General features: G+C 36.0%; 3 protein-coding genes across 8 annotated transcripts; 1 reads left to right on the top strand and 2 right to left on the bottom strand.

The window, feature by feature from the left end:
* Nucleotides 1–6,851: 6,851 nt before the first annotated feature.
* LOC131153548 (putative pentatricopeptide repeat-containing protein At1g12700, mitochondrial) lies at nucleotides 6,852–17,838 on the bottom strand. Of its 3 annotated transcripts, XM_058105926.1 has the most exons (4): nucleotides 15,995–17,838; nucleotides 12,337–12,421; nucleotides 8,782–9,056; nucleotides 6,852–7,155 (listed from the first exon to the last, which is right to left on the bottom strand). In XM_058105926.1, the coding sequence occupies exon 1, from the start codon at nucleotides 17,743–17,745 to the stop codon at nucleotides 16,054–16,056; it is 1,692 nt and encodes a 563-aa protein (XP_057961909.1). In that variant the 5' UTR covers nucleotides 17,746–17,838; the 3' UTR covers nucleotides 6,852–7,155; nucleotides 8,782–9,056; nucleotides 12,337–12,421; nucleotides 15,995–16,053. The 3 variants fall into 3 exon arrangements, with proteins under 3 accessions (XP_057961909.1, XP_057961906.1, XP_057961905.1); XM_058105923.1 differs by lacking the exon at nucleotides 8,782–9,056; XM_058105922.1 differs by lacking the exon at nucleotides 6,852–7,155 and having other exon boundaries at nucleotides 8,637–9,056.
* Nucleotides 17,839–44,563: 26,725 nt separating this feature from the next.
* LOC131153547 (uncharacterized) lies at nucleotides 44,564–65,542 on the bottom strand. Its single transcript, XM_058105921.1, has 7 exons — nucleotides 64,152–65,542; nucleotides 63,924–63,989; nucleotides 55,405–55,549; nucleotides 55,101–55,319; nucleotides 45,829–46,048; nucleotides 45,534–45,729; nucleotides 44,564–44,872 (listed from the first exon to the last, which is right to left on the bottom strand). Exons 1-7 carry the CDS (start codon nucleotides 65,303–65,305, stop codon nucleotides 44,758–44,760), a joined length of 2,115 nt encoding a protein of 704 aa, XP_057961904.1. The 5' UTR covers nucleotides 65,306–65,542; the 3' UTR covers nucleotides 44,564–44,757.
* Nucleotides 65,543–82,211: 16,669 nt separating this feature from the next.
* Nucleotides 82,212–128,780, top strand: LOC131153546 (diphthine--ammonia ligase). 4 transcript variants are annotated; one of them, XM_058105917.1, is made up of 12 exons: nucleotides 82,212–82,576; nucleotides 83,601–83,672; nucleotides 96,161–96,240; nucleotides 108,174–108,399; nucleotides 108,483–108,515; nucleotides 111,672–111,754; nucleotides 111,867–111,939; nucleotides 112,276–112,633; nucleotides 112,791–113,122; nucleotides 123,757–124,094; nucleotides 127,841–128,195; nucleotides 128,300–128,780. In XM_058105917.1, exons 1-12 carry the CDS (start codon nucleotides 82,499–82,501, stop codon nucleotides 128,513–128,515), a joined length of 2,244 nt encoding a protein of 747 aa, XP_057961900.1. In that variant the 5' UTR covers nucleotides 82,212–82,498; the 3' UTR covers nucleotides 128,516–128,780. The 4 variants fall into 4 exon arrangements, with proteins under 4 accessions (XP_057961900.1, XP_057961903.1, XP_057961901.1 ...); XM_058105920.1 differs by lacking the exons at nucleotides 82,212–82,576; nucleotides 83,601–83,672 and having other exon boundaries at nucleotides 96,229–96,267; XM_058105918.1 differs by lacking the exons at nucleotides 82,212–82,576; nucleotides 83,601–83,672; nucleotides 96,161–96,240 and adding an exon at nucleotides 107,776–108,016.
* Nucleotides 128,781–132,053: the final 3,273 nt, after the last annotated feature.

Here is a 132,053-nt window from a genome sequence, read left to right as displayed (position 1 = left end):
TTTTGTATCAAGCTTTTCATTGATTCAAGGATATTTTAATTTATGAAGATATTGTTAACGTTCGCCAAATTTGAGTTTTCATTTGTTATTGCAAAAATCATTTTAAATTAAGTACCACATATTCTCTCTTAGTTTTAAGATGTAGAAAAAACACTTTGAAGGAAGGCATCTTTGCATTTGACATGACCTTGTAATATAGCTGAAAAATCATCAAAATTATCAAAGCATTGTTTGAACACTAAATCATCTAATCTGAGCACAAAATTGTCTTTAACTAGACTTATTTATTTACCAAAATTATTAACCATTTATAACATTTTCTTATTTACAAAAAAATTATATATAAATTAAAGAAACTGAAAGATGTTAATGTTCTACTGAAATGGTATTCCTTGGATTGGCTTCAAGGATTTGTAGGATATGTTTTGTTGAAGCTACAATTTGGGGTGGCAGCCTGTAATTTTAATTTGCGAGTAGTTGTAATTTGTGAGTAGCTGTACCAGTGAACACTCCCAAGAGAGTGAGCATTACACTGAACTCTTTTTGGTTATGAAGCTTTATTTTTTAGTAGCACATGCAAATTTTGAACCTAGAATTGTACAGTATCAATATTATGCGGTGCTTTAGCCATTCGAGTATTACGGAGTAATTTAATTAAATTAAATTTTTCTGACGAGGGGTGAAGACAATTTCAAAGAACATTTTTATGCTATTGAGTTCAAGAGTTTAAGCATCAACTCTCAAGTTTGTGTGGCTAAGATGCATGATATAGTTCTTCAAATAATAAGAATTGCAAATTTTTTTATGCTAGTGCTCAATAACTATTTTATAACAAAATGATGAATTCCATGCGTTAATATTATTTTTTTTTTTTTTAAAAAAAATTTCAACAGTGCTTGTGATACTAATGTCAACTAAAACCTTTTCTAATTAAATTAAATTTAAGCACGTCCTAATTTTCTTAATCTAAACAAGACTTTCACTAATCGTGAGTACTACTTGACAATATATCGCGACAATCCAAATTAGATTAGAAGCAGAAGAATATACTACATTTTGACTATCATGTGAGGGATCCATGTATTAGCTAGTGTCTTCAATTTAAATCTTCGAGGTACAAAATTGCTAGATGCTTAAGAATGTTTAAAATGATCATGATGAGCATGCCATTTTTAAAATAATTGTAATAATAATGAAATCACGATAAATAAATAAAAGTTGACTATTAGCTTTTGAAAGCATCGTAATCTTTTACTTTTAAAAGCTTTATTGAGACCCTAAATGCTAGCTTGTTTAGGTTTTTAAAAGTTGATAAACCTACTCATACGAATCATCCCACCTGCAAACGTATCAACAATATTTGGTATTAGTCGAGGGTTTGAACCTTGTATCTACTTAACAAGAGGAGTCTATAATATTTGGTTTGCATATGCAATAGGATTAGGAAAGAAACAAAATGAGAATTTGAATGGTTAATTAGAATGTGTCTTAATTTAATTAGAGAGGGTTTTAGTTGGCATATTGTTGTACCAAATATTAAATCAAGATGAGCCTAACAAGTCGCAGAGAAGGGCAAAGTGTAAATAGGAAAAAATAAGGTGTATAAGGAGTAGTAAGATAATGACAAGGAGAAATTAATAATAAAATCTAATTTGTATTAGGGTTATAAAAGGGCCCAAGAAGTGGCTTCCATTTGCTCTCTCCCTCTCTCCAAGAGTGATGAGCTTTAGAGGTTGAATGCTTCTACAACTATTGAAACATGAACTAATAAAGCTATGTTTGGTTTTTTAAATTGAACATAGTTCAATTATGATTCATGTAGGTTTGTGTCTATTTTCATAGTGTTTCCAACATTCTAGATAGTATTATCAAAGACATCTTTCACCAGTTTCAAAGACTCTTCTAATGTAGATATTGCATACCTAATAAAAATGTGATCTTTCACAAACATGAAATATGGTTCACGACAACATGGATGTCTTCAAAGAGTTTGGATATGAAACAAAAAAATTTATTTTTTCATATTAACATACTCGTAGCATTTTATCTTGAAGTGTTTTGAACCTTATTTGCATAGTGAAAAAACGAAAAACGAATATTAAAAAACTAAAAATTTAGCATTTTTGAAGTGCTAAAGAGTTCATCCTTTTTTCAACATGCATTTACGCGATAACCATGCATAGCCCCATTATTTTCCAAAAGATTGGGAGAACTTTTGCATGGTGTATGCAAATCACATAAATTTAATTTTATGATGGAAACTAAAAATTATCTTGCAATTGGAAAAATCAAATTTTGATTTGAAAATAGTTTTGAAGATTTTTTGAATGAAGAAACTATGCTAGCTTTGAGATGTTATTTTCAACTATTAGAAACTTGAACCCCACTCAATTTTATACATTTTAAGATCGATATGTTGCAACTACTTCAAATTTAAAATGGTTGGACTAAGGTAACTCTGGTTATGCTATATAAGTATTATAATTATGACACTGCCCTTATAGTTTATTTGGGATTGGATATTATTGAATAAATAGATGATCATAGACTAGCTAGCTTTTTAATATGATATAGTTATTTGCTTTGAGTTTTAAATTGTATTAAATGTGGTTTGCCATCTCATTTCTCTTGTATTTTTATGTCCTCCTTTTTTTCATAACTCCTATAGTATTGATCCAACGTACATGGCGTATGTTAGTTAACTAGGAGGTGAGCTTCAATTTAAAAAGATTTACATGAAGGATGACTACACGAAAACGACGTGCAAAAGTCCATAATCATTGATCATAAACTTAAACTATTCAATTTTGTTTAATGAGACCCTATTCGACAAAGATAGTTTGACACGATTTAAAAAAATTCTCCCCACTAATGAGTCATAAATGAATTAATGAAACAAAATTTGTAGCTTATAATTTGACTAATCTGATTATGCACATAAAACATATAGCAAATTAAACTTTTCCTAATATTTTATTAGTTAAAAGTAATAAAACTATTAATCTTATTGGGCGCATTGAACATACAATAAATAAAATACTTACTAATATGAAAGTTGAAGTTAAAAAGAACAAAGAAAAAATCAAATGAATTTAGACCAAAAGTTACTTTCTATAATCCAACTTTAAAATGACAATATTATAATAGGTAAACTTCGAGTACCCCTCTTGAATTTTCTAAATATGACCTTTACGTCCCCTAAACTTATGACAATTGGCAAATACCCCAAAATTTTGACAATTACAAAGAAAAAAAAAAAATCATATTTTAGTGTTTTATTGACAAAAACAACCCGTCTCCACTTTAATTTTTCATCATGGAAAAATCATTTTAGAGCGTTTTTTTTTTTTTTTTTTTCCGTATTCGTCCAAAATTCAAGAGAAGCCTCTAGGTTTTACCCCATTATTATTGTGGAATTTATCAATGAAAATAGAGTTTTTTTTTTTTTTTTCTAATAAGAAAAAGGCAAGAGGTATATATTAGCCTGACAGGAGTACAAATAGGCAAGGACCAAACCTTTGAGAGTAATGCAAACAAATAGGGCTGCTAAAACAAGCTAAAAGTGTCCGACAATTTTTGTTCCATAGCATCACAATGAATCTTTAAAATAGTAGAGCCTTAAGAGCAGTTGTTCCATTCTTGAATAAGCATGCATTCCTAGCTTTTCAAATATGGTAAACCAAGCACAGATCAGACTATAGCTGCAATCCAACCTTTCCCCAAGTTAGGAAGCCATTGCATCTCCTCTTCCCAATTTACAAAAAGAGTTTGTTGTAGTGAAAAAGAAAGAATGACCTCTAAATAAGTTTCTCCTGAATAGGGGCATTCAAAGAAAAGATGCTCTTTCCTCTCACTCCCTTGCTTGCAAAGTGCAGACTTTCCTTTTAGTTTTCCCCCAATTAAAGACTCTGCCTAGAGTAGCAAGCCTATAATCTATGGTAAAACCAACTGAGTCCATGTCTTGGGATGTTAGATTTTGCTAACCACTCAGAAACATCAATAAAGATACCTAATTTGACTAACTCATTGAATTTTTTGGTGAGCAAAATTCCATCGTTAAAAATATTTAACAAACAAACAGATCGTTATAGATTCTGTCAATATAGTTTTAACATCAAGTTAACCAAAATTACTGTTAGAAATTTAATAATGAAGAAACTGGATATGGCTGCAACAAGGCCACCACTTTGTTACAGTTTCGCAATGAGCTTTTTTGTCTTGATTGAACATGAAGTTGCAGTAAGTATTAATGATGAAATATTGTTGTCACTAATGTTTTTGAATTTTAAGTTGTTATACTTATAATAACAACCAATATTTTCCCGTCACTAAAAAAGCATAATAACTTTTAAGTATCTTTTAGTGGCTAAAGAAAATGCTGCTAGAAGGTTAAAAGACACATAAAAACGCCTGAATGCAAAACACAAATTTGTGATTCTTGTAAACACAATTTATATAAACCAATCAAAATGTACAAAAACTATGTTTATACAAATTCAACTAAACCAAAATTTTAATCTTACTGGGTTAGAAATATATTACATCATCTTGTTGGTCTTACAAAGCTTAAAATCTTGTTTTGATGATAACAAATAAGATGAACTTAACATATTTGGTTAAGTGATGATATTTCAGGACTCAAGTATGTGAATACAAAGTCAAATGTTCATAAGGATAATTCAAAACTTATATTTCAAAAAAAAGATGATCAAATGAAGTCTAAAGAGTCAAAGCATGGATTTAAAGATAATCTACTAAAACTTGAAGATCATGAGAACATGGATGTTAAAGAAGACTTGCTAAAAATCTTAAAGAATATTAAAGCTTGAAGACAAGATTGAGCCAAAGAAAGACAAATCAAGAGAGCCGAAAGAAAAGCATGAAAACTTAAGAACTTAAAATGTCAAAAGTCATAAGAAGTCTTTATGTCAGTATTTCGTATTTAAATATCTTATGAAAATATGATGAAAGCTCTTCTAGGGTTAATTATAGACTTAGAAACCTTATTTCAAAACCTGGAAAATGTTTTATAAGAAATCAAAGCAAAAGAACAAAAATGATTTTTGAAAACAAAAATGAAAATTCTGAAGTTTGTCTGCCCAGACGACTGAGGTGTACCCTCAGAAGTCTGAAGATGTACCTCAGACAACTGAAGTTTTACTTCAAAAGTGTGAAGAATTTCTTCAGAATACTACATAATTAGTTTAGTCAACTGAAGATTTATTTGTTGAAACTCATAACAGGCAGAACACCCTCAGAAGACTGAACTTGAAATTCGGTCACCTGACCCTGTGTCTAGACTATATTTTTTAGTACTTTAAGGAACATCAGAAGATTGAACACGATAGTTCAATCGTCTGAACACTGTTAAAGGTTAGAAATTTTAAATGTTTTAATTTTCAAATAATGGTTACTTGTGCCCCAAATTTTCTAAAAACTTTGAAGATACTCAAAGTAAACTTTGGCAACACGAAATCACTTTTCTAAGCCTATAAATACATGGTTTTGCAAATCAAATTAATACTAAGATCAAAAGAATTGAAAAGTCTATTTGTTAGCTGAAAGCTCTTGTTGCTCTCTCTTGCTCAAATCTTTGCTCAACTGAAGAGCTGAATTTCTGAAGTGCTGAACATCCTACTACTAAGTTCTAAGTTTGCTAATTCTCATCTAGAAGGAACTTGGCGAATTCTTCTCTTGAGCTTCAATTGTATTTCATATTGACATTTGATTATTGAAGTACATAGTAATTGAATTTATATTAATCTGCTCTATGTGAGAGTATTCTTGTACGCAACTATTTTTTCTTGTTTCTTGACGATTCCAGGTTATTGGATCGTTGACCGAGTGTGAGGTATCACTTGGAGAGGCACTACTCTAGCCTATTGAAGGAGTGACCAAGTGTGAGGTATCACTTGGAGAGGCGCAGCTCTAGCCTACTTAAGGAGTGTTTGAGCGTGGGGTATCACTTGTAAAAGGCCTTTGGTGATATTGGCCAAAGGGGAGGACATAGGCTGGAGATCAGCGGAACCTCATAAAAACGTGGTGTCACTCCCTTTCCCTATTCTCTTTAATTTTCAGCATATATTAACTGCGTGGATAATTTATATTTCCTAATCATAAAAACTACGTGGATTGGATTTTAAATAAACTAAAAATTAATTTGTTTTGGAACTTGCGGAAACCAAAAGGAAGTACATTGGTGGAACAATATTAATTGCAAAAACCGTAAGGGAGTACGTTGATTAATTCAACACCCAAAACCTATTGACTGAAGATTTATTTGAAATCTGAATTTTGGGAAGAGTGTGAATGTTATATTGCTTATCATCTTGAAAAATAAACTTCATTCTCTACAGGGCTTGAATCAAATACACATATAAAAGACTACAAAAGCTGAAACTTGTATAAGAGCTGGATTTCATATCTTGATTGAATATTTTGTGATTGATTGCTTTGAGTTATTAAAGTGCTGAATCTTGAAAGCATTGTAGGAATCAATCTAACTTGTATATTTTGTTTTGACCATTTTGGTTGAATTGAATTGTTGGAAGAATATATGAAAATCTACAAAGTATTCAAGTTACCATACTTACACTTATTTATAAAGGTTTATAACTTAATTAATTTTCGCTGAACCTGTGATTATAAACCAATTTTGCTTATGTTGTGTTGAAGTATTGGGTTTGTGGATTGATTGTCCAAATAAGGTTTGGTTGTGTGATTGCTAGATTAAAAAGAGGTTAAGAATTCACGAAAGGAATTAAAAGAAATTTTAATAATCCAATTCACCCCCCTCTTGGGACAGTTCCTTAACTTTCACATCTAAACAAATAAGTACAAGCACAAAACTAAACACAAAACTTGTTATCCACATATAAAGATTAAATACAAAAATAAAATTGTACACTTCCATATAGAGGTTTAATATAAATCTCTAAACTTAAAATATTTCAAAAATAAAAGCATAAGACAGTCAATCTTCAAAAAACTAAGCCTTCAATCTTCATATCTCCATCAAAAGTAAGAATATCTTGTATATACTTAATGTGTGGAACACACAATTATATATCTTTGGGTTTTTTGGAAAGCAACATATGTTGCATACATCCAACATGCAATCATGAATTAGAAGCGTTAACCCTATCACTTAGTAACCTGCAGATATTAGAACATAAGAATGTCTAGAAAGGAAGATAATTTAAAAAAAAAAAAAAAATGGAGTATAATAAAATTGCAATGAAACAATATCTCTGGTTTTGTACTCCCTACTAGTATCCAGCACCATCTTTATGATTTCTGGCACAATATACAACCATAAATGTCAACAAAATGGATTTAGATAACTCGTGCACAAAAATCTTTCTTTGTTTTTTGGGTAGCCAAAGAAAGAAGAACATTTGAGAGCCCTGTAATGCTTGGATTATGGCATTCATGAATAGAGAGATCGAAACATGGTTCATTGATTGATAGGTTCAAATTTTTCTAAGTCTATATGTGAAATCCAAGCTACATACCAAATCACCATGGCTACATTCTTCTTTGTATGCTTTTTGTTCCTTGTAGGTTCTAGAGCAATTCCATGCAATTCTATTGTTCTTACAAAGATAGGAAGATGCCCAAGGCCTAACTTAAAAGTTGTGTATTGTGACAATGGAGCTCCAACCCTTCTCATAATCTCTTATGAGAGGTTCTTGTATATAGTTGTCTCATTGTTGTTTCATCCTAAAAGTAATGACAACTTAACGAGTATCAAGACATAAAGACATCAAAAGAAACTGATTTTTTTTAATTGGATGTACAAAACTAAAATTTCATTCATGGCACAACTTAAAAGGCCAAAAGTAATGTTTGTGTTTTGAATGTATATGCTAGAGAGTTGAGACAAACCAAAAATTCTATTTTCCTAGCTATGTTATCCACATTCATTAATTTGTATCAACCAAAATACCTCTATGTCATTACTTGGGCAAACAAAGCATCATGTAGCAATTTAAACCAAAGGAAGAAAACTCAAATGTGAAAACAGAGTCAGAGAACACAGTTGTATGTGTACATTGTATGTGAAAATTTGTAGGAAGATGAGGACCTGGTCAGGAAGCCTAAAATTAAACTTTTAACCACTACATGAAGTTAGAACTTCTAGTGTAAAGAGATTTGTGGGGTCTATGGTAGCCTTAAAACTTAATATTGTTTTATTTCAGCAGTATTAATTGTCCTAACATTCCTAGAACGTGCTGCCCTAAATCAAAAAAATAATGACTTCGCTAAAGAATATCGAAGTGTTTTGGTGTCTATTAAAGAAGATGAAAGTGATTTTGGTTCTATTAAAGAATACCAAAATGGTTCTTAATGTGTGCAAGCTGAAATACATGCTCCCACTATATACATGTTACCTTCCTCAGCTATTTCAAGAAGCTAAATATCAATTATCTGCCTGGTTTATTTTTATTTTTATTTTTGTGTGCGCGCTTGAAAACATACAAAACTTTTTGAAGTTGTTTTGTGCGGATGGGAATGTTTAGTATTTTGTACCATGAACCACTTCACAAACACGTCATTGGCCCTAGTGCCAAGAGAATTTCTTATATTTGAATGAGATTTAAAAGCATATTCAACAATCAAATAAAAAAAAAGAATATTCAATACGTAAAACCCACATAATAGGTATGCAACATGTTATCAAGGAATCACAAAACCAATCATCCTATCTTGAGCAAGAGCAATAATTTGGGAATTAGATATGTTAAAATTAAAATAAAAGAAAATGCTAACTTGACAAACCTCGCTCTTCCCCTCCATAGGAATGTTTAAACTAAATTAATTGTGCATCATATGATTAAAATTTCTCCAATATCTTCAACTACATCGTCCCTCTCCAACTGAATCCATTTCATCATTCAATCTTTGCCACAAAAATCAACTCATCATCTAAATATCTTTAATTACGTACATAGTCCCTCACCAGCTGACCCACTTTAGCATTCAATCGTCGCCACAAAAACTAGCTCACCATCTACTACTCATTAGTAATAACCACATGAAAATCTATCAAGGAACTGCACAAATATTGAAAAGAGAGTTGTTTCATTGAACTACACACATCCATCTCTCATAACAAGGATAATTAAAAACGTTTAGAGAAAAAAATATAGAAAACAAGTGTGTCAAATGGAAACCAAAAAGTCACTCATATTTCAGTTTTGAGCGTCTTTTAACACTATCAAAACATCTTTCCAACATTTACAAGCTAGTAATCCACATCCACCCTACTTAGTTGAAATTATTGTACCCAAACTCTTATGAATGATTCAGTAATAAATGACACAAAAAATGATGATTATTGGGCTCTCTTAACTTATAGCAAGTCAACCAAGTTATCACTGGATAATAATAACTTGCTACAAATAATTGGAAAGAATATGGAAGTAGCTAGCTACAAATTTGATTTTTTTTTTTTTCAACTTTGCAAATAACCTAGATTATGCCAAAACCATAGATAAGATATTCATAATAACAAGAAGTGAGACACATTTCTTCTACTAACAAAAGTCGTTCTATGTGCATTTCAACACCTAAAGCACATCCCAAAATTATAGAAAATTTGAAATAAAAGAATAATCACAATGGTAACCAATGATAGATCAGAGTATATATTAACTCTTGCTTAATAAAAGTATTGAAAGAGAACACTAAAAGAAAATATAAATGAGGGATCTAACGAAAAGCACTGTCTGACATTCCAGAATCCAAACACATTATTTTAGCCTTCAACCTCTACTATAACCACCTTTTCCATAACCAAATAAAATGCATAGTCTCCAACACTGTCCAATCTTTTAAAGGCATTTATGGTTTGATGGTTGGTCTTTGAGGTTCATGATTGTAATTTGTATTAGGAAAGGTAAATCATTTTATTGATGGTTTTAGTTCTTCTGTTCTAAGATCTCAAGTTTGTAGTTGTTTGTATTAGAGTTGATACCAAGCCTAGGGCTTTTGTTATTAATAAGTAAATATTTCAAAAATATTTTCATTATTATTATACTAAATAAATTAAGTTAACAAAAGATTAAACGATTAAATTAGATCATGCCTGCACAACGTCACCTCCACTGCACAATTAATTTAATTTTGATTATACCAGCAAACTATACAGAATTTCTTTATGACATCATTCAAAACTTCAAAACATATCAAATTAATGGAATCCATATATTTATAACAAAAAGGCATAAAGGAAATATCTTTAATCTTCCTTTAATCATGGATTAGGTCTCAAATCCATGATTTAATTAAATAAAAAAAGGAATGATAACTGAAAAACTTCATATCAACCAGACTGTTCATACTCTATTGTTAACCATATCTAAATTTAAATGAGCAAAACAATCTACAATCGACAATAGTAGCCCAATAAAAACATAAAATTTAGAACTCAAACTTACCTTACTGAACTAGATGAATAAAGTACACTCCCTATTGGAATCCACTACTGCTTGGAAGGGATTTTTTGGCCAGCAGAAGTTGCTGATAGGTTACAATATAGATTTTCCAAACCAACTCTAGATCAAGAGAAAAATTGTTGTTAACAGAAGAAGTCCTAATATGGGATATCAATCTAACAATAAGGAGAAAAGGTAGCAAAGAAAGATTATAGTGTTTGAAATCTATTATACTCATATTTTCTGCTGTGATACAAACGCAAAAAATAACTATGGCTGGAAATTGGAGAGGTTAGAAGTTTGGTAGAGTCTAAATTAAAGGAGAATAATATACAAAGCCCTTCCCCCACCCCTACACAACAAATTCAAAATAAATAAATGGCTCCTAACATGCTCATGTGACAACTCTGTTGTGATTGCCTATAGGTAAAATCTTCTTATTTAATGGGATTCACATTTAGAATGGAGAGATCCAACTTCCCATATTAAGAATTACATTTCAAGCATGTTATGATTGGTATGAACACATAAAGGTAAAGGAATGTAATATATGAGGAACCAATAAAAATGGTTGAACATATTAAGCAGAACCATTTGAATAGTGTCGTTATGCCTTCATCATAGATTCAAAGTGCAATACAAAGACCTTTCAAATTCCCAAACTAGGGGTGTACACAGTTCGGTTCAATTCGGTTTTGGCCAGAACCGAAAACCGAACCGAAATTTTCGGTTTTGGGATTTCCGAACCGAAACCGAAACCGAATCGAAATTATGCTTTAATTGAAAACCGAAAATTTGGCGGTTCAATTGCGGTTTTTCGGTTTTAAACCTTTTTTTTTAAAAAAAAAAAAAAAAAAAAAAAACCTTTATTTTTCATAAAGTTGTTGAAAATTTATTGAGCATTTTAATTTTTTATAGGGACTCATAATTTTAACAAAATAAAATATGTTGGACACTTTTAACAAGAACAACCTTTATTTTTCATAAAGTTCTTAAAAATTTAGTGAGGATTTTTTTTTTCTATAGTGGCTATATGGCTATATTGCATGCTATATTTTTACTAGCCATATTATATATATATATATATATATATATATATATATATATCTTATATAAATCGGTTTTTCGGTTCGGTTTCAACATAAAACCGAAACCGAAACCGAACCTTTTTATTTTTGAAAACCGCAACTGAAACCGAAACCGAAACCCGAAAAACTGAACCGTTTATGATTTCGGTTCGGTTTGGGTCCGGTTTTCGGTTTTTCGGTAATTTTTGTACACCCCTATCCCAAACTAAACCTAATTGTGGAAATGGTACCTCCTATGGGTGCATTAGAGATGTGAAGTTAAACTTAATTCTATTAAATTCATTGCCTAATTCTTCTATCTTTATTCATTTAAGTACAGTAGTACATCCATGCCTCAAAAAGGTAGAAGGCACAATAACATATCTTCCAACTAGAAAGTTGGAAGAGGAAGGATAGATTATCATTATGCTTGCTTATCTAAAGTGTATGACCAAGATAAGAGGAAGAAAAAAAAAACCCAAGAAATTCTATAATAACTAGACTCCCTCCATATCTTGCTTGATCAAAGATCCTTACACAAACATAGAATGATAGCTGCTTTAGATAAATTGGAAAGAAGATGACTAATAATGTCATTAGAAATGCAAATAAGTGTCAGTTTCATTGAGATCATGGTCAAGGTGCCAATGACCGGAGAAATCTAAAAAAAATTATATCAAATACTTTATTAGCAGAGTTAAACATGAAAGAAAACAAATATGGTTTTTCATTTTCACAAGACATAAGCAAGCAGGAAATAGACAAATAGTTCAACATTCAGGCACCAACTATTTCATTGTCAAGAAAATTAGATTGGGATAGTTACTTACCATCCATTTGTATAAACTTGACTATGAATGATTAGGGGATATGACACTCCTTTTTCAAGATTTGAAATTGTAATAAGCTTTGAACCTGTTGGTGATGGAACCATTATAGATGCATCAATCATCTCAATAGGAAATAGGCCCCATTAAAAATTTCCAATTCCTAGAAAAGTTTGAAAATAATTCACCCTGGACTTCTAATGACACAATAATAATACTGTACAAATAAAAATGGAATGTTCAATTATCACTTAGAACAATTTCAAGTGTACTAAAGCATGTATATGAAAATAATGCACGAGTAAAATCACATATCAGAATCCTCAAGAACAAAAATTGATGTTAACAAGAAAATAGACTCCTCAAAAATAGAAACCAGAGTCCTCAGATCAAGAAATTGATATATCAGCAAGAACTTTTATCAAATACATATGCCATGATTTCAAAAGTAATATAACAAAGCATAACCTTAAATCCAAAAAAAAAAAAAAACATAAATTAATTGATTCTCAATCATCAATCAAGTCTTCCTACCAAACACAGCTCTAGCGCCATGTTACATCACCAATCAATAAAAGCCAGTGGACCAACAATGTTTATCAAGCCCTGACAGTCCCCTGCCCGAGCAGCTCAATTGCACGTGGTGAGATAAACAAATGATTAATAACACTGAATGAAGGGAATAAGACAAATTTTGATTAACATATAATAAATATAGGGTTACATGATTAGAACCCAGAACCCAGAACCTCCTAGAAACCATGGCTCTAATATCATGTTAGATTACCACTTTATCTAAAATTTTAAGAAGATTATAACTAACAAATAATACCAACCCTTAAAAATATCATTTTACGTCAGTTTAAGCTGTTAAATTGTAGACCAACAATATATATCAAGCCTCAACACTCCCCTACAGGTGCAGCCTGGTTGCACATGGAAACAAGAGCATAACCTATTATGGGGAATAAGACAATTTTTAACAACAAATGATGAACACAAACGACAAGGATTGAACCCAAGACATCCTGGAAAACACTATTTTGATACCATGTTAGATTGTCACTCCTGCTCAAGTTCTTAGGATTTTCCAATTCCTTCCTTTTCCATCCTCAGCTCCTGAAGGCAATCTGGCTAACCCAATCACAACAAATGCCAGGATTAGGTAACGCATGGCACGACAGTTTTATCATAATATGGATACTGAACTAAGAAGGAACCGATGCTTTGATCAAATGAGAAACCAATAAAAACCTTAACCCCTTGTCAGTTTGGCACTGAACACACCTGGAAATGCAATGCTTCAAATTGGAGAGACATTATTTAGTTCGTCAGCAATTCTAGACCTGCTTTTGAAACCTGATTTGCTATAACTACACTATAGAGGTTGCAACAGTAGTGTAACTCTATTCCTCAGCCCGTTGATTTTTGTAGAACAGTGTCAAAAACCATCTTCTTTTCAGCTGTCTATTGTTAGACAAAGAAAATGATGTTAAATCTGTGTTGCTTCCAGAGATGCAAAACTAATGATGTGCTCCACTGGATCAACAGAAAAGATGCTGAAAAATCTTTTTTAAGCCAAGATTAGAACTCAGCATTGGCAGTTTCTTCTACCAGAAATGGAGGGACGAACGCAGGTTTCATAAAAACATATACAAGGAGTTGGGCACATCAGCTCCATACAAAAAAAAATTCAACGATGGTGTTATGTTCTGTACCTCAAGCTTTTCTAGGTGAAGGAAAACAATCTTTGGGGGGCCAATACCAGCCCAACTGTCTTGCCATAAAAGCCACTGACTCCTCACTACCCACTACAAAATCCACAATTTGGATTACAAGAAGCAGCCCACAACACCCCCACAGTATAGGCTTCCCCACCTTCTCTATCAGGGCAACAATCCCTATCCAGCCATGTATTTGGCCTCCTCACCTCTCCTCCACACATTATCCTTCTCCACTATGAAGCTCCAATTCCACTTCCCAAGAAGGGGCTTTGTTGAAAGAGTTAAGGTCCTTAATACCTCTGCCTCTTTCTTCATGCATTGTTTTATCACTTCCTATTTAACCAAATAGACTAAGAAATACTTTTCAGCTCCTAGCTTCTTTATTCTCATAAATGGAAACCCCTCAGGATTTTTTTCCCCTCCTTAAGGGGTCTAAGACAAGGTGATCATTGCTGCTTTTGCCTTTCATTTAAGCCATGTATATCTTCAGTAAAATGCTCTTGAAGGAAATAAAGGTTGGTTTGTTAGGTTTTGCAGTTGGTGAGGGAATATAAAGAGATGGAGGTGTCTCATTTTTTTAGATGATACTGTAGTGTTTAGTGGGGGCAAAAATCCTAAATTTGAGGTGGATATTTTCATGTTTTGAAGCAGTCTCCCATCTTGAGGTTAATGCATGTAAAAGTGAACTTAACCTATTACATAGAGGGGTTCTGGCAGATGTTTTGATATGCAAGCTGGGGTCTCTACCTTTGACTTACTTGCTCTTGCTTTTGGGAGCTAAATTTAAGGAGAGGTGTACTTGGAACTCCATCATAGAGAAGTATGAGATGAAGCTTCCAACATGGAAAGGTAAACTCCTTTCCAAGGAGGGGATGCTCACCCATATAAAGAGTACACTAAAATTTCCCAATCTACTTTACGTCAATTTTTCTTATTCCACGCATGATAGCCAAGATGTTGGAAGACTAGCAAAGGAGAAAGAAAGTATCTAAAACAAGCCAACCTGCATAAGTTGGGAAATTTCTCCAAATGTGGCATTTGTCTAAAACCACAATGATTTGCTAGGTGATCTGTTCGAGACTATTAGTTTTGGGTTGTGCGTGCTTTGGCATGGTGTTATATCTCGTTGTTTTGTTCAACATTTTTTTCAGCTGCTCTGCCTAGGGCAGTCAGAGATTTTAGCTTTAGCTTTTGAATTCTCTTTGTTTTCCTCTGTCATAAGAGAGATCTCTTCATAGAGTCTGCTTGTACTTCTCATTTGATGGTTAACACAGCAAATCCTAGAGACACAAATTGGGAGTGGGGAGAAAACATTTTTCCCTTGGAATTAACAAGGTTCTTTCTCTATGCGCATTTATGACAAGAAATCGCATAAAACCTAAAAATGTCTTTTTAAAAAAATAACAAATAATAACTCATGTGCACACATTTTCATCTCTCTTTGAAATCTTGGAATTCCTTGTGCTTCAAATTTTTCTAGACTGGTTTATTGCACATTGGTGCATAAATAGATTCACGCTTTTTTCCCTTTTAAATATTGCTGCATTGACTCCCAAACTGGGAAATAATAAGATAAAAACCCCCCATGAATAAGATGACAGGAAATTGTAAGCTTTCGTGCACAGAAAGCTTCTATGTTTCCTCTTAAGGAGACGTGGACCAATTCAAACAACAGAAATATTAATTATTTGTCCATATTATAGACATTGAGAAAGCTTCCTAATTAAATTGTCAATGTTAAGCTACATACATATGATATTTTGTCACTCTAGAGAATCAGATGTAACAGACCACAACAAAGCGATCCAAGAAGAATTTACACAAGTAGAGAAACATAGTTGCTAAGGAACAACAATATGAAACTAATCCCAGAAACTAATGCTAGATGTTATACAATAAGCACCAAATTATAATAAACATGAAAATTCTCAACTTACCTCCATCCCAACATTCAGTGTTAGCTCTTAGTTCACCTTCATAACTACCATCACAAATGCTACTGCGCCATATCAAAAAATGATATATCTAATTTACCAACAGATTGCAGCTCTAATAACATGGTCATAGTGCCTGCATCCACTGAGAAACCCTGATCAACCATCATGTGAAGGAATTGCTCCACTCTCAATATCTCATTTTTTTTTAGAAGTCCTCGGATAATTATATTATAAGTGAAACTATCTGGGAAGCAGCCACTCTCTTCCATTTTTTTAAGCAAGTCATTTGCTTCACTTAACAATCCTCTTTTACAAAACCCATTCAACATTATATTATATGTACGAATATTAGGTTGTATCTTTTTGGCAGAGAGATTTAGGAAGGTTTGCTTTGCAACTTCAAGTTTCCCAACTTTGCACAAACCAAAAATAAGGATATTGTACACTGCTATATCAGGATCCAAACCACTATTTTCAAGTGCTCTAAACAATGTCATTGCCTCTTCAACATATTTGTTATTAAATAAGCCATTCAACAAAATCGTGTACGTAAAAATATCAGGAATTTGGCCATAAGCTTGCATCTTATCTAGAAGCATTTGTGCATCTTGTGACCTGCCCACTTTGCATAGGCCACCTATAAGAGTATTGAAAGTCACCGTGTTAGGAACAAATCTGTTTTGAGACATTTCTTCAAAGATCTTCATAGCTTCCTCTATTCTTTTACTCCTGCAAAATCCATTAATCAAGATGCTGTAACTATAAACAGTAGGCAAACAACCTCTGCCTACCATCACATCAAACACCTTCAATGCCATGTCCATTTGGCCTTGCAAAACAAATCCATCCATTACGGCATTGTAAGTTATAGTATTAGGCTTTAGACCTCTTCGAATCATCAATTCAACAACATGCTGTGCTTGAGCAACCATCCCCTCTTTACAAAGGTTGTCAACCACTACGTTGAAGGTATAAACATTTGGTGCAATTTTGTTATCTATCATTTCATTCAACAATCTAGTAACTTCTTTCCACTGACATGAACTACAATAGCCATGGATTAATGAGGTGTAGGTGACAACAGTTGGAGCAATGCCTTTACCAATCATTTCTAGGAAGACGCTGAAAGCCTCACTTACTAGCCTGTCCTTGCAAAGGCTGTCAATGATTGTGTTATAAGCCACTACAGTTGGCACACAACCTCTTTCTTCCATCTTCCTTAGCAGCTCAAGGGCTGCATTATTTTCCCCTATCTTACATAACCCATTTATCATCGTCTGATAAGTAACCACATTTTCCAAACCAAGCTTCAACATTTTTCCTAAAACAGAGAAACCAAAATCCACTCGATCCAAGCTGCAAAAACAATTCATCAGGATGTTCAGACTATACGCGTTGCGCTTAACTCCTACAGATTCCATTTGATTAATTAGGGAAACTGCGGTGGCAAAATGTTTCATTCTCACAATTACACTCAACAATTGACAAAATTCGATAATGGAAGGCGAGGGTTTCATCCGAACCATGCGATGGAACAACCCTATGGCATCATCAATACTACCAACAACGCCGGATTTGCAATGCTCCTTCACAATTTGACGAAATTGAGGTGTGAATGGTGTTGCTTTGCTATTTCTGGTAGCAATATTAGCGCAAGTGCGAGTATGAAAGTGGAGAAAAGGCCTAAGAGCGTGAGTACTTACAATCACGGAAGCAACTTCTTCTCTTCCGAAAGCTCTTCTCCGCACCATTTGGTCTCTGTCTCTGAAGAAATGAAGAACAGGCGGAACAACTCTAAATTTCGTGCCTTCGATTCAGTTTTGATTCAAATTTTTCTATGACTTTCGATTATTACTTGCAATTATTTTTTTGATATTATAATATTTTTAAAATTTAAAATTCACGCTTCTCAAATTTTCCTTTTTTTTTTTTATTTTTTAGTTCCCGTTCTCAGATAATATGAGCTCGATTTTAATAGACTTGCGTTTATTAATGATAAATATACAATTAAAAGTTTAAAGAAACAATGATAGAATTACACATACAATATTGTAGGAGCAAAAACATTCAATTACTTAGGGAATTTAATAGTTTTGATTTGTATTTTTTAATATTCATTTTTTAAAAAAATCAAGAGCACGACGAACCCAATAAAAATACAAGAAATCATTCCTTTTGTAACATCACAATTATTAAGTTTGAGACTTCTGTTTTGGATTTCTTGTATTTGAAATTCTATAAATGATGAAAAGAGAGTTATAAGATGAGTGATGGGCTACCTTTTTATTGTGTAGCTAAATCTTAAATTAGCCTGCAAGAAATCATTCTCTAAAAGGTGTTTGATATTTTTTTTTTTTACCAAATGTCTTTTCGGCACACCCATGTAGAATCCTTTATGTCATAAGTTACTAGAGGTGACAAAGGTCAGATGGCTACTAGGATAATTGATCACCTAATCATCAAGTGAGGCACGGAGATCATAAGTGGACACCCAGGAAATGGAGATCGCCTAGTCATTCAGTGACAAGGTAGATAAGCTTTAGGCAATCATGAATGTCAACTATAATAATTGGGTGTTCAATGTTTTAAAAAATGTCCTAATTTATAATAAAATTTCTAATGTTTAGAAATGAACTAAATTTATTATTAGGATTTATGACTTGAGTTTGGAACTTACGTAGGTTTGACCCTAAAAGAGTATAAATAGGAGTACAACTATCTTGTTATTAACACAACCCAACAACTCAGCATGATTTGTGGGAATCAATGGAGTGATAAGGAGATCCAAACCTATCGAAGAAATAAGGATGGTTACTCCCGCAAATCTGCCTATATTAGTGGAGAGACGTTGGAGGATGAAGGAGTTTCAATGGCAACATATTCAACCCAAGATGGTAGTTCAATAGGGAAACTCCAACAAAAATAGTAAATGAGCATATCTCGGATTCAAACCAAATTAGATCACCCAAAAATGGTAAATGAGCATATCTTGAATTTAAATCGAATCAAATCACCCAAAAATGTTAAATAAGCATATCTCATATTCAAATCAAATCATATCACCTTTGGTGGTGTTTGAAATCAGTCAAGATGCAGAGCATATCGTCTAGAATATTGCCCATGGATTTCATGCAATCCGTTACCATGTTTTTATGTTTAAATAAAAGTCCTCTGTATCAGTTTTAAATTATTGTTGAGTGTTCACATTTCTTTTCAATAACAAGAAAGCAGTTTTTTCTTCAAACATCTCCATCGTTTCCAATTTTTCTTATTGCTATCTGTGCCAGTGCGAACACACGACACAACCCAGTAGCTCTATGCAACCATGAATTCTTTTTCTCTCAATGTTGGCAACTTCATTACCCTCGAACTCAGTCCTACAAATTATCCCTTGTGGCGTGAACAAGCCTTGGCTCTTGCAGAAAGCCAATAGCTGGTCGGCCATCTTACTAATGAAGATCCTGCCCCCCACTAAATACATCATACTAGATTCAAATAACACCACAAATACAAAAATTTCAACACCAAGATTAATCGAAGCATACATTGCTTGGCGAAAGGCGATTTGTCTTCTTCATGGGTGGATAATTGGACCACTCTCTGAAGAAATGCTTGGCCTCATTGTTGGCTTAGACATAGCCTCTGCTATATGGGACGCACTCAAGAATGCATATGCAAAAGAATCACAAGAACGTGAATTCACACTTAGACAACAGGTAACATATCTTGGCAAAGAAGATGAAAAAATCATTGGAGAACATATTCGCACCTTCAAGGGTTTATACGCTAGTCTTGTAGCTATCGGGAAACCTGTCTCAGACAAAGAAAACATTTTTGCCTTCTCACTAGCCTTGGCCCTCAATATGAAACTTTCACCACTACCATACTGAAGCCACCAAGGCCATCATACTCTGAGCTAGTCTCATAACTCCAAAGTCTTGATCAGCAACGCAATTGGTTCTCTAATCATATAAATGACCCAAACTCATTCACTCCTCAAATGGCGTTTTATGGGAAGCAACGACAATGCTTCCAACAATCCTCCTTAGGATATCATGGCAACAAACAAACATTCATATCAACTAGGAGGGGATTTCAAGCACAACAACCAAAACAACAAAACTGTTCTTATTCTAGTAGCCCCACTTCAGGCTCTCAACAAAGACGTCCTTCACCACCTGGTGAACGTAGTATGTGTGACACCCGGATTTTTCAACAATTTTTTTCTCCAATAAATAATAAATATTAATCAAACATTGGCCACATCAAAAACTTTGATACCATTTAAACATGACTCGACCCGAAGTGAGCGCCGGGTAAACAGTCATACAAACACCCCAAATAACGGAAGTCAATATTTATAAACCATTTAGAATACAAATAACTAGAGTTCTAACCATATATATACATATCCAACACATCCCCAAAAAAAATCAACCAAAAACTCTAGGGGAAGCATACATCCCTAGTTCAAAACACTCACCATGTCTATCAGGGTACCAGCTCCTCTCTATCTCGAAGCTTTATCACTTGGTCTCTCATGGTTCCCTGAAATATTTAGATATTTGGGTGAGACACATCTCAGTAGGATGGAATAAATTATTTACAATGCGTGGCAGTATGAGTTTCGTTATATCATAATATACTCATTTCAATTATAATACCATTTTAGCAAAATATACCAATTATACTCATGACCATATTGATATAAAACATAAGTTTTTATAAGCTTTAATTCCATATTTTAAACTCATTCACATGTAACCCATATTTATCAGTGAAAGTACCCGATGATAGGGGAGATTACACGTCCATGCATGTAACTCCCCTCTGCTCTGATATCGTTTGTAACCTTGCTCAAATAGTTCGGGTGCGACTACAACTGATACTTTTCAGGGCACTCGCCTAACTCAATAAGCCCTCAGGCGGAGAGTTTTACTTCGCACTAATTATTTATGTTATTAAACTCACGCTCTTTCATTTCTCATTTCTATTTCACATCTAACTCATGAGTGCCCTCGGTAACCAATCCATGTGTTGTTTGTAACTCATGACTGCCCTAATGATATTCTCCACGCCATGCTTCCCCCCATGGTCATGGTCAAGGTTATGCAGCCCAAAGGCTGGATCTAAACTGTTGTTGGCCTACCCAGTTAGATCAAAATAAGAACTCTACCTGTCCGTCTGTAGTACGATTGGCCTACCTATCCTTGGTCTGGGCCCAGGGGAAAAAACTACCCTTCTCACTGGCTCAATTGACTGTCGCGCCACACTCTCCACGAGACCGTATGGTTGCACTAACACCTCACTAGCAACCGTACGGTGCTCTTTATCAACAACCATCCATCAGGGTTCTCATTTCCACATTTCATTATTCACATTTCGCATTCACATTTCAACATTCACATTGCAACATTCACTTTCCAGTATTCACATTTCAACATTCACATTGCAGTATTCACATTTCAACATTCACATTGCAATATTCACCTTTTCATATTTTCATTTCAGAATTCGCCTTTCAATATTCTCATTCCAATATTCACATTTTCAGTATTCATATCTCATCTCATAATAGTATATATATCACATTTTAATATTCTCATCATTTCCTATTTCTTTCTCAACTTTTCAATACACATTTCATTCTCATAATAGTATATATCTCAATAAAACATACCATCATTTCATATATTTCAAATCCCAAAACATCACAATTTAATACGACTCATATGCCACACAATTTTATCTGATGTTCGTATCATAATAATTTTAGAAAAAATATCATACTCTCATTTTCACGTATGAATTCAACTAGTAGTTCTCAAAATAATTGTTATAATTTATTCCCCTTACCTAACTTACTCAGAGACCCGTTAAAAACTCAAATCCTACGCCCGCGGAGTCTGAAACTCAAAACCCTAAAATTCACATTTTTCTCATATCAATCAACTCATCTCCTAAAATAATTCTCCTTTAACGCTTCCTAGGCCCTATATATTCCAAATAAATACTTAAACCCTAAAATACCTTACTTACCCTGATTTTGAAGTGGTGCCCAAGAACTCCAAATCAACAATCCGTTCCGATTAAGTTATAGATAATCTCCCCACAAACCTGTGATAGCTTTTGATCATCAAAACGAGTTTAGACAAAGCGAAAATCGAAGAGAGAGAGTGTTAGAGCCATAAGGTAGAGAGAGAAAATGAGAGGAGAGAAAAGATTTTGCTGGAAAATGATGGAAGAACTATTTATAGGTCAGGCTTCGTTAACAAGTTAAAGTGATTCATCGACGAGCCTATGAAGGCACTTCGTCGACAAGGAGGTTGGTTCGTCTACGAACCTTAAATTCTCTAAAATTCCCTGACTCTCAATATTTTCTCGTTGATGAGACACGTGTACTTTGTCGACGAGACCTAAAGGGACATTCGTCGATGAAGACCATTGGTTCATCGTCAAACCCCTACTGATCCCCTTTTTTTTTTCCTTTTTCCTTCTCTTTCATTTCTTTTTCTTTATTACTTCCATTAATTAAATTTTTCGGGTCTCTACATTCTCCCCTCCTTATAAAATTTCGTCCTCAAAATTGCTATTCATCGCCTTTTCATCCTTACAAAAAACATTCCAATTTTATTAATTACCCTCACTTATGGCGGAGGAATACCATGGTTACAGAAAATGGGTTCTAGGAAATTACAATCATGTACATCAAAATAAAACTCCCCCGAAATCATTCATAATCAAAACCAAAACACTACATATCTTATACTATACAAATCAAAATACATACCTTGCTATTTTCTTTCTTTTTCCCAGTTCAACCCTAGGTCCCACTGAACTAGTGTGGATATCTCTGGTGCATCTGTTCCTCTAATTTTCAAGAAGCTTCCTCTACTGCATGACTGCACTATAACACTTTTATCAGTGGAATCCTCTTAGTAGGCAACTCTTGTTCCTTCTAGTCTAAAATCTACACTAGCATCTCTTCATAAGATAAGGCATCATCAAGCTCTAATGCCTTATAACTGATCACATGAAAGGGGATCTAGGATGTATTTCCTTAACATGGAAAAGTGAAATATGTCGTAGATTCTAGACAAAATCGGTGGTAATGCCAACCTGTAGGCAACTGGATCCACTCTTTCAAGATTTTCGAATGGTCCAATATACCTAGGGCTCGGCTTACGCTTCCTCCCAAATCTCATAACTCCTTTCATTGGTGTAACCTTTAAAAACACATGATTTCTTGCGTCAAACTCCAACTCTCGCTGGCAAGTATCTGCATAACTCATTTACCGACTCTATGTTGTTCTAATCCTATCTCTCATGAGCTTGACTTTATCATTAGTCTGTTGTATCAGCTCTAGCCCCAAAATCTGCCTTTCCCCAATCTCATCCCAGTATAACGGGGATCGACACCTCCTACCATATAACGTCTCATATGGTGTCATCCCAATGCTGGCCTGATAGTTGTTATTATAAGGAAACTTGACCAGTGGCATGAATTGTACCCAACTACCCCCGAAATCCAGCACATAGGCTTGCAACATATCCTCCAGTATCTGTATCATCCTCTCTGTCTGCCCATCTTTCTGAGGAAGAAATGTTGTGCTGAACATCAACCATGGCCTTCTACAAACTCCTCCAAAACTGAGATGTAAACTGTAGGTCTTTGTCCGATACTATGGACACTGGTACGCCATGCAATCTAACTGTGTCCTGAATATATCTACTAATATGCTCATAGAGTAGTTAATTTTGATAGGCAGGAAATGGGCAATCTTTGTAAGTCAATCTACAACTACCCAAATGGCGTCTTGTTCATGTAGTCGGTGGTAATCCTGTGACAAAATTCATCGTTATATGTTCCCATTTCCACTCAGGGATGTAGAGTGGCTATAATGATCCCGTCGGTCTTTGATGCTTAGCTTTCACCTGCTAGCATGTCAAACATTGTGCAACAAACTCAGCAATCTTTCTTTTCATATTGCTCCACCAAAAAGACTTCCGAAGATCCCTATACATTTTAGTGCTACCAGGGTGTATAATATGCAGGGATCGGTGTGCTTCTTCTAGAATAACTTTCTTAATCTCAGGGTCTGCGGGTACATATGGCCTAGTAAGGAACCTTAAGGCTCCATTATCTAAGATACTGAAATCTACCTCCAGACCATCTCGTACTTTTCCCATAATTTCCATTAATTCTATGTCTTTCAACTGTGCGACTTTAATTCTCTCTTATAGGTTCGGTTGTAGTACTAGATTGGATCACCCTCTACACGTTGCACCCCAAGTCTTTCTAAATCCATCTGAATCGGATGTTGAATCATCCCTACTAACATTGTTGTTCCTACTGATTTTTGACTTAGAGCATCAGCTACCATATTAGCCTTTCCCGAGTGGAAATTGATGGTACAGTCGTAATCTTTTATCAGTTCTAACCATCTCCTCTGCCACATGTTTAATTCTTTTTGTGTGAAGATTTATTTTAAACTCTTATGATGAGTGAAAATCTCACTCCTACCCCCATAGAGATAATGTCTCCAAAATTTCAGCTCATAAACCACCACTACTAACTCTAGATCATAGGTAGGGTATTTCTTCTCATATTCTTTCAACTTTCGGCAGGCATATGCTACCACTCTCACTTGCTACCTCAGCACACATCTGAACCCTTTATGTGATGCATCATTGTAAATTATGAAACCTTCTTCTCCTGAAGGAATCGTCAACACTGGTGCAGTGATAAGCCGCTGCTTTAACTCCTGAAGCTCCGTTCACATTCATCGGTGCACTCGAATTTCACACTTGTTAGCTTTACCGTGAACCCAAGAGTGGGGGTGAATTGGTATTTTTAAAATTTATCTCCTAGGTATTCCTCTTAACAACAGTATGTTCACAATCTTATGGTCAATCTAGTGTAAATAATGTAAATATATCAGAAATTAAATAAAGCAGTTTAAACAATCACATAAGCACCAGAGAGTAGTAAAAAGAGAATGACACGCAGATATGTTATCGAGGTTCGGCCAACTGCCTACGTCCCCGCCTTGGCTAACCAACACAAGGATTATCACAATAACTTGCTCACTTAAACGGGTGAAGCGTCACCTATACAAAATAGGTCAAATTATCACAGGGCTGAACTCAACCTTAACCAGGTCAGTTAACACAGGGCTGACCTCAACCTTTACCAATCCTTACCGAGCTGAATTACCGCCCCCTCAAGCCACACATGGAATCTTTCAGATATACAAACAAAAGGTACAATGTATGGGTGCTTTCACGTAAAGCAAATTTGTACCACAAATGTGCACAATATCACATACACCACAAATGATTTAATAATGTAAGCTCAATGTGGTCCAAATATTTCAACTCTAAAATATGTTTTCTATCCGTGTAATGCGTACGTGAGAGTGTCAACAAGTAATCTTTGTATTTCTAGATGTTCTCAATCAAGAAGATCAAACAAAGATATCATGCAATGTTCAAATATTTCAAATAGCAGAATATGTCAATCACGTGAATAGTGTATATGCTTGGTTTGCAAGATATATGTAATCTTTGTATTTCAGCAAATGATGTAGACTTGAATGGATATTGCCACAAGGATTAATATAACACACACAAATATCTTTTCACAAATATATCGATATGAATACCACAAGACATTTGAGTACGTTTGAAAATATTTTTGCAAGCCAAAAAACAAATATAAACTTCCTAAGATATTGCAATGGGAATGCAACACTTAGAAGTTCAGCAAAGTGTTCTTAGGATAGGCTTATGAGAAAAGCCCCCTAAGAATACTTAGGTAATGCTCTCAAGAAAGTCAATTCAAGCAATCAAAGAATGAGAGAGCAAAACCTCAATACCAATAACACTCAAATACACTTACAAATGATACTGAGATGAAGTAGGTAAGTTTGAGTGGATTTGGAGATTGTATGAGCAATAGGAAGTATTTAGCTTGAGAGAAAATTTTGATTTTTGGTGTTTGCTAATCAATGCTTAATTATCCCAAATGAATGAGTATATATAGACATACCAAAATATTTGACCGTTTGGGACCTATTAGGGATTGTTGAAAAAGTTTAATGACATTTTAACCAAATTAACCTTGTTTAAAAACATTTAACCCGCGGTAAAAATGATGGCACCCCGAGAGGTTCGGTAGACCAGAAATGTTTTGGTCGACCAAGACTCATATGGTTCAGTCGACCAGGGGAATTTTGAACTGAGGTCTCGATCAACCAGGAGAGGGCGATTTCCCAAATTTTCGAGGTTCAGTCGACCAAACCATTTTGAACTGTCTGGTTCGGTCGACCAGACCGCTGGGAATTCTCCCGAGGACTCTCTGGTCGACCAGGTAGTTGGAGAATAAAAGTTCTCGGTCGACCGGGAGGTCAAAATGTTGACTCCCATGTGGTTCGGTCGACTGGGGTCAAATAAATTGTAAGGGCTCAGTCGACCGAACCGTGGTCAACATGTTGACCCGGACCGGTTTCGGTCGACCAGGAGAAAATGACTTGTGTGGGTCAGTCGACCAAAAGTACAATACTTGTACATTTTTTTCCTTTTTCAAGCATGCAATTACCTAAGTCAAATATTCAAACATATGTATGCATGAGTGAGTGTCCTAGGGTCATTTGTGTCCAAAATTAAGACACCGAAAAAATTTGGTGTCAGTCGACCGAAGGGTACACCCTAAGGTCCTTTCTCATTCATGGTTTGTTTAAGCTTACAAAATAAACCATACATGTGATGTGTGTGCTTATTACAAACCGAATACCCTAATTACTATTACAGACCAAATAGACCACTAAATATATTACAATTGAAAATACGAACTAGTCTTCAAGCTTTAAGCTTTCTCATGCCATTGATGATATGCTAATATGAACCTACACATGAGCTAAATATTTATTAAATACAGGAGTATTTGTCATTATCAAAACCAAGCGTGACCTATAAGGTCAACAACACCTTTCCTGGTTAATCTCGTTAAAGGACCTGACAATTTAGAGAAACCCTCCGCAAATCTACAGCAGTACCCAACCAAACCCAAGAAGCTTCTGATTTCCTACACATTCTTCGGTCGTACCCAGTACACCACCGCCTCGATCTTGCTCGAATCCACTGAAATACCACCCTGGATACCACATGTCCAAGGTAGGTAACTTGCCTTAGCCAGAACTCGCATTTCTTGAATTTTGCATACAGTTTTCTTTCTCTCAGCACCTGAAGCACTATTCTCAGATGTTTCTCATGCTCCTCTGGGCTCTTTAAATACACTAGTATGTCATCAATAAATACCACCACAAACTGGTTCAAATACTGGTGGAAAACCCTATTCATCAGATCCATAAACATTGTATGAGCATTTTTCAACCCAAATGGCATAACCAAAAATTCATAATGGTCATACCAAGTCCTGAATGCTGTCTTAGGAACATCTTCCGCCCTAACCTTCACCTGATGGTACCCAGACCGTAGATCTATCTTCAAGAAAATATGTTTCCCCTATAACTGATCAAACAAATCATCGATGTGGAGAAGCGGTACTTATTCTTGATGGTTACTTTATTAATTTCACTATAATCGATGCACATTCTCATCGACCCATCTTTTTTCCTTACAAACAATACTGGCACTCCCCAGGGCGACACGTTGGCCTGCATAAACCCTTTGTCTAATAGTTCCTGCAACTGTTCCTTCAATTCTTTCAATTTTTCAGGTGTCATTCTGTACAACGCTTTCGAAATCGGCGTTGTCCCTGGAATTAGATCAATTGTAAATTTTACCTCACGATTAGGAGGTAGTCCCAGTAAATCCTCTGGAAATACATCTGAAAAATCCATCACTATCGGGATATCCTCTAACCTCAACTCCCCTTCCAACACCTCTTTCACACAGGCCAAATATCCCTAACAACCTTCCAGTAACAATCTCCTCGCCTAAATGGCAAATAGCAACTATGGTGGGGTGTGCATACATGACCCCACAAATCTGTACTCCTGTCCTCCTAGAGGTATGAACACTACCTTTCTCTGATAACAGTCAATACTAGCATAGTGGGCAGCTAGCCAGTCCATCCCCAGAATTACCTAGAACTCATGCATCTCTAAAACCACAAAATTAACTGGTAAAGACCTCCCCTGAATATAAACTGGACAATTCCTGAGTACCTTCCTACACAAAACTATTGCCCCAGTTGGTGTAGAAATGGACAAACTAATGTCTAATTGCTAAATTTCTATCCCACAAAATTTAACAAATTCCCGGGCAATAAAAGAATGAGTCGCCCATGAATCAAACAAGGCATTAGCTTTATATGACAGAGAGGGAGTGCCTAGTGACCTCCTTGGTATGGTCTAGGAGCAGGTGCATTCACTGGCGGTGCTCGGCAATCCCGTGGCATATGGCCAGTCTGATGGCATCGGTAACATACCACCTCTCTAACCCGGCACTCTCTTTGGTGTCTTCTGTAGCATATATGACAGAGAGGGGGCATTGGTCTATCCTGTACCGCTCGATCTCCTATCCCCTATCTCCGACCTCCTCTTTTATCCTACCTCCTCCACTACCCTCAGCTGAACCCTACCTGAAAATCTGGAGGCGTGAGCCTCTTTCTCTGACTCTATGCGATAGCGCCTCTCTATAGGTCACTCTCAATCACTACAGCTCTATCCACTATCTCTAAAAAATTCTGGGTTCAGAATCCTACAACCTGCTCATACAAACACTGACTCAAGCCCTCCTCGAATTTCCTTGCCTTCTTTTCTTCATCAAGCACCAAGTACGGGGCAAACCGGGACAGCTCGATAAATCTAGCTGCATATTGCTGTACCATCATCTACCCCTGCGTCAAGTGCAAAAATTTCGCTGCCTTCACACTTCTAACAGTAGCGGGAAAGTACAGCTTGAAAAATAATTCCCTAAAGCGGCTCCAAGTCACCACTACAGGCTCAGGTCTCTACTTCTTTAACAGTCTCGCTAATCTCCACCAGCTTTTAACTTCACTAGTCAACTTAAACGTTGCAAACAATACCTTCTACTCATCTGTACATGAAAGAACTACCAACGTATCCCCTATATTCTGGACCCAATTCTCAGCTACTAGTGGGTCAGACCCTCCGGAGAATGACAGAGGTCTCATGCATGTGAACTACTCAATCGTGCAGTTCCGTTCCCCTAAACTCCTAGCCATCTTTGCCATCACCTGCTGGGTGACACTACGTAACACTGCATCAGGGTCTCCGCCACCCATACTAGAAGGCCCTGCATCATCACCTCTAGCATGTGCACTATTACTCCCTAGATCCATCCTGAAAATGATATAAAACGGTCCTAGAACTTTATCATCATAACACAGCTGATACACTCAACAAACTAGGACCTATAAAATAATCTTCTATAACCATTTAACATTCTCAATCCCAATTCAAGATCCAGTCCTACCACTCAGAAACAAGAACCAATGATAGTTTACTATAGCTTTCCTAATATCATCACCCCAGAAAAACTACAAAAATAATCACGAAATTTCCTACCTCCGGGTCGCAAGATAGAACTCTAAACTCCAATCCCATACTCTAACAATAACTGACTTTTATCTCAACCTACACCTCTCATATTCTCCTCACAATACATTCCTATACTCTGGTATTGTATTTCGTTGTTTACTAAAGTCTGCAAAACCTAACAACCTGGGCTCCGATACCAAACTGTGATGCCCCAATTTTTCAACCATTATTTTTCTCCAATAAACATTAAATATTAATCAAACACCGGCCACGTCAAAAACTCTGATACCATTTAAACATAACCCAACCCAAAGTGAGCGCCGGGTAAACAGCCATACAAACAGCCCTAACTATGGAAGTCAATATTTATGAACCATTCAGAATGCAAATAACTAGAGTTCCAACCATCCATATATATACATATCCAACACATCCCTCCAAAAAAAAAATCAACCAAAAACTCTAGGGGAATCATACATCCCTAGCCCAAAACACTCACCATGTCTATCAGGGTACTAGCTCCTCTCTATCTCGGAGCTCTATCTCCTGGTTTGTCACGGTTCCCTAAAATATTTAGATATGTGGGTGAGACACATCTCAATAAGACGGAATAAATTATTTACAATGTGTGGCAATATGAGTTTCATGATATCATAATATACTCATTTCAATGATAATACCATTTGAGCAAAATATACCAATTATACTCATAACCATATTGATATAAAACATAAGCTTTTATAAGCTTTAATTCCATTTTTCAAACTCATTCACATGCAACTCATATTTATGAGTGAAAGTACCTGAGAATATGGGAGATTACACGTCCATAAATGTAGCTCCCCTCTACTCTGATATCATTTGTAACCTTACCCGAATAGCTCGGGTGCAGCTACAACTGATACTTATCAGGGCACTCACCTTACTTAGTAAGCCCTCATGCGGAGAGTTTTACTTTGCGCTAATTATTTATGTTATTAAACTCACGCTCTTTCATTTCTCATTTCCATCTCACATCTAGCTCATGAGTGTCCTCGGTAACCAATCCGTGTGTCGTCTGTAATTCATGACTGCCCTAAGGATATTCTCCACGCCATGCTTCCCCCCATGATCAAGGTTGTGCTGCCCAAAGGCTAGATCTAAACCGCAGTTGGCCTACCTAATTAGATCAAAATAAGAACTCTACCTGTCCATCTATAGTACGATTGGCCTGCCTATCCTTGGTCCGGACTTAGAGGGCAAAACTACCCTTCTCACTAGCTTAATCAGCTATCACACCACACTCTCCATGAGACCGTGTGGTTGCACTAACACCTCACTAATAATGGTATCATGCTCTTTATCAACAACTGTCCATCAGGGTTCTTATTTCCACATTTCATTATTCACATTTCGTATTCACATTTCAACATTCACATTGCAATATTCACATTGCAACATTCACTTTCCAATATTCACATTTCAACATTTACATTGCAGTATTCACATTTCAACATTTATATTGCAGTATTCACATTGCAATATTCACCTTTTCATATTCACATTTCAGTATTCACCTTTTCAAATTCACATTTAAGTATTCATATTTCAGAATTCGCCTTTCAATATTCTCATTCCAATATTCACATTTTTCAGTATTCATATCTCATCTCACAATAGTATATATATCACATTTCAATATTCTCATCATTTCATGTTTCTTTCTCAACTTTTCAATACACATTCAATTCTCATAATAGTATATATCTCAATAAAACATACCATCATTTCATATATTTCAAATCCCAAAACATCACAATTCAATACGACTTATATGCCACACAATTTTATCTGATATTCATATCATAATAATTTCAAACAAAATATCATATTCTCATTTTTCACGTATTAATTCAACCAGTAGTTCTCAAAATAACTGTTATAATTTATTCCCCTTACCTAACTTAGTGAGAGGCCCGTTAAAAACCCAAATCCTACGCCCGCAGTGTCCGAAACACAAAACCTTAAAATTCACATTTTTCCCAGATCAATCAACTCATCTCCCAAAATAATTATCATTTAACACTTCTTAGGCCCTATATATTCCAATTAAATACTTAAACCCTAAAATACCTTACTTACCCTGATTTTGGAGTTGTGCCCAAGAACTCCAAATCGACAATCCGCTCCATTTAGACGAAGCAAAAATCGAAGAGAGAGAGTGTTAGGGTTGTAGGGTAGAGAGAGAAAATGAGAGGAGAGAAATATTTCGTTGGAAAATGATGGAAGAGCTATTTATAGGCTAGGCTTCATCGATGAGTTAAAGTGATTCGTCGACAAGCCCACGAAGGCACTTCGTTGACGAGGAGGCTGGTTTGTTGATGAACCTTAAATTCTTTGAAATTCCCTGACTCTTGGTATTTTCTCGTCAATGAGACACGTGTACTTCGTTGACGAGACCTAAAGGGACATTCGTCAACAAAGACCATTAGTTCATCGACAAACCCCTACTAATCCACCCCCCCCCCCTTTTTTTTTTTTTTTCCTTTTTTTTTCTCTTTCATTTCTTTTATTTTATTACTTCCATTAATTAAATTTTTCGGGTCTTTACAGTATGAACCCTTGAGAACGAGATCTTTACCATGAAGAAAAATGCCAATACTATGGCACGGTGGGACATATTGCAAAAATATGTTGGTGGGTGCCCACAAAGCCAACTCAACATGATGACATACCACAAGCTCTTCCAGCCCTCACCTTAGACAACACCATCACTGAAACATAGTGGACCTCAAATACAAGAGCCTCCAACCACATGATAGGTAAGCCAAGTCTGTTAACCAATATGCGCAACTACTTTGGTGTAGATTCGGTTCTTATTTGTGATGGATCTTCTTTACTAATTCTCGGTATTGGAGATTCTTGCATTAAGCAAGAAAATAATACCTTACCTCTTTACGATGTCCTACTATTTCCTGACTTAAAAAAAGAAATTGCTCTCTTTAAATAAGCTAACAACTTAGTTTCCTATTAATTGTGAATTCTCTATTGTTGACTTTTATATTAAGGAATGACAAATAGGACAACTGGTGATCATTGGGAGGCGCAAGGGTGATCTCAATGTTCTTCCCACTTCGTCGGAGCTCTACTTTTCTCATCGATTCAAATCTGGCTCAACGAACGTATGGCATAAATGCTTAGCACATCCTCAATTTTTTGCTTTACAGCTATTGAAAAATAAAGGATTGATTGATGTTATAGGCACTGTAAAACCTGAACACATTTGTGATAGTTGTCAATTCAGGAAGCTTAGTAGATTATGGTTTTCCTATTCTAAACATTCGAGTTCTGGTATTTTTTAAAAAACTCATTATGAATTGTGGGGACGTGTTCCTATTTTATCAAATGGAAAATTCAAATATTATGCATGTTTGGTAGATGAATTTTCTAAGTATGCTTGGATCATTCCCTTACAACATAAATCTGATTTTGCAAATGCTTATTAAGCCTTTGAACAAGACATTACCAGACAATTCAATAAACAAATCAAGATTTTTCACTTTGACAGAGGAGGAGAATTCATAAACTCCAAGCTATCATCTCATTTTATTTCCACCGGTATCATTCATCAGGTATCGTGCCCATGTACTCCATAGCAAACATGTATGGTTGAAAGGCGACGTAGGATAATATGAGAACTAGGTATGACTATGTTATTTCACAGTGGTTGTCACGCCCCAAACCCCGAAATGGGACCCAAGGGTGAAAATGAAACCTGCCCCTGTATCCGATAAAACATCCAAAGATACAGTACAATGGATGAGGGTCCGACCCCGTGGGGTTCCCAGGCACCTAAACACATTCAAATACAATCATATACGCAGCGGAAAAAAGGTCATTCTATATGAACATATACAGTAACATACCAGAGTATATACAAGAGCAGAACATGACTCTATAAAAAACGTACAAACATGTGTCCAAATACATCTCAAAATGGCAACCCATCAAAAATACAGTCCTAGCACTTACCCAAGCGCTAAACGCAGTACACCGGCCACTACGCTCCCTACACCAGAACGCTAGTTCCGGTTACTCGAAGGACTTGTAAAAATGTACGTACAGCAGGGGTGAGACACCTCTCAGTAAGGAAGTACACAGGTTATATCGGTGTGTGGCATTTGAGTGTTATTATGATGCAACATACACGCAGTTAAATGCAATCCAATACTAGTTTACACAGTGCATACATGCACACATACACATAATCAGCAATCCTGGTGTCATCACACCCTTCGGCCCGAAGCCGGCCCGTGACATACGATGTTGGCCCGTAGCGAACCCGTGAACACGGCACCACTGGCACATGGCTAGTCCCCGACTCTTATGGCATTGTACCAGCGCTAACTAGTGGATCCACACCCTTCGGCCTGATCTGCCAGTATAGGCTCACGCCCTCGGATATAGAGTCGGACACTTTTGCCTACATGGCAGGCGATAAACACACGCCCCCGGATATAGAGTCGGACACTCTTAGTACTTGGAACAATTCGGAATCCCGTTCCTACTAGCATTTCAACAGTCACAGACACATGCATGCTCATATAACCAAACAAACCACACCCATTTGGTAATCTAAATCATGGTTTTCCAAGAAAATACAGTTTAAACACAAGTCAAGGCACGGTTATCTCAATAACACAGTATAAATCACCATATACACTCGATTTTCAACAAAACCAGGAATGCAGCATGTCGCCCCCTTTTCCCAAAACTGTAATAATGAAAAACCAATAGTTCTCCCCGTTAGATCCCCCTAAATGAGTAGTCAAAACACACACAGGACCGTGAACCACAGTTCCACTGAGTTCGATTTCAAAAATAATCAATATAAACATAGTTCGCCTTACCTTTTCCCCGAATAACAAATCTCGAACTCCAAGGCCCCTAAACAGCGAACCGAGTTCCAAAACCTACAAATCACAGTACAGAAAATACTCACAAAACAGTTTCCTACAAAACTACCAGATCAAAAAAGAAAACCAAGCCTTACCTCGATTTTTCGCCAAAACCTGAAAATCTTCGAAACGGGATTCTGATCCGTAGAACTTGTAGAGAATCCTTCCACGATCCTCATGGTAACTTCAGATTCCCAATTCCAGCAATGATCGGCGAAGAAATCTATAGAGAGAGAGAGTAGGGAGAGTTCTAGAGAGAGAGAGAGATATTTGAAGTTTTCTTAGCTTGGAAGTAAAGAGATTCCTATTTATAGCCCTTTGACTCGGGCGCCTTCATCAACGAAATGGCGTACTCGCCGATGAATCTTCCATTACCTTCGTCGACGAATCAGTGGCCCTATCGACGAATCTGGGATCTTCGATTTTTTTGAGACTCCTCGGCTTCTCCTCGTTGACGAGCCTTTGAATTTCATCGACGAGAAATGCATGGACTTCGTCGACAAACTCTGGTTGCGTCGAATAAATATGCCAAATTCCCAATTTGCCCCTCTCTTATTTATTTAAACCCTGTTATCACAGTTCGGGTTCTTACAGTGGTGCCCCTTTATTTTTATAGGTAGAAGCTGTCATTACCGTTGTTTACCTTAATAATCGGTTGCCTTCTTCAACTCTTAATTTTGAAACTCCATGCTTTACACTGCATGGCAATCACCTAATTATTCTTCACTTCGTGTCTTTGGTTCTAAATTTTTTCCTTACACCTGGATACACAGCGACACAAGTTTGATCCGAAAAAACCGTACTTTGCATCTTTGTAGGATATAGTGATAAACATAAAGGATACAAGTGTTTTCATCCCTCTATAAAAAAAAATTTATCTCCTGCCATGTGGTTTTTAATGAGTTATTTTTCCCTTAAAAAAGTACTCGAAATCAAAGCATTATTCCTCCTACATCACATGTCATTAGCATATTTGATTCATGGTTACCTCATACTAACTCCAATCCTGTTGCAAAGACTCAGTTGCCAACATTTACACTAACATGTTTGAGTCCTTGACCGGCAATGCCAATATTCACTCCAGATTCACAAACTTCTGCAGGTTCTCTTTCTCCCCAATTGAAGATACAAGTCGGCATGGATCCCAAAAGCTCAGGTCTGAACTTGAGTCTGAGATGCAAATGGCAGATGGCACCGCTTGAGCACAAATCACTCCAGCTCAAGTCTGAGATGTAGTTTCCAAAACTTGAGCACAAGTTATCTCATCTCAAGTCTGAGATGCATGAGCAACCCACACATTCATCACATCCTGAGTCAAAGCGCTCTCAAACAGTCTCACAGCCCCAAATTCAACATATTCAACCTCCACAAGCACCCCTCCCACTTTCCATGGTTACATGCTCACAAAGAGGAATTGTTAAACCCAATCCAAAATATGCCTTGACTTCCTCCACGTTATCAGCCAATATCCCTCATGAAACTCATAATATTCGATCTGCCTCAGCTCACCCTAGCTAGAAGGTTGCAATGGATGAGGAACTTGAGTCTTTTCATAAAAATCGGACTTGGAAACATGTTCCTCGCACTTATGACGAACATGTTATTAGCTCTAAATGGGTGCTCAAGCCAAAACTCAAATCTGACGGCTTTCTAGTTCGTCTCAAAGCTCAAGTTGTAGCAAAGGGGTATCATCAAGTTGATGGGTTGGACTACACCGAAACCTTTTCCTCAATCATCAAACCTAGAACTATCCGCATGGTCATCACTATAACACTTGTTTAGACATGGCCCATACGTCAACTTGACATAAAAAATGCTTTCCTACATGTTTTATTTTCGGAAGATATACACATGAAACAACCTATAGGAATGCTTGACCCTCAATATCATATCCATCACATGTTTGCAAGCTTCAAAAGTCTCTCCATGGTCTCAAACAAGCACCTCGTGCTTAGTTTGATTGGTTTAGTGCTTTTCTTCTTAAATATGGTTTCTTTTGCAGCCTAGCATACTCATTTTTATTTATTTTTGATTGTGATTTTGGTACACTAATTCTCCTTCTTTATGTAGATGATTTACTTCTCACAGGATCCTCTACTGCTCTAGTTACAACCTTCATTCAACTTCTGAGTTCAAAATTTGCAATAAAGGACTTGGTGCAGACGATATACTTCTCGCAGGATCCTCTACTACTCTAGTTACAACCTTCATTCAACTTCTGAGTTCAGAATTTTCGATGAAGGACTTGGGACCAGTTCATCACTTTCTTGGGATTAATATCTCTCAAAAACGTAATGACATCCACCTGTCCAAGTCACATTATGCCTTTACCATCCTTGAACAAGCCAGTATGGTCGACTATGAGCCCGTGAGCACACCACTTGAAGCAAATACCAAGACCTCATCAAATGTCATCTTATTGGAAGATCCAAGTTACTTTCAAGGACTTATTGGTTCTTTATAGTATCTAACACTCACATGTCTAGATCTTTCATACAGTGTTAACTATGTATCTCAATTTATGCATGCTCCTAGTATCGTGTAGTTAAAAATGGTTCGTTGTATCTTAAGATACATCAAAGGCACTATTGACACAAGCTTACATTTTACTTCCAATAGTGCACTTGATCTATGTGCTTTCTCATATGCAGATTGGGCAAGTTGTCCCACCACAAGGCACTCCACCACTAGATCTTGCACATTTCTTGGAGGAAATCTCATCTCCTGGTGTGTGAACAAACAACATACCATCTCTCAATCCAGTACTGAAGCGGAGTATCGAGCCATGGCCAACACTGCAACCGAACTCATGTGGATGACATTTATTCTAAAAGATCTTTGTCTATCCTCTAATCCTCTACTACGACAACCTTACTGCTTTTCATATGACAATTAATCTGGTGTTTCACGCTCGTAGTAAACATATTGAGTTGGATTATCATTTTGTGTGCAAACGAGCTGCACTTGGACTTCTCATCACTCAACACATCTCCACTAATGATCAAGTAGCAAGCCTCTTCACTAAACCAATGTCAAAGGCTACTCTCAGTTACTTTCGAACCAAAGTCTACCTCTGACCCCGGCACAATTTGAGGGAGGGCACTAGCACTACCCAGCAACCCAACATGATTTGTGGGAATCAGTGGAGTGATAAGGAGATCCAAAACTATCAAAGAAATAAGGATGGTTACACCCACAAATATGCCTATATTAGTGGAGAGACATTGGAGGATGAAGGAGTTTCGATGGCAACAGATTCAACCCAAGATGATAGTTCAACAAGATGAGGAAACTCCAAAAAAATAATAATAAATGAGCATATCTCGGTTTCAAATCAAATTAGATCGCCTAAAAATGGTAAAAGAGCATATATTGGATTCAAATAAAATCATATCACCTTTGGTGGTTTTTGAAATCAGACAAGTTGCAGAGCATATCGTCAAGAATATTGCCCACGGATTTCATGCAAGTTGTTACTATTTTTTATGTTTAAATAGTAGTCCGCTGTATCAGTTTTAAATCATTGTCAAGTGTTTGCATTTCTTTTCAATAACAAGAAAGCAGTTTTTTATTCAAACATCTCCATCACTTCCAATTTTTCTTCTCATGTAAGGAGCTCTAATGCAACTCAACAGACATTATGCAATAGTCCAACACTAAACAGGCTCCAATGTCTTTTATCCCTTTTATCTCTTTATCTCTTTTTATTTCACTTTCTTCTTCCCTTAGTCTCTTATCTCTCTATCTATCCTTACCCCTTCTGATCTAAGTGATTTCATCTCCCTCTTATCTCTCTCCTTCTATGGCTTTTATGATTTTTATAATTATATTGCTATCCTTGCACTTTTGATGAGAGTTGACACAATGCATCCATTCAAAACTAATCTAATATCTATCCATCTAAATCAACACCATCCCTTAAAAGGTGCTTGATTTTTTATCAGCATTTTTGACAAATTTTTAATGATACACAATACATTTCATTTGGGCCAATTCAACCCCAATATCCTCTAAACAATGACACCAACAGTATACAATATAAAATGTACACTTTTTGGAACCTTTTAATATTATTTATGTATAAGTTTGAAGTGCCTCACGCATAGCAAGGATGGCTTTGTTGGATCAATCGAGAATACGGTGGCAGTAATATTTGTGTAAGTGCAAGTTTGATAGAGAAGAAAAGGCCTCACAACATGAGTCCTTATAGTGGCGGAAGCCACAGCATCTCTTCCAAAAGCTCTTCTCCGCACAATTTGGTCTTTGTCTAAGAAGGAAAGAAGAACAGTTGTGAAAAGCTTTGAACCCCGAGAACATTTTTAAAGCTTATTTGTACATTCTCTTTACAATTTGAATTTATTTTTATTGTTTAACTATATAAATTTTCTTTCTAGGTTGGTTTTCCTAATACAAGGGATTATAGACAATTTTGTAATGCCTATTAAGTTCAGGATTTCTATGTTTTCTTGAGATCTTGTAAGTAATAATTGTAATGGTAGACTTCAAATATTAGTCCAAATTGGCTTTCGAGGGGATTAGATGGAGGGAGGCAGGACGAGTTGGTTTTTTTTAGGAGCATCTTTGTAACGACCTAATTTTTATTGCCCCTTTTTTTTTACATTAATTAAATGTAAAATTTCTACTGCTCTGATACCTTTTAATATAAAACAAACCAACATCATGGACTAGATAAGATCAGTGGAATTTGAGATGCAATAAACCACCTAAACAGCGAAAAGTAGAATACATACAACCATACCAATATATACAATACCAGAGTGTCAAAATATTTCTCAAAATATACATACACAACCATTCCAAAAATACCCTCAACTGAACCTAGGGACTACTCAAACTGACTTTCCAAAAATACTCACCCTACAGATAGGGCAGTACAGAAGTCCCCTCTATCTGCGAGCCTGATCTACTCACCTAACTGGATCACCTGAAAAATATTAAATCATTAGGATGAAACGATGCTCAATAAGACAAAATATGTTATTACTAGTGTGTGACAAGTGAGTTTATATATTTGTAAAGTAAAATATAGAAATATCATAAATAACTAAGTCTGAGAAAACATGTGTAAATATTACAGTATAGCTCAAACCTATGTTGCTTAATATAAACTGATTTTTATGAATTTTCTGAACATAATACTTCTAATATCCATACGTATATCTATGGTTTCTGTAAACTTGAATATACATATATATAATAACTGAGAAAATTTCCCTGGATGGATAACTGAAAGTCATGATTTAACCCCTCATGACAGGGATGTGTGGCCCGAAGGTGGGACCTATCCTGGCTGGCCGACCAAGGTAAGTCAACTGAACTTCGAAAGTCAGATCGGCCTCCTCAACCCTTATCTGAAGGGGAGCTTGTCCACAATGTAGGCACGATCGACTGCTAAATACCATATACTATCTAAGTAATGTGGTTGCACTCTGAACTAAATACAGCTACGGTACCGTGCTCTGCAAACTAAATTTGGTCCATCAGGGTCTGATACTATATACATATGTAACTGATATATCTATATTACTGTTTTACCATGATTTTATAATAACTAAAACATTGTAAAACTGATCTACTAATCTGAATAACTGGCTGAACATTTAATGTCTATATATCTGATTATCTGACCGAAATCATAGTATTATGAATATGCTTGTAAATATAAATTTCTATACATATACTGTAAATCATGGTATCATGGAAGATAGATAAATCATGGTATTCTGAATATTCTGTAAAATTTCTATCTGTATGTATAATGAAAATCATCTTTTATAAAACATATATTTATTCCATAATATTTTCTTCCTAATACACTCTCAAACATGGTATTTGTAAACTGTATATATATTGTACTAGTCTGCTATAAACTCATGCCACACAATTTAAATAAATTCACTTGTTCTAAAATCTGTATTTTCTGCTATACAAATACATAATAATATGAATAATAATAATCTGGTAAAACATATAATTTCTGCTCACTATCATATTAAAATTTCTAGCATAGTATATTTCTCTTACCTAACTATTTGAGCACTAAGTATTATTTGCAATCTCACGTGTGTGACATTCATAATTTCAACATCCTGAGATAACACACGTACATTTTCCAAATCAAACAACTGAATTAACCTAAATAATTATCATATTCATACTCCCCAAATCCACACATGCACAAATACTAAACTATAATCCATATATCATTTTACCTGAGTTTCTGAAATACCACCCACTAGGGTCCTCAACCCTTGTCCACAAGGTCCCAAAACACCATATTCCTGAAAATATAATATCTTAATTTTACTTCACAAAACCTCAGTATTTTCGCATATAATGTAGAATCTGACTTCAAATGAACTGGGTAATACTAAAAATGCTCAAATAATCCACTCACTCTGATTTTGGGATGGTTCCCAAGTTGGCCTAACCAATAGATTATTCCAGCAGATTTGAAGAGAATCTTCCAGGAGTGACGTGGCGGCTTCGGATCGTCAATTCGGCGAAGAACGGGGCCGGAATCGAGGAGAGAAGGTGAAGGGGATGAAAACCTAGAGAGAGAAAGAGCCACATGCAAATTTCCTACGCTGAAATTCGATTTTAGCATACTTATACACCTGCTTTTGTCGACGAGACACGTCACTTCGTCGACAAGGTCAAGAAGGGAGTTCGTCGACGAACTCATAACCTTCGTCAACGAATTTCAAGCCCTGAAATAGCCCTCTCGGTAAATCCTCGTTGATGAGACACGTGTCCCCTTCAACGATCCCAATAAGCCACTTCGTCTTACAATTCCCTTTTCCCCCTCTTTATTATTTAAATACCATAATTCTTCGAATCTCTACAATCTCAATAATTAAAGTTTGAGACTTTTATTTTGGAGTTCTCGTACTTGAATTCTAGAAATGGTGAACAGAGAATTATATGATGGGTGATGAGCTATATATTTTCATGGCATAGCTAAACCTAATATGAGCCTACAATAAACCAAAATAAAAAAACAGTATCATGGTAAGGGCTCTTATTTTCAAAACTCTTTTTAATGTTTGGCTTAATAGAAGCATATCTAAGTTTCGAACTTGTTTTAGGGATTTATTTTTATTAATTTTGTTAGTATCTTTAAACTTTATTGGCTTTTTGAGTTCGATCCCGTTTTGATGCCGAAAATATGTACCTTATGTGTACACTTAGTGTGTCAATAGGTTTACATTTCAACACAGACATATGATACAAGAAAATGGAAGCCTAATGGACTTAAAGATTATGCATTTCAGGCGAATTCCACACAGAAGAACAAAGAAGAAAAAAAACATTTGTTCATTTCAATTGTAAATTGTATTTAGGTTTTTATATTTTAGTATATAATAATGCATGCATTTGCATAATATGAATTGAATGCTTAGACAGAACCATGGACTGACCTTAGGGTACCTAGAGTTTAACTAAAAACCCTTTTTATAAAATCTAAACTCAAACAAAGGTTTTTGAACAATTTTAGGTGACTTTAGTCGATCGACGTTAGGTTTTTAGGCTTAATTAAAAGTCTCGAGTGACCGACCGATATATGTGTTATAGCCCTTGGTCGATCGAACACACTGTTGGCCAAAAAGTCAAATAGTTGACTGAGCCTACCAAACCAAAAATAAACGTATCTTCCACGGTCAACTAAACCCTAGTCACTAACATTCCCATTGTCCTCGGACGACCGAAACCACGAAGGTTTGGGAAATCGCCTGGCTCAGCTAACCAGCTATTCGCTATGGTCAACCGAACGGGAAATTTGCCTGTGTGCCTTTGTGAGTATTCGGGCGACCAACCCTATGTGTCGGGCGACCAAACCTATTGGGTTGCCATTATTTTACTACAGTAATTGGGGTTAAATTTTAATTAAACTTTTTCAAAATCCCCAATAGGTCCCTAATGGTCATATTTTTCGGAAAACCTATAAATACCCCTTTCATTTGTTTAATTAGCAACTTTAATTAACTTTAAAATTCTCTCAAATATCTTTTAATCAAAGTTCCCCCATTTCAATTTCTATTTCAAAATCTTTTATGGCGTAAATTTTTATACTCTCCAAACTCTATTTATTACTCTTTGGAAAATCATTTAAAAGAAAGTATTCACTTTTGATTAGGCATTTATTTTATGAAAAGCATTTTACTCTCATAAATTCTTTTATTTTTTTAAAATCATTATTGAGAGTAAATCTTGGTTTCTCCCGATTATTCTCTTAATAAATATTTTCAAAGAAACTTTTTATAGGCTTTAAGATCTTTGAAGTATTTTAAATCAAAGATTATATACTTTTCATTTGTGCAAAAATTTTGTTTATATATCATACTTAAAGATTGCATAATTATTTTGAAAACACTCTTACTCTACTGAGCATTAATTTCATATCATATTAGAGAGTACATTGCAAAGTTTAAACATGTATATTTTTGCTTGTATTTTTAGAAGTATTATCTTGTACAAAAATGATTTTTATTGTACTAGTTGGGTTCAGTCCGGAATTGAACTGGGAAGTTTCAGCCCCATAAGTGAAACTAATTAAGTTCAGCTTGAAAATTGAACTAGAGAGTCTCAGCCCCGTAAGTGAAACAAGTTGGGTTCAGCTTTATAATTTAGGATTTACCTTACCCCGTAAGAAAAGGTTGTAACAAATTTTACTCCACTCATTTAAACGAACAGAGATAGTGTAATCCTTAAGGGGTATGCCCAAGACGGGGACATAGGCTGATTTGATCGAACCTTGATAACAAATATCATATCTCTTTCTCTTTATCTCATTTAATTTCTGCACTTTAATTTTCATGTGTATGTCTGTTCATTTACAGTTATAATTATTTACATGCACATTTATTTTAAATGAGATACACATGTATGTCTGCATTGATAACTTAATCATTTTACATACACATTTTCAATATTGAATAGGATATGAACTATGGTAAATCAACAAAACATTTACATTAGTCAAAAAGTTTTAAAACCCAATTCACCCCTTTAGGGATCACACCAATTCCAACACACTCTTTTTTGTTTTTTTTTTTTTTTTTTCTTCTTTCAATAATGATATTGTACAATCATAAATCAATTGTTCTTTTCACACCGACTAGTGCAACAATTCCAACTATAGGTCTACTTAAGTAAAGGTTGAGAGACGAACCCAAGATACCCAAAGTCCACACTAATGACCTTTCTCGGAACAAGTGTATAAAATTTGAACCCTAAATTTGAATATGTATCATTTGAAAAAAAAAAAAAAAGTTAATTATATTTTGTTGAAATTCATTTACACTCAAGTCCATAATAAATTTTACTCAAATTAACAAAAATTCAAGTTTGACGTCTAAATCCTAAACTTTGAAATATTAATAAATTTAACTTGCAAAAGAATTGAATTGAGACAAAAATAAAGTATCGGCATACAACTTTTTATTTTATTTTTTCACTTTCCTTAATAACCAAATATAAAAATGTAAATTTTTTCATATTTTTCTTTTCTTTCTATAATATTTTCAAAATTCCAAAGGACATCCAAGCGTTTTTTTTCCCTTATTATCTTAAACATAAAAATTAAATATATAATGAAATAGATAAAAAGAAAAATAAAATCACAAAAGTAAAGCAGTGCTAGTGTTAAAGGTAAAGATCTATTATGGAATAAATAGAACAAAGATGACAGAACAGATTAAAGCCCAAAAGATAGGATCACAAAAAGATGAATAGACCTTGATTCACTTAACATAAATTCAAGAACTCTACCAAACATACTGCCCTTAACAGCTGCAACCAATTCCCTTAAACCATGTATCACACAATCTCAACAGACCAAACTCTCCAGCAACCAATGAACCATTAGGTCCATCGCCCAGCTAGTTATTACTAAGACCATAAATCCACATGTTTCCCAATTTGAAAAAAACACAAACAAAGAAACAAATACCTCCAATAACCATCTGTCCTCCAAGCTCCTTCCTGTTTTGGCTTTTCTTGAGTGCCTAATATTGAAGCTCAAACAGACAAGAAAAACTGATCTAATTGTTAGAGTTATTCCACAGTTTTAGGGAAAATTCTTGTCGAATGAACGGTAAGAATTTTGATCTATAGCGGCTAAAATTGCAACAAGTCGCATATCTACTGTACAGGCTACAAACAAACAAGGGACGAACACTGCTAGTCATGCATTATGTACATTGTGCTATCAATAGAGAGCAACAAAAAAAAAATGAAAACAGCCCACCCCGAACACCCACCCCAAAAAAATGTGTTACTCATCATGGGAAACCAGCTTTTGCTTCTTCCATTTGTATGCAGCTTCTAGAATCTTGAGATTAGTCGTTTGGGTTTCCTCGGGGAATAGGTAATCTATGTACTCCTCCATCCTGCAAAGTTCAAACTCGTTAAGCATGAATGACCAAGGAAAAAAGGGAAGTAAAAATGTATTTCTGAAAAAAGAAATCCCTTCGTCTGCCCTAATGGGCTTGTGCATCAGACATCCATATCTGAGGTCCCAATTTTCAAACCTTATGGAAGGGGAGGGGACGAATTGGGATTACATGTAGCTCAAGCCCAGACTCGATTGGACCAAAAAAAAACTCACAAAAACACACATGAAACACTAACATATGGGTGTCTAAACATTCAACAACTAAGAAAACACCAAAACATCATGCAACCTATCAGCACCCCCACCCCAAAAAATAATTGTGCAAATATCATTTGCTGAGTCTTTCTATTTAGCAGATTTAAGGATTCTGAAGAGCACCAAATTTTGTGGTCTAATAAAGGACAAACATGCCAGCAATCATCCGGTAATCCTGGCTACAAAGTGAACCTATTGCTTAGCCTCAACAGTGCAAATTTAAGGATTCCTAACACTCTGCACAAAGCAAGCATTTTTTTGTCTAGTGTACACGTGTCTACTCAACATTCATTGGCTACTCTCCAAACAAGCAACAGCACATCCTGCCCCACCCCCAATTCAAAGAAAAAACAAAAACAGAGATAAAAGCAAAAATAAAAATAATATGTTGGGGAACATACCCAGCTGGACCATCCTCAGTTACTACCGGCCGCCTCTTTTTGAGTTTCTTTGGCATCTTAACCTGGACTACATTAATGTCACCAAGCTCACCAAAGCTTTTCTCAACCTTCATCCACTCATCCAAAAGCATGGCCCTTTCCTCTTTCAGCTCAGGTGCAGATGTTCGAAAGTAATTAATGGCTCTCTCAAAGATCCCTGATGCAAGACGAAATAAAAATCATAGTTAGAAAACCCCAAAATTATAATGAAAATAAATTAAAAGTAAATCGAATATAACATGGTTCAGTCATTTACTTCTGGCCCGCAAAAGGCATTGCTCCCTTAGCTCCTGAAGAGATCCCTCGACATCAATTTCTTGCAGGTTCAAATCCTTTCCATCCTCCTCCATGGCAGATGCCTCAAACTTTGCATAACTAATCCACACCTTCAAGTGTTTAGTTCGGTCCAAAAGCCTCTCATAAAGCTCTCTTGTTCTTCCAAATTCACCCTCCGATATCTCAAAGTCAATATATGCCTGTTATCAAACATAAATGATAAAACAATTTGACATCCACAATTCAAACCGTTATCTCATCTTGCAGACAATAAACATTAAAAGATTTTTTATTATTAAAAAAATTAAATGGCCTGTTATCATAGTACCAAAAAGTAGTGTCAAACAAACAACGATAGATACCATTGCTAAAATAAACTACCCTAAACAAGAAGATATACTATCCACAAACGAAGAAGTTTATATTCTTGCTATGCCCACCCACCCAACCCAAGACTGGCCCCAAAAAAATGGAAAAAGAGGGGGAAAAAAAGGAAAAAGTAATGATGCATCATCCCAAGTAGGCAACATTGCAAAACAGGACCACTGGGAAGGAAAGGGAAAAATTCACTAACTCCCCCAATATTGCATATCATCCCACTGAACTCCCTTGTTTGTAAGACAACAATATCCACAAACATTAAAAATACTAGAAGGGGTCAACCATATTGAATCATTTTTTTCACGATTGTGCATGATCTAGGGCAATAGTATTAGAAGGTTGAAGTATTGTCAAATCTATATTTGACACAATATCTGGGCACTGACACTGTTAACGGAGATAATTCAGGCAATTAGGCTGTAAATAATGCTGAAAATCTGGCAGCATGTAAGTGCTGAAAATCAGGCAACAACTATGTAAATCTCTTCTATATAATGAAAGCATACCTGATGGAAAGGGGATTTAGACCAAAAGTAACATGGTATCAGAGCCCCTCTTCTGATTCCGTCGTTTTGGTCTTAATCACTGGGTGCGATTCTCATCGCTGTTTTAAAAATTAAAAAATTAAAAAATTAAAAATAAAAAAAAAAATCTCTCGGTTTCAGCAAGTTATTTCTTGCTTTTCGTGGGCATCGGCCTTCTCTATGGTATCCACTTTGGTGGTTTTGAGTTTTGTTGGGGGCTGCCGGAATTTTTTTTTTTTTAGTGGCGCATGCTGTCCTTGGTTGTGGGCTACTCATCTCAGTGTTTTTCTCATGGTGGGTGGGCAACTTTATGGCTGTCGGCAGTTTCCGTGGTGGTCAGCAGCTTCAACTCCTCCTGGTGTGATCGACAAAGGTGCTGTGTTTCTTCCTCTGCTGTGTCATTTTTCACACAGGGCAGGTATTTTGAGTTAGGCTTTCGTGTTTGATCTGGGTTTTTTATTTCTGCTGAGCTTTTGTAATCTGGTTGTGTCTGTGGACCTCTTACTATTTGGATTTGGACCTGATTTGAGTTAGGCTTGCTGTTTATTTGGTTGACTGTTTGGGATTTTTTTTTTTTAGTGCCTTTTATCATGTCAATTGAAAATACTATTGTTCGATTTACTGGAAAGAATTTCCCAACATGAGAATACCAATTTAAAATGTTCTTGAAAGGGAACAAATTATCAAACCATATTGATAGTTCTGCTCAAGTTCCCACTGATGAAAAGGAATTTGCACAATGTGAGGTCAAGGATGCTAAGGTGATCTCTTGGCTGTTGGGGACGATTGAGTCTCACCTTGTGACCAATCTTCGCTGTTTTACTACGGCTCAGGCTATGTAGGATTATCTCCACCGTATTTACCACCACGATCACAGTGCTCGGAAGTTCCAAGTGGAGTTGGAAATTAGTAATCACAGTCAAGGTAATTTACCTATTGAACAATTTTATTCTAGTTTTATTAATCTTTGGAGCGAGTATTCTGCTATTGTTCATACTAAGGTTCCTCCTACGCACTCGCGGCTCTTCAAGCGGTTCATGCTTAGAGTCAACGCGATCAGTTTTTTATGAAACTTCGACCTGAATTTGAGCCTTTTCGAGCCAGTTTATTGAACCGTAATCCGGTTCCTTCTTTGGATACTTGGGAGATTTCTTGCGTGAAGAACAGCGGTTATCCACTCAAATGGGTATGACTTCTGAAAAGGTATTTTCTGAGGTTGTGAATGTAGCATATGCAGCACAAGGGAGAGGGAGGAACAAGTTACAGTGTCTCAGTTGCAAGGAGTTTGGTCATATTGTTCGCAACTATCATAAGAAAGTTTGTACCTACAGCAAGAAAGAAGGCCATATCATCAAAGACTGTCGAGTGGGGCCTCAAAATCGCCAATCCCAAGCTTTCCAGGCTTTTGTTCAGTCCTCTTCTTCTTCTTCTGCGCCACCCACTATAAGCTCTGATTCGTCTATTCTCACACCAACAATGGTCCAATAGATGATTGTGTATGCTTTTACGGCCATAATCCTGCAAGGTACAGCTACTAACTCAACTTCTTGGATTGTTGATTCGGGCGCTTATAATCATATGACTGGCAATATAATGGGTCTCCATGATGTTCGTAAGTATGGAGGCACGCAAAATATTTAGATTGTTGATGGCAGTACTCTTCCAATTACTGTTGTTGGTAATTTGGGCTCTTCATTTCGTGATGTTTTTGTCTCTCTTGGATTTCCACCAATTTGATTTCTGTTGGACAATTGGTAGATAATAACTATGATGTTCATTTTTCTCGTGGTGGTTGTCTTGTGCAGCATCAGGTATCGAGGGACGGTGATCGGGAAGGGACATAAAGTGGGACGTTTATTTCCTTTACAATTTTCTATTCCTAATGTTGTTTCTCTAGCCTGTACGGCTGCTACAAATAATAATGAAGTCTAGCATAAGAAATTGGGTCATCCTAATTCTGTTGTCTTGGCTCATCTTATGAAACATGGCTTTTTGGGCAATAAAGAATCTTTTTCTTCTTCTCCTGTATCTTTTGATTGTGCTACTTGTCGTCTTGGTAAAAGTAAAACTTTACCTTTTCCTGCACATGGTAGTCGTGCTTCTAATTGCATTGAGATCGTGCATATTGATGTTTAGGGTGTGAGTCATGTTATTTCTCATGGTCAGTATCGTTATTTTGTGACGTTTATTGATGATTATAGTCGATTCACTTGGATATATTTTCTCTGCTCTAAAGCTAAGTTCTTGTCTTTCAAAAATTTGTTGCGTTTTTCGAAACACAGTTCAGTACTTGTATCAAAACTTTACACTCCGACTCAGGGGGGGAGTACATGTCTCATTCTTTTCAGACTTTTCTTCAGCAAAAGGGGATCATTTCCCAGCGTTCTTGTCCTTATACCCCTCAACAAAATGGAGTAGCTGAGCGTAGGAATTGTCATCTCTTAGATGTCATTCGTACTTTGTTGATTGATTCTTATGTACCTTCTAAGTTCTGAGTAGAAGCTTTATCTACTACTATCTATTTGATCAATCTTTTGCCTATTGCCACTCTAAATTATGATTCTCCCTATTTTCGATTATTTGGCATATCTCTTGAGTATCAATCCCTTCATACTTTTGGGTGTGTTTGTTTTGTTAATCTACCACTTGTTGAGCGTCACAAGCTTACTGCCCAGTATGTCACGTGTGCCTTCATGGGATATAGTCCTACTCAAAAAGGATTTGTTTGTTATGATGCTCATGCAAACAAATTCTGGATCTCCCAAAATGTGATTTTCTTCAAAAATCAATATTTCTTTCAGTCTCAAGTTATTTCTGATACTCCTATTACTCTTCTTCCCTCTTTTGATGATGTTTCTTCTTCTATTGAGCAATTTAAACCTAGTGTGGTGTATCATCGATGTCCTCCTTGATGGGGATCAGCAGGCCTTACCCCTTTCCTTCGCCGACATGGTGACACATGGACAGCCTCCAGATGTCCACTTTAGTTAATAAATGTTTTGAAGGAACCCATAGGATTAATGGAAAATCATACTTGAAGACTTTCGGTACAAGAAGATCCAAATGAAGTATTAAAGCAAGAAGACCCATGTGGGCCCCACACGGCTCCATTGGGCCTCCCTTTGACTTTTGTTTATTTAATTTGTAATCTTGCAAGACAACTTGCTTGCTTGCATGTGCATGTCTTAGTAAGTTGTGTGTGTTGTAAGTTGTGTTAGTATTTATTGTGTCTAGTAAGTTGGAGTGTTAGTAAGTTGTGTCATTAATGAGTCTTGTAAGTTGTTTTATTTATTTCCTTTGTCTCCCATGCTTGTATGGGAATTGTTAGTTGTTTAATGTCTTTGTCCCCCCATGCTAGCTATATATATTCCTTCATTGTAAGAACAAAAGCTAAGTTTGAATATTGATATTGAAAGGATTTTCCCTTTGTTGAAGCTTGTTAGCTTTGTCCAATCTTTGTAATTGTATAGTGAGAGGCTACGTCGTTCTCTCCAGAAATCAAGTGGTGAGAGACCACTAACCTATCTAGCAACTCCATCTCCATATCCTCCCTCCCTCACTCTCACGGTCACCACCAAAGTTACATCCACACGGTCAGCACTTTCATATCACCACTCGGACACCATCAATCCTTTACATTGTTGCGTTCAATTGGTATCTCACAAGCTTGCACAAAGGACTCTAGGTGTGAACCCACTGCGTGTTGAACAACGTCAAACATCCATAGATTCTCATGGTAACTTCAGTTTCTGTTTGAACTCCTGTTATATCTTATAGCCCCTGCTATTACTAAAACCTTAGTTTCAAATTCTGCACTTTCATATTTGATAAGCCCTTTGCCTCTCTAAAATTCCAAAACTTGAATAGCATATTTTAATCCTTAAGACTTTCAATATTACTGCTTGCTAGTCTAAATCAATTGTGGAATACTGTTGTGCTAAACATAGAACCTATTTCTTGAAATATTGAAATAACATCTTTACTGCAATTTCAACTTGTTTCCTTTGTGAAAGAACCAATTGGGACTTATTTCAGAACATCATCATACACCCTTTCAAAATCCCAAAATATGTGAAATGTCCACTGGTTTATTGTGTTTATGTTCGGATAATTAAATTCTTAATTTAAAGTGTATTGAGTGTATGTGCTTGTGAGGGTTGAACCGTAGGGCTAGGCCATCCTTTCCCGTCTTACATCACTCCTCCTCCTTGAACGCCCCTTCCAGACACTGATTCGTCATCTGATTCTGTAGTTCCTCGGCCCTCCACCCAAGTTACACATCCACCGGATAGGTATGGTTTTCCTCATACCTCGCTTACTGCCACTCTCGACACTGATTTTGTTCCTCACTCATATACCCAGGCAGCCACCCAAGCCTGTTGGCACCAAGCCATGCAAGACAAAATTCAAGCTCTTCAAGATAATCACACTTGGGATCTTGTGACTTGTCCCTCTAGTGTCAAACCTATTGGTTGTAAATGGGTGTACTCAGTCAAGTTTCGGTCTGATGGGTCACTGGACAAATATAAGGCCCGTCTCGTGGCTCTTGGGAACCGGCAGGAGTATGGTATTGATTATGAAGATACCTTTGCATCTGTTGCCAAAATGACTACTGCGCGGACTATCTTGGCACTTGCTGCGTTGCAGGGGTGGTCTCTCCGACAGATGGATGTGAATAATGCTTTTCAACATGGGGATTTGAAGGAAGAAATCTATGTCTCCACCTCCCAGGATGTTTGCTACACCTTCCTCAAAGGTTTGTCGGCTACGCCGATCCTTGTATGGACTGAAACAGGCTCCGCGTGCTTGGTTTGATAAATTTCGCTCTACCCTGCTTGCTTTTCATTTTACTCAGAGTCAATTTGATTCCTCTCTTTTTCTTCGCAAGAATTCTAGAGGAATTGAATTGCTTCTGGTATATGTTGATGACATTGTGATTACTGGCTCTGATACTGAGTTAAGTAAGCAATTACAACAACATCTCAAGGCCTCTTTTCACATGAAAGATCTTGGTCCCCTGCAGTACTTTCTTGGCCTTGAGGTGTAGCTTACTCTGACTTGTATGTTATCACACCAGCACAAATACACGAAGGAAGTGATTTCATTGGCTGGTCTCCAATCGGGTAACATTGTTCTTACTCCTTTGGAGGTACATGTTAAGCTTCATCAGAAGGAAGGCGAGCTTCTATCAGATCCATCCTTATATCGGCAGCTTGTTGGGAGCTTGAACTACTTAACAATTACTCGCCCTAATATTTATTTTGCTGTGCAGCAAATCAATTTATGCAGGCTCCCCGACATCTTCATTTTGCAGTTGTCCGCCGCATTATCCGATATCTGAAGGGCTGTTCTACATGCAGGTTGTTCTTTCCTAAGGAATCTTCCTTACAGTTGGTGGGGTATAGTGATGCTGATTGGGTCAAATGTGCAGATACTAGTCGCTCTGTTAGTGGCTAGTGCATGTTCTTAAGCAATGGACTCATTTCTTGGAAGAGTAAGAAGCAAGACAGAGTTTCCAAGTCCTCCACTGAGTCTGAGTATTGTGCTATGTCTTCCGCATGCTCTGAGATCACATGGCTTTGTGGGTTATTGGGTGGTCTTGGTTTTTCTCAGATTCATTCCACTCCTCTTCATGCTGATAATAGCAGTGCTATTCAGATCGCCGCTAATCTTGTCTTCCATGAGCATACGAAACTTATCGAAGTCGATTGCCATTTCATGCATGAATCCTTTTGACAAACGAGTGATTACTCTTTCCTCACATTTCCACCGAACGTCAAACTGCAGACATATTCACTAAAGCTCTTTTCTCGGCACCGGCATCAGTTCTTGGTTGACAAAATTTATGCTTCATGATTAACCAACATCAATTTGAGGGGGGTGTTAATGGAGATAATTCAAGCAATTAGGCTGTAAATAATGCTGAAAATCTGGCAGCATTTAAGTGCTGAAAATCAGGCAATTAGGCTGTAAATAATGTTGATCGCAACACACTGCTTCCAGGAAACACCTTAACCATGTTCCCCACTTTTTGCCACTCTCAAACGCAAGTGCAATGTGTTCGACGTATAGGACACCACCACCAATAATCAACAAGGATCCATGTTGAGATATAACAAAATTCTAAAGTTGTTCATGAGCTAAGATACCATTACTGTCCAAAACCCATTATCGTTTTTTGGGAATGTTCGATTGTTGTAAAAGTCAGAGAGAACATGTAATTCCCAATATGCCACATTTATAATAAAAGGTAATATTCCAAAAGTATCCCTGCTTTGAGATTTGAAGATGATGACCGATGAGGGCATCTTTCTCACAAGACAAACCGTAGACCGAAGGAAATGCAGCTCTAAGATCCCTATTGTCGCACCAGACATCATGCCAAAAGTAAACATCGTCCCCATTCCCCACTTGCAATCTGACATGGGGGAGGAAATAGTCCCAGCTTGTACGAGTGATCCATTCATCATGCTCAAGCGAGTCAAGCCCATATATAGAAGTGACAACTCCCCACCAAAGGTGATCTTCTCCTTTATGAACCTTCACAACCATTTCCCAAGAAGGGCTCAGCTGAATGTGGAAGGATTAAAATAAACCAAACCTCCCAAACGAAAAGGCTATTTAACCACTTCAAATTTAATTAGGTGAAATCTATCACAAGCTTTCCCAAGGAAATCTACTTTGTATCCCTCCAATCTCCTAGCAACAAAAGCCAGTAAGGGAAAGAGGGACATATAGTAGACAAGAAGGTTTGTCAAAGTGCTCTTGATAAGAGTGAGTCTGCCACCTTAGACAAGAATTTCCTTTTCCAGCTTGCCAATCTTCTTTAGAACTTGTCAATAATGGGGTCCCAAACTCCTTTATATTTGAATTTGTCTCCAAGAGGGAGTCCAAGGTACTAAAGGTTCCCATCTCACAACTTGGAAGACCAGCGAGGAAAGCTAACCCTGTTCCATCACCAACTGGAATGAGTTCACTTCTTCCAAGGTTCACTTTCACGCCCATTTTTTGCTAACCATAAGACCCTTAAGAAGCCCTCCTTCAGTAGCTTTCATCAAAATGAGGCTTAACTCCTCCATCACCAAGGGATCCCCTTGTCTCAAGCCCCTAGAGGAGTGAAAGAAGTCAGATGGAATCCATTTATTGCAATGCAGCTGCAAGAAAGCTCCCCAAAGCCCATTATCTTTAGTAAATATAGAAGGAAATTCCAATTGACAAGATCAAACGCTTTCTCCATATCAGGCTTGCACACTACCACCTTTTTCCTTCCTTTTGATAGGCATCCACCACCTCATTAGCAACTCATTAGCAACAAGGGCAGCATCAATGATCTGCCTTCCAGTTACAAAAGCATGCTGGAACTGTCCAATGACTTCCAAAATTTCTCTTTTTGATCCTCTCACCAAGGACATTGGCAAGAATTTTATATATGCTGCTTTCCACCAGGCTAATAGGATGAAAATCCTTGATGTAAACAGCCACAACTTCCTTCAGAACAAAGGTGACAAATGTGCTGACAAATCTACCTGATCCATGGATGTTGAGAAAAATACAAATTCCATCATGAGATGTCAATTTGAAGAGAGTGAACAACAAGAAGGCAATCTGGTATATTAGTGGGCTAAGATATGTCATTTGGATAAAGCTAAATAGTCAGAATCTTGATTCAATTGACTAAGCTGCATCCTGTGCTAAGGATGTGAAGACGGAGGTAACCTGCATGAAGGATAATTGGAAGAAATGGGAAGGCAGTTGAACCAACACTAATCACTACTCCAGTTTAGATTATATAACTTGAGCCAAAGAAGCCCAATAGACATTTGTTGATGTGCTATGAGTGTGGTTAGAAGGTTCATTCCTATCAGACTCACCATTTGAAATGACAAAAGCATTTAAACTATAAAAACTCACTCTGTTTTCCCATGCCCTCCCTTCCTCACCAAATCAGAAAGCTAAAGTGGAAAGAGAGTTGGCGAACACTTTTTTCCTTTTTTGCCTTTATGCCTCTTGTGCCACAACCAAATGGAAAAACTAAAGTGGAAAGAGAGCTTGTGGACAATTCCCTTTTTCCCTCTCACCCTCACTTAATGTCACCTAACAAATACAGGCCAATAATTTAAATGCCAAGATGACTTTCCTCTCTTCTACTGTAAATATTTCTGCTTTTTTATAATAAAAGGAAACTGATTAAACTTCAATATAATGCATTTCGAAACTATAGTCTTTAAGTCCAAATTAAATATCAGATACTAGTAGAAAACACAAATCAAAATTGTGGTTAATTAGCTATAAGTGCATGCAAGAAGTAGGAAATTAACAAACAAGCAAAATAAGGATTCCTTTGTACCTTCCACAACAACTCTGGCATATCCAATGCAGGTTGGGCGATGGCAAGCTCAAAAATAGACCTCGCTCGCTCAGTTTCAGACAAAGATCTCTCCAATTCAGCATACTTGCTCCATGCATAGCAGTTCTCAGGCAACCACTCCAAATACTTCTCATAGAGTTTTCGGCAACGATCAATATTACCAAGCTGCAACTCTATTTCAATATACTTCTTGAAGATCTGTTTGTTTATGGGCACCATAGTGAGCAAACACCAACATACCGTTACAATATTCAGTAAAGATTTAGAATAAGCCCATTCATACCTTATCTTTAGGAGCCTTTCCGATGGCATTGCCCAGAATTTGCCTGGCAGCCTTGAGATTCAACTGCCGTATTTCAAACTGAGCAGCCAACAGCCAAATCTTTGCAAATGAGAATTTCTCATGAGGAATCAGCTTGAGACACTCCCTGAACAAAATTAACACAAAAGATTCCAGATTAATAAATAAAATGAATAAAAATGAAGATATGAATTTTCTTGTTTGTGTGTGCATATGTTGTATATTTTTGTGTTTGGGGAAGGATTGTTTTCTTGATTTTATTCCTTTGTGGCACGTTGAAGCTCCAAAGAATTTGAAATCAAATAATATTCTGCAGAAATGAAGAATTTTCAAATTGAGAATTGGGGCATAAATAATAATTGACAAGAATAAAACAACAGATCGAAGGAAATATTTTTTTCTTTTTTTGGGTACACCACAAGTTTATTCGACAAATCCAACTCAAGAAAAAAAAAACAAACATTCATCAAAGAGGATCCAGCCAACCAGCAAGCACATTCTCCGCAAAAACACCTGCTGCTGCTTAAAGCACCAACAAATGATTAAAAATAAACTTCTAAGTACCAATAACCCTCATAATCTGATTTCTGGCCCCTTTCTTAACTCCTCTAAAGCCAAAAAACCTGACCTTGACATCCATTTTGTTTGAGGCAACATATGTTGAAGAGAACTATTACTCTGAGAGAACTCCTCCCATAAACAGCAGCAACAAGAACACTTTCTGCAGCTATAAAGCTCAAGCCCTTTATGTTTTATTGAGACCATGACCCTTCAACCTTCTGCACACCCACACTCCTAGACTTTGTGAAGCCTAAAAATTTTTTTCCAAACTTCAGCTGAAAACTCACAACTAAAGAACGAGTGATTATTCTCATTGCTGTTTGAGCACAAAACAGAATGAGGTTTTGATAGTACTCCCTTTCCATAAGACTGCTTATTAAGGACCCAACTCATAAAGCCAACCAAATCATGCTGAGGAATACGCCCCCCCAAAGTAAATGGCTACCCTGCAACTTAGGCAAAGGCAGCCTTACTATTTTTCCACGCATTTCTGATTTGAACTCCTCCTTCTCATGACACCACATCACACTATTTTATGAGAACCATCAAGATTTGCAGAGGAAATTTCTCAATGACCATAATTCTGTTAAACCACAACCATTAGCTGCAGCAGTTAAATTCCATCTCATAGTCAGCAGTGCATTTCTGGTTGCAGTACGGGTACGAGAACAGGGTACGCTAGAGGTACTTGGTTCTTTAGGGGTAGGATTAGTTGATACACCATTTTGGGTTATGGTATGCTTGAACCACTTATTCGTGTCATGCTGGATGTTAGTAAGTTTTGGATTATTTATTTAGGAAGGAGTATAAGATACAGAAAAACATCCCTGTTATTCTTACACAACTAAAATATATAAATTATAAACAAACAATAATAAATTAGTAAATTCATTTATTTCTTCTAATTTAAATTAATGTGTAAATTTTAATAATAATACTATACTACAAAATCAACAAAGTTGTTGAACTCCTTAAATAAACAAACCAATTTCAAAAATTAAAATTTGTAATTATCAGCTGTAATTACCACGAGCTTTACTCAAATTTTAAAAGTAATTATTGGCATTCCTTCTTTCCGCACAAAAAAAGGGGGGCCGGGGGTAAACTACTTAGTCACTCAAACAGCTCTCTCCCTCTTCCTCTCTTTCTCTGTGACTGTTCAAATGCATCCCACCGCAGCAGCAGGAAGCTGGAGTCTCGACCAGCAGCAGGAAACCCTAGCTGAAGTCTCACCCAGCAGTAGGAGGCCCTCTCACTGTTGCAGGCTTCAATCTTCTCTCACTGTTGCTGACTTCACAGCCCTATTCTCTCACCATCACCTGCTTCACAGCCCCCTTGCCACTTTTTGGTGATCTGGATCCTGACCCCATCGACCCTCAAATTGATATGTGCAATCCAGATCGCGGCTCCAGGGGTGGCAGCAGCCCAGGCAACAATGTTCCATCTACCATTGCCTATAAACTCTGCAGCCTTAGCATGTTTCCCTATACCAGTCCCCAGTAATATCCTCACCATATCTCCTAACAATGGGGTCAAAATCTAAGTTTGATATGATATTGAAGCACTCAATTCAAAAGTTAAACACCCCCCCCCCCCAAAAAAAAAAAAAAATTCAGCAACTGCACTCATTGGGAGGTTTAAGTCTCCATAAAATCTGGTCCTTGATCAAAACATAATGTATCCACAGAGAATGAACATTAGTACACAAGGACCAGAGTAGCAGAAAAGTACTGCACCTGTTCTCATAGTAGTCAACGGCCCAAGGCGCACTGAGGTGCAGAGGGTACTTCAAGCCGAGGCGTAAGGCGCAAGGCGAAGCCCCGCCTCACAAAGGAAAGGGGCACAATTATTAAAATTGTGTACAATGTCCATTTGGTGGGTAATTGATATAAAATCACATCAATAATTATATTAGAATTTAAAATGCCAAAATATTCAATAGTAATTATGACAACCAAGTACCAAGTTCCAAGTGAAAGAAACATAGTTCAACATGAGTGATTAGGCATGCAAGAGTTCAAGCTTCAAATTAGAAGTGAAATGAAATTGCCAGGCCAAAGGCCCAAAAATATCTTCAATATCAAAAGAAAAGAGTACAATAAAACAGCAGTTAAATTCAGTAAAAAAATGTTATATATTAATATATTTCAGAAAAATGTATAGTTTGTATACTGCACTTCCAAACAAATTACAAAACAGCATCTAAATTCAGTAAAAAAATTTATATATTAATCATAAAGTATAAACTTGCATTAAACTACGTAATTAATTACACATTATATAATATGAACTTAGAGGCTTAATGCAAGTTAATATCATAAGAAGAAGCAGCTGACAGGAGGCAGCAGAACTGACGAAGAACTGAAAGGAGAAGCAGAAGAACTGAAGAAGAAGTAGAAGTGAAAAAGAAGAAGAAGAAGAAGAACTGAAAAGGAAGAAGAACTGAAGAAGAAGAAGATGATGACGACTTACTAGTTTGAAAATTGAAGCAGCCTAACAACTCACGAAGGCTCCAACCTCGAAGACGAAGGGCTCATGTTGGTTCGAAGGCTTGAAGACAAAGAGCTCCTGCTGGTTCAAAGGGTCGAAGAAGAAAGCCTCAGGCTGGTTCAAACTTCGAAGGGTCGATTGGTCAAAGACGAACAGCTCCTGCTGGTTTCGTGATTCTTCAAAGGGTCGAAGACGAAGGGCTAGGGCTGGTGCGAGTCGAACTGTCGAAGGCTGGATTACTGGAAGAGGGCTAGGGCTGCTTCTGGGTAGGTTTTATTTCTTAACAGCTTCAAAATTTTTAAGGCACAACTCACTGTGCCTGGAGAATCAGTGTGCCTCAGTGCAACGACCTGTGCCTCTTGAAGGTTGCCTCGCCTGAAGAATGAGGCACTAGCTTGGTCGCCTCACTACGCCTCACGCCTAGGTGCGCCTCAGGCGCGCTTTTAACTACGTCTGTTCTCAATTATATGTTAGATATATCCAGTTATAACTTATCCACAAGTCTGATTTTCAAAAAAGTTTCTCCCAACACCAGCTAGAGTCATTAAGAGGTCTAAGGCTACATATGCTCCTGGCATTTGATCTAAACAGAATGCAACCACAGACTACACGAAGAATGAGTTCTAGTACACGAGGCACAAAGTTGCTTGAGCAGCGCTTTGGCGATGCCACATTCCAGACCTTTGCCTCTTAATAGCCAGTGCCCCCTTTTCAACCAAGCCAACTTAATATTAATTGAGTCATTTCACAGCTCATTCAGAACAATATCCAACTCATTCTTACTAGGAAGCTTCAACTTAGGCTTCAAATATTTTAATTTCTGAAACAGGATTACAAAAACACCTGTCATTTGCATCAACGAGTCGAATCCACCTGACTCTTGCCTTTTGCTTGAAGAAACTCTAAAGCCAAGAAAGTTGAACATACTGCTGAAAATTAAACATTACCAACCTAGCCAATTTAATGTTAGAGGGTGCTTTTGCAGCTCACTCCGAAAAGATCCAGTTGTTTCTTAGCCTCTAGTAGCCACCAGTTATGTCACTGTACATAATTCTTACTAAAGCAGCTTCAATTTAAGTTGAATGCTTTGAACTTTTCTGACTCACTCTAAACATAGGCCAACCTGCATATGCTTTCGAATTGATTCCAGTACGTTCATGAAATAGAAATGAAGAAAAAATGAACAAATTGTTAAAAATATAATAGGAAATATTCATTTGGCCTATTTTCTCAAATGATTACAGCATTCTGCACATTTTTGCATGAGGCTCCAAGGTTGAGTCTGGTTCGCAAAATATTTATTCCTAAGAATAGAATGGCTATAGTAGGAATTTAATAACTTCAAAAAGAAAAACTGTTTTCATCAAAGAAAAATGATAATGAAACATTTTTTATTAATCCACGTCATGGATAGACAAGGAGTTATTATTCCTAAATTTCACCATAGGATTTTTACACTCTCCGATGGGATAACACAAATTTTTGCGCGAGTAGCTTCTCTCATAAACTATCATATCCCCGTACACTTTTAATTCCATACTTACCTCATTCCATGTTATTCCTAAGAATAGATATTCCACGAATAAAAAGTGATCTTATATCCTCATCCCCAGAATTCAGAACTTTAATCCATGTTCAGAGCTTGATGCTTAATTTTAATAAGACACCATCATCAATCAGTGAACACAGACCTCTCCTGACAACTTGCAATACCACTAACAGATGACAAGATTAGAAATGCAATCTTAAAACCAGGAAACTAATAGGGCAGAAGTTGAACCATCATTGTCAGGTTAACAATCAGAAGTCCACAGTTTTAAAATAAGATTCTCATTTTCATAAGACAAAGGAACAGCATAAAAGGCTCTCTGCTTTCCACTGCCATCCTAAAAAACAAACAAAAGCATCCCTTCATCCACAAAATACAATTTCAAGAGCCAAAAACCATCCTAAAAATTCTCTGCGAGCCTCTTCACAGCCATACACGTAGACTTAAAAATGTACATAGCCAACAAGACACTCTCCCATCCAAGAATTTCATCCTGCACCTCATCCACACAAAAACAAAACAATATGAGGCCCATCTTTCACCAACTGTGCTGTATGACGCAGGCCCATGTCATTCAGCATTTTCCATTTTTCACCTCAGGCTGTAGATATTCAAGCACCACCTGCCTTCACAAGAGTTTTTCACAATAACAGTTGCCAGCAGCTCTATCAGCCCAATAATTTTCTTTCACATGAATTCTTCAGTCCAACACCATCAACATACAAATCCTGTTCATTTCTCATACCAAAATGACTTGTAGCAAGTGACAAACCAGATTTCTCACCCAAAAAACTACCCACTGCTTCACCTTCCTCTCTTAAGTCTTCAGCTTCTAATTTTTCCAGTTTTTCATTTTGTTCTTGGAAGGACAGTTTGTTCTCCCCTCATTGTACTATTTGGTTCTTTATTAATATAATTCTCTCCTACCAAAATACACATCCAAAGCCCTTCCCATAACCCCTAAAATGAATGAAATAATTGCAAAAGCAATACAACTGCACAAAGGATCAGCTGCTAATGCTACATCCAGCAATGGAAGAGAAACAAGTAAAGTCCAAATCAAAATAAGCACAAATTAAAGATTCAGTTTGTAACGACCCGAAGAATAAGGATATTTAAATAATAAAGAGAGATAGAAATAGAAACAATAACAGAAGGAGGCAGTCAACTTCATCGACGACATTGCACTTTGGGATGTAATGACCAAGAAAATTTATCAAGTTCTCGTTGATGAACACAGGGGATTCGTCGACGAGGGTACAAGAGGGCCTCGTCGACGAAGACAAGTATCATCGACAAGAAGATACCGAGAGAGGATTTTTTTTTTAAGTCTGAAATTCGTCGACGAGAGTGCAGGTTCGTCGACGAACTTTCTACAAGACTCGTCGACGAGGTGACATGTCTTGTCGACCAATCCGGCTCTATAAATAGCTAAAAGTTGAATTTTTACGCAAAAATTTACAGAAATTCACTCCCTCTCTCTCTCCTATGACTCCACCTCCATCTCTCTTCGATTTCAGCCCCGTCGTTCGCCGAATCAACGATCCGAGGTCACCACGACGCTCCTGAGGAAGTTATCTCCAAGTCTGCTGGAGCGGATCGTCGGTGGGACGAAATTGGATTTCATCCCAAATTCAGGATAAGGTCTTTTAAGCAAAAATTGGTTTAGTAGAAGTTGTAGGAAATGTAGTAAACGTAAAAATAATGATATTTTGTTCTGAAATTTATGATTTTCACGGTGTTGAGTGGAGAACCCTGCAAGTGTAGGACCCACCATAATAGGGGATTTTTAGCAGGAATCAGATAAGGAAAATATGCTACGCTAGGCAGTTTTATAATGATTTTCAGTATGAAATGTATATTTTACCAGATTATTATTCACAGCATAAATTTATACAGTTAATCAATTATGTATTAAATGTTTTAAATCATTGTGTGGCTTGAGAATATAGATATAGTACAGAGACATGCTTTATAATATTTTTCAGAGTTATGTTTTACAGAATATACAGACAGTGAATATATTTTTCAGAAATTATAGAATACCATGATTAAACAATTTTCAGTACCATGACATACAATTTTACTGTTCATTTCAGACATACAATTTATACAGATACAGTTTATCACAGAGTCATGGTTAATACAGATATTACAGAATCATGGTAAAACAGATAAATTATATATAGTAATGTATTATTTAGTATTAGACCCTGATGGATCAGACAGCAGAGCACGGTACAGTTGCTATATACAGATATTCAGTATAGAGTGCAACCACCTATTCAAATAATATGTGATATGTAGGTCGATCAAATGTCCAGGAGCGAACAGGCTCCCCATCAGATATGAGTTGAGGAGGGTTGATCAGACTGATCGAGTATAGTGGTTTATTTCTGGTCAACCAGCCAAGGTAGATCCCGCCTTCGGGCCGCACAACCCTGTCATGAGGGGTTAAATCATGACATATAGCCATCCAGGAAAGTTTTCAGCTATTATATGTATATATAGTTTTACAGTAACAGAGGGCGTACTTATGTATAGTAAAAGTATTATGTATAGAAACCTAAAAATACAGTTATGTTAAGCAACATGAGATGGTGGTTGTTATATTATTTGTACTATATTTTCAGATTCAATTATATGTGTTTATATAGAAACAGATCTTCTCAGTATTGTAACTCATTTGCCATACACTAACAATAGCATATTTCGTCTTACTGAGCGTCGGCTCATCCCATTAATTTAACATTTTTTAGGTGATCCAGGTAGGCTCGCAGATAAGGCTCGCAGATAGAAGGGCATCAGTATTGCCCTGACAATAGAGTGAATATTTTTGGGAGTATTTTTGTATAACTTTAGCCAGTTGAGGGTATTTTGGAAAAAAAATCATATATGTATATTTTGAGAAACATTTTAGCACTCTAGTATTGTATATAATTATATATGATTATGTTTATTTGATTTCCGCTTCTCGCTACTTAGGTTGATGATTGGATTTAATCCAGTTTGGTATCAGAGCATTATAAATGTTATAGTATATATAAAATAAAAAAAAAAATCAGAACTGGAAAATAAATAGCAAGTCGTTACAGAGTTAGCCTTTATCTTCTTGAATTAGATATAGATAAACTTACTGAGCATGTTTGGGCAGATTTTCTACGGTGTAGAGGCTGATTTCTAAGCAAGAGCAACACAGAGGTGCTTTAAAATTTTAAATTTGGTTTGCAAGATAATGGTTGAGATGTCTTCTTTATGGCTGGGAAATTAACAGAGCTAACAAATAGTACTAGGCTTCTCTGATTGGAGTTAGAAAGACTTTTCTCAACCTTGTAAGGGTGGCAGGAAACTTTTGAACTTTGAATTATTAGGTGACGCAAGAATAGTGGTTCAGGTCATTGAGCTTTCAGGTTGGACATCATCTTCATTACATTGGAGAAGAGTGGTTTCAAGAGGATATGAAACAAACTAAAAACATTTGGTCTGCAAAATTAAAGATTCAGAATCCCTGGATTAGAAGTTCCGAACTTTCAGGGCTTTTATGCAAGTTTAACTCATGATCATTCACTATTTACAAGATCTATGGAACAAGAGATTGTCAATCTACATAAAGTCCAGATGATGACGACGCGTTGGGTTAAAAAGGCTGGTGTCTGATCCTTCCCATGCTGCCACCTGCTGCCCATGGTTATCAGGCAGGTTTCATTAAAAAAAAAAAAAGTACATTATTTTAATTAATTAAAAAATATACATGTAAACTATAATTATGTTACAGAATTTGAGCTAAAAGTAGTCATAAGAAACGAGAAAACAATACAATATAAGTTAAAGAAACAGAAGCTTCATGCAACATATCAATGGAACCATGCAAATATCCACAGTAACTAAAAGCAATACCAACCTATATACATCTCTCGTACGCTCCATGTCTTTTGCATCAAGTTCCTCATACAAAGCATAATTAATCCTAAGCAAAAGGAAAACTTGGATAAATTAGCAATGACATTAGAAACATAGTAATTAAACGTTTACATGTGAGTTGCAATATGTTCTTCATTATAGGTGGTAAAAACTGAGATCAGGGCAATAGAATTTGATAGTAATCAAGCAAAATAGGCAGTATACTCACCACAAATAAATATATCTCTGCCAATACCGCTTCTCCTCGGCTGGAGGGACATTAGCAATTGCTCGCTCATAAACTTCCCTAATCCTTTCCTTGTTCCCCACATTTTCTTCCAACCTAATATAATCAAACCAAGAGTCATAGTTAAGGGGATTCTTCCTCACCTCATCTTCGTACTGAAACCTCCTCTTCCCCACGATGGCATCCTCTATTCCCTCCCTGTCCCCATACTGCTTCTCAAATGCCACAAACTTTCTATATAAATCTTCAGCACTACCTTTTGGAATATGATCCAATGCAAATTTATAAATACACCTAGCCCTTTCCATCTCCTTGCAGCGCTCTTCAAACTCAGCAAAAGCCACAAACAGCAGCTCCGCCTCTTCATCTTCGGCCAATTTCTGCACTGCCCTCTCGTAGCAATTCCTGGCTCTCGCAACCTCACCGTTCTTCATCTCAAACTTGGCAAACCGAATCCAACCCCCAACTTTTGGGTGGCACTGAACGAACCTCTCAAAAATACCTCTCGCCCGCTCAACCTCGTTGTACCGGAGTTCAAATTTTATGTATGAAAGCCACCCTTGCTGGTCCGGCTCCCAACTCATCCACCTCTCAAAAATCTGCCGGGCACCGGCAACGTTTCCGAGCATCTCCTCCATGTGAATGTACTTGTACCAGAGCTGATCAACCCGGGGCAAAAGGGTGACTGCACGGTCCCAAACATTCCTGGCGTGGTTGATGAACTTGTTCTTCATCTCCACCTCGGCGTACTTGAGCCAGAGGGTATGGTTCCGATAATCGACCTCGAGCGCGCGCTCCCAAACGGAGCGAGCTCGATTGAAGTCCTTCTGCGACTCTTCCCATTGGGCGTACTTGATCCAGACGCCGGTGTTCCAGCGAACTCGTCGGATTAGGTCTTCGAACTCCTTGCGCTTGCGGAGGCGGTAGTCGGCGAGCTCGGAGGGGTCGGTGATCTTCTGCTTGGGGGGTCGGATCTCGGCCTCTTGGCGCTCGCGAGCTTCCCGGAGGATTTGTTCGGCGGTGATCTGAACGGGGGCAGGGGTCTTGTTTTTCACGCGGGTGGGACGAGGGAGCTTCACCTCCGTCTCTTTGCGAGTGAGGTAGCCGAGAGAAGGGTCCGAGTCCTTGTCTGCCATTGGGAACCAGATGAGAAAGAAAAGACCCAGATGCTGCTGGAGAGCTCGACTGTGTCACGGTCACAGATCAGACGAGGAAGATGGAGAACGAAGATTCGGTAGCGGTGGACGGCGGCGAGAAGCTTAGGTAACGCTCCGTTAGAGGGCAGGGGAAATGAGAGTTGAAAGAGGAAGATGAGGTTCAGGGTTTCTTTTCCGGTGGCAAAAGAGACAGACTTGCTTGAAATTTTAAAAAAGCTAAAATGTGGATAATTCTCAAAGATTTGTTAAAAAATTAAATAAAAATTTGAAAAAAAATAAAATTCTTAAAATCTGAAAATGGATTTTTGAAATTTTTGAAATCTTAAAAAACTTACTATTTTTTATCAAAAGTCAGGACAAATTATTATTTTTTGCCCTAATAATAATAAAAATAATTAAATAAGAGAAAACCACCAAGTGCCATGTGTTTTCACTTTTTATCCATTTCTAAAAAAAATCATGTCTTTTTTGCACCACAAAATTTTACATTAGCCCTATATTATTATTAGTACATTCTTCTTTCCCTCTAACAACGAAACTTGGCATTTACCTTATGCTCAACTTTCTATAATCGTGTACGGGCTTTTGACCTATTATAATTTATGAGTGAAATGCAAAAATTTATGAACTACAAAATTGAAATAGTTTTCAATTGATTTTCTTATCAAATTTGTTTGACACGGTAATGGGCAACTATGTTGAACATATGAAAGTCCCGTCATATCAAAGCTCCCAATAGATGGAAGAAGATAGAGAAAAAGTCATTCAAGTCTGAAAAATAATAATAATAATAATAATAATAATAATCAGGGTAGAAACAAAGAATAGCGAACAACATTCACAAGCAGCAAATTGAGATTGGTGATGACCTCATAGATAAAACAGATGATTAGAAAATGTCTCCAACCTTTGAAACGAGTCAATTAATTTTAAGATAAATAACCAATTATTATTTCTTGTACAATTTGACTTAGTGTTCTTTTAAATTTATACAAATTCATCATTTATATGTAGGATTCAACAGAACGTGACATCAAAATCAGCATGCAATGTTTGTAAACTTTCAAAAATATACTAACATTTTTCTTATTATTTTCCAAGAATAATTTTATATGAAATATAAGTTAAAAGTATTGAGGTTTTATTATTTAATTGCTTACTTGTTCACTTTTTTTGTTTATTTGCCAACATAATGTTAGGTGGATACTTATTGATTTATTCTATCAAAATATTTCCTTAATATTCTTTTTACTTGCCGAAAAATAATGGTGGTTGGGAAAAAATATTTCTTTCAAAATATTTCCATGAAATATTAATTTCTACTTTAAGTTAAAATAGGCTCGTCGACGGGGACGTGTCTCATCAACGAGAAGATACCGAGAGGATATATCGCAGTTCTGAATTTCGTCGATGAGGAGTAAGCATTCGTCGACGAATTTTCTTCTTGACCTCGTCGACGAGCCACAACGAAGTGACGTGGCTCGTCGACAAAGGCCAGTATAATAAATAAGTCTAAACTTCTTTTTTGGCCGAAATTCACGCACAAATTCCTCTCTCTCTCTCTCTCTCTCTCCTATTCGACCCATACTCCTTCTCACTAAGTTTTCGGGTTAGATTCTTGTCGGTTCAATGATCCGAGGCCACCACGACACTCCTGGAAAAGTTCTCTTCAAATCTACTATAGTGGATCATTGGTGGGACTGCCTTGGATTTCATCACAAGTTTAGGGTAAGGTTTTCTATTCAGTATTTGACTTTCCCGTAATTGTAGGAATTGTAATAGTCTGAAAAATACTGAAATTTTGTTCTAAAAAATGTTGATTTCAGGGTGTTAAACGGGGAACCCTACAAGTGCAAGACTGGTTTATTTTAAGGGTTTTTCAGAAGTCAGGTAAGGGAATAAATTAAAGTAGTTATGTTCCATGAAAATTATTATTACTTGTTAACAAATTAATTTTCAGAAAGCATGTATTATATGTATGAGTATGTTGGTAGAAAAAGCATATTTAGGAAAATACTGTTGTTATACAGGAAATACGATTTTAGAATGGAAGTTATTGTTTTATTCAGCATTGTGTGGCATGAATATTATTTTATTCAAATTGTATTATATTAATTCAGTTTTTAGGAAAAGCATATTTGTAGCTATTTCAATATAATACAGTACATTATGTTTACAGAATACATGATTAATAATACATTTATTCAGATCAATATTTATGATATGTTCGGCGCAAGGCCGTGGACTATGTATGTTTTTGGCGTAAGGCCGTAATTATGAATGTTTCGGCACAAGACTGTAGATATGAATGTAATCAGCGTAAGGTCGTATTTATTTATGCTATTACAGAAATTAGATTATATTATCAATCTAATTACGTTAAACAGTATATTATCATGTATTATATGTTATCAGAACCCAGATGACAGTTCAGATCAGTTATAGGAGCACGGTACCATAGCTATATATGAAAGTTCAGTTCATTTCAGACTTGTGCTAACTGCCCCTACTAGTAAAGGGGGTGGGAGATGGATAGTCGATGTGGCTTTCTGTGTAGAGTTGTAGACGTCCACCTGGTAGTCCGGACCAGGGAGTGGCAGGCCCATCGTACTAATAAACATTTTTGACTCGACAGTGGTCGGCCAGTCATTGTCGGGTCCCGCCTTCGGGCTGCACAACCCGTCATGGGGAGTAATACATGACATCAATTAGTTATTCATCCTGAGTAAATTTCAGAATTACCAAATATATCAAACAATTTATGAACTGTATGATTTAGTAGAATTATGAATTTATATGTTTACTCAATTATGTTATTAACAGTGTTTTTCAAGTATGTGACATGTACTGTATATCTATTATAGCACTAAATATCCATGTCGCCACACAGCTGTATTTAGTTTATTTCCCTTACTGAGATATGTCTCACCCCAGCTTAAATCATGTAAGGGAACCAAGATAGACCGACGGACCGCGGTCGCCGCTGAGGCAATATTTATCACCCCGCTAGGAGGGTGAGTCTCTTAAACTAGGGTCGGTGGGTTTTGATATCAGATCCTAGATGTATCTTTTGATGTTTTTGGGGATTGTATATATGTATACATGTAGTATTATGGTGGACTGTAGATAACTCTGGTTTTATGCACTTTATGGTTTGGAGAATGTAATTTTATTTTTACTGCTGCGTAGGTTTCCGCTTTGTAGGACATGTGTATCCCCGCTACCCACAGTTTAGGTTGATTTTATGACTATTTAGTGGTATCGGGGTGTTAATGTAATTAATTATATAGTAAATGAAGCAGGTCGTTACAGTTTGGTATCAGAGCCCAGGATGCTAGGTTTTGTAAACTCTAGAGTGCAGCAATAATAATACCAAAGTATAGGATAAAGGAATTTGAGATTTAGTTTTGTAGTCTAGATGCAGAATTTCCGTGATGGTTTGTGTCATTTTCTTGGGGTGACGATTTCAAAAAAGTCATGGTAAACTATCGTCGGGTTAGGAATCTAGGTTGTAGGATTGAACCTTAAATTAATATCACGGGTGATGAATTAGTTTAAGATATAATATACTAGTTAGATGATATGTTATGGAGATAGGGTCCTAAATTAAGTTTATTGTCCTTTCAGGATGGACCCTGGAGGTAGTAGCACCCATGCTAGTGGGAATGAGAGGGCTGGGCCCTCAGGCGCTGCAGGTGGTGATTCAGATGCAGTATTACACAGCGTGGCACAGCAAGTCATGGCTGAAATTGTCAGGAATTCCAGAGAGCTGGGTGGTTCATCTACAGGCCACGGTAGCTCGATTGAAAAGTTCATTAAGATGAATCCTCCGGCTTTCTTAGGAGGAACTGATCCTGCTGTCTCTTAAAACTGGGTGCAGGAAATTGAGAAAGTGTTTGCGGTGCTACAATGTACTGAGGAGTAGAGGGTGTTGTTCGCTGCATATAAACTGAATAGAGAGGCCGAAAGATGGTGGACGGCAATGAAACTCTTAGAGCAACAGAGGGCAGTGCCTATAGAGATGTCATGGGAGCAATTTAAGGAGATATCCTTTTATGGGTATTTTCCAGCCTCGTCCAGGGAAGCTAAAATAAAGGAGTTCCTGAACCTAAAGCAGGGATAGCAGACGGTGAAGCAGTACGCGGTGAGGTTTATTGAATTATCTCGCTTCGCCCCGTACATTATTCCAGATGAGACGAAGTAGGTAAGACAGTTTGAAAGATGCCTGGGGATAGAAATATATAAGCAGGTATCAATATTGAAATTGCAAGATGTCATTGAGCTAGTAAAACGAGCAACTATAGTAGAGGTTGGAGAGCGATTGGAGGTTGAGAAGCAAATATAGAAGAAGAGATTCACACCTTCTAGTTCCCAACAGGGGGTCGGTCGTGGTTCATGGAAGAGAGGTGGCTACTACAAAGACCGAAGACAGGAGACAGGAAATCATGGTTTTCAAGGTATGCACCCACTTCCAGCTTGCCCGACTTGTGGGAAGAAACACCCGGATGAGTGTCGTGTCAGGTGAAGTATTTGCTACCGGTGTGGGAAGCCAAGGCATGTGACGAGAGATTGTTAGACTCAGATTGGTGTTGCTCCCACTCCTAGACCTACTCGGGGAGGCTACCAAGCGCCACGTGGAGGCCAGCAAAGGAATATGGTTCCAGCCAGTGTTTTTGCTTTGACGACGGGTGATGCTGAGATAGTCGGCGATGTGGTGACAAGTATGGTTAGTATGTTTTCATTTAAAGTTATTGTATTATTTAATTTAGGTGTCACACACTCGTTTGTGTCTTTGGGGTGTATTAAATTATGTGTGGCAGACACACTATTATTAGACATCGAACTATTGGTGACTATGCTGACTATGTAATAACCCGAGAAAAAAAAAATTTTAAATAAAAAAAATAATTAATTAAAATAAATAATTAATTAAGTGGTTAAACACTATTAAATTAATGTATTAAATAAACAAATAAAAATAAAAAGTATAAAATTAATAATAATTATTAATTAATTAATGAATTAATTAAATGTTATTGAATTAAATAAATAAATAGTAAAGAAAAGAAAAAGAATAAAGATATATATATATATATATATATATATGATATAATATTATTTTGATAAGTTAAAGTAATAAATATATATAAATATATGTAAAGTAAAAAGAAAGAAGAAGAAGAAGTTGCAGGCATCTGAGACACGCCCCTCCCCTGAATTGATTTCCTGCGCCTTCCACTCCTCCGTCTCCGCTTCTCTCTCTTCCCTCATTTTTCGATAAATATTCGACCGATCGGGAAACGGAAGGTGCCGTTGGGTTCCTAACTCCGCCACCGACATTTCTACTGGGGCAGATTTGTCGTGAGAATGACTTAGACCCTATTCCTGGGAAAAGGTATATTTTCCCTAATTTCTTAATTTATGGTTAAATCTGATGTTGAATCGACAATCAGGCACCACCACAGGGTCCTAATCGTCGTTGTCGTCATTTTGACGTAGGTAATTTTTCAATTGGGGTTTTCTAGACCCTACTCCAAAGCGAGAGTGAGATTTTGGAAATTTGGCAATTTGGCTAAATTTAAGGGTATATTTATTTATTTAGGAATTATGACCTTAGGAAATATTTAAATAATATTTTATTCAAGAATAATTTATCTGAATTAGGAATTTAATTTCAGGGTCCGGGTGAGCGCCGTAGGTATTTTTCAGAGTCTCTGTTGGCGTAGTTCAAGAAACCAGGTAAGGGAAAAAATATATATTAAATCAAAATTTTTATGAATTTAATGGAAAAATAAATTGTGTTATATGTACGTGTATATGTTTCAGTATGGGTAAAATGCCAACTATTTATTTAAAAATTTCTCGGGTAATTACAGACTAGATCAACAATAAGGTGCAATAGGGTGCTTTGTAACTGTCTAGTTGATATCCAGGGGAGAATTTTATCTGTTGATTTGATAGTACTGGACATGCATGGGTTTGATGTCATATTCGGTATGCATTGACTAGCAGCTAACTTTACCAGTATAGATTGTCGTTCAAGAGAAGTGATATTCAGACCTCCAGGAAGACCAGAATTCATATTTATAGGGTCATAAGTACAATCTCTACCTCAGTTGGTTTCAGCTATTCAGGCGAGGAAACTGCTCCTGAGTGGTTGTCAAGGATTCGTGTCCTTTGTGAAGGAAACAATAGGGAATGAAGTGAAGCTCACTAGTATGCTAGTAGTAAAGGAGTTTACAGATTTGTTTCTAGATAAATTGTAGTGTTTGCCACCTGATCGTGAAATAAATTTTCCCATTGATCTACTTCTAGGTACAACGCCGATTTCTAAAACATCTTACCAAATGATGCTAGCAGAGTTGGTAGAATTAAAAGATCATTTGCAATATTTACTCGGTAAGGGTGTTATACAACCTAGTGTATCTCCAGCTTAAATCATTTCAGGGAATCCAGATAGACCGGTGGACCAAGGTCACCGCTAAGGCAGTATTTATCACCCCGTTAGGAGGGCGAGTCTTTTGAACTAGGGTCAGTGGGTTTTGATTTCAGATCATAGATGTATCTTTTGATGTTTTTGGGGATTGTATATATGTATACATGTGGTATTATGGTGGACTGTAGATAACTCTGGTTTTATGCACTTTATGGTTTGGAGAATGTAATTTTATTTTTATTGCTGCTTAGGTTTCCGCTGTGTAGGACATATGTATCCCCGCTACCCACGGGTTCGGGTTGATTTTAGGGCTATTTAGTGGTATCGGGTGTTAATGTAATTAATTATATAGTAAATGAAGCAGGTCGTTACATGTCACATGCTAACGCACTAGATGAAGTAGAGTTGGATTACCCTACATGTAGTTTATACTCAAATTTGGACAATGAACATGCTTAGAGGTCTCCAAAATTTTTTAGTTGGATTACTCTACATGTAGTTTATACTCAATTTTGGACAATGAACATACTTAGAGGTCTCCAAATTTTTCATATTGAGCATGACATAGTTAGTAGGGGGTTAAAGAGACCATAAGGAGAGAATTGGGTTTGAAAGTTTCTAGGTATAAGAGTTGTATCGATAAAACAAAATCACTAAGGACAATGGGATGCCGCCAATTAACATAACGAGTTAAATATATGTGTTGTAGAGGTTAGAAGAACAAACCATAGATAATGAAGTTGAATAAGCAATTATTAGAGAGATCTTATGTCTGTGTTGAAGCATTAAAGAAGGGCTTTGTAGTTGGTTGTAGCCTTGTTATAAGCCTAGATGGTTGTTTCTTGAATTGAAGGAGAGGTATATTGAGCGACTTGACTATTGTAGGCAGAAATGCAAATGACTACATCTTGGTGGTTGAGGGCAAGGACTATTGGGAGAGGTTTCTATCATTGTCACGTTGTGAGTAATCATAGACAGAATTTAACGATTGGCATATAAAAGGTAATCAACTTTGTATTTATTTGCATTGATTATGCTAATAATTAATAATAACACTATGTAAGACTTGGTTCTAATATTGGAGGATTTATTCCCTGTGATTGTACATAAGGTTACATAATGCATGTGTAGAGGAAAAATCCCTTATAAGCATGTTTTAGATTGTTATATGCAAGCTTATGTGAAGATTGTGCTTCAAAAGAGAAGTAATGAAAAAAAAAGTGATGGCCTAATATTGTTGACCTTATGGGTCGTAGCCCGGTTTTGATAATGACAAATACTCAAGTATTTAATAGCTATCTAGTTCATGTGCAGGTTTATATTAGCAGATACATTGATGGCACGTGAAGTAAAGCACGAAGACCCTGAAGATCATTTTTAGTGTATTTCATTATTATTCAATTCGAGTCTATAATATTGATTAGGAGAAAAAAGTTTGTAATATTTAATGCATATCATGCATGTAGGAACTACAACCTCAAAGACCTTAGAACGACTCTAGGTCCCTACATAAAATCATGACCTTAAAAAGACTTTAGGGATCACCCTTCATTCAATTGACGCTGAATTTTTTCGGTGTCCTCAAAAGGACCTGAATGACCCTAGGACACTCACACATGCACATATATATATATATGGTCGTAAGGAAAAGGTGATTACATAATTAAATTGAACCGCAATGCACTTAAGTTTCATGTTCGGTTGACCATACTACTCAAGTACAATATCTCTCGGTCGAACAAACCGGTGTCGGGTCAACAGTTTGACCACTGCTCAGTCTACCGAACTTGCCAATTCATTCTCACTCAATCGACCGAACTCCCTCTAAGTCAACACTTTGACCATACGGTTGACGGAGCCAAATTCTTAAGCCAACGCCCTAGTCGATCGAGTTCCCATGTATGAGAACTCAACGCTTCGGTCTACCGAACTACTTAGTTCAAAAGCTCCCGGTAGACTGAACTGCGCTAAAAAGGAAAATTGCCTCTGAAACCTAGTTGACCGGTCGACCGAACTTCTAGTTCATTTCTTACCTAGTCGACTAAACTTACACAACTCGGTCAACCAAACCTGCCTTCGGTCAACCGATGCTCTCGGGTTGCCCCATTATTTTTACCATGGTTAAAATAATAAAACAGGGTTAATTTGGTTAAAATGTTTTAAACAATTATAATAATATCCTACATATCTTAAACAGTCATAATTTGACCAACTTTTAAATATAGGGGCTTATTTGTGTAAATTAGCAAGATATTAGTAAGATCATTAACGAAAAATCCTCTCAAATTTAAAAAGCCTATTTTGCCAAATACTATCCCAAATACTCCTCTACTTCATTCTCTTTGATCATCCAAACCTAGAGAGAGTGTTTAGAATATTAGTACTTCATTCTAAATAGCCCTATACTCTCATTGATATTTGTATTATTTGATTTTTGTTAAGAGTTTGGTTAGGGTTATTCCCACAGATTTAACTTGATAAATCTTGTGCTGGGAAAACTCTTTTGGTTGAGGATCTTTGCATTGTCATTGCAAGATTCCTTAAGTAATTATTTTTGTGTGCAAAATATTTTATAAAACTTGTTTTCAAATAACTCTTGTGCTTGATACAATTTGAGAAAATATTGTTGAGTTCATTTGAATAATATTGTCAGCATCTTTGAAACACTAACCTGATATTGACATTTCATATTCTTTGTTTTCAAATATTAGCTTGCTTGAACACTTTTGTGCTCGACTGAGTATAATCATTATAATGAGTGTAGATTGCACATATACACCACTGAGCTTTACAATTCTTACATGTTTGGCGTGGATTGATTATTACTTCCGCATATTGTAGTACATGTCTGCTTAGTGTGAGAAGCATATTTCCGTATACTCAAAAATTGTATTACATATTTGTTGTATTCTAGACACGGGCATGAAAAGGGAGACTAGCCCTATTGAATAGTCCCAGACTGGCTTAGACCCGATTAGGAAAGTTATGTGCGTCATCCTGGTAAGGCGTGTTGGTTGAGGTCAACCCCTTTAATTGACTTGATTGTAATCGGTGCCGCTCCACCCGTTAAGTGAGCATTAGTGGAATCCTCAGACTTACAAGCTAGAGGCGGGGACGTAGGTATAGTTGACCGAACCCTGATAACATATCGTGTGTGCACTGCTTATTTTTCTGCAATTTATATTTACTGCACATGTATGTTTTATTGTGGATGATTGGGTTTATTATTGCATAGACAGACCCTAGGTTGTGTAATACCGTTGATCTAGTTTAACTTAGGAAGTAATTTTTAAATACACAATTCACCCCCTTATGGGAATACACCAATTCTAACAAATACATAAATTTAAAGAAGTTTAGGGGGGGAAATAGGTTGATTCATTTGGATATTGCTTTATATAGATAGGTGATCTGATATACTAAGTTAGGTTTCAACATGGTCAATATATAGTTGATTGAAAATAGGACTTCTGCTTATAGGAAATTGGATTTAAGAGGTGTCTTATATGCATGTGAATCTTATGTGTATATTACAACAATATAAGATCGAGGACTATATTGATGACTACTATAAGGTTGGTATATATTGAAAGCTTATAAAAGCAGTGTAGGCCCAAAGTTAAGGTTCATAAGGTGCATCCCCAAGCTTGAATAGGTCTAGAATTGGAAGGCCAAAGAATGCTAGGAGAAAATATAAGGAAGGGATGCAGAAGGCCAATCCTAATAAACTATATAAGAGAAATACTAAAATGCATTACACTATTTATGCCCAAGATAAAGGTTTCATGGGGGAAGAATATTTCCCAAAGCGTGGCAATAAATAAACAGAGCTAAGGGGCTTCTTCAATAACTTAACAAAGGCAAATGACATTTGTAGTAACTTAAAAAAACCAAGAATCTTTTCAATCATAAAAACACACATGATTAGCACACCAAGACAAAGGCGTATTTGGAGGCCTAGATTATTAGTGAGTATTATTAGCCTAAGTGGTTACAATGTCCCAAATTGTCATGTTTTGACGATAACAACCAATTAGTGATTCTATGTTAAACTAACCATTGCACATCTAGTTAGCACATGAAAAACATGAAGATATTGGATCAAAGCTCACTCGGTGGAACCTAAGCACAACCAGCTAAAGCAAATATAAAGTCACATATGTATACTGGGATGTGTTTGAGGTATGAATGAATTGTAACTCTTATGGTTATGATTTGAGCAAGTTGAATTAGCAAGAGTTGAACAAAGTACATAAGCATGCTACTATATAGGATATCAACGAACAAAACTTAATGAGCTTTCAAATGCACATCATATAAGATATCTTATAATCAAGTATATCTTCATAAAGACAAGTTTTAAATGAAATTAATAAATATATTCCACGTACACTTGTCCCCGATAGGTTTAAACTAAGATTAAGAACCTACATAGAGAAATAGAACAAACCGTTGACGGTTTGGCCAGGTCTTTGGACGGTTTCAGGCACTTGCTAAATATAGACTCTGCCCAGATGAAATCGTTGACGGATTGCTTCAGGATTCAGACCCCAACAGGCAGAAAACGACTAGTTTTCATTGCATTTAATGCCCAATGGTTATATAACGACTAGTTCGTCCATTTGTCTATAAATATAAGCTACTAGTATTTAATAAACACTTTTAATAGTGATTATACATTTGTTGCGAGCATTTAGTTCATCATTTATTGCTCAAATCTCTCTTGCTTTTTATACTTGCATAAGAATCATTACTAGAGAGATTAGTGTGAGGCTTCGTGTTGTAATCGGCTCATTAAAGGAGCATCACTTGTATAAACCTTATTTTCTTCTTTCCGATTGGTGTAAAAGGGTTCTTGGTGAACCGAAGCAAAGAGGTTCTTGGTGAACCTTGCCGATTGACTATTGGTGAGTGTGTGGGATTGGTTCCCGGATTGTAAAGGATTATCCGTCCTCGAATGAGATTGATTAGTAAATTTTGGAATCCTTGAGTGTGTCTCAAGGCGTTGATGTAGGCAATAAGCCGAACCATGTTAAACTACGATGTCAAGCTTTTCTCTCATATACTTCTCATATTTATTGTGTCGTTTATCTTATTCATTTTGTGATATAATTGTTTGCATTTTTCCAAGTCTTATTATTTTGTAGAAAAGAACAATTATCTGCAAAAGAGTCTATTTACCCTCCTCTAGACATGACTCTAGGGCCAACAAGTATAAATACTTATCTTGTATATATATATGTATTTATTTATTCTTGTGATCTTATTAAACTGGTATATCTAATGCTTGTGTTACAACTTATAATACCCAAACACGAAAGTGAAGGACAAAGATGGTGGTAGTGGAAACAAAGGTACTTGAAATGTGTGAAATGACAATATAAATAAGATAATTAATGTTTTATAATGACCTATCATTTTATTATAGGTGAGAAGGTAAATTAGCCGGGAAACATTGAGCCAAGGAACAAGATGCTATTGTGCAAAAATGGTTGCCTATTGCAATTTTCTTTGTTAGCAATGCCTTGTTTTATTGGTTGATATACTAATTGTTGTTCATAGGTAATTTACTATTGACAATTTTCTTTTGGCAAGGGAATAGTCACACACAAGATGGACCATTTGTGTGAACCACAAAGATTGTGTTTTTCTTTGCTTTAGTGTTTTGCCGAACACAACCTATTTATGACTACTTTATGCATGTGCACATTTTTCTGGGGTGAGGTCATTGAGTGTTTGAATATAGTTGGATGAGAATAATTTGAATAGTAACACTTACAATAACATCTACACATAATCAATCACTTTTATGGAACAATATTTTGACATTTTTTGCATGACTAAAATTGAATAAGGTAATGAACTAGTTGCACTAATTGTTATAAAATCATTTTGTCATTTTTGATATTGTGGTGATTTGAAATGTTCAGCTGTGCTTTAACGAGTTCAAGAATCTATTGAATTGCAAATGTCCAAGAAAGTATTGGATTAGAAAATGTGTTAGAATCAGTTGTTGAGTTTATGATTTGGAATGTGCAAATGAGCTAGTGATGTTAAAAGTTCAAATATTCTTTGATGGGCTCAACAATTTGCCAAATTTTAAATGTTTCATACGGAGTCACGAAGTTTTGGAACCGCAATTCCGAAATCTTCCGAAACTAATGCGTAATTGGTTATATTATTGCGAGTCGAATGCTGCAATTAATTATATATTTTGTTGTTGGAATTAATGTATTCCTGAGAGGGGGATAAATTGAAATTTAAAAACTTATTCCTAGGTTAAACTAGATATCAGAAATATACAACCTAGGGTATGTCTAAAACACATACCAATTGAATCGATAAACTACCGAGCAGATATATAATCAATTAAAGCAATCTCAATATATAAAACATTTAGAACAATAAATATTTACATACAAGAGCATAAGGTAAATTTCGGAAAATAAAACTGACACCAAATATGTTATCAGGGTTCGACCAATACTGCCTACGTCCCCGCCTTAGCTCGTAAGTCTGAGGATTCCACTAATGCTCACTTAACGGGTGGAGCGACACCGGTTACAATCAGGTCAAATTACCAGGGTTGACCTAAACCTTTACACACTCTCCTTATGGGGCGGAGAAGGCCCTAACAACCGATCCTTGCGGGCTCGATTAACACCCTCTCAGGACGCTTGGAATACAATAATGAATATAAAATTTGCGTACAAATAAAGATGCTTCTAATACAAGCAGATTTGTATAGATATGCACAAGCAATAACCAATGCACTTCAATATGATAGGATCTATAAGCTTAGTCTCGAGATAATGCAAATATTGCAATCACAGTGTGAGAGTGTATGTGTAGGGATCTTTGAATCAAAATGATAGTATCATTCACAACGTGCAATATCAAAGATCTTGAAACACACAATAAAATTCTCAAAAATAATTTTCAAAAGTCAAGCACACGAGATGTTTTGAAAACAAGTTTGCCAAAAATATTTTCTTCAAAACACAAGACAAACTCTTGAGTCTTGCAACAAGAATGCAAAGACTCACTAGCTTACGAAAGTTTCCCCACAAATGAATTTATGGATTAAATCTCTAGGGGAAAACTTTTTGGTGGCGGAAAATTTTTTGCTTACTCTCAATAAAATCAACAATCAATCAAGTATATGAGAGTGTAAGCTTGTTGTAACTGTATAGGATATCTCAAGATACTCTCACCAAAGGTATTTTTGCAAAGGAATGAGAAATTGTGGAGTATGTAAGCCAGTATGTGAATAAATAGCTAAAGGAATTTCAGAGAGAATTTTTGTTAATCAAGGCTCTAATTTTATATTAATTTTTCCAAATGAAGGTATATATATAGCAATATAACCGTTTGGACACAAAGGGAATTATTAAAAATGTTTAATCAATTTTTAACCTCAATTACCCTTAATTACACGCGATAAAAATGTGGCAACCCGAGAGTTCCAATCGCTCGGCCCTTAGAGTCGGTTGCCCGAACAGACACAATCAGAAAAGTTCACTTTCTAACTTCAGGTGCCGATGAAGGTTCGGGTGGCTGGGCCAATGCAATTTTCCAAACACTTGAGGTTCGGTCGCTCGATGATCGGTTCGGTTTACCAAACTTCATTCTTCGGTCGCCCGGTATATATTTGAACTTAGAGTTCGGGTGCCCGGGGAAGGTAAAAAGTGACAGTTCATATGTTTGGTTGACCGTAAACAGTGTGTTCGTTTTAAGTTCGATCGCCTAGAATTTGGTCATATGTTGACCTTTTTACCTATTCGGTCGATCAAGGTGTTTTTAACGCGCTGAGTTCAATCGCCCGAAGCCCATTCAAAAATAAGGATAGGTATTGATTTTTGCTTAAATTTCACCCTTACTTGCATAGATATGACTAGTGAGTTTAAGATGATTTTTCATGTGGTGCCTGAAGACTTAAGGTCAGTCTAAGGCTTAGGAAGTATTGGATTAGAAAATGTGTTAGAATCAGTTGTTGAATTTATGATTTGGAATGTGCAAATGAGTTAGTGATTTTAAAAGTTCAAATGTTCTTTGATGGGCTCGACAATTTGTCAAATTTTAAATGTTTCATACGGAGTCATGAAGTTTTGGAACCGCTATTCCGAAATCTTCCGAAACTAATGCGTAATTGGTTATATTATTGCGAGTTGAATGGTGCAATTAACTATATATTTTGTTGTTGGAATTAATGTATTCCTGAGAGGGGGGTAAATTGAAATTTAAAAAATTATTCCTAGGTTAAACCAGATATCAAAAATATATAACCTAGGGTATGTCTAAAACACATATCAATTGAACCGATAAACTACCGAGCAGATATATAATCAATTTAAAGCAATCTCAGTATATAAAACATTTAGAACAATAAATATTAGCATACAGGTGTAGAAGGTAAATTGCGAAAAATAAAACTGACACCAAATATGTTATTGAGGTTCGACCAATACTGCCTACGTCCCCGCCTCAACTCGCAAGTTTGAGGATTCCACTAATACTCACTTAACGGGTGGAGCAGCACCAATTACAACCAGGTCAAATCACTAGTGTTGACCTAAACCTTTACACACTCTCCTTACGGGGCGGAGAAGGCCCTAACAATCGATCCTTGCGGGCTAGATTAACACCCTCTCAAGCCACACTTAGAATACAACAATGAATATAAAATTTGCGTACAAATAAAAATGCTTCTAATACAAGCAGATTTGTACAGATACGCACAAGCAATAACCAATGCACTTCAATATGATAGGATCTATAAGCTCAGTCTCAAGATAATGCAAATATTGCAATCGCAGTGTGAGAGTGTATGTGTAGGGATCTTTGAATCAAAATGATAGTATCATTCACAACATGAAATATCAAAGATCTTGAAACACACAATAAAATTCTCGAAAATGATTTTCAAAAGTCAAGCACACGAGATGTTTTGAAAACAAGTTTGTCAAAATTATTTTCTTCAAAACACAAGACAAACTCTTGAGTCTTGCAACAAGAATGCAAAGACTCACTAGCTTACGAAAGTTTCCTCACAAATGAATTTATGGATTAAATCTCTAAGGGAAAACTTTTTGATGGCGAAAAACTTTTTGCTTACTCTCAATAAAATCAACAATCAATCAAGTATATGAGAGTGTAAGCTTGTTGTAAAAATATAAGGTATCTCAAGATACTCTCACCAAAGGTATTTTTGCAAAGGAATGAGAAATTGTGGAATATGTAAGCCTGTATGTGAATGAGTAGCTAAAGGAATTTCAGAGAGATTTTTTGTTAATCAAGGCTCTAATTTTATATTAATTTTTCCAATATATATATAGCAATATAACCGTTTGGACACAAAGGGAATTATTAAAAATGTATAATCAAATTTTAACCTCAATTACCCTTAATTACACGCGGTAAAAATGGGGCAACCCGAGAGTTCCGATCGCCCGACCCTTCGGGTCGATCGCCCGAACAGACACAATTAGAAAAGTTTACTTTTTGACTTCAAGTGCTGATAAAGGTTCGGGTGGCTGGGCCAATGCGATTTTCCAAACAATTGAGGTTTGGTCGCCCAGTGATCAGTTTGGTCTGCCAAACTTCATTCTTCGGTCGCCCGGTATATATTTGAACTTAGAGTTTGGGTGCCCGGGGAAGGTAAAAAGTGACAGTTCATATGTTTGGTCGACCGTGAATAATGTGTTCATTTTAAGTTCGGTCGTCCAAAATTTGGCTAATTGTTGACTTTTTTACCTATTCAGTCGATCAAGGTGTTTTTAACGCGCTAAGTTCAATCGCCCGAAGCCCATTCAAAAATAAGGATAGGTACTGATTTTTGCTTAAATTTCACCTTTACTTGCATAGATATGACTTGTGAGTTTAAGAGGATTTTTCATGCGGTGCTTGAAGACTTAAGGTCAGTCTAACGTTTAGGCTTTTAAATTAAACCAAAAAATCTAACGTTGGTCGACCGAAATCTGCCCTAAGGTCAACCAATGACCTTTGATTCCCTATGGTCCTATCTGAGCATTAAGATCCTATCATGCATTAGATGCAGTTATTACAGACCATAACATTATTACAGACGTAAGAATAATAAATGCATTTACAAATAAAGAGAACACGTATTATGTTTTACTCTTCATATTTTCATGGAATATGCTAGGAGTATGTACTTGTTTAAGGTTTTTATGACTTTCACTTTACTTTTATATGTGTGATCTGAATGATTAACCTATTCAAAATTCAAATACTTAGGCCCACACATTAGTAACATATAATTTGTTATTATTAAAATCAGGGATTAAACTTAAAAAATCAAATTTTTTTTATGGGTATCTAACTTTTTTAAATATTATATATATATATATTTTATTAATTGTTTACATCTTAAGAAAAGATATTTATTTAGTTATTATAAGCATTTCAATAACTTCTTACTCAACTCTTATGATAAATTTTATTTTTTCTTGCGCATTATGTTTCCTCGGAAATCTCTGAACATTTTTTTTATTGTTCCTGTACCGGCTATTTGCTGAAGATACAGTGTAGGCTGCGACGCTGAAAACCCTAGCTCCAGTCTTCGTCCACCGGCACCGGCACCGGCACAGGCACGGGCACGGGCACGGGCACGGGCACGGGCACCAGCACCACCACCGCAACGGCAGCTACGGCTACGGCAGCTACCGCTACGGCGAAGACTCCCCCTCTCGTTCCTTCAACCAGCAGCGGTGAAGATGAAGGTGGTGGCACTGGTAAGCGGCGGCAAGGACAGCTGCTACGCTATGATGAAATGCATTCAGTACGGCCATGAGGTACCTCGCATCCTCTATACTCCATTTTCTTCCTAGTAAGAGAAATGAAGAAAGTAAAAATAAAATTGTTATTCTTTAATTTCTGAGCAAATGAGAGTCTGCATTATGGAAGTATTGTTAACAAGCTCAGTTGGTCAAACGAAGTCTTATGTCGGAAGTTTTTGTTTTTTTTATTATCTTGTGCTCCCTCAGCCACCAAACTTACAGTTAATTATACGATCAAGATGCAACCCTGCTGCAGGCGGAACTTTTGATGAATGATAAAAATTAAATGATAAAATAAGTTAACTTTTGTTCAACTAAAGTATTTGTCCAGCCTATGTAGACGCCGAAATTTTATTAAAATTTTTAAAAAGTGGTGATAGAACCATTTTAGCGCTTGGAATTTAATTTATTATGATTTGGTATAGGATACTAAGAATTTAAGATACAGGATAATTAGAAGTTTGGGGTTGATTTTTATTATCTCACAGGTTGGATGTGAATTAGATTTGGTGCAATAATTAAATTTGCATGGATCAAATTTTAACCCTTGTGTATAATCTAGATTTCTTGCACTAGTATACACATTAGTGCATGTGAAAATTGTTTTGTGTGATAATCCCTCTAGTGCAAGGAATCAAAGCAGTTTAAGATTAGGGATAAGATGATAGCAATTTAAAGATTGAATTACTTCATTGTTTTATGGGTTGGATGTGGATTAATTGAAGTTTGAGAGGTATTTTTGTTCAGACAAATGCTTTTAACGGTTTGTATATATATGCTGTCCGTGTGTGCATAGAGGAGGGGAATAGAGGATGTATATTTTTGGTGGGAAGCTGTGTGATCATAAACAATACGTATTTTACTTTTATTATTTTTTTAGGGAAAAATTTATGCAAATGGATTCCCCAATATAAGTACAGAGCATTTTGGATTTTCTTTTTCATGGAAATGTTTTCATAGTACTAGTAGTGGTTTATTTTATTTTTTCCAGTTTTACCTTCTCCTACTTGAAAACTGATGTTTATTTATGTGTATGTAGATTGTTGCAGTGGCAAATTTGATGCCATCTGATGACTTCGTGGACGAGCTCAATAGCTACATGTATCAAACCGTAAGTTTCTCTCTCTCTCTCCATATATATATGGGCAAAAAAATCGAGATTATGATTTTTAATGGCAGCTTACTGCGTATAAAACACACATGTAAGGGGCAGGGGGAAGGCCGAAAAGTGATTTTAATGGCAGCTTACTTCATATTAAGCAAGTATGCATGGGGTGGTGGAAGAATCCGAAGAAAACTCTTTGTTGTATGTAATATTTCATGTAGTTTGTATCCCTATGCCCCCTGTTTTTGCGAAACATTGCTTCTGCCGGAGCTGAAGGTCTAGTAATATAAATAAAAGTTGCATGCAGTGATGCCCTAACTGTTGCCATTGCATTTGCAACCAGTTGTTTTCTAAGAGAAAATCTTGAAAATGTTAATCATAATATGCTTTCCTATTATTCATGGTAGTATGTTGGACCAATTTTTTCTTGAAATAATTTGGCTTGTGAAAGAGTGTTGGGGCGCCAAGACTATTTAAAATAGAACTAGATTTAAACTGAAGTTCAATCTATATGTTGGTCAAACTCAAGTTCAATCTATATGTTAGTCAACCCTTATGGTAGTCATTCCCTTCCTTGCCTTCTCCATGCCAGAATACCAGCTAATTCATATATAAAGGTTATTGATCATGGCATTCTGTGGTATGTATAAATTAAATAATAGTGCAGAAATCGGGACCAATATTTTATCTTTGTCCACTGGCATTTTTTGAAAGTAGGTACTATTTATGATATATGAGTTGGGATTGATTTAGTCCTGGAACACAATCCGCACATATAGATCTGGTTTGTAACTTTTTGAAGAAAATTTATTATTGCTTTAATCCATTTTCTTTTAAGAGAATGGTATTGAAAAATTTCGTAAGGTCCTTACCTTGCTTAAAAATTTTAAGAAGATTTTAGGTTTGAAAATAAACTTGGTTAAAAGGGGCTTGGCAAACATCAATATGATTAATAGGGAGTTAGAGGGTTTTAGATCTTTAGTGGGGTGCGATTTGTTGTCTTGGCCCATCTCATATCTTGGCCTTAGGCGTAATCTTTTGTCTGCCATTCTTTGGGAGTCGGTGATTGAGAGTGTAGGGAAGAGACTAGAGGGTGGGAAGAAGGCTTATCTTTCATTGTGAGGTAGGATTACTATGATTTGTGCTTGCCTCTCTAATATTCCCATTCACTACCTTTCTATTTTTTGAAATTCCCTCAAATGTAGTTGGTTGCTTGGGGAAGCTTAGGACATATTTTTTGTGGTTTGGTTATAGGGAGGATAAGAGGGATCATCTTGTTAGTTGGGAGGTGGTCAAGAGACCAAAATTTAGGGGAGGTCTTGGGATTGGTAGTGTGTTTCTAGAAACATCTTCTTAATAGGTAAATGGTTATGTTGATTCCCTTTAGAGTCTAATCCCTTATGGCAATAAAGAGTAAGTATGGTATTCATAGGGGGTGGACATACTAGGGGGTGTAGCATCGTTTCTGATGTGAGCACCTAGAAATTTAGGGATAGGGTTTGTTTTTGGGTGAATATTTTTGTGGCGAGGCTTTATTAATCTTTATTGCCTTGTTTGTATGGAATATCTTTCACTCATAATGCATTGGTTCTAGATTTCTATTCATTTGATAAGGATATTGTGTTTCGGGACTTCCACTTTTTTAGGAGTTTCAATATTGAGAGAGATGAACTTGCTTGTTGGGCGTTTTGAATTCTTTCAATCCTACAAGATTACAGGAGGGGGATATACTAGAATTTGGATTGGGGACTCTTAGGGGTCTTTTTCTTTAAAGTCCTTTTTTTGTCCATCTTACTATGTGACTATGTCTCTTAAGCCTAGTCCTTTCTATTTGGATAAAGTTATGTGTAAGGCTAAAGTCCCTTTTAAGATTGCTTTCATTTGGATTGTGGTTCTCAACGAGGTTAATACAAATGACTTGCTTTAGATAGGAGGCCTTGCAAAGCTCTCAGGCCAGATGTTCCATGATGTGTTGTGAGGAGAATGAGACTAAGGGATTGTTTGGAACCACTTATGCAGAAGTGCTTTTAAGAAAAAAGTGTTGAATTTTGTGTTGATAATAAGTGGTGAACTGAAAAAGTGTTGAAAGTTATAAGTGGTGTTTGGTTGTGTTTAAAATAAGTGGTATTTAGATACATACTTTTATTATAGGTTACTATGTGATTCTTTTTAGACATATTTTAAATTACAAATATTAATATTTTCAATTAACAATTCATTAATAATTATTTTAATTGTGTATAATTAAAATTTAAATATTCTTTCTTAAAAAATAATATAAGATTATTATTTTTAATTAATAATAATCTTGTTATTAATGCATATTTAAAGCGTATTACTATCATATTAAATTATGATAAAAATAATATTATTAATTAAATTTAAAATTTTAATTTATGTAATGTCAATTTAAATTAATTAATAGTTTTTGTTCAATCTAGTATTGAATTATAATAAACTATTATGCAATTTTAAATATATTTAAAATATTAATATTTTTCTAGTTAAAAATTTAAATGATAATTATATTGATTTTATAATTAAAATTTCACTATTTTCTATTATTTAAAATAATATAATATTATTTATTAATTAACAATAATCTTGTATTAATGTATATTTATAACATATGATTATCACATCAATTAATGTTAAAAATAGTATTAATAATTAAATTTTTTAGTTTAGTTAATTTTAATTTTAATTTATAGGTTGTTTTGTTTATTCATTCCAGAATTTAATTATTTTTTATTAATAATTAAAAAGTTATAATACACAATAAAATAATATATGATTAATTTTTAATTAATAATTTAATTATTGATTATGTTATCTATTATTTTTAATTAACATTTAAATATTTTCATTGAGTGAAATAGTAGAATACTATCTTTTTAACTATATCTTGTTCTTAATTTATATTTATAACATATGATTATCATATTGATTTATGTTAAAATAATATTATTGATTAAATTAGTATATTTAATTTTTAATATTAATTTAAATTAATGGATGGTTTTTCTTCTTCATCCTAGAATTTAATTGTGCTTTATTAATAATTCATATATTATAATGCACAATAAAATAATATATGATTATCTTTTAATGCATTTTTTAAATTATGCTAAATTTTATTGTATTTACAAAATTGATGCCGCCTATGAACAAGCCAGAAAGTTATCTTCGATTGCTTCTCAAAATTCACTTATATAGTTCTAAAAAAAGTGGCTATAGAAAAACACTTTTTGTAACAAGTGTTTGCTGTAATACAAGCCAAACGACACTTTTTAAAAAGTGCTTATTTTAAGTGATAAGCGTTTAAACACTTTTTTTTAAGTGCTCCCAAACAAGGGCTAATTGTGTTTTATTTTTGCATTGTGGGGTGGTGATATTTTTGTGGAACAATCTTTTTTCCTGTTTGGATGTTGGTGAGGTTTGGATGGCACCACGAACTGCTCATGTGTTCATAGTGCTGCATTTTTGGGGTTTTAGAAGGGTTGGGAAACAAAGGTTGGATTTGCGCTGTTTTTGCTATTTTGGATGGAGACTTGGGCTTGAAATGAACGCCAGAATTTTAAGAGAACAGAAGACTCCCCTGAGTTTGATTGGAAGAAAGCTATATTTTCAATTCCTTTTGGGCTACTTTTGGGGTTTTTGAGGGCCTTATGCTGTCAGATATCCATAGGGATTGGAAGGCAGCATGTCATAACCATACGCTTTAAGCCATGGTAATTTAAATTACTTTCATAAATTTGCATGGTGGTTGTTTTGCTTTTGTATTTGAATGAGTCAATGCTAACCATGTTGTGCCTTGATTAAGTTATGTTAATTGGTATTGGGAGTTTCATTCAATTTACTAATTGTAGGAGAGGTTTATCTAAAAGGAAATTAAGAAAGGCTATGTTAATTCCACTTTTATAATCCTCATCCCTAAGAAGAAGATAGCTAGAAGAGTTGAGGACTTTAGACTGGTTAGCCTTGTCATAGGCCTTTATAAAATCTTGTCTAAAGTCCTTGCTAATAGATTGAGAGTTGTCTTAGGGGGAATTATCACCTTGACTCAATAATAGATGTGGTGTTCATGGCTAACAAGGTGGTAGAGGATGTGAAGAGGAGGGGAAGAAAGGTTATTCCTTTTATAGTCGACTTTAGGAAAGCCTATGATAGGATCGATTGGGGCTTTTTAGATTAGGTGATGTGTAGGTAAGGTTTTGGGGATCTGTGGAGAAGGTGGATTAAAGGTTGTCTCACCTCGTCCCATATGTCTGTCATTGTCAAAGGTCAACCAAGAGATTCATTTAAAGGCTTTAGGGGTCTTAGATAAGGGGATCCTTTATCCCCTTTTTTGTTCACCTTAGGTGTTGATGCCCTTAGTAGGTTGTTTTTTCAAGCTTAGGCTAGGTGAGTGATTAGAGGCCTGTGTGTGAGGAGGGAGGAAGTGGAGGTTTCGCACCTCCAATTGCTGATGATACCCTGCTATTCGTTAAGGACAGTCTAGCAAAGTTCAGGAGAGCTATTTTGTTCCTCAAAATCTTTGAGAAGATCTCGAGCCTTAAGATCAACTTGTCTAAGAGTGGTTTAACTGGTATTAATATGGATGAGAGGACTTTTCAGAACATCAAATTGAGTGTGCGTTTTGATTCCATTTCGTGGCCCCTAACTATCTTGGCCTCCTTCTTGGAGGTAACCCTTACTTTGAAACCTTTTGGGAACTTGTCCTTGATAGGTGGCTAGGAGATTGGGGAGATGGAAGATGATTTATTTTTCCTTTAGGGGTTGTCCTACTCTCATTAGTGCTTCTCTATTGAACATGTCAATTTATTATCTCTCTTTGATTAGAATCCCCACTAGAGTGGCCAAATCCTTAGAGAGGTTGATGCGTGGTTTCCTTTGGTCAGGTTTTGGGGAAGGTAGGCGTGGCCATTTTGTTAGCTAGGACTTGCCGACTTGGTTAGCAAACCCAAGTTTGAGGAGGATTTGGGCATTGGGAATGTGGTATCCAAGAACATCTCTCATATAGGTAAATGGCTTTGGAGATTTCCTTAGGAAACTGAGTTCCTTTGGCATAAGGTTATAAAGTGTAAGTATGGGATCAAATGGAATGGGTGGGAGACAGGGAGCAGTAGCATCCTATGTCATGCATGTCCTTGGAAATTTGTCTCTCAGGTAGCCAGTCAGTTCTTTCCTCTCATTTGATTCAAGGTGGGCATTGGCAATAAAGTCCGCTTCTGGGAAGATGTGTGGATGGGGGAGATTTCATTGGAATTGAAGGTTCATTGTCTTTTAAAGCTCTCTTCTCTTCATAATGCTCCTTTTAGTTCCTTTATTTCTTCTAAGGGGTTTTTTTTTTCTTGAATTCCCAGTTCTTCAAGAATCTCAATGAAAGAGTGGTTGATGGGTCACTACCCTATTTCCATGTTGGACCAACCCATTCCCTTTTTTAGAGAGGATGAGAGAGTGTGAGAGGGGGATTCTTTAGGTATATTTACTTCTGTATCTTTTCTTTCCTACATACTGAAAACCCATACCCCTAATCCTTTTCCTTGGTACTACTATTTGGAGAGGTGCCGGGGAAGATTTTGGATTTTGTCTCTATTGTGATTCTGGAAAGGATTAACGCACATGATCTTCGGAGTAGACGACCTTATACGGCTCTCAATCTTGATATGTGCTTCATGTGTTGTGAAAATAGTGAATCGCATGCCTATCTCTTTGTGCATTGCAAGGTACCATCGCAACTTTGGAACGGCCTTGTCTCTCTGGCTGGGGAAGAGTGGGTGGCTCCATGAGAGGTGAGAGACTTGCTTCAGGTTAACTTCAGTGGCTTTGGAAAGAACATGAATTGCCGCACTCTATGATGTGTCACCGTTTTTCCTATCCTTTGGACCTTGTGGATAGAAAGAAACACTAGGATTTTCATAAGTCGATCAACCTCCTCATGACTTTGTGGGATGGAGTGACTTTCCTTGCCTCTTTGTGGGTGTACTCCTCGGGTTTCTTTGGGGGTCTTCCGCTGTCTGACCTCGTTAGAGACTGGAAGGCAGCGCTTTTGTAATGGCTTTTTGTTTATGTTGTATTTTTCTGTTCATATATTGGTTCTTTGTTTGTTGTTATGGTCTTTTTTAATAGCTTTTCTAGCTGGTTGGAGAGGAATCTTTGTCCTTTATATTATGTACTTTTTTCCAGTTTTAATAAATTATCTTCTTCTATATATTAAAAAAAAACATTAATAACATTGGGGTTGGGGGAGAAATAGGAAAGAAAAACTAAGCAGGGGCATGCTAAACCAGTTGTGGCACCTGGCAGCAGTGCAGACCAGCACCAAGCACCCTGGCAGCAGCTGGCAGCATTGCACCCCAACAGCAGAGACCTAGAAAACACAAGTGGCAGCACTGCAAGGCCCTTGTTGCTACCATGTGCTGCTGTCCTGGCCATGTTTCCAGCCTACAAGGGGACACTTGACAGGCAGCTGGCAGCAAGTAGCTGCTGTCCAGACCCATTTCCAGCCGTGCAGAGCTGTAACAACACAAGATATCATTAACTCTGCTGTAAACCCTAGTTTCAGAGGGAGAGAAAGGAAGGAAGAAGGAGAAAACTCTGCAGAAAATCGGGGAAATTAGGAGAAAATATAGAAAATTCAGAGGAAACTTAAAGTAAATTTGGAGAAGCTGAAAATCAAGGTAGGTGTTCTTAATTTTCATTTGTTCATATAGGGAATTTTGGGAATTCAAGGGAGATAAATCCTAATGAGGAAGATTTACGCTTGTTATTTCTAATTACTTGATATGGCTGCATGGATGTTCCCTTTTATTATCATAGCTGTAAATTTTGTTTAGTTGGGAAATTTTCATGTGATAGATATTCATCTTGTAAGGATGATGGTTTTACCTGCCATGGCATAGCTTGTGTGTGCATATATTAAATTGCTATTATGTGAAATAGCTGGCACCATGTGTTGTTTGTGGTTGTGATATTGTGAAATTTGAGAAAGTAGGAATGTGTCTTCCTCGGGTGAAAGGCCCTAAACCTCTAGAGGGTATTTCTGCGTTAAGTGGTGGTTGGCCAACCTGGAAATTGGCACTTGTTTAATATAAAATTGCACTTGTTGAGACATCACTACTATGTTGAAATAATGTTGAAATGTATGCTATTTGAATGTTTTGTGATGGTAAGTGTACATGAAGAGATTGCTTAGACTAAAGAGTGTGTTCATGCATATTGCTTAGAATAAAGAGTGCGTTCCTGCATGGTATGGTTATGTATGCATGTAAGAAATCACAGCATCAAGCAGTGAAATTCTTATTTGATTAAGGGGGAATTGAGAATGTCCACTAAGCTTGTGTCTGCTGACCCTACTCCTTTAACAATTTTAGGTTCGAACCAAAAGAGAGCCCCACATGTTAATTTTTTTTAGAGACTGCCGTTTTTTGACATGTAGTACAAGTTGGAAAGAAGATACTAGACATACTAAGCATGTATTTTGTTGCTGAATATGTATTTAGTCTAGGAAGTGTGAAAAATGTTGTATGTAAAATATAGCCCTATGTAAAGAGCTTGGTAATGAAAGAAAAAAATTCCTTTTTTTTTTGGTTGCTTTATTACTTGCATTCAAATGATGGTTTGCAAACAAATTCTTCGCTAGGCCTGTTGCTTCCATTGGTTTTTGGATGGGGTGATGGCTAGTCACAACTCACATGCCAAATATAGGGACATGACACAGCATTGATGTGAATCTTTTGTATTTTTCTCTTCTCCTGGATTTTGGTTAGTTTTGGAGGATGCCTCATCCTCTTTCTCTATAATTGTTTTCTTATTCTTGTTTTGATGAAAATGTTAGCAGTTGGTTTTTTCACTGTTCCCCTAATTACCAAGGCTATATTAGGATATAGTTTTCCATGCGATCATAATCAATTTATTTTCAGAATTGATAGGAATGTCTGTGTTCAAATTGTTATCATGGAGAAGACTATATAGTCTATGATGGGCTAATGTATATTTAGCATCTCATTACAAATTAGAAGTTATCAAACCACTGTTCCATCATTATTCATTTAGTTCTTTGTCCAGAGTATCCATAAAAATTCAATTTTGTATTAAATGTTCAACATTTTGAATGATGCATAGTAACAAGTAAATCATGCAAAAATGATGTAAGTTGGGTGGCCATCCTCCAGATCAGTCCTCCGACAACCTCACTTGGTTTGACAGATACTGGGTAAATAGCCTTTTACAGACTCTGAGAATGAACTTAGGGAAACAACTGATCACTTTGTTACAATTTTCATTTATTCTATATAAATGTGTTTCACACACATACATGTTTTAGTGTTTGAAATATGGCAGTGTGCATAGAAAGCACAATGTTCAGGTTATCAAAGTTTGCAATGGACACCTTTGGTTATCATGGCTTTAAATAAATGTTATCCTTCTTTGTTAACCCCTCAAACTAAGTAGAAAATTGTCAATCTGAATTTAAAGCTTCGGTTTGGTAAAATTACTTGAGTGTTAATAAGTTGTTTTTTTTTTTAAAAAGCATCCTGTTGTATGAGGCTCCTATGAAGGAAAGGCTTGAGACCCTCTTGTGCAGGGAACCTATTTGTGATTCAAGGCCGTCAGTCAATGACTGTTAAACATAAAATAAATGACCAACCTGTGTTTTATTGATGCATCACTTGCCTTAATACATTTTTCAATGGAAAAACATGTAAGAATGTAAATGTATGGAGAAACTCATTTTGGGTACATATCACTTGTTTGAAGCATACTTCATGTTTTTAACAATTTGAAACATATTGCTTTTTGTTGGTACATATCATTTTTCACACATCATTTGACAACTTAGGCTCCAACTTAGGCAAGTCAAACCCCCCTAATGTCGAATTATGTCATTTTTAATGTGTGCTCAAATTGTTGGATTTTTGAAGTTGTCCCATCAATTTTTTTTCGCCTGGCAGTCATGTGCAATAACTAGTGCTTGTGTAAGCATTATATGTAATGCAGCGCATACAACTTACAACTTGCATGCGTCAGGGACACCTTGTATTATGAGTTATTTATCTTTTGATACGGTTCTATACATGGGCTGCCCTGGCACCCCCTAACCTTTTCTAGTGGAAAAATTGTAAAATTTTGTTTGATTGGGTTGTTAAAACTTGAAAAATACATTGTTGGCGTAGAAACTAACATTACAAACTTTTAAGGTAAGTGGTTGATGTCCTGCGTTTAATTCCTGTTGCTCAAGTTTATCTTTTGTTTGTTTATATATCCTAATTAAGTTCAATGTTGTTTTCCGAATGGGAGTGTTGAGAATTTGATTGAAATGAATGACGATAGGTCTCTCCCTCTATTTATAAGACAAGTTAAATGCATTCCAATGACGATAATACCCTTACTAAGTCTCACTAATTAACGTACACACTTAATAATATTAATACTAAAAGCCATAAATAACCTCTAACACTCCCCCCTCAAGTTGGAGCATAAATGTCATATACTTCTGGCTTCTTACAAATAAATTTAACGCGAGCACCCCTTTGGTAAACAAATCAGTAAGCTGCCTATCAGACTTTACATAAGGGCTAGTAATGAACTTTTGCACAAGTTTCTCTCGAACAAAGTGGCAATCAATTTCAATGTGCTTTGTCCGCTTATGAAAAACTAGGTTTGAGGCAATATGAAGAGCAACTTTATTATCACACATCAACTTAATAGGCTGAAAATGCGAAAACCCAATTCTTCCAACATGTTCTTTGACCAGACAAGTTCACAAGTAGTGTGAGCTATAGGTTTATATTCTGATTCAACACTTGACCTGGCCACCACAGTTTGTTTCTAACTCTTCCAAGAAACCAAATTACCCAAACCAAGATATAGTACCTAGTTGTGAATCTCCAGCGAGAAGGCAACGCAGCCTAATCTGCATTTGTATATCTATGGATATAAGTGTGACCTTGATCACGATATAAAAGACCTCTCCCAAGTGCACTTTTGAAATATCTCAAGATTTAAATTACTATGTCCCAATGACTTGTCCTCGGAGAATCTAGAAATTGGCTCACCACACTTGTTGCAAAAGATATTGAGTGATTGTGAGATAATTCAACTTTCCAACAAGTCTCAAGTATTGTCCAGGATTAGGTAGCAAATCACCCATATCCGGCACTAACGTATTGTTAGGATTCATAGGTGCATCAACCGGTTTAGATCCCAACAATCCTTTTTCATCCAATAGATCAAGAACATACTTCCTTTGTGACAAAACAGTTCCCATATGAGATCTAGATACTTCTATACTCAAGAAATATTTCAACGATCTTAAATCTTTGGCTTGAAACTTAGTTTGTAGAAAAAGTTTGATACTTTGAATACCTTTATCATCATCACCTGTAATAACAATATCATCCATATAAACAACAAGAAGGATCCTACCCGATGAAACATGATGATAAAACACAGAATGATCCACTGCACACCGAGTAAGACCAAACTCAAACACTACAACACTGAAATGACCAAAACTAGGAGACTGTTTTAAACCATATAGTGCCTTCTTGAGTTGACACGCTAAGCCTGACTCCCCTTGAGCAACAGACCCAGGTGGTCGCTCCACCTGGGTCGCCATGCAAGAAGGCATTTTTTGCATCTGATGTAGAGCTAGTGATAGGTAGTAGCCAAGGAGATGAATAGACGTAATGATGTAATTTTGGCAAGTGGAAGTGTCAGATAAAGCCAGATCATACACCTGTGTATACCCCTTAGGAACAAGATGGGCCTTTGGATGAGCCACAAAACCATCAGGGTTGGCTTTCATCGTGTAAACCCAGTGACAACCAACCACATACTTGTCAGGAGGAAGAGGTACCAAGTCCCAAGTGTCATTGTCATGTAAAGCATTCATCTCTTCAACCATAGCATTCCTCTGCCCAAAGTGGGCTAAGGCTTCCGAAACAGATTTGGGAAGGGTAGTAGAAGATAGAGCAGTAACAAAACAATAATAGGAGGGTAATAAGAAGTCATAACAAATATGGTTGGATATGGGATGTTGAGTACATGTGTGTTTACCTTTTCGAACAGCAATAGGAGGATCAATATCATGGGAAATATGATTAGATGAGGAAATTGAAGGCATGGTAGTAGAATCTAGAGGGGACTCTCTTCCTTGGAGCCGCTGTCGTGAATACACTAGCAAATTAGGATGATCAAGGCAATGAGAAAGACTTAGAACATGGCAGAAGAGAAGAAAAACAGAAAAGTGGCCAGAAACTCTCTCATGCGCTGGCGCATGGGGTTGGCACTGCCAGCAATGTATGTCAAGCTTTAACACTCTCCTGCATGTGCAGCCTGACAGCACGTGGAGAGATAAACACACAATAAATAACACCCATGATAGGGAACACAATAATTTTTTTAAACCGCACACAATAAACACGGGCAACAAGACTAGAACCCAGGACATTCTGGAACCAGCTCTAATACCATGTTGAGATTTTGTTTAATAACCTTACTTGAAGATAGGTCTCTCCTCTATTTATAATACAAATTAAATACATTCTAATGACAATAATACTCTTACTAAATCTCACTAATTAACATACTAACACACTTAATAATAATACTAAAAGACATAAATTACCTTTAACAGGGAGTTATTCATTATTTTATTTTCCACCATGTTTTCAAGGAGTATTAAGGGTTGGTATGTACTGTTGGTCCACAACCTAATGGAGGTGACTTCACACACAGTTTTTGGTCATTTTCTGGATTCTGATTCAATTTATTTCAATGGTGTAAAAGCCTGAGAAAGTTATTTAAAAAAAAAAAAATTACTTTAGATCTACTTTTGGTGACAGTTGGCCCTGATGCATGGTGACTCATGGGACTGAGTTGCATGTGGAGTCCCTCCAGATATGGGGGTAAGGCTTTGAACATTTGACCATTCTGAAGATCCAACATTAGTAGGAGCCTTGTTCTCTAGGCTGCCCTTCTTTACTTTTTGTTACGCTTGCTTTCTTGAAGGTAGATGTCATGCAATTCATTTTGAGAAAGAAACCCATTTTGTTTAAAGTGCAAGGCTCATAAACACATGAATGCTGGAATGCAGAAGTTTGCCAGTAATTTTGTTTTCTGAATAATTATGTTGCCGACAAAGAGACTTCTACAGGGTTGCTAACTCCTGCTGTGGTAGCTCCAGTCTCGCTTTTAAACAAATGGGAGGTGATAAACTATGATGTTTTTAAATTGTATCATTATAAATTTATACTATTATAGAATATTCTCTTTTGAAAAGTGAATTTGATGGCCTTCAAATGATACTACTTTGTTTTGGTTGGAAATATGGATATGGTGAAGGACATTTTTTTTTTCTGTGTATGTTTATGTCTTGTCATTTCCGCATTCATCCTTCAAAAGAAAAGAAGAATGCTTTCACGATGAACAACATTTTAGCGTTCCTTTTAATTTTGATTTGCTCGCTATTTTGAATGTTTTTTCAGGTTGGGCACCAAATAGTCATCAGCTATGCAAAATGTATGGGGTTGCCACTGTTCCGAAGACGAATACAAGGATCCACAAGGCAAGATTTTTGAATTGGAATTCTTCGGTAAAATCCATTTTCTTATTGGAAACTTTGATCTTCTCTCTGTAAAATGACCAAGGAACTTATCTTGCAATGCCAATAATTATGAGTGTTGCTGTTACAATTTTTTCCGTTTAATCGTAAAAAAAATGGCAATGGCAACTTTGAGAACCTTTCCCCCCTAAAACTTTCACCTTAGAAATTATTCAAAAGGCCTAGTTTACTTGGCATTTTGTTACCATGACAACCAATCCAAATGAAAACAGATGGTTTATGGTTAGTACCAGCTCACTGATGTAATTATCATATTTTTCATAATAGTCTTATGGAAGTATAAGTTTGTATTTCTATGTTTATGCCAATTAAACTATACCATAAAAGAGTTCTACAGTAACATTCATTAAATTTAAATTTAAATTATTATTATTATTATCATCATAATCAAACTATTTTAATTCCGCATGTGTGAATAACTGAAAGAGTTAAGGTCTTACTGGAATTCTGCTATTTTTTGCCGTGCTTCATCCCAACTATACTGGATTAGGCAATCAGCAACATGTTTCTTGGTCAGTCTTGCAAATCTTTTGGAAGAACATTTGTAATGGAAAATGAAGTTTTAGATATGCCTAGTGTCCAGAATTGGATTATTGAACTATAAACTCTTGCTGATTCTCTGTGTTTTTCTGTCCTTTCCTTCCCATCAAGGCTTTTATTTCACCTATAAGGCTCTAACTTGCTTATGCTCTTGTTTTTCTTTTTCAGTCCAATTTTGGCAAGATGCTCTAGACATCTTCATTGGGAAAAATAAAAATAAAAATGAAAATGTCATTATTTTATTGAATTAACAGAGTAAAGAGAGAAAAAAAAGACTATGCTTGATATATATATATATACATATATTTAAAAAAAAAGAGGGATAGCCATTTTTAGTCATGTCTAATGTGGATGGCTGGATGCTTTATCTTAGAGGTTACGATTTGCATGGCGTAAAATTACTACACGTCTTCTAATTTTTCTTTTCGTAATATATTTCTATATTTATCCAAAGAATTATTAAAAGATTTGGTTTTTCTGGCAGGAAATTTTAAATTTTTATAAATGCAATTGACTTGGACTGTTGATGTCTTGTGATCACATAATACTTCCAAATTGATTCCAAATTGATCACTCAAGCCCATCAACTATATTAGTAGATTGGGAGTGGTGAGGGTTGTACGGTTGGAGCTTATGATATAATGGGTGGTGGAGGAAATACAGTTGAGTAGAGTGCGTTGATGGAGGAAATATAATTTCATAACATATTCTCCCTGGTGAAAGGGATTTGTGTGAGTGGGTGTTGTATATCCTTTAATGGTGCACAAAGATTGGAGGAAGGAACATTCTGAAATTTGACAAGCCCTCCAAAGGGGCTTCTTTTGAGGATGAAAGTCTCAATGTGCTGAAGGAGGATACTATGATTACGGATTAGGTTGGGATTTGTAATAGTGCCAGCTGGAGTACTAGCAAGGTGGGGATCAATGGAGAGAAATTTTTGGATCTCCTGAAAGTCAGCCTTACCTAAAAGTTTATTCTTGACATTTGACAGGCCTAGAAGAATATGGAAGAAAGGGACTCTTGAACTGAGAGGTCTACTAATGCAGATGCGGGGAAAGTTGAGTAATGAAAAGACATAGCGAAGGGAGTTTTAACATCAAGTAGCCTTCGGTTGGGTCCAAAATTGAGCTACCAAAAAAGCTTAGTTAATGTTAAAGCTTGATATACATTGTTGGCCCACAAACTAAGCTTAAGCTTTTAGGTAAAGTTGTAATGTAACATGGTATCAGAGCTTGTTACCAGGAGGTGCTGGGTTCTAGTCTTGTTGCCCACGTTTATTGTGTGGTATTTAAAAAAATTATTGTGTTCCCTATCATGGGTGCTATTTATTGTGTGTTTATCTCTGCACGTGCTGTTGGGCTGCACATGTGAGGGAGTGTTAAAGCTTGATGTACATTGTTGGCGCACAACCTAACATCTTAAGTTTTTAGGTAAAGTGGTAATCTAACAGTTAAGAAATTTTATTGTGAAGAAGATATGTGGTGATGTTTTAGATAAGGAGAGTGAGTTGGTAGTGATTTTGTTTATGATGGAGGGCTACTTATAGATGAGGTTTGTGATCATCTCGGGTCTGAATTTCTTTTGATTCAGAGGGAGTGTCTAGTCTAGAGAGAGATGGAATTGGTGAGGATAGGCAGACTGGGTCTGCTCCTACCTCTTGTATTCATAATGGCTTGTGGTTAGCTAATTTGGAGGGAAAGGAAGTTCGTCTGGATGGTGGTAAAAGTAAGGCTAAGAAGGGTTGAAGGGAATTGGCAAATTTGCAATGCTCTATTAACAATGACGGGAAGGGTTTGTAAAGGGGCTTTCTGTGGTAGTGCTTGTTATGTCTTTGGTTGGTGGGCAGTTATGCTTTGAGGTTTTTTTTTTTCCTTTATTTTTTTTATATTTTTAATTTATTATTATTATTATTATTATTATTATTATTATTATTATTATTTTTGAGGACTGTGGGTGGGTCTCCAATCAACGGTAAGGTTGCTCCTATGGGATTGGTTGGTCATAGGTTCGAGTTAAGAAACAACCTCTCTGCATAAAAGCAGGGGTAAGGCTGTGCACAAAATGACGACCCTCACTTTGGTGCTTAAGATACTAGATCAACTAAGGTGTTGGATTTTCAGCCTAGTAGCTTAGTAGTCAGCCCTAATCGGGTCGCCCCTTCCTCGCTTGGCCTCACCGCTGCCGTCAGTTCTCACTGCCGTTGGCCCTCAGCGTTGCCATCAATGGCAACCTGTAGATCTTCTATGAAGCCCCAATGATTAGAACACCTTCCTATTGATTTGTTAACAACAATGTTGAGGCCTGTCTGTGAGCAGCCGGCCTTGTGCCACTGCTCTCCAGCTATCTTCTCTAGCAACGGTCCTCATCCGGCTCTGCGAAGGCAGGTGTTGTGGGCTTGATAACCACCATCAACTAACACAGACACATTGAGAAGGTAGGGGAAAAGAAAAAGTGAGAATCCATGGCTGTACTGGCAGGTGTTGTTGGTTCCAGTTCAGAAACTTGGTGATCTGATTTGGGATCTTGGCACAGTTCTCCAAGACTTCAAGTAACTAGAAGAACTTGACATGTGCATCAGAGGAAAGGCGCATTTTCTCGTGGAGCCATTGCAGTTGCGGGTGCGTTCATTCTCCCGTGGCTGATGCGTAGATCCGCAACAACTTGTGTGGAGGAGTAATATTGCCAGCAATATTATTTTCAGAGAAGAATATATCCTTCCAGCCTCCACTGCCATTGTTTTGTTCTTTATTTTATCTGCTTCACTTATCCTTGACGACTAATTTCTCATATTGTTCCTAAACCTCCGCTGGCGACTTTATGGAGAGTGAGCTGGCGTTTCTTGCTCCTCCAGCCCGGCGCGTCCTTGGTGAATGGTACAAGCGCTGTCAAATTGCTTGTCCTCCACCCATGTCCAAGAATACTGATTTGGCAACTATTTGTTGTGCGCTGATTGATTCATAGCCATCACTGGTCTCTTTTTCTGGAGTCTGTTTCTTGGAGATTTTTGTTGTATGACCTATGCTTCAAATCGAGTGGTTTTGTTCTCTTTCGATAATCCGACATCATTGTCACTTGACGATATTCCTGATACCTTGCGTTGTAGGTCTTTGATGCTTTTTATATAAGGTTAAAGATGCGGCCTAATCAGTAAACAAAAATTGATATTACCTAGCAGGTGCAATATCTTTTCTATGAAATTTTGAAGTCTGTATATTATTTCTTTTGCATCTCTTGAAAGATTTGAAGATTATGAACCTTGCATTGGGGCCAAGAAAGAAGAGTTTTTAGGGCACTGGAGAGTGAAGATGATGCGTGAAGGTTTTTGAATTTGAATCTTGATTTTTAGATTGAAGAATTCTTGCAGTCCCTCGTTGCTTAAATATTCTTCAATTTCTCGTTCCAAGTATTAATTTTCCTGTATCCAAGTGTATTTTTCAGGCAGTTGTCTTTACCTTTATTAGTTCCAGCCATCGGTAAGATTTTCTCCTCTATTATTATTTCTTTTCTTATTACGATCATTATTTTTTTTAAAAAAAAAAATAGTTGGTTAGCTGTGGTGATTTTTAGGATTTGTAGGCTTACTATATGCATTTTTTATTTTTATTTTTTGTTTTATTTGCAAGTCTTGGAAGATAAATTTTTTTTCAAAAATACTATTACATGGATTTTAGTCTAGCTCAGATTCACACCCAAAACTGTATGCTTTAATTTTTTTTTTTTTAAATGCATTGTATTGTGTGTGTGGTTTCTACTAGTTGTAGGGTGTGACTTACAAAATACACTAACGTGTACTTCGCCTGTGTAACACAAATTCTTTGTACACATAGCCGATCCCAAGCCCGGATAAAAGAGTAGGGTTGTGTTAGGTAGCTGATAGCCAATGTAAAACTTTGTCAGATCTAATTATCATGGATTCTTACCAAATTCACCTAGATCAAGGGAATAGATTGGTTCAGTATAAAAGGGAGAGGGTTAATAAGTTAGTACAAGAAACTAAGATAAGATTAGCAACTTGGCATATAGGGATTCTTATGAGAAAGAAGTATGGAAATAGTGGAAATAATGTTGAGAAGGAAAATTAACTAAATTTGCCTTCAAGAGTTGAAATGGGTAGGAGAGAAAGCTAGAGGAATTGAAAAATCAGGATTTAAATTTTCGTACACTGGTAAAGAGAAACATAAAAACGGGGTGGGTATTATTGTAGATAGAGACCTAAAAGATAATGTAACAGATGTTAAAAGAATAAGGGATAGGATCACTAAAATCAAAGATAGCTTTAGGCTTGGAGATAGTGAACATCATTAGTGCGTATGCTCCCCAAATAGGCTTAGCAAAAAATTTGAAAAAACAATTTTGGGAAGATATGGGTAGTATTTTACAAGGGATACCAAGGTCTGAAAAGACCTTCATAGGAGCTTATTTGAATGGTCACATTGGTAAAGGATAATATAAGATATGAGAGGATACATGGAGGTCATGAATATGGAGATAAAAAATGAGGCCGGTGATTCGATCTTAGATTTTGCCGTGTCTTACGATTTGGTTATATTGAATACTTGCTTTATAAAAAGAGAAAAACACTAAATAACTTTTAAGAGTGGGTACAATAAAAGCCAAATAGATTTTTTCTTAAGTAAGAACGGGGATTGTCTATCTTGTGAGGATTGTAAAGTTATTCCAGGTGAATGCTTGGCTACATGACATAGAGTTGTAGTATTAGATATTCATATTAAAAAATGGAAGAGAAAGGGTAGCATAAATCAACACAAGAAGACTAGATGGTGGAACTTGAAGGGAGATAATATAGTAAAATTCGAAGACAAAATGAACGAAGAGTGTGATTGGACAATAGGGGATAAGGTTGACACAAATAATGTTTGGAGTAAAATGGCAAATTCTATCATAAGGATAGCAAAAGAGGTTTTAGGTGAGTCCAAAAGAAGATACTTGGGTAGTAAAGAAAGTTGCTGGTGGGATCAAGATATCTAAAAATTCCTTAAACAAAAAGAAACTGGTATAAAATATGGAAAAATTGTAGAAATATAGAAAACCTTGAAAAATATAAAGAAGTGAGAAAAAAATGCAAAAAAGGCTATCAATGAAACTAAACATAGAGCTTATGACACTTTATATACTAAACTGGATACAAAAGAAGGAGAAAAAGACATTTATAGACTTGCTAGAGATAGAGAAAGAAAATGCAAGGATTTAGGTGATGTAAAATGCATAAAGAAGGACGAGAATGATAATTTTTTATTTAGAGAAGAAGACATAAAAGAGAGGTGGCGGAGATACTTTAATAAGTTGTTTAATGAAAACCAAGATGAAAGATTGAACTTGGAATTGACAAATGAAGAGAAGATTAAAAATAGGAGATTAATTTGCAAAATTAGAGTCCTTGAAGACTTGAAGTTAATATGACATTAAAAAAATGAAAAGTGGGAAATCTACAGGACCAGATAAAATACCAATTGAAGTTTGAAAATGCTTAGGGGATAAAGGAATTATTTGGTTAAATAATCTATTCAATAATATTATAAAAACCAAGAAAATTCCAGAAGAATGGAGGAAAAGTACGTTAGTTCCTTTGTATAAAGACAAAGGCAATATTCAAAATTGTAATAACTATCGTGGAATTAAGATTATGAGTCATAAGATGAAATTATGGGAAAGGTATAATTTTTATTGACCTAGAGAAAGTTTATGATAGAGTATCTAGAGAAGTGCTTTGGTCAGTATTAGAAAAGAAGGGAGTTTACTGTAGATATACGAACGTCATTAAGGATGTGTGTGATAGAGTAGTGACTAGCGTTAGGGCTGTAGGAGGAGATTCTAGAGAGTTTCCAATCACAATAAGTGTACATCAAGGTTCTACTTTGACTCCTTATCTTTTTATTTTAGTAATTGATGAAATTATTAGAAATATTCAAAATGAGATCCCTTGGTGTATGTTGTTTGCAGATGGTATCGTGTTGATTGATGATAGTAGGAGCAGAGTGGAATCTAAGCTAGAACTTTGGAGAGCCACATTAGAGTTTAAAGGGTTTAGGATAAGTAGGAATAAGACAGAATATATGAAATGTAATTTCAGTGATGTACCAAAAACTTCTTGTGAAAATTCGCAAGTGCACGAAATCGTAACAAGTAATATAGTGATAAAGAAGGATGTCAAACCCACAAGGACTATTTACCTATTAACTATTGAAAATTTTCTAGTTCTAAATTATTTGAAAATCAAGAAAAGTGGTGGATTTTGAATCTGGAAAATAAAATAAAAACAAATAAAATTAAATCAACTAAATACTTAAAAAGAAGAAGATTTTACCCAATAATAAAACACTAAGGCATCTAACTCACCTAACCAATCCAATCCCAAATCCTAATCATGCAATCAATCAATTATCATCATATTTGATGGCGAAATATTCTAACTTATCTAAGACCCTCTCTTGAGTAGAATTAGAATTACCCAAAATACGATAACCCGCGATATGTCTATGCGAATTTAAAAGCATTTGAGTACATTAAGATTAATAGTATTTCACATAAAAGCCGCACAAATCACGTTGGCACATTCCTGTCTTTCGTTCAATTCATGGCATACATCATACGAAGTTAAACTATATGCATCATCTCTCGAATTAACATGCACAACAAATCATTCAACTATTGGCCAGATAATTGAAAGCATTAAACTCAATGATGTATACTCAAAAGGAATGATAAATAAGATTTAGAATTGTCATGAAGAGGTTACATCGTAGCCTTAGAAATAGCAATTAGCTCATAATAGAATCAAAATAACCCATAATAATTCTAGAATTCACAATGCAAATTGTACAAAGAGAAGATGAAAGAATTAAAAAGGAAAATGTTGATCGAGAATCTCAATCATCAACAACTCCAATTCTGCCTCTCTCTTCTTCTTCTTTTTCCAAGCTTTGAATTCCTCTCTAATGGTGAAAACAAATCCTCCTTTTTTTCTTCAAATCCCCTCCTTTTATAAAGCTCTGGTCGTCTTCCCTTCTTATCTCCCCAAAACAAGATCATCCAAATCCCCTCCTTTTTTGCCGCCACCTTGATGTGCGATTTGCTCTATCGAGATCTTCCCATCTATGAAAATCTTCAACACGAAAGTTGTGGGAGTTTTTCTTAGCTTTTTGTAGATACCAAGATCGCCCTTTTTGGAGTTTTCTAGCAAAAGTTATGCTTTAAATACTGAAAGGTGTTTCAAGAAATTCGGGAGAGGAATTTGAGTTTGAGAAGGACTCTTGATGAAGGGAATTTGAATTTGAAAAGGAAAGTTTCCTCCTTATCCCATGACTCCTTTAATTTATTTATTCCTAAACAAAAATAAACAAAATAAATCAGAACTCTAATAAATAATAAATTTTAACACAAACTAGCATAAAAATAAGAGTGAAAGTATGACAAAACTTGTATAGAAATTAAACACATCAAGTAGCAATAGAGAGAAGATTAAACTCGATAATCAAGAGATTAATAGCATTGATAGATTTAGATATTTGAGATTTATTATCCAAGGTGAAGGAGAAATCGAAGAAAATGTAGTACATAAAATTAAGACAGGTTGGGTAAAATGGAGGAGTGCGTTGGGTGTTTTGTGTGATCATAGAATATCCTTAAAATTAAAAGGAAAGTTTTATAAGATAACTGCAAGGCCAGCTATGCTTTATGGTTCAGAATGCTGGGCAACTAAGAAACCACATGTATAGAAAATGAAAGTTTCTGAGATGCATATGTTAAGATGGGTGAGAGGTTTAACTTTAAAAGATAAAGTAAGAAATGAACATATGTGCATTAATTTAGGCATAGCACCAGTTGAAAAGAAGATAAGGGAGGGGTGATTTAGATGGTTTGGGCATTTGAAACGTAGGCCTACTAGAGCACCTGTGAGAAGGAGTGAGTTAGTTATGGTTTCTAGCATGAAAAAGGGTAGGTGTAGGCCTAAAATAACTTGGAATGAGGTATTGAGTAAGGATTTAATAGCCCTTAATCTAATAAAGGAAAATGATCTGGATTGGGTGAATTGGCGGAAAGGGATTCATGTAGGCGACTCCACCTAGTGGGACTTAAAGGCTTCTTGTTGTTGTTGTTTAGCTTAGTAGTTAGTGGCTATAAGATTATTGCAATGGTCCTTACTATTAGGCTGAGTTTCATGCTTTAGGTGATGGTTAATGAAGGGGTTTGTTTCAGGAGTGGTGTTGAGATATTCTCTGGATGTGGTGCTCCTTTAGGAAACTAAATTAGAGCATGTGGATGGGTTATTATTAGGGAGATCTGGCTGGGTGGAGGAAAAGATTGGGTTGTTCTAGCTTTGAGTCAGGCATCTGGCAGTACACTAGTGATTTGGGACACTTAGCTGGCAATTTTAGCAGTGTTCACTAGGGATTCTTTTCTTTGGCAGTGTTTATTAAGGGTTCTTTTCTTTGTTTGTGTTGCTAGAGGTGAGAGGAGGAGCCAATGGTCGGTTACTTCAGTTTATGGTCTAGACCTACATTTAAGTCGTAGTGTTAGGGGGAGTTGGGGGCTGTGTATGGTTTGTGCTGTCCTGATGGATGGTGAGGGTTGACTTTAATGTAGTTAGATTCTTGTTGGTGAAAAAAGGTGGTTCGATGTTTTCTTCTAGCATGCAGTCTTTTGATAGCTTCATTAGGTACTGTGGTTTTAGAGATATTCTGTAATAGAATGCTTTATTTAGTTGGTCGGTTGGGGGGTTGGGTGGGGGAGATTGATGGCTAGTGGGTTAGGTCGTTGTTTGTTTAGTGTGAGAAGAGGAGTTTCTTGATCTCAATCAAAAGATTCTAGCTAGACTTGTTTCTGATCATTTTCTTGTGTGCTTGGAGTCTATGAAGGTTAGTTGGGGTCCTACTCCTTTCTGGGTTGAAAATATATGGATGGATCATCATGACTTTCACAATAACTACGGAAACTTGGAGTAGGTGTGATGTTGCTTTTTGGGAGGGCTTTAGATTAATGAAGAGGCTCAAGCGTGAGGGGTTGAAAAAGTTTAATTTTGAGGTGTTTGAAGATGTTAGAGTGAAAAAAATGAGCATTTTGAGTGAGTTCAATGTGTTTGATAGGAAGGAGATTGAAGAAGGGCTTTCTAGAGAAGAGGAAATTATACGATTTAGTTTGAAAAATGAATTAGAGACTGCTATTTTGAAGGAGATTAGGAGTTGGAGGCAAAAAACATAGTTTAAATGGGCTAGTCAGGGGGATTGTAATTCTGTTTTTTTTTTTTTTTTGTTTTTTTTTCCCCACAAGTTGGCGAATTGGCAATGGGGCACATATATATAGTAGAGAATTGGAGTAGAGGACATGGGGAGTTGGCCACTGATGTTAGGTTGATAGCAGAAGAGGCTATTGATTTTTTGAGAAATCTGCTCATCAAGGAGGATTTGGAAAGGCTAGTGATTGAGCGACTTGAGTGAAGTCCTATCTTGGTTACACTGTTACCTTGGTTGGAGAGGCTTTTTGTGAAAGAGGAGGTTAGGGTGATAGTGTTTAGTTTAGAGAGAGATAAGGCTGATGGCCTGTTTTTAACATAGAGTTTTTTTTTTTTTTTTTTCTTTTTTCAGGAGCACTGGGATGCAGTGAAGGAGGACTTAATGAGGGTTTTTTATGAGTTCCATGGTAATTGGGTAAGTTGGGGAAGGGTCTTAGTTTTAACTTCATTATTTTAGTGCCTAAAAGAAATAGGTCAATTAAGGTGTTGAAGTTTAGGCCTATTAGTTTAGGTTCTAGTATGTACAAGATCATTGCGAAAGTTCTTTCTAATAGATTTAACTTCCATCCTTAGTATCCTATTTCTTTTGCACAAAGTGCTTTTGTGGGAGGGAGGCATATTATGGATGCTATTTTAGAAGCTAATGAGGTGGTGGAGAATTTTCTTCATAGAAAGAAAAGGGGCATTGTTTTCAAATAAGATTTGAAAAGGCTTACGATTGAGTTTGGTCTTTGAATTCTTATGGTGATTTTTATTGTAAATCCTTACTTTCTCATCTTATTGCTATTTTAGTAGCTAATGAGGTGGTGGAGAATTTTCTCCATAGAGAGAAAAAGGGCACTGTGTTCAAATTAGATTTGAGAAGGCTTATGATAGAGTTGGTCTTTGGATTCTTCTGATGAGTTTTCTTGTAAATCCTTTCTTTCTCTTATTATCTCAGCTGATGTGATGTTTCCTCTCTATTGAGGTATTGGGAGGCTAAAATATCTATTTTAAAAGCGTTTGCTTGGCTGGTTGATTTTTGGGGGGCGGGGGGTGTTCTTGCTTATCTCTTTTTACTGGTTTTGGAAAGGCTATGTTTGCTAAGAGGCTGTGGAGGTGTGTTATATGTGCTGTGCTTTGGGGAAATTGGATGGAGAGGAATAGAAGAATTTTTCCTGTAGAGATTATTATTTGAATTTTTACTTTTGTTGTTTGATTCAGTTTTTGTCTTTGTAAACTTCTTTTATGTAGTAATCAGCATTACCTATTCCAAAAAATAACTGTTCTATATGGAAAAGAAATGTGGAAGAATGGACATTATGGAGTAGAAACTATGTCTAAACATAATTTGTCAATTGGATTATGGTTTTCACAGCTACTTATTTGGCTAGTTTTGTCTTTATCCTTGCAGTAAGTTTTTTTAAATGCCCTCGTCAGTGTGAATGCCTGGGTCCTAGTGCATGTCTGGTTTTGTTTGGATTTAAAAAATTTCCATTTATCTTGAGCATCAATTCACACCATGTTGTGTCACTCTGACATGGGTACATCTTGGCTTGGCAAAGGTTCTGGTCGTAGTATTTTTCTAACGCACTCACAGGTATGAATCTTTGGAAAAAAGACTTATGGATTGTTACTTAATCTACCTTAAACAAGTCTTGCCCAAGAGTTCCTCAAATAAATTGTCCAAGATGGCATTTCAAGGAAACTGTCCTCCATATACATTGGTTGTTTACATGGGCATCAGTATGTTAGTTGAGTGCCAGGGTCTTGGTGCATGCTTGGGTTTGTTTGGATTCCAAAAATTCCATTTATTTTGAGTTTTAGCTTTGTGCACCGGACTGCCCCTTTTATTTTATTTTATTTTTATTTTTATTTTTTCTTTCAATTATAGGATTACCAATACCATGCTGTGTCACGCTGACATGGGTACTTCTTGGCTCTGCAAAGGTTCTGGTTTTAGTCTGCTAGAATTTTGTATTTTTAAAAAGGTTCTGACTTTTAGCCTGCTAGAATCTTTTTATTTTAAATCAGAAAATATCCCCAGAGTAGTTGAATTATTTTATTACATGTTGTCACTTCCCCATTGTTTTTATTGATTAAATAGGCATCAGAACCTTAGCTACAGAATTACTCCAGGTGATGAAGTTGAAGATATGTTCATCTTGTTAAATGAAGTAAAGCGACAGATACCTTCTATAACTGCGGTGTGTTCTGGTGCAATTGCATCTGACTATCAAAGGCTACGGGTGGAAAGTGTTTGTTCAAGGTTAGGGCTTATTTCTCTGGCATATTTATGGAAACGAGATCAATCATTGCTCCTTCAAGAAATGGTAAATTGTATTTCATAAATATGAAATTCTGACCAATTAACCTTCGGTAATGCCAGTTGACATTTTTTTCTCGTCCCTACCAGGTGAATAATGGGATTGTGGCTATCACAGTGAAGGTACAAAGTTACAAAGTTTTTTTTTTTTTTGTTTTCAATTAACCATCTTTTATTTATTTTTGTGTAATTTCTTTATTTGAATTTATAGGAATGGAATGGAATGAAATGAACATAATGATTTTACTGTTTGGTTTGTGTAGGTAACCTAGTCCAAAATGCCATTTTGTTCCATCCTAATGTTTGTTTTATGTAAAGAGAGCAGGGGAACACAATCAAATTTATGTTTTATTACCAATATCTCCTTGTGTGTAGAAAATAATTAAAAAAATAAAAACATAACATTTTACAATTTAAATAGGTACTAGAAAATATTGTAAACAGTGAAATAGTATATAGAATTGCAATTCATTTTTCCGTAACAAATAATTATTTATAAATAAAATTTATTAGGAATTAGTAAATATATTTTTTCATATATTTGTATTAATTTTATTACATTAATATATATTTATTGTATCATTAATTTATATTATATTATATGTATATTATAACATTAATTATCACTTAATGATCTTATTACTTAAATAATGTTGTATATATATTAAATTTATTATTTATTTTTTATTATACACTTTTAATTTTCATAATATAATGTGAAAAACATTATACTAGTAATGTAACCATTTAGTATCATTATAGGGTACGTTGAAAATCATTGTATTTATTTCTATAATAATAAATCTCTATGATACTAAAGATATTTTACTATATATTATATATCATACTCAATATATATATGTTAATTTGTTACCTAGATTTCTCATCTCCTTTTCCCTTATGTGAGATATTATTTGGTAACAGACAGAAGATTCATTTTTGAGAGGATCATTTGGGTAGTGGAAGGTTCTTTGTTTCAAGTTATTCTCCATCTTTTTTCTCTTTTGTAAGCTTCTTGATGTTCCTATGTGATATATTTATTTTTCGTGGGGGCATGGATACTTGGAATATTCATTTTGGAAGGGGTCTGAGTGAGAGGGAGACCAATGATTTGATTCTTTTGTTGAATTCATTGGGGTCTTTTCTGTGTTATTTGGGGAGGGACAGAAGAAGTTGGATGCTGGATGCTTTTGGAGACTCTCTATAAATCATTTTTCACTCATTTGACTCGTGATTCTGAAGCTTTTCCTTTTCTATTGTATTCTTTTGTTAGAAACCTAAGACACCTTCTAAAGTAGAGGCTTTTCCTTGGGCTGCAATACTTACTGCAATACTAATGATTTTTTTGAGAGGAGAGAAAGCCAAATAGAGCTCTTTCTCCAAATCTATGCATGCTTTGTTGTTAGAGTGGTAAGTTTTGTTTATATATTTTCTTGCATTGTTCATTTTCTTTAGGCATATTTGAACAATTATTTTGGGAGCATTGGGTTTGCCTGCTTTCTTTGGATTGTTCGTCTAACATATTTGTGGTGTCATATATGCATGTTTATCTACAAATAACATTTTCTATTTGAAACATACCAGATTCACAACGTACATTAATTATACTGTCTGCAAAAAAAAAAAAAGGAAATTTGTAAAAGCATATCAGTAAGTATTCAACAATTTATTCCATTTTATAATCTAATTTCTTTTCATAAGTACTCTTCCATTGATATTGGGGGTGCAAGGTTCAAACCTTGCCTGTCGTATATTTAATTTTGTCTCTCAGTCGACTCAGCCAATCTTCCAGGTTGCACCGAGTAATCCAAATTGACCATGAGCTTAGATCTGGGTACCCTGGGGACCCAGACCCTGTCTGACCCGCTAGCCCAGTCGGGTTTCTTGAACCTTGAAATGTGGGGATGTGTGTATAACACTGATTGAGTGCTGTTGGGGTGGACCAGGCCTAAATTATCATGGCCCTTGCATATCTTAGCATTTAATATGAATGTAAAATCTGCCCCAGCGAAGGTTTTGGTTCTGATTAAATTTTGAGGCTTGAGGCCTAGAATATGCGAAAATTGGAAATTCATATATCAATTTCAATTTTCAAAAATTGATTGGAAATTAGTATTAAAACATGAAAGTTCATAAGGTGCAATGACTTGAAAAGGACATGTTAAGCATTTCCACTTGCAATTTTGTTGAAATTGTGCAACTTCCACAAATTATGGATGATTACCAGAAGTTCTGATGGAAAAATTTTTAAAATGGAAATTGATTGTTGTTTGGAATTTGCTGGGGGTGAAAAGTGGAAATTTAAGGCCATGGCCACCCTTTGGGCAATAGCGTATGACTAAGTAATGTCAGGGCAATCAAGTTGGGTTGGGAATAGCAAGACCATTGGGTGGACGTTTACAATGTACTTAAAGGCTAAAAAGGAGACATGCTGCATGGGAGCAAATATTTGTATTTAGTAACTACTTAAAAGGATATTTATACCAATATAAATACTAAAGAAGCATATTAGTCAAGAGAACTTGAAAAATGAAATTCACAAAAATTTCTAAATATGTAGCTCACAGGTTCAATGAAGTTATTGAAATCAAGGAGAGCCATATGATACATAAACTTAATGATTTTAGTTTGCTCAATTTTATGGAGTATAAGGAAAATATGAGGAGGAATGAAGACAAAAGAAGAGGTAAAAATCAGGAATGTGGTACCATGACGAGCAACAAGGACTCAGGATTTTTTGGACAAGCTTTGGCAAATCATTTACTCTTCAAAAATTCTTAAAGAAACACCCTGAGAATTTTGTCTGCTAATGATTTTTTTCCAATTTATTTGACTTTTTTTATGCAATACAGAATCATAAATGGAATTATTTTTCATTTCTAAGCTTGAAAGCATCATCTATTTTATGACCAAGCATTACCTATTTTTTTGCATACGCAGAAATATGTTTTTATAGGGAGTCAGGCTGTATAGCAATTGATGGCATCTAGAGAAAGGATATAAGTGAATGGACTACAACTTGCCTGTTCTTTAAGAGATGCATGGAGACAGAGAGAGGATATAAGTGCATGGGCTACAACTTGCCTGTTCTTTAAGAGTTGCATGAAGACTCAATACACATTTTGCATTTTGTTTGTCTTTGATTTTTTCTTTTGTTAAGATAACAACCATGACGTGTGTTGTAAGATGATGCACTGTTTCCGTATCGGTAATGCCTTCTGAAAAGCTTCCACTGCAAGCTTCTTAAAATGTGAAGGTTTTGTTTTTTGAATGCTGCAGGTTGCAGCTATGGGTTTGGACCCGGCCAAGCACTTGGGCAAAGAAATGGTGTACTTGATGCCCTATTTGCATAAGTTGAAACAGTATGTCGAACCTATAAAAGGCTAAATTCAGTTTTTTTTTTACCCCAATTCCAACGTGCCCTCCCATTTCTATTTTTCAGCGTCTGACTGGTTAATTTTCACTCATTGGCAGGCTCTATGGAATAAATGTCTGCGGTGAAGGAGGTGAATATGAAACACTAACCCTTGACTGTCCCCTTTTCAAAGTAAGTTTGCTCCACTTTCTCATTTTAAATTTCCTTTTTTTTTTTTCTTGTCTTCTTAAGTAAGTACGTATATCAGTATTCTATGACTTCAATGGTGTTTCAGTTGTTTTTAACTGTATTTAAATTTGTTCTTTTGCCTCTAAAAATCCATGATTTCCCTGGATTTGTAGCTATGTGTTTGCAATAGCATTTGATGATGAATATATTTGCAAGGATTGTGTTCCCTAATCCCTACTATGCCAGTGTTCTTTTCTTGTAGTTCAATTTTAACCTTTGGAAAAGGCTACTTTTTATTCCTTGCCATTCTTTCAGCCAATTAACATGTAGAATTTACAGAATGCCCGAATTGTGCTTGATGAGTTTCAAGTTGTATTGCACTCTTCCGATTCCATAGCTCCTGTTGGAGTCCTCCATCCCTTGGATTTTCATTTAGAAAATAAGGAGTTTGTATCAACAAGTGGTGGTGGAAGCAGTGATGGTTGCACAACCAATGATGTCAGCCTGGAGATGGATTCTGTTTGTGAAGTGCAAGGGGACTGCCTAAAACGATGTGGAGCCAAGTGTGAATCTTTGGATTCAACTTCTGTTTCAGTTGAAGCTGCAGAATATAAATTTTGCATTTCAAGAACGAGAGGGGATAATGTATTTTCCATTTGTTGTTGGTTGCCAAATTCATGCAAAACTTCAGCAGCAGGTGAGTGCTTATTTAATTCAAAGAATGTGTTGGACAGTTTTTAATTATGTGCAAGCATGGTCCCGCACTCCTACTCTTCTCAAGGCTTGTTCTGGCTTTGGTTGTGCAAAGTTTCAATTTTTCAGTGCTTGCCTGCGTGGTGTTTTTGGATTGACAGGTTTGCAAGAAGATCTGAACATTGTTTTGAAGAAAATTGAATTACAACTCATAGATGGTGGTTTTGGTTGGAAGAATGTCCTTTACATTCATCTGTACATTGCTGACATGAATGAGTTTGCATTGGCGAATGAAACATATGTGGGATTTATTACTCAGGAAAAGTGCCTCTTTGGCGTTCCATCTCGTAGTACAATTGAGCTGCCTCTGCTACAAGTGGGCTTAGGGAGGGCTTATGTTGAAGTTTTAGTGGCAAGTGATCAGAGCAAAAGAGTTCTACATGTGCAAAGTATTTCCTGCTGGGCACCCAGTTGCATTGGACCATACAGCCAGGTATGTAAAATTCCAGATTTTTTATTTGCTGGTCAAAATGCTTGTGTTGTTTTTGAAAATTTTGATGCATACAAAAATATATGATAATGGGGAAGGCAATAATGTGCTGTCCATACCAATATCCAAATGGAAAAATAAATGTAAAATAGCAAACATAGAGTGGGAAATGAATTAGAAGATAAGTAGATTAGACGTGAACAACTTGAAGTTTAATAATTAATTTTGATATGGACTATGAAAATTTGTTTTTGCTGAATTTCAATTTCTTGTAGGGAAAGTATTAAACCAAGTGAAATTTTTTATGTCAATCCTTTTGGTCTGGACAACAAAATTTATCCAAGATTAGGGATATGATAGTTTGTTTAGGATTAAAATTTGACTACCGTAATGAGGTCACATGTAAGCAGAATTTCATTGTGTTAATCAGTTACCGTAATGAGGTCACAGGTAAGCAAAACTTTATTGTGTCAATCAGTTTGGTCTGAAAACTGAAGTAATTGACTTGAAATACCTTTAAGTCTTGCTCACACAGCATCACAGCATCTCGTTATATTCTTCATCTTTCTTCTTTCTTCAGTGGAATAGACAGCTTGGAGCTGCATAATGACAGCTAGGGTAAGCAACGGAGTCAGCTAAGAAGTATCACAGTGATAGTGTGGAAACGTGGGCAGCAAAACCAATGGTGACACCAGAGCCAAATTGAATTCAATCACAGTGAGTGATTCAGTGATGATGAAAGTCAAAGAATGGTTGGTGGCAAAAAGGAAACTCTTGACAAACAGTGTTAGCTATGCTCTGGGTCTATGGTTGCTCCAGTGACTGTGAAGGCTCTGTCATTCGGCAATGACTTTTCCTTCTTACTGTTTGCTGCAGTGATGAATGGTGTTCTGTAGGTCTTCTGCCTTCAATTGAAGCTTGCAACAAGGGCTTGGGTTCTCTAAAATGGCAGCATTTTTTTTTTTTTTAACCTCTCAATGCTGTGAATAAATAAGGAATAGTTTGTGGGAGTGATGATGGTTCTGTAGCTATGATGATGGTGGTGGTGCAGTGAAAGCAATTTAAGTTGAAACTGAGAGCCCTACATATTTGAGTTTAAACTTGTGGAAAACTTTTGTGAAACACTGATATCTGTGGCAATTTAAGTTAAATCACGTACCCTATAAATTTTTTTTTAATAGAAAAAAGAAGATGTTTCATTAAAAGAATAGGAATATACAAAAAGGAGAATAAGACATCTACCTGGAGAAAATCTGGAGCAAACTAAATAGAACAAATAACACTGACTACCATGACATGAGAGTCTGTTCTAGTACCATTTGATGCAGGACCAATGTCCAACCCAAATCACTTCCAATTTAACTCTCCATTAACGTTATACATAGGGGCCTTTTATAGCTAACAATGCTTGGGGGAAAAAAAAAAATTTTTTTAAATCCTAAATAAACTGAAGAACTACTTTCCTAAATTCTAATACCCCTAAAATATTAAAGCTAGTACCAAAATAAAATTCCCTAAAGTGAAATTGGTTCTTGTGCTTGCATCAAAGTGTTTGTGAGCGTGGTTCGCTTTTTGTATCAATTTGGTGCAATGCAATGCAAATGGATGCATGCCATATTCTACTTGGTTGCCTTTGGCAAAATGACCAAGGTGGTATTCATGACAACGACAAAAATGTTAACTCTTTCTAAGAAAAAAGTGGTAACAATAAGAAGCTAATTTGGAAGCCTATGAGGACTTGATGGAGTAAGCGCATGCTTCTTCAACAAAATATTGCCACCAATAACATCCTGCCTCAAGAATTGCTGATGGCAATGGAGATGGTGATGACCATGACATGAGTTATGAGTCATTATACTGCTAAAATGTTTCAGAACTCTTTGCTGTGGAAAAAAAGAAACAAGCTTTGTTAGTTCCAGAAGCAAAAGATTCATCATTATGCCCTGTTTATACCAGATTAAACTCAGTATTTCAGTTACAATCTGAAATATTTCCTGAAGAAATGTCTTAGAAAGCTCTTAAAAGCAGTATCCCATGGCATCTGTTGCTAAAGAAATGCGACAACAATCTTATATTTATATTCACTAAGTACAATCTGACTCCTGCAGAGAGCAGAAATGTAGGTCTTATATTGCTGGATCTAAACAAAATGGAACAATTGACGCTGAATAGTTAGCTGAGATGGCAAAGCAAGTGAAGGAAATCAAGGATGTGATACCCATTTCAGATTTATGGTCATATGGAAGAAAATCCCAACAGTGAGGACCACTAGCATAAGCAATGAGGAGCTTAGGTTGCACGGTGTCAACATGTGGGAAGTTTTAAAGATGGCAACTCGCGGTCACGTTTCTTCGAACACAGAGGGAAAGTTCGACGCAGTCAAAATTTATTGGTCCACTCAAGGTTTTCAATTTCCCCAGTCATATTTAATTATTTTCGAGGTTCATTTATGAGTTTAGTTGAAGTCATCAACTGGCTTGAAAGGTGAAAGAGCATTTAAGTTTAGTTGAAGTTTACGACTGTGTTTTTATTCGAGAAATGTCCAAGTAGCTGTATTCAACAATAGACATTTCACTAAGAAATTAAGGCCCAAAAGCTGTCCTCTATTATTCTACATATATATTATAGCCTAGATAATGAAATGAATGAGTGCGCTATTTTTTCTTTGAGGTCTTTGTGTGGATGGATTTCGAGGTTTGGATTTGGATTTGTGTGGATTTGGACAAAACTTAGTATAAAATTGTATTGAGTTTCTTCTAAATCCATGCGAATCCAAATCTATGCCCCAAAATTCATGCTTCCAACCACTACCTAAAAGGGAATGTAAGATTGCTTCAACCAAATTATTAATTCTGCGTAGTGCAATGGTATTTTGGTATGGTTTGTTGAAAGAGACGAGGAATTATGGATTTGTATAATTTTAAATTGTCTTCCAAAAGGCAAACTCATGGGCTATACATAGGCAAACTAGTCTCTTTGAATGGACACAACCCTTGGCTTGGTTTAGACTAAACTTCCTTTGTTGCTTATCAATTCCCTTTGAACTTTGTTGATTTGTATTTAGATTCTTGGAATCTTGGATGATGAGACATTGTGATGCTTTAATTTGGATTTTTCTCTTCGTTTTGTTACGTTTATTTAAGAGTTTAAACTTTAAAGCATGAGAATGATGTCCATTTTGTGATGTTACAGCTCATGCTTATCTTTTAACATGCATTTTTTTGAGTTTGTTAGCTAAAATTGGCCTATATGATACTTAAGAAGGATGTTTTTATTTTCTTTCTCCATTATTCTAAATTTTTTATACTATATATAAATTTATTTATTTATTAATTATTTTAAAAAATACAGTCCCAAAAGGCTTACGAGTTACGCCTCAACACCTTGAGGCTTAGGCCTCACCTTACGGAGGGTAAAACGCCTCGCCTTACGCCTTCGCCTTTTAAAACATTGTTAAAATGAATAAAAAAATTCAATTTGATTTGAAAATTCCCAACACAAGTTGGAGGTTCAAGACCACAGTATTTCACTTGTGGTTCACCTACCAATATGCCATATCAATGGCCAAGGAAGAAATGAAGGCAAAACCAGCTTAGTTGAAGGTGAAGGTTAGTGCAAGGATGATTTTGAATTGTACAAATCTTGAAGAGAGTATGTGGAGGAAGTGGAGTTGGCTCCAATCATAGTTTTAAATCGCTGTAGCAGGTAGCGTAACGTAACAGTAACGGGAAGCGGGAGTAGCATATGTTACATAACGGGAAGCGGGTGTAACGGCCATGAATTTTTTTGAAGCATGCACAACCTTGTGCATATTAGCATACTTGCATGTTTTAGGTTTTTAGCCCTTCTTAGAAAGAGTTTTAGTGTATTTTGGATCCTTTAGTTTGTGTAACTAAGTTATTTGGTAAGGACAACAAGTTTACATTTGTTTTAAACCACCATTGATAGAAAAATTGCGTGTGTGTGTGCATATTGATACTTCTCATTGTTCTTATTTGTGATAAATTCTTATGTGTGCTAAATTAATTAATAAAACAAAATACGTTATACACTCCATTAATCTATTAGATACATAAGACATATGAATAATACAAATATAAAATAGTTAGAAAAGAAAGAAAGTTGAAGTTGAAAACTATAGAACATAAATATCACATTACTAATATTATCAAAATAAAATATTTTCCTAACAAGTTAGTATTTTCAAATTGTTAATTAATGCATCTATTGTGAGTATTCAAAGAAATAGTAAATTTTGTATCATTGTCATTCTCAGTATAATCTTTTCCCCCTCTTTCCACTAGGTATATTGAGAATGATATACGAAAGAGAGGGAAAAAGTGAGAAGAAAAAGTTAAAAATAAAATAATTTTTTGGTGTAACAATCCTGTAGTGGTTACGTAGCCGGCCAAAGCGGCCTTTACGTAACGGTTGCGGTCCGTAATGGCCACTATGGCCGTGATTTTTCTTCCCATCAATTTTGTGGTGTGTAACAGTATCGGTAACCCAAAAAACTGTTACATAACGGTGTTATGTAATGGTCGCGGCCTTTATTTAAAACCATGGCTCCAATGATTTGTGAAATGCCCATCTTGCATTGAACAATGGTTTTCTATACGACAAAGAAGATGAGAAGAATGAATCTATTTTTTCACATGCAAGTCACGTGCTGTGGCACTGTGTACCATCGTGGCAGCACTAAGAAACTTGAATCAGATGAGGTGGTAAAGAGGTTAAAAACTTCCAATAGAGTAGGCATCCTAAGCCATCAAGGTGGCATGGTTTAAGAAGGAATCTGATATTCCTGTGACAAAGAGGTGCTTGACTAGCTTTAGCATGGGCGATAAATATTCAGATTCTGTTCGGTTTGTTGTTGCTTGCATATTCTTAGGGAGACTGTGATTATGGGATATTGATGCAGATAACACACTTGGGCCCACAATATTCTTAGGATGAAAGGCTGGAGGAACTAAAGTGATGGTGCAAATTAGCATTAATGGTAAGGCTGATATTGATCACATTCGTCAATTGGATGAGAAATAAAGGAAGACCATCAAAGAAAATACTACAACATACTAGAAAAGGTCTGACAAGCATATACAGAGGAAGTAACTTAATGCTGGAGACCAGATCATGGTGTTTACTTGTAGGAGTAGATTTTCACTGGGCACTTATCTTAAGCTACATGCCCTTGTATAGTGTTGAAATGGGTAAGACTTGATGCCTTTTTTTGGAGCTACTTAAGGCTGATAATAAGAGTCCTATATACAGTGTTGCTTATTGTATGCTTATCCATGTCATGATGGAGATTCTATGAATCCTACTCTTCCTTTTGCATAAAGAGATGATGATGGATATATCCTGGGGCTGAAAAGTCTCCTTGGGGCTGTTGAGGTTGTGGTGAGAGTTCTTGTTTAATGGATAAGCAAACCTAGGACAGAAAGTTCTTGGATTACATTTGCAGAGTTATAGCAGCTGGGATCCTCAGCTTTATCAGGTACTCCATGCATTCCAGTATGTCAAATGAGTTCTGCTCTGCCTGTGAGGAGTTGATACAGCCACTTATGACCTTGCCAAGTGTACCAGCAGAAGAACAAATGAGGCCTGCTTAATTAACTGATTTATTTCAGTGAATTACTGTTGTGAGGATTCTTTTATTTATTTTATTTGACAGGAGTATTTTAGGACATTTCGGTTTGATATATGAAAAGGGCAGATTTTAGTGGGCGAGGTAGGTTTTTTATGACATATGTTTCTTTGACAGCCATTCTGGCTTTTCCTACTGGTTTTGCTTCTTTCCTGGTAGCAGCACTGACTAAAGATTGATTTTTCTCCAACAAGGGGAATGACTCCAACCAAAAAAAAATAAAAAATCAGAATTTCTTTTGATCTAATTATTTGTTTTTTAGAAATTTTGATTTCTGCAAGTTTGATTGTCTATAAGATTTTTATTCCAATGTCTAATTTGGAAAAGTAGCCATGCCCATTGTTAGTACTTGAATCATGTAATTTGAAATAAGTAAAAGTTCTAAAACAATAAAGCAATCAATAGGTGCATAATGCACGACTCACTTAAGGCAAGGTCTCATTTCTTTCGAACAGAAAGTGTATATACCCTTAACAGTAATAATGGGATCACTTTCTCTTTGGGAAGTGGGTAACAAATTAAAAATAAGTAAAAGGGCATCTGTTGTTCCTCATTATCAGTAATAATTTTGACCAGAGTTAGTTCCTTGAAATAGAAAATGTATAAAGAATTTGGTTGTTATTTATTTTCTATCCTTTTTACTTTCAAAATAAAACGTGGATTATTCCATCAATCATTATCTTACATTAAAAGCTCCTTGTTGAAATCTCTCTTTTTTTTAATAGAAAATAGACTTAGAGAAGAAAGAATTACAATCTGAGGGAGGAAAAGAAGTCTTCGTAAGTATTTAAAAAAATGGGAAGAGGAAAAAAATAAAGTAAAAACCTAGCATGGCTAAATAAAAACCCTTTTTCAGTCTTTTTCCGTTGTAATTTATAGATCACTTTAGTTAGCAAGCTCAAGTTGACCTTTTTCCATCTTGTTCTTACACAATCGACCCTAACTGCTTGTCCTCTAGGAGCAAAAAACCACAAGCCCGTCTTATCCTTCAGTTATTGAGCGTCAATATCCTTACTAACCTCCTTAGGAGAGACATGAGTGGGCAAAATAGCATCCACCACTTCATCATCGTCAAAAATAGGAACCCCTTCCAAACCTTCTAAGAGTCATTGGCATGTGATGTCACCCACAAGATTTGAGGAAGCCAAAGCATGCTAATGCAGCTCACTACATCCATCCAATGATAAATGACCTTCACATGTAAACTTGCAATTAAAAAAGAAAAATCCTTGTCATTTTGACCACCTCATTTCATATTTGCCGTTGATAGAACTATCCTCTCCCCACAAAAGTAAAACTATTGCCATTATTCCTTTGAAGTTTTTGTACTGATTCTAGATTAAGTCATTCTTCCTCAACACATCTCATTGCCTTTCAAGAAGTATAGGCCTTGTTTGACCTGGTCAAAGAGGCTTGCTTCTATTGTTATTTTTCACTTTAGGTGCCTATAACACCTGTTTTTCATTAGAAGTGCCACCAGCCATTGCAGCTGCCCCCTTAACATTTTCTTTGCTTTATGCTTTGTTTCCTACAAATGTGACATTGGATCCCTTCTGTTGAAACCTTTGAGTTTGATTGCCGTTGTCCTTGGAAAAAAGTAATTCTTTACTGGTGAGCTTACCTTGGGAGAGGATGCCATTGCCTTGATAGAGGACGATCTGGAAGCATAAGTTGTCATTCGCCCCAATTGCATTTAAAATCTTGTTAGTAAAAAATAGTTGAAATGTTTCCCAATGTGCCATAAGGCCCTGATTTTGAAAGTGTCCTACTTCGTTTAAAACACTGCTCTAGGCTTAAGTGAGTTTGTTGGGCCTTAAGCATATTTTTGAGCATTTGAGTTATCCAAGTGGGTTTTACGAAAAGCTTGGGCTTGAAGGGCCTCACTCAACAGCAAGCCAAATCAAAAGAAAAGAAAGAATACATAGCCCATCCAAAAAGATTTTGCTTCTAGCCTAGAACCACACGACTCACCTTCTCCCGTCTCTGCAACACCAACCAAGAATCTTGAGCCACTAACCCTCTTCTCCTGACAAATACTTCTTTCATTGAGCCAACATTAAACAATTATTGAAGAATCGGTCACTATTTTTGATGATGATGCTCTATCAAACTCCTTTCATTACTTTCATTCATTCCTTTCATATTAGACAGGCTTTCACCCTGCTATGTAAGCACCCTCAGTTTTTTTGGGATCCTTAAGCAAGTGCAACGCTTCAACAAATCCTTGTTGTGGGGAAAACCTTCAAACCCTAGGAGCGAAGATAGAATGCCCTTTCCCTTTAGAGCTTCATTCTAGGGAAGAAATTTTCTTTTCCTTTCCAGTTGGTGATCGACCCAATAACAGAACTTCCTAAAACACTTTTGACGAGAGAGTCACTCCAAACAGACAAACACAAATGAAAACACTCTGAGAACAAACAAGAACCATCATTGAAACTCTAATCCACTTATTCCCTAGTGGATTTTTTTTTTTTTTTAAAACTTCAGAAGAGAGATGGATAAATAGATATATATAGAGATAGAAAGAGCAAGATTGAGTTAGTCTTTGAATATGAAATACTTGTACAAATAAAAAGGGCGTCCTTGGGTCACAAGGCTCCTTGCTTTGCTAGGGTAGGGGGAGGGTCGATATGATGTACATAGCCTTACCCCTGCTTTTATTTAGAGAGGTTGTTTCCTTGGACTCAAACTCGTGACGAACCGGTCACAAAAGAGCAACCTTACCGTTGACCTAGGCCTGCCCTCAGTTGTACAAATAAAAATATGGTAAAAACAAAATACAAGGTCATTTGTCTACTTGGCTAGCCAAGCATGTGCTAGTTTGTAGATATTTGGACTTTGCTTACCAATAAATAGAAATTGTAGAGATAAAGTTAGAGGTTTGATATTCTAACGCTATCATTATATATGTCTATGGTTACAATTGTCTACATTTCCAACAAGGTGGTGTATCATCTTAATAACATAGAGATTAGAGCATGGTGTTGGTGTGGATCTACTTGAAGAAGTATACATAAAATAATTTACCCCAAGGGGAGGAATTGTATGAACAAATGGAAATTGGCACCTTCATGATCAATTGACAAGCCTTGAATCTGGGGTTGGCCACACAAATAATTTGTTGCCATTTAACATTTACGAGGACCATATCCATTGTTTAGATCCATGCTTTAAAAGGCTCAATTAAGGCTCGCCTTGAGCCTCGTCGCAAGACAAGGCATTCCTAACACCTCGAGGCTCAATCTAAAATACATCATCCCAAAAAGGCTAACACATACACACTGAGGCTTATGCATTTGTACAAAAGCCATGCCTTTTGTGCCCTTCTAGTTGAGGTTAATGCATTTTGGGTGTGATTCTCAAGTTAGATTTGGCTCGAAAATTTGAACTCCATGTTTAGATAAAATGTAATGTCATTGTATGAGTTGATTTCTAAAACTCTTGAACCTTAACCTTTTCAAAATAATTTAGTGTTGAATCGTAGGTCTTGAAAATAGTGAACTTTGTAATGTTATAGCTATCTTTTGTCATGATTTACATAATGAATTCAAGATAGCAATTCTTGAATGGCCAAGTAGTTTTGCAAATTATATTTGATTTTGTTTTACATCAGATTTGTAATTTTTTATATTTTTTATTTTTCAGTAAATATGTATTTTATTTACATATTTTTATCCAAAAATAAAATTCTCAAAAAGCTTACGTCTCAATGCCTTAAGGTTTACATGTCACCTCTTAAGGGTTAAAACACCTACCCTTATGTCTTTGCCTTTTAAAACATTGGTTGGGATATATGCTCTGATTTTTTTCCCCCAACTCCCTCGAGCACCTGTTTTCCCTTTTGTAATGTGATGAATCAAGCAAATCTGGACAATGGCCTTGGGGGATCTGTATGGATGATAACATTTTGTGGAAGGAAGTGATGCTATGGAAATATGGGATTACTAATGATGATTGATGTCAGTGAGGTTGGAGTACCTGCCGTGTAGGTATTTTAAAACTATTGCAGAAGGGGTGGGTGAACAAGGCATAAATTTCTGGAAGGATCTATTGTGGAAATAAAGTATCTTCCTAGCAGTTGGAGGACGATGTGGCTTGACCAATTGGGACATATGCATTCAAATCTAACACTTATCGTGCGATGCCATGGCTGGGACTTTTAAAAATCTGTACTTCACAAAGACCAGTAGGGGGAACGAAAGGGAAACTCCTAGTAGTCTACAACTTATCATTCTTATTTTCCTAATCATCAAAAGTAAAAAAATTAGTGTATATTTTTGCTCCCCCAAGAGCAGCTCTCATTTTGTGGGTAACATTTTCTGGCTTATGCAGGAATTTGTGAGCTGGTATTTGAGGACCTGGAATTCGGAATTCCAAATGGCCATTGTATATGCAAGTTGAGTTAGAGGATTGTCTCTTCTGTCACACTTTCAGTGGCTAGATAGTTATGGTAACTGGTGTTTTCTACATTTGGGGAATGTTTGTTTGGCCAAGGTAAATGAGAGAGCACGTGGTTGGTTGGTAGAGTAATTGAACAGTGGAAGCGATCAAGAACTTGTTTGGAATTAGATTCTCTGTGCCTTATTTAGCGCATTAGGGGACTAATAAAAAAAATGAGGATAAGAAAATGTCTTATCTGGATGCTTGGGAAAGTGGTATAAAATCTCTGTTTCTACACGGAGCTCATTTTGTAATTTTAGTGTTTAGCTGAGTTTTCTCTTTTCTGATTATTTTTACAGATCCCCTTAACTCTCTCCCTTTTCTCCCTAATTAATCCCTCCCTTCTATTTAGGCTTCTGCTTTTTTGACAATATTTTATTTTCCATAAAAGGAAAATAGAATGTATTCATCATGTGGGTCTCCACCTTGCGAGGACCTTTCGGTACCAAGGCTTTTACATATCTTACAAAAAAGTTTCAATTTCTAATTTAAGAACCTGCAATTATTGTTGTTTTTCTTATGTGAACCTTTTTTTTTTTTTCCCTTTCAGGCAACCTTGCACAAGGAGATACTTCACATGGCAGGACAACTGGGGCTTGATCCCCCCACAATGGCTCTCTGCAATGGAGGCCCCACTGCTGAGTTGAGGCAAGCACTGGAAAACAGTGAAGCAGTGGCAAAATGCTTTAACTGCTCAATATCTACCTCTGCTATTCTGTTTCTGATTTACTGTTCAACACATGTTCCATTATCAGAAAGAACCAAAATTCAGGAGCAGCAGGACGTGTTACTTGAGCAAATGAGGTTACTCCACTCAGACAGGGGAAGCATGTCTAAAATGCTCATTCCCATATGTTTATATGTCCTTGTGCCTGATCTTCCAAAAAGGTAACCATCCATCATGCTTTTGTTTGGCTTCATTATCCTATTTGGGCCATTGGGTGAACCCATCCATAAGGACACTGAGTAGTTATCCTAATGTTCTGCACGATTTATGCATTAATATGTTGTGTAAGTTTTCAGTATTATATTCCTCTGCCTGTCCAATTGAGAACCATGTCCTTGCCTTTTTATTAACATTCTACAATTTCAAGAGTTTTGGATAAGTCACGATCATGATTGATGAATTTTTGCATTTATTGTAGGCAAAGGTGTAATTTAGGATTTATTTTTGGACTTTAACTTTCAGTTATTTAGGGATTTGTTATCATTTCTCATCCTTGGATTTTGTGTTTTGGGGAGGGGGGGGGGGGGTTAGAATCCTATATAAAGGCTTCATTGTGTAATTTTAAAACAGATTGTGTTATTGAAAATTGAAAACCCCTAACTGGGAATTTTGTTTTCATTAACTTTTAGTTTTCTTTTCTTTTAATTTTTAATTTTTCCTTTAACTTCCCCTTATTTTCCCTTGGATTCTTTTGTGTTAATTGGTCTCGCAACAATGGTTATCAGATCTCCACTTTAATTACAAGATTCATTTTCACATTATCAACCACCACAACAATCTTTTCATCCCAATTGCTTCAACCTCAATCTCTCATGATGTAAGGCAGGAAGATGGCTATTGGATGGATCAATCGGATCCTATCTAGAGGCCAATTCAAAACAACATGGTCAAGAAGGGCTTCTTTGGTCCTAAACCCAAATTGTTAGGGCCATCAAGGCTTGCTTCTAAGGCAGCCCCATGCAAGTTGAGATGTATGTATGGTCTTAAATTTCCACGAAATTGTCGAAATTTCCATCGAAATTTCTACTTTTCATCACCTTCGATATCAAAATAGCTGTCAATTTCCATCTTATAAAATTTCCATTCAAAATTTCAACAAATCATTCAAAATTATCAAAATCTCAAATTTCAGCGAAACTTGTCGAAATTTCAACTATCAAATGAAATTTACCTAGAATCCAAATGCAGGATTAAATGCAAACTGAAATTATCTCATTATTTATTTATTTATTATTGAATTTAAATATTATTACAAGGGCTTTTGCAGTTAAATGAAAAATTAAATTTCGATATCAGCAACAACATTTTATTTACTGATTTAATTCTAAATTATCTTTCTTTGTATAATAATGTGTGGGCCCACATCAATTCCTTTGAGTTTAACTGATTTACGAATATCATTTATTTTAAATGAATATGTTTAATATGAATTTTATATTACAGCTACTACACCTCACACAACATACCTGTCATTCATGTATTTGATATATGGTTGGGGAATGATGTTCTATGGACATCTTTTCCTCGTCTCTTTCGATTGCGCTCAAGTAGGATAGTATTTATTTCTTTTGTTGTGGTTGATTTGGTTATCTCCTCTGATTTCTCGTAAATTTCATTTCAGAATATCTCTAAATCATATAGAGTTTATGGAACTTTCCTCCTTATTGTTGTTATTGAACAATTGTCATCTTTCTTCAGCTAGGGATACTCAGTCTTGGACTTTGGATCATTTGGGACTGTATTCTTGTAAATATATGTGTGTGTGTGTGTGTGTGTATATATATATATATATATATATATATATTTGGAGTGTTTTTTATCTTTTCCAACTTTTGTTTCCTTTATATTTATCTAATTGGAAGGCCAAAGCTCCCCTCAAAATTAAGGCTTTCAATTTGGTTGACTGTGCTTAATAGAATCAATATTAATAATCTGTTGCAGAACAAGAGACCTTTGAAAAAGGTCTTATCTCCTTATGTTTGTGTGCTTTCTTGTTTGAATTTTGAAACGGCATGTCACATGTCATTTGTTATTACACTATGATTTTGATTGGAGTATCTAGAATAAATTATTTGGTTAGTTGGAAGAAATGTGGGTTTGAGCGTTGGAGAAATGTTGGCTATTTCTTTTGAGGATTTTGGAAGAAAGAAGGATATGGCTGCTCTTTGGAAATGCCATATATTTGTAGTGTTGTGGAGATTATGGTTGGAGTGTAAAGCATGGACTTTTTTAGGGAAAAAATTTGAATCGGAAGCTGGTTTGGGAGAAGATTCAATACTTGGCCTCTATACGGTGCGTTGGCTTTGGATGTTTTAAGGGAGTCAGCTTTTTAGAAGTTCAGCGAGGATGGAGAAATCTCTTGCTTTGATATTTCTTAGTATTTATTTGTTTTTAAAATATTTTTCTGGTTTTTATCCATAATTTTAACGGGAGATATCTTATTCTCCACTTTGTAAATTCTTTTCTTATTAATGAAATCTCTTCTTTTGCTATTAAAAAAAAGCACGCTTGATGCATTTTTTCATCTTTCCATAGAGTGCTAGATAATGTCCTATTAACAGCATGTGAGCCAGCCTATATGGCATAAAATCAATCTAGTAGATGTTATTTTTATTCTTTCCTTTCCATTGACAAAAAATTTCTCATGTACATGAGGAAATACCTTCCATTTGAATTCAATAAGAATACCTAAAAATAAAATACCAAAAGAATAAATGGTCAAAACTCCTTGTGTCTCAATGCCACCCATACCAATTACTTAAGGCTAAAGGTAGATCACTGTGTTTTATACTCCTCTTTTCCACTCTCTTACACCTTGAAAGGATCTTAGCATGGGTGTTACTCTTGGGTTGCCTGGGACTGCTATGGTCATGATTTCATTTGTGTTGTGGTCAAGGATATTTCTAAATTGGTCCAATTCATTCCTTGTAGCAAAATCAGTGATGCACTCATATGGGTGACAAGCTACATTGAGTGTTAGTCCAATGTTCAATATTGAGGACTTAAACACCTTACCAAGCTAAAGTCGAGCTTCTCTTTCTGCCTACAGATATGTCTCCTAGTGCAATTGCTTCTTCATGAGTGACAATTCCATGTCCTCTTCCACCATCATCCACGAATCATGTTGATACCCCAGAGGATGAGATCATAGTCTTTTCACATGGTGTCACGATTTCTTGTGAGCTGGAAGGATTGACCTATCTTCAACTCATGATTTTTTTGAAGATGAGTTGAAACCCTACCATCAGTGCTATTTCCCTTGCTAAATGTGCATCACGATGATCCGGAGCTCTTGTACATCAATCATTCCTTCATAGAGGTTTGTTTTCCCCAGGTGTGGGGTCCTGTGGGGATGAGGATCATGATTGTGACTAACAGTATTTATGCATTTATTGTAGGTGAAGGCATAATGTTGGATTTTATTTTTTGGACTTTGTTTTGTAAATTCTTTAGTTATGTATTTGATAGTATTTCTCATATTGTTCTCTTAATTTTGGTGGAAAAGCTCATATGCAGGGTTTATTGTATACCTTTGAGATTGCTTGTGATATTTATATTTAAGAACCCCAAATGCAAATTTTGCTTTTATTCAGTTTCTCCTTTTGTTTTCCTTCTAATTTATTATATATCCATTAATTTTCCCTCTACACCTTCCCCCCAACCCCAGGGCCCCCATTTTTTTTTTTCGTGCCAATGGTCCTGCATTAGACCTTTTCTATGCCTTGATTATTGGTCGCTCAATATATATATATTTTTTTATGTTAGTCTTAGATCTAAGATTTCAGTATATTGTTTTGTAAGCCTTTTCTATGCCTTGATTATGGGTAAATTCGCATGAGTGTCATTACATCAAAAGGCTATCAGAACATATTTAAAATCAACAAAAATGGCTGTTTTTCTATCACAGAGCATTTGTAGAAGCAAAACCAATCCTTTATGTGGAGCAAGATATGGAAATATCATCTGAAACTATTGAAGACCTTCCTTTCAAGGCACAAAGCTATTGGGGTTTTCAGCAAGCACACTGGCATGAATCTTGCTTTCAAAAGTGTGTCGTTCATAGGAAAATATGTGCAGTTTGCCTGTATATTTCAAATGAACTTGCATTGAAGATCTGTTCTGAGCTTGTTGCTGCCGACCAGAAGAGTGGTTATTGCCAAAATGTTGTTACACAGGTTCAAATGGACAGGATAGCAAGGTTTTGCATTTATCTTCTTGACAAAATCCTTACAGAAAATGAATTCTCTTGGGAAGATGCAATGGTTAGTGAACTTTCTTAACATATTCTGACTTTTGTTTGTGTTGGCAGTACTGTTTAATCATTCTAGTATTTTTGCTTCTCTCATTCATATCTTTCCTTTTGTAGAATTTGAGGATCTACTTCCCAACAACCCTTTCCATGCCACTAGAAGCATTGTCTTCCATTTTTGCTGATGCATTTCGAGAATTTGCTGACATGAGTAAGAAAGTTAAATTTGGTGAGGATCCATTCTTCAACCTGGTTCCCGTCTTGGGGGCTGGGAGGTCTTCTGCAGCCATGGATGATATAGTCACCTGTGAACTGTTGGCACAGAAAGTCTAGAGGATGGCCATTGCCTCGCCTGCATTGTGGCATTTATTTGTTGCACTAGGTCACCACAGAGAAAAGCAATTAAAAAAACCACGAAGGTTCTGAAAAATCCCACAATAGGGTCATAGCATTTGATTTTATTTATGTCTGTATTTTGTTTCTTTTTTTCAATTCCTTCTAACCACCTTAATTTTTGCCCAATGCTCATTTTTATGAATGCACAGCCAATCTTTTTATTGCGAAATTGAATAAGAAAATTTGGGAATGTTATATGCAAGTTTGGAATATGAATGTGGATGGTATAATAATCCAACCAATGGCAAGGTTTCTTAATGAGAATGCTTTTGAAGTCATGGCTTTTCGCTATTCCTTCTCTTTGTCGTTTTTGTTAATAGAAGATATCTAAAAACGCAACAACACTCCTCGCTTTCTGAAAATTGTAGCTGCCCAAACAATCTTGCAAGTGATTGCTAAAGGAATGTTTTCCAAGGAGTGTAATGAAGCAAGCAATCTCATCGTGTGAAGATGTGGGAGTTTAGGAAGATAGAAAGCAGCAGTGACTCGACCATGTGGTAGCCTAGCCTAGTTGCAGTACAATCAAGAAAAGAAGCGATTCATGGCCCCTAAATGGTTACAGCAAAGATACAAGAGGCATTTTGCACCTCTCTCCAAGTCTGCAGTCCATCAAGGGTGAATAATCTATCCAGAGGGCATGAAATTTGAACCAAATTGCTAAATGCTTGTATATGCTCCCATGTAGAGGAAAATGTGAAAGAGCCTCAACTCAAGAATGGAAGGATTTGAATAAATTTGTAAATTATATTCAATTTCATCAGCTCTGCTAGTAGCACTTCTTGGGCAATGCCATTGCTCATCCTTAATGATCCTTCATACCATAATATCCATTGAAACATTTCCAGAAGTGTAAATAAAAACCATATCATTTTAGCAGCTGATGCAGTATTCTAATCTCAGATAAGCTTAATGCCTAAGTCCCCCTAAGAAGGTCCAGCCTACTCTAAATCCTTAAGAATGTTGATATGAAAGGAAAATTTAGCACTACTAATGCATTACTTAATCCATGATATGGAAGAAGCAGTATATGAATAGAAATCATAATAAAAATAAAAAAGTTCCAGTAAATTTAATTGAATGCCTTCTTCAAGTCCTCCTAAAGAGAAAATTTAGGGGATTGAGTTCAAATGGTAAGTGAAGCAACTCTTGGGCCATAAGAATGTCATCTTGAGTAGCTCTTCTTTTCAGAAAAAAACAAAAAAAAAAGGTTTTTCGGTTGTTGCTGATAAGAGATCCCAGACATATTTGAAATTTATTTGCCTAGATCTTAGTAGCACACCTATATAGGATAATGTGACAATTAGTACACCTGTACAGTAGGATATTGAACAAGCAATGGGCCTATAATCCGAGGTACCATATTGTTTTAGCTTTGTGCATCAAAGTTAGCATGGTAGGTTGGTAGCTTTGACTTGCTTTAAAAGCTTAGAATTAGGGAAGATAGAAGAGACTGCAGTTATCAAGTCATTCTCAATAGTACTCAAACATGTTTGTAGACGTTGCTTAAATACCGACGTAAGAAAATCCTACCCATCGTGACTCCTAGTGTAAACAAGATCCACACATATCAAAATCTTACATATTGTTACTTGAGGCCCATAACCTTAATATGGTGGTTAATTACCATAAGGTGCATTAATTCATGCTCCCTAAATGTCAACATTCGTTTAGTCAAGACTTTATTAAATAGGGTATGTACCACAAAAAATTCTACCATTAAAAGCCACTAGGCCCAGGGGCCTTATCATCATGAGAGGAGAAAAAGTTATCTCTCCTTGTTGCAGACTCGCTGAATCCAAGTATCTTTTTGGCTTCTTCAGACCCAATGAAACTAGAAGGTCTTTCGAGGAGATTTTACAGGAGCTGTAACTGTAGTTACTGCCCAGATGAGTAGTGTGGTAATCCATCAACACAAACTTGATTTGCTTGGGGGATTTAACCTTGACCTTGTTTAATGTAATGGGCGCTTTAATTTGAAGTCTAGAATTTCTAGCACAAACTGTTGGAGAAAGGAACTTATTGTTCTAATCTCCTAACTTAGGCCGGGAAGTCCTTGACCATTCCTTGGCTTGCATCAAGTAGGTAATGATTTTGCTTTTCATTAGCTTCTAAAATTAGGTTTTAATCACTATTGTTAAGCAAAATTGGTAGAGATTTTTCAATAGCCTCCAAAATTAAGGATTTACTACATCTGTATTAGGTCTCTAATTTTGTGTCAGTATTAGCCTATTGAGTTTATGCAATAGCCTTGTCAGTCCTTAAAAAGGGATGATAAAACACCTGTAATCCTCAATAAAAGGTCAGATTAAAAGATCCATAAATTTTATGCAACTCCTAGTATAAAAGCCATGAACTCCCTCATGATATTCCTCCAGAATTGGACAGGTCTAAACAATTATAGAAGGAGGATCTTGGGAAGAGGTAATGTAACGATCCCAAAAATAGTCATATAAGATTAGTGGAATGATCCTAAAAAAAATAAAAAAAATTATTAATTAATTAATTATTATTAAAATTGAATTAATTAAATGAATAATATGATATATATATATATATATAAAAGGATAAAAATAATATGTGTGTATATATATATATATATATATGTATATAATATAATATAATATTATAAAGTTATAATATATATTTAATAACCTATATACTACACCTTTTCTAAAGATTCAGGAAAGGTGATTTCAATTTGGAAATTGAAATCGAGAGAGCATTTACGCCCCCCCTCTACGCAAGTCTCCCATGGCCGAATCTTCACTCTCTCTCTCCTCCGTCCATCTCTTTCTCTCTCTTCAATTTTCTTAGCAAACGTGGGCTGATTGAAGAATGGAAAATATCTCTGGGTTCCAATTTCAGTCACCAACATTTTAACCGGAGTCAGTTTGTCGTTGGGACGTCGTAGGCACCACTCCTGAGATAAGGTAAGGGGAATAAATTAAGTCATACATTTTGTAAATTAATTGATTAATTTAAAGTATGAATATGAAAATATTGTATATAATTTTCTGACTTATCAGACATATGAAAATAGTGGTTTTGGATTATCATATATTTTTTCTAAACAGTTATTATATTATGAAATATTATTTAAAATTTGTGTGACATGAGAAATGATTTTGTTATTGTACAATAAACATGTGAGAATATTTTATGTTGAAATGTGATTTATACTGGTTTATAGGAAATATTGAAAATACGACAGATATTGTGAAATGATGAAATATGATTTTATATTAGAATATATGATGATGGTTTTATACCGAAATACATACATGTTATTTTTTATACTGAGATATGTGATGATAGTATTATACCAGGAAATAAAATGACAGAAATGACAGTTTTTATACTGAGATGTGGAAATGAGAACCCTAACGGACCAGTGATGTACATGAGAGCACGGTACCGTTGCTAGTAAATGAGTTAGTGCAACCACACTACTTTGGGAGAGTGTTGGTATTGGAAG

This window comes from Malania oleifera, chromosome 4 (assembly GCF_029873635.1).
Source record: "Malania oleifera isolate guangnan ecotype guangnan chromosome 4, ASM2987363v1, whole genome shotgun sequence".
NCBI lineage: Eukaryota > Viridiplantae > Streptophyta > Magnoliopsida > Santalales > Ximeniaceae > Malania > Malania oleifera.
This window is presented reverse-complemented; position numbering and strand designations above follow the sequence as displayed.

What these genes read in the sequence shown, in the direction of transcription:
- LOC131153546 (XM_058105917.1), top strand. Translation starts at nt 82,499, where the DNA reads ATGAAGGTGGTGGCACTGGTAAGCGGCGGCAAGGACAGCTGCTACGCT. An exon ending in GCATTCAGTACGGCCATGAG is followed by an intron (nt 82,577 to 83,600) that starts GTACCTCGCATC and finishes ATGTGTATGTAG; the next exon opens with ATTGTTGCAGTGGCAAATTT. An exon ending in TATTTGCATAAGTTGAAACA is followed by an intron (nt 111,755 to 111,866) that starts GTATGTCGAACC and finishes ACTCATTGGCAG; the next exon opens with GCTCTATGGAATAAATGTCT.
- LOC131153548 (XM_058105926.1), bottom strand. Translation starts at nt 17,745, where the DNA reads ATGGTGCGGAGAAGAGCTTTCGGAAGAGAAGAAGTTGCTTCCGTGATT.
- LOC131153547 (XM_058105921.1), bottom strand. Translation starts at nt 65,305, where the DNA reads ATGGCAGACAAGGACTCGGACCCTTCTCTCGGCTACCTCACTCGCAAA. An exon ending in GAAAGGCTCCTAAAGATAAG is followed by an intron (nt 55,320 to 55,404) that starts GTATGAATGGGC and finishes ATAAACAAACAG; the next exon opens with ATCTTCAAGAAGTATATTGA. An exon ending in TGCCAGAGTTGTTGTGGAAG is followed by an intron (nt 46,049 to 55,100) that starts GTACAAAGGAAT and finishes GTTTGATAACAG; the next exon opens with GCATATATTGACTTTGAGAT.